The sequence below is a fragment of the Humulus lupulus genome, chromosome 7 (genome assembly GCF_963169125.1).
Source record: "Humulus lupulus chromosome 7, drHumLupu1.1, whole genome shotgun sequence".
In the NCBI taxonomy this organism is placed as follows: Eukaryota; Viridiplantae; Streptophyta; class Magnoliopsida; order Rosales; family Cannabaceae; genus Humulus; species Humulus lupulus.
The window spans coordinates 7,563,339-7,705,242 of NC_084799.1; the positions used below are offsets into that span (position 1 = coordinate 7,563,339).

The 141,904-nt window shown below is 35.2% G+C and overlaps 12 protein-coding genes and 1 long non-coding RNA gene across 20 annotated transcripts; 6 read left to right on the top strand and 7 right to left on the bottom strand.

Annotated features, from left to right (window-relative positions):
* The first annotated feature begins 26,753 nt into the window (after nucleotides 1-26,753).
* Nucleotides 26,754-35,266, top strand: LOC133790551 (uncharacterized). 2 transcript variants are annotated; one of them, XM_062228217.1, is made up of 21 exons: nucleotides 26,754-26,991; nucleotides 27,611-27,709; nucleotides 28,850-29,001; nucleotides 29,244-29,316; nucleotides 29,494-29,616; nucleotides 29,841-29,949; nucleotides 30,157-30,236; nucleotides 30,474-30,555; nucleotides 30,782-30,921; nucleotides 31,013-31,123; nucleotides 31,234-31,350; nucleotides 31,495-31,584; nucleotides 31,663-31,716; nucleotides 31,936-32,010; nucleotides 32,151-32,226; nucleotides 32,347-32,446; nucleotides 32,665-32,734; nucleotides 33,128-33,201; nucleotides 33,529-33,638; nucleotides 33,877-34,143; nucleotides 34,487-35,266. In XM_062228217.1, exons 1-21 carry the CDS (start codon nucleotides 26,866-26,868, stop codon nucleotides 34,759-34,761), a joined length of 2,403 nt encoding a protein of 800 aa, XP_062084201.1. In that variant the 5' UTR covers nucleotides 26,754-26,865; the 3' UTR covers nucleotides 34,762-35,266. The 2 variants fall into 2 exon arrangements, with proteins under 2 accessions (XP_062084201.1, XP_062084199.1); XM_062228215.1 differs by having other exon boundaries at nucleotides 33,889-34,143.
* A 14,179-nt stretch (nucleotides 35,267-49,445) lies between these two features.
* LOC133790552 (DNA polymerase epsilon catalytic subunit A-like) lies at nucleotides 49,446-71,018 on the bottom strand. 6 transcript variants are annotated; one of them, XM_062228220.1, is made up of 7 exons: nucleotides 70,468-71,018; nucleotides 69,840-69,892; nucleotides 51,017-51,104; nucleotides 50,774-50,854; nucleotides 50,561-50,698; nucleotides 50,248-50,343; nucleotides 49,446-49,749 (listed from the first exon to the last, which is right to left on the bottom strand). In XM_062228220.1, exons 2-7 carry the CDS (start codon nucleotides 69,875-69,877, stop codon nucleotides 49,609-49,611), a joined length of 582 nt encoding a protein of 193 aa, XP_062084204.1. In that variant the 5' UTR covers nucleotides 69,878-69,892; nucleotides 70,468-71,018; the 3' UTR covers nucleotides 49,446-49,608. The 6 variants fall into 6 exon arrangements, with proteins under 6 accessions (XP_062084204.1, XP_062084203.1, XP_062084206.1 ...); XM_062228219.1 differs by having other exon boundaries at nucleotides 70,293-71,018; XM_062228222.1 differs by lacking the exon at nucleotides 69,840-69,892.
* Nucleotides 71,019-78,585: 7,567 nt separating this feature from the next.
* On the top strand, nucleotides 78,586-81,342 carry LOC133790553 (flavin mononucleotide hydrolase 1, chloroplatic). The gene is made up of 7 exons (XM_062228224.1): nucleotides 78,586-78,938; nucleotides 79,333-79,408; nucleotides 80,027-80,078; nucleotides 80,161-80,275; nucleotides 80,357-80,427; nucleotides 80,706-80,793; nucleotides 80,949-81,342. Exons 1-7 carry the CDS (start codon nucleotides 78,697-78,699, stop codon nucleotides 81,088-81,090), a joined length of 786 nt encoding a protein of 261 aa, XP_062084208.1. The 5' UTR covers nucleotides 78,586-78,696; the 3' UTR covers nucleotides 81,091-81,342.
* A 538-nt stretch (nucleotides 81,343-81,880) lies between these two features.
* On the top strand, nucleotides 81,881-84,128 carry LOC133790558 (uncharacterized). The gene is made up of 3 exons (XM_062228229.1): nucleotides 81,881-82,216; nucleotides 83,320-83,589; nucleotides 83,930-84,128. Exons 1-3 carry the CDS (start codon nucleotides 81,991-81,993, stop codon nucleotides 83,983-83,985), a joined length of 552 nt encoding a protein of 183 aa, XP_062084213.1. The 5' UTR covers nucleotides 81,881-81,990; the 3' UTR covers nucleotides 83,986-84,128.
* A 3,295-nt stretch (nucleotides 84,129-87,423) lies between these two features.
* Nucleotides 87,424-90,486, top strand: LOC133790557 (uncharacterized). Its single transcript, XM_062228228.1, has 6 exons — nucleotides 87,424-87,567; nucleotides 88,055-88,155; nucleotides 88,471-88,548; nucleotides 88,767-88,838; nucleotides 89,053-89,150; nucleotides 89,396-90,486. The coding sequence occupies exons 1-6, from the start codon at nucleotides 87,544-87,546 to the stop codon at nucleotides 89,992-89,994; spliced, it is 972 nt and encodes a 323-aa protein (XP_062084212.1). The 5' UTR covers nucleotides 87,424-87,543; the 3' UTR covers nucleotides 89,995-90,486.
* A 453-nt stretch (nucleotides 90,487-90,939) lies between these two features.
* Nucleotides 90,940-96,317, bottom strand: LOC133790554 (uncharacterized). Its single transcript, XM_062228225.1, has 9 exons — nucleotides 95,303-96,317; nucleotides 94,488-94,579; nucleotides 93,646-94,346; nucleotides 93,444-93,514; nucleotides 93,187-93,276; nucleotides 92,858-93,058; nucleotides 92,660-92,755; nucleotides 91,855-91,966; nucleotides 90,940-91,728 (listed from the first exon to the last, which is right to left on the bottom strand). The coding sequence occupies exons 1-9, from the start codon at nucleotides 95,669-95,671 to the stop codon at nucleotides 91,556-91,558; spliced, it is 1,905 nt and encodes a 634-aa protein (XP_062084209.1). The 5' UTR covers nucleotides 95,672-96,317; the 3' UTR covers nucleotides 90,940-91,555.
* A 1,873-nt stretch (nucleotides 96,318-98,190) lies between these two features.
* Nucleotides 98,191-103,248, bottom strand: LOC133790556 (uncharacterized). 2 transcript variants are annotated; one of them, XM_062228227.1, is made up of 9 exons: nucleotides 102,299-103,248; nucleotides 102,013-102,104; nucleotides 101,168-101,868; nucleotides 100,969-101,039; nucleotides 100,713-100,802; nucleotides 100,459-100,617; nucleotides 100,271-100,369; nucleotides 99,543-99,648; nucleotides 98,191-99,338 (listed from the first exon to the last, which is right to left on the bottom strand). In XM_062228227.1, exons 1-9 carry the CDS (start codon nucleotides 102,665-102,667, stop codon nucleotides 99,166-99,168), a joined length of 1,860 nt encoding a protein of 619 aa, XP_062084211.1. In that variant the 5' UTR covers nucleotides 102,668-103,248; the 3' UTR covers nucleotides 98,191-99,165. The 2 variants fall into 2 exon arrangements, with proteins under 2 accessions (XP_062084211.1, XP_062084210.1); XM_062228226.1 differs by having other exon boundaries at nucleotides 99,543-99,654; nucleotides 102,299-103,246.
* A 1,117-nt stretch (nucleotides 103,249-104,365) lies between these two features.
* Nucleotides 104,366-105,727, bottom strand: LOC133789406 (F-box/FBD/LRR-repeat protein At5g56420-like). Its single transcript, XM_062227246.1, has 2 exons — nucleotides 105,592-105,727; nucleotides 104,366-105,517 (listed from the first exon to the last, which is right to left on the bottom strand). Exon 2 carries the CDS (start codon nucleotides 105,497-105,499, stop codon nucleotides 104,480-104,482), a length of 1,020 nt encoding a protein of 339 aa, XP_062083230.1. The 5' UTR covers nucleotides 105,500-105,517; nucleotides 105,592-105,727; the 3' UTR covers nucleotides 104,366-104,479.
* A 1,034-nt stretch (nucleotides 105,728-106,761) lies between these two features.
* On the bottom strand, nucleotides 106,762-112,528 carry LOC133790566 (ALBINO3-like protein 2, chloroplastic). The gene is made up of 15 exons (XM_062228236.1): nucleotides 111,998-112,528; nucleotides 111,781-111,869; nucleotides 111,451-111,557; nucleotides 111,289-111,360; nucleotides 110,710-110,811; nucleotides 110,361-110,420; nucleotides 109,937-110,002; nucleotides 109,513-109,560; nucleotides 108,526-108,696; nucleotides 108,377-108,432; nucleotides 108,146-108,263; nucleotides 107,803-107,892; nucleotides 107,554-107,663; nucleotides 107,080-107,453; nucleotides 106,762-106,989 (listed from the first exon to the last, which is right to left on the bottom strand). Exons 1-14 carry the CDS (start codon nucleotides 112,417-112,419, stop codon nucleotides 107,309-107,311), a joined length of 1,656 nt encoding a protein of 551 aa, XP_062084220.1. The 5' UTR covers nucleotides 112,420-112,528; the 3' UTR covers nucleotides 106,762-106,989; nucleotides 107,080-107,308.
* Nucleotides 112,529-116,660: 4,132 nt separating this feature from the next.
* LOC133790560 (uncharacterized) lies at nucleotides 116,661-118,682 on the top strand. The gene is made up of 3 exons (XR_009874033.1): nucleotides 116,661-116,825; nucleotides 117,287-117,435; nucleotides 118,041-118,682. It is a non-coding gene; the product is annotated as an uncharacterized LOC133790560 (long non-coding RNA).
* Nucleotides 118,683-118,695: 13 nt separating this feature from the next.
* LOC133790559 (uncharacterized) lies at nucleotides 118,696-120,839 on the top strand. The gene is made up of 2 exons (XM_062228230.1): nucleotides 118,696-119,149; nucleotides 119,226-120,839. Exons 1-2 carry the CDS (start codon nucleotides 119,042-119,044, stop codon nucleotides 119,577-119,579), a joined length of 462 nt encoding a protein of 153 aa, XP_062084214.1. The 5' UTR covers nucleotides 118,696-119,041; the 3' UTR covers nucleotides 119,580-120,839.
* An 8,585-nt stretch (nucleotides 120,840-129,424) lies between these two features.
* LOC133791313 (FBD-associated F-box protein At5g60610-like) lies at nucleotides 129,425-130,991 on the bottom strand. The gene is made up of 2 exons (XM_062229238.1): nucleotides 129,741-130,991; nucleotides 129,425-129,601 (listed from the first exon to the last, which is right to left on the bottom strand). The coding sequence occupies exons 1-2, from the start codon at nucleotides 130,989-130,991 to the stop codon at nucleotides 129,425-129,427; spliced, it is 1,428 nt and encodes a 475-aa protein (XP_062085222.1).
* A 2,602-nt stretch (nucleotides 130,992-133,593) lies between these two features.
* LOC133790561 (F-box/LRR-repeat protein At3g58900-like) lies at nucleotides 133,594-135,757 on the bottom strand. Its single transcript, XM_062228231.1, has 3 exons — nucleotides 135,627-135,757; nucleotides 134,062-135,396; nucleotides 133,594-133,922 (listed from the first exon to the last, which is right to left on the bottom strand). The coding sequence occupies exons 2-3, from the start codon at nucleotides 135,361-135,363 to the stop codon at nucleotides 133,746-133,748; spliced, it is 1,479 nt and encodes a 492-aa protein (XP_062084215.1). The 5' UTR covers nucleotides 135,364-135,396; nucleotides 135,627-135,757; the 3' UTR covers nucleotides 133,594-133,745.
* Nucleotides 135,758-141,904: the final 6,147 nt, after the last annotated feature.

Below are 141,904 nucleotides of genomic sequence, written 5' to 3' on the forward strand. Positions count from 1 at the left end.
GCTTCTTCGAGCTTGATGTAGCGATCAGCCCGGTCTAAAAACTCTTGGGTAGTCCTCACTCCTTCCTTTCGAAGACTTTTCCAGAGGGGAGAACGACGTTTAACTCCTGCAGTTATGGCCATCATTTTGCCTTCGTCCCCGACCGTTTTCGCCCCAGCTGCTGCTCACATAAAACGCTGGATGTAGTCCTTCACTGACTCCCCATCCTGTTGGCGAATTTCAACCAACTGGTTTGCCTCGGTCGGATGCACACGACCTGCGTAGAACTGTCCGTAGAACTCCCTTACGAACATTTCCCAGGAAACTATGCTTGTAGGAGGAAACTTAAAAAACCATTCATGCGCTGCTTCAGAAAGTGTTGCAGGGAAGATCCTGCACCGAGCGTCTTCGGACACTTTCTGAATGTCCATCTGAATTTCAAACTTGTTGACATGGGACACTGGGTCCCCATATCCGTCAAAGTTTGGGAGTGTAGGCATTTTGAACTTGCTGGGAGTTTCGGCATTAGCTATCCTTTGTACGAAAGGAGGGCCTTTCCTCCTATCGTGGTCGATGTAAGAAGTTCTTCCCCCAACCAGCTGCAGCACTGCCTGGTTGAGCGCGTTAGAGGGCGGCCTGCACTGGTCGTGGTGTCCCTGTGCACTATCATGCCGTGGGGGACCCCGGACCGCAGAGCCTAACTCTGAGTCCCTCCTGTTACTAGGAGGGTGCTGACCTCTGTTCGGCAGGTTTGGCCCATCATCCCTACGGCGTCTAGGACTGCGAGGCTGGTGCTCGGCTCTATTCTACCTCTGTTGCGGGGGGTTAACCCAAGCAGCTTGGGATGGTGGCTGCGCCTCCGGATCCAGTGGGACATCGTCACGAGGCATCTAAGGCTGCTCGGGCCTCTGCGGACTTGAAGGCTGGATCGGTGGGCTAGGATTGGGACCCCTCTGAGGTTGCCCATTAGCAGGTTGGTCAGGCTGCGAAGCAGGTGCAGCCTGATTTCTAGCCAATCGCAAGGCTGCCTCGAGGGCTGCCATGGCTTCGCTCTGGCGGCGGTCCACCTCCGCCTGCCTTTCACTCAATTCCGCGCGCTGCTATAACGCCCCAAACTCCAGGGATCGTTACGGTGTGCCTTGTAAACAGTGCTAAACTCGCTAATCGAGTCATTTGGCCAAAAACGTGTAACTAAGTATGATTAGCGGTTTAGGTATTAAACATTTTGGTTAGGGTGTAACGTTTCACTAAAACATTTAGTATATACATTGGGATCCCGAAAATAAAGTTTCAGAGTTTATTACAGAAAATATATACAACAGGCCGTTCTAAGCGGCAAAAACAGGGTTCAACCCTAGTTCCACTTTAAACCTCGGCCGTGGCGGACGAGCAGTTGCATATGTACATGTCATCACCTAAGCTCTTCAACTCAAGGATGGTCCAGCTTCCTCTTGCCTTTACCTGCACCACGTAGCACCCGTGAGCCGAAGCCCAGCAAGAAAACACAATAAAGCATGATATAATATCAACAACGGTTATAATAACCATTCAGGACTATCAGTCTGTAACGCCCTGGTTACCCCAGAACAGTTACGGTGAACGGTGGACCGAAAATTTGACTCGCTACCCGAGTCCTTTGGTCAAAAACGTGCTCTAAGTGTAATTAACAGGTTAAGGCATAAAACCAACAAAAAGGAAATGGAGATTTTCATTACAAACTGCTCTGCAGAGCTAAACAAAACATTTACAAGTGGTTCTCAGTACAAAATGGTCATTACTGTTTTAAATTTACAATCCCGCCGACCTAAGCGGCAAAAATAGGGTAAACCCCCTAGTTCCTCTGAGAACTCCTTGGCCGTGGCGGTCAAGCGGCCGCATATGTACACATCACCACATCAGCTCTCCACTCAAGGCTAGGTGAGCTTTTCTTTCCCTTTACCTGCACCACATAGCACCCATGAGCCAAAGCCCAGCAAGAAAACATAATACTTTTCATAAATGTTATCAAATGATTATCATTATAATCACACCAAGCATTAAGCTTTCCAACAAGTGAGTGAACGTCACATAATCTTAGCGGGGGAGAGTGGCTGCTAGGTAAGCCACTAGCCTCCAAGCGCTTATTTCATTCATCGACCCTCAGGGTCGGTCTGGCATTAATGCTCTTTGAGCCATTCAATGCTAATAGTCGATTAGATCTAATCTCTGTTGGCTTGCGTGATCCACGCTAAGGCCGTCCTAACTAATGAGTCAGCGCTACGTGACCAGTGTCCAGTATCACTGCCGAACCTGACTAATAAGTCACAGCTGATACTAACACCTTTGCCAATTCTGACCAATGAGTCAGTGCAACGTGACCAGTGCCCAACACCACTGCCGAACCTGACTAGTGAGTCACAGCTTCACAGCTGATACCAGCACCTTTGCCAAACCTGACTAATAAGTCAGTACCATGCACAAGTGAGCAACGCATGCCCAACATTCTATATTCAATCCATGTGCATATTACATAACCAACATGCCTCACAAACATCCATGCATGTCATACTTGGGGTGCAGTTTTCTTACCTCTGGCTCGAGCTAGAATGAATAAAAGAATGACCCTGAGAACGATCGACATTTTGGTCCTTTAGCGGTTACCTGGTCATAACCAAATTATGGGATTCCATCAATAAAATGAACAATAAAAGGTTCCCAAACCAAAACCTAACCTCCGGGACATCAAACACTACTTAACCGGGTAGTAGGTTCAACCTCGAGGCCTTAGGCTTGAATCCCCATGCTAAAAACGCTGTTTTGGCCAAAAATGCCTTAAGGGCCGCGGCCCTCCTTGGCCATGCCGCGGCCCGCCCCTCAAACAGAGGCGCCCAAACCCAGCAGCCCCCAAGGGCTGCGGCTCACCCCTGCCATGCCGCGGCGCAAGCTCCAGTTCAGCCAAAACCCCTGTTTTTCTTCCCTTGCGTTTTCTCTTGAAACCAACCCTTCAAACCCAATTAAAACACCAACCTAACACCCAATTAAACTCTTAAACATCACCCATAACTTTCCCCCATCATAACCCAAGACAAACCCCAACTAAAACCTCCATCAATTCCAACAATCCTCCACAAAACACAAGCTGAAAACTATCTTTAAAACATGGCAAAACCAGAAAAAAATAATGGTAAAAGCTTACCTCAAACTTGGTATTGAACCCTCTCCAATGGCTGAACTAAATCCACAACCTTAGCCCCTTGATTTCCTAGCTTAGCTCCACACTTTGGCTCAAAATTCCAAAGAAGAAGAAGAGAGAGATGAACGTACGGGAAGGATGAAGTAGGAAACTCTGTTTTGGTTCTGTTTTACTCTACAGCCTTCTAAACATCATATATATCCAAGCCAAAAGACCATTATACCCCTAGGTCTTTTAAAGCTTCTTAAACCACTTCAAGGGTAATTTTGGCATTTTCCACCTACACCGTTAATGACAATTAACGCTTCCCAATTCCCACTAATCTCAATATTCTCAAACACCAATATTTCACATCCCGTTACCCTGTAATGCCCGGTAACACTCTAATCATTAAAGCACCCCGAGACTCATCCCGAGCCCCGAGCTTAAGCCTGTTATGACCAAACCGATAATTAACATTCCTTGATCGTCTCATGTCAAATGGCTCGAACAAACCCACATCATAATGTGGTCTCAAGATATATCATCAACATGCGTTCAAATAGTCAATTTACCCTCAACGGGCCAAATTACCATCACACCCCTGTAATAAGAAATATGGACTCACATGCATGCATTTCACATCATATCATAATATAATCAGCATATACATGCATTTTATCAATTAATAACATAATTAAGCAAGTATGGCCCTCCCGGCCTACTGTTCACGCCGTTAAACACAACGGAGAATTCAGGGCATTACACAGTCCAAGCGAATAGGTGACAATAGCCAAAAGTCACAATAGTGAGCATCGCTCCTTCTAGCCATGTGACGATAGGGTCACCAGGGCTTAACCGATAAGTGATTCTTTCTTAAGTTTGATTAGGACAGGTGCAAGGTGATTAGTCACCAACATAACCTTCCTCACAATTCTAGAGTCGAAACTATGGACAACGTCCCTTAGCCATGTGACAAACAGTCACCGGGGTCATGTACCTTGGCTATAGTCATCTGGTCATAGACCAGGCAAGCGCTTATAATTTCTTCGACCCTTTGGGTCGGTCTAGCATTAGTGCCATAGAGCCACTCAGTGCGTGATTCTCGACTTTAGAGTCGGTCCCTGACTAGTCAGTGTCATACATAAGTAAGTCGTGCTCCAGCCATATATCACATGTTCCATATCCATAAACAATGTATTCAGCATGCTTACTAAATAGGTATTAGTACAATTAGGACCATGCATAACACAGAGGCTCAAGCTCTGAACGATATCATACTCAGTATACAAAGCATGTCCTAATCACATGTTTCTTATGCATCATATGCAATATATCCAGCAATCCAACATGCACCAATAACAGCCATGCATGTCACGTTTAATAGCCAACCAACATGCATCAAGAATAGCCATGCATGTCATACATAATAATCAACCGACATGCATCAATAATAACCACGCATGTCATACTCATTAATCAACCAACATGCATCATAATAACCATGCATGTCATACATAATAATCAACCGACATGCATCAATAATAACCATGCATGTCATACATAATAATCAACCGACATGCATCAATAACAACCATGCATGTCGCATATACACAGGGTGCAGTTTTCTTACCTCAAAGTCGAGCTAGAATGATTAAAAGAACGACCCTTGAGAACGATCAACCTTTAGTCCTTTAGCGGTCACCCAGTCATAATCAAATATAAAATACCATCAATAAAAATGGTCAACATAAGTTCCCAAACCAACATCTAGCCTCCGGAACATCAATCCCCACTTAACCGGGTACTAGGTTCAACCCCGAGGCCTATGGCTTGAATCCCCAAGCCAAAAACATGCTTCTGGTCAAAATGGTCACTAAGGGCCGCGGCCCGCCCTAGCTGCGCCGCGGCGCGCCTCCCAGACAGAGGTTACCTCCCCTGCCAAACGCCTTGAGCCGCGGCGCACCACAGCCATGCCGCGGCTCAATACCCTGTTTTTGCCCAGAAAACACAGCACGCACACTAGAATTCCCTTGCGTTTTCCCTTAGAACCAGCCCCTCAAATTAGCTTAAAACCTCTTCCAAACACTCATTTAAATCCCTAAACATCACCCATAGCCTCCCCTCATCAAAACCCAATTTAATAATCAATCAAAACCCCTTTAAATCCAAACTTCCAACAAGAAATCAAAACTAAAAAACCAAAGAAGAAAACAGAGTATCACCTGAATTTAATGACTAAAACTCACCTCTAACACAGTTTTGAATCCCCTTCAATGGTTGAAGCAAGTCCCCTAGCTGCCACCTTTGATTTCCTAGCTCAAAACCCCAAGGTGGCTCTCAAAACTTGGAAGAGAGATGGAGGAGAGTTTGTACGGGAGAGAGAGGAAGAGAGAATGAGGATGGCTCTATTTTTGATTCTGCCTTCTACAGCCTACTAAACCTCATGTATATCCAAGCCAAATGACCTAAATGCCCCTAGGTCATTTAAAGGCTTCTAAGCACTCCCATGGGTAAAATCGTCATTTCCAACCTATACCGTTAATTATAATTAACGCTCTCCAATTCCCGCTATTCTCAATATTCCCAATTACCAATAAATCATATCCCATTACCCTTTAATTCCCGGTAATGCTCTAATCATTAAATTCACCCCGAGACTCACCTCGAGCCCCGAACTTAAACCCGTTATGACTAGACCGAACACTTACATCTCATGATCGTCTCATGTCGATAAGCTCGAACCAATCCACCTTATAATGTGGCTATATTAATTAATCACAACCATGCACCCAAAATATACAATTACGCCCACAGTGGCCAAATTACCAAAATACCCTCATCATAATAAATTCTCCCATATGCATGCATTCACCATCATATAATAATATAATTCACGTAAACATGCATATAATCATTAAATACTATAATAAATCAATTATGGCCCTCCCGGCCTCCTAATCAAGGTCCTAAACCTTATTAGGAAATTTGGGGCATTACAAAAAGTATATAATTATATTATATAAGTGATTTCACCATTAAAGTATATTATATAATTGTTTGTAATCATCTAATTACATTATGTAAGTGAGTCAATCATATAATTACAATATATAATTAAATTATATAAGTGATTTCACCGTTAAAGAACATTATATAAGTCTTTGTAACTATTTAATTACATCATTGAATTACAATATAAAAGTATAAGACCATTTAATTACTATGTTATAAGTGATTTTATCTATGAATTTCATTTAATTAGTGCAAATTCAAGGTCTTCTTTAAAATGGTGGAAGAACCCCAAAAGATCATGATGGTCGCTTAGTACAAATTCAATGTCTTTTGTGGTTGCTTAGTGCAAATTCAAGGTCTTCTGAACTCCAAAAGACCATGATGGTCGCTTAGTGCAAATTCAAGGTCTTTTATGGTCGCATAGTGCAAATTCAATGTCTTTTGAACTCCAAAAGACCATGATGGTCGCTTAGTGCAAATTCAAGGTCTTTTATGGTCGCATAGTGCAAATTCAAGGTCTTATGAACTCCAAAAACCATGATGGTCGCTTGGTGCAAATTCAAGGTCTTTTTGGGTCGCATATTGCAAATTCAGAACCCACAAGACCATGATGGTCGTATATACTATATTAAGGTATTTTAAAGTCATTTTTCCCACAAAAAGTATCCAAAAATTAGAAACTATGTATATCTAGCTAGCTAAGGATCCGCACTACCCACATATAATTGAACTGCATATGCCTGTCTGAATGTATCTATGTTATTGTCGTTGAGCACCAATGTAGCTGACTTGTCGCACTTATCGGCAATGTGCATTTCCATTGTCTTAAGCATGAATATACCACAATATCCGCTATAAAGATAAATTTAACTACGTTAGCATTATCTTTACAAGTTTGGATTTAAAAATGAATATATAAAATAAAACTTACGTTTTCTTGTTAAGAGGAACAATATCTGCAGAGGCTACTTTTATATTCATGTGACGATTGCACTGAGGACGTAAGTTTTCAAAATGGCCACTGTCTTGAAGTAAAAAAGGAAAATATTCGGCAAGTGGTTGCACAGATTTTTTCATGGCCTCTATAGAGATCCAGTGACTTGGAATCGAGTCATAAATCCATATCGTCCAGTTACGGATGTCAATTACCACTAACATCCAGTGTTGTTCACCGTCATTCCAAGGCACATAGAAGTAATTGACGTCCGACCAAACTCTTGCCCTAACTGGTTTGATTCCATCAACAAACAACATTAGCTCTGGAGTTTTTTTACATACATTACTATTTTCCTGTCGAGACGCATGGTATAGTGCACGCACATGTTGTCCAAACTCATCAGTCAATATGCATATATCTTTTGGAAAGATATTATAAAATTTATCCATTCTTTTTATAAATAAATAGGTAATTTCATCGACATGCTGCCAAAAAAACATTTATTAATTATTAATTATGATGGGAACATAATTAGTATTATATAATTATTATGATATATTTGAATGATAAAGCTTACCTCACTATCAATATATCGTTGCTTTGCCAACAATATCTCAAAAAAACTTTTGTCATGTGACATCTGGCCACAACGAATATAACTTGTACCACCTGTATCGCCATTGTACCACCTAAAGAATGCTTGCACATATCTTCAATAGGTTGCCTAAAAGGGTCGAAAATAGGAGGTTCTAACTTAGAGTATCGACGTTTCCTCGGCCACGGTGTGAATGGTGATTTCAAGCTTGGGGCCCGTTTTCTTAACCTCAACGGTCGACCATCTCGAACGATTTGTTCTACCTCGTCACCAGGCACTTCATTAGTAATTCCTTCATAAATAATTGATGGCGGTGTCTCATAGGAATTTGCAGACATATGAGACTGTGTGGTGACTTCATTTTCTGCAGGTTGTGTAGGAAAACCAGATGTTGTATTCTCAACAATCTTCTCTCCTACAGGTGTGGAGGCTTGGCCACCCTCCATGTTCCTTTCTCCTATAGGTGTTACAAATCCATCTCCAAAAAAGTGTGCATAAGATAGTGAATCCTACAACCATGAAGTTACAAGGCATATTACTATTGATAACTCTACAAAATAGAGTTATTTTACCACTTTTTATGTGCTAATTGTTGCTTAATTCTTGAGTTTTTAATTGATTTATTAAGTTTTTAAGTAATTTTTAATTTATTAGTCTTATTTTGATTTTATATATTTTTGTGTGTTTTTATAGTTATTTTGTTGTAATATATTGTAGTTTAATTATTTGAATTATTGTTGTGTTTAATGGTAAAAAAATGGTGTATTATTGAACTTAAATGTGAAATATAAATTAAGTTATAATTAATATTTTCAAAGAATTAAATTGATTTATTTTATAATTGAAAATATTTTATTATGATTTATTTTATATTTATTTTGTAGGAAAATTTATGACACTTTTGCTCTTGAAAAGAAAGAAAAATAAAGAAAATGTAGCATTTTTAAGGAAAAGAAAGAAAGGAAAATGGCATTTTTAAAAATGCCATGGATCAAGTTGCAAGGGCCCAAACGCCAGGCCCACATCCTCCAATCACAACCACACGCCTGAAGCTTCCTTCACCTCCCACCATTTTCACCTCCTGGCTCCTTCAACAAATCAATTCGCCTGCCTCATCACTAAAGCCCCCAGCCAATCACGCCAAGCATCAATTCTTCCCAGCCGAACCACTTCAGCAGCACATTGACGCCTGGGCTAGCCACTCTCCAGCTGTGTCCATTCAGCCCAAACGTGGGCCTTCTGCTGCAGCTCACCCAGACCCGGCCCAAGTCACCCATGCCAGCACCCTTTCACAGCCGGCCCACCTGCCCCAATGTCAGGCCCAATGCTCCAGCCAGCTGCTTCCCTGCCACAAAGCAGCCCCCATGCATGCCATTTTGTGTCTTGAGCCCAACAATGTCCCATTGTCCATTTTGTTCAAAAATACCACTTTTTACCCCACTTTCTACATATTTTACCCCAAAACATCATTATTACACCCTATATTTTACCCCTACTTACCATATTATAATTAATTAAATTAATTTTATCAATTAAATTAATTTAATCAATTTAATTAATTTGAATTAATTATTTTAATACCTCATTTTTTGCTATAAATAGGGAGTTTTGAAGACCATTTAGGGTGTCCATTTTTTGGGAGAGGTTACTATACCATAATTTTTACACATTCAAAACCTCTCAATTCTCTTCATCTTCTTCTTCTTTTTGGTTATTTTCTGTGTATTTTTAGAGGAAATTTTGGGGGTTTCTCCTCCAAATTTTCCTATTTATGTTTGTAATTTTTTTGTTTGTAATTTCTATTCTAGTTATGAGTTTCTAATCTTTTTAAGATTATTAAGGTGATGATGAAACAATATGTAACTAGATAGTATTTATTTTGTATGTTGATTTCCCATTTTGTGCAACAAAGTTTATGAAATTTTCTTCTTCAAATATCTTCTTTCATCTTAAATATCATGTATTTTGGATTGTTAGCATATATTTACACTTTGTTCTTTATTAGTGCAAAAACATAATATTCTTTGTGTAAGATGTGTCATTAAATTGTACACATCCATGCTTAGAACAAAAATATTATGTTTTGCCTTATAAATAATGTTCATTGATTTATTTGTTATTTCATTAGATTTATTTACACTAAATGCTTTGAGATTATAATTTTGAAAAGTGAAGAAAAATCCTATATTTTTAGAAGTAATTTGTACTTAAAATTATAAATATATTTGGAAAATGATAGTTTGAATTATTTTAACTATCACTAAAACTTGGGAGTCAATGTACTTATAAATATTATTGAACTTATATTTTGTGGATTCTAATCCTTAATAATCTTATTTTACTATCTTCATTTCTATTATTAATTTAGTAATATATATTGTCTTTAATTTCTATATTATTATCTTTTATTTTATTTTCATTATTCAAAATTCTCATCAATCTTTGGAACTAGGTTAGAATTTATTAATTTTGATTTAAAATAGTTTTCTTTTCGATTTCATCACAACTCCTTTGGGTTCGATCTCGTGCTTACACGAAAACTATTCTATAAATACGATTCGTGCGCTTGCGAGTATAAATATTTAAAACATACCCGTTTTGGGTCCATCAATTATAAATAAAAATATAGATGACAATAAAAATAGCTATATTAAAGTTATTGCAAATAAAATTTACTTGTTGGTTATCTTTTGTAGTCTTTTCTCCTCCAGCTCCAGAAAGTTGTGCAGCTATAGGTCGAAAGATGTCAATCAAAACATCAAATCTTTCTAATAGTGTCTCTTGTCTCACTCTATTCAAGTAAGCATGGTCGACGATGGTTGTCATTATTGCATCGTGCCTTTCTTTATTTACACATTCAATCTCTTCATATCTTTCATTGTGCAACTTTTCTTGGTCGGCTATCAAACGCTTCACTGATTCCAATAACTCACTACGAGCATCATAAGAAGAGGGAGGCTGTGAAGATGGATGCAAGTATGATATTTGACAAATTGGAGTGAATTGGGAAGGCTCCATATTCGAAGATGGAGGCTCCAAACCCGAAGATGGAGGCTCAACATTCGAAGATGGAGGCTCCAAACCCGAAGATGGGGGCTCCACATTCGAAGATGGAGGCTTCACATGTGGCGCAGAACACTGTGGATCACGTAAAATGACATCACCCACTAAAAATGAAGAAATCTGATTAATTATGTCATCTTCATTGTCCTCGTAGCAACCAAGTTTTTCATAAAAAAGTTCTGCTTTCTCCTTTGAAGTTGGAGCTAATGTAAGTCAAACAAAAAACTAATACACAAAGAAAATAAACTAACATAAGTTGCCTTGATCATATTTTTTTTAATACAAGACAATAAATAATTTTGTATGTGGATAAATACCTCAACATCATTTTCTATTACTTTTGATATTCTTGTAACTGTGAGTTTATGATTATCATTTATTTTCCAACCAAGCCATCGAGGAATATGGTTTCCTGGGATTCTTTGTCCTACCATGTTGCCTAACTTTGGCATTGCTTCACAAATCCATATCTATAAGAGACAAAACAATAATTAAAATCATATCACAAAATATAATAAAAAATATCCAAAAATAAATAAACTTAATAAAAATATAATCATAATAAAAAAATTTATCTGAAATATCCAAGGACAACTAAAGAAGTTCCACTTAATCTCCTTCTCAGTGGGATTATTCTTCATATCTTTTTTTCGTGATTTGCTCTATTAGTTTCTCATATGCCAGCTTCCCCCAACAATATTTGTCAAATATATCTAGCTTGTCCACTAGTTGTAGCCATTTAAGATCTACTATCGAACCAGGACTTGGCATTATTAGAAATGCGCTGAGCAAATAGATAAAGCACAACTTCACTCTGTCCTTAGTCCTACATTCTTTCGATATGCTATCTAGAGCACTAGCTATGTCCTTTATTTTAATAGACATCTTGTCATTGAAGTACTTTTTCTTTAAATTGTTCTCAGAAGAAACAACCTTCATTTCTTCAGGTGTTGGTCTGCCACTAGTGTACAATCCAGATACTATTGCAAACTCTTGGAGAGAAAACCTCATAGGTTTGCCATTAATCAAAAACCATAACTCATGCCTCTTTTGGCAATCTACCATCCTCAAAACTATCTGGTTTGCAAAGGTGCCAGGAAAAGAGCCTCGAGTGTCGAGGTCCAACAAACGACCCAACTGGGTGTAATGTTTAAAAACGACCTTATCAGAATTTGAAAGCCAATCTTTTATTTGGTCTATTACACTCAGCGGAGATCTGATGGTAACTTTAGATTTTGCAACTGTATTAGTAGTAATGACACAGGGTATACAAGAAAGCTTAGTCGTTAATATAGTTATGGGCATCTACAATAATAATTTGCCAAATGAATAAAAATATATAAATTAATATAAATAATAAGAATATAAATATAAAAACTATAACATGAATTACAAATTTAACTAAACAACCCAAATTTATTAACTAAGCGACTTTATGCGACCAAAAATTTAACTAAAAGACCTTGTGCGACCATGTGCGACCCACATGGTCGCACATGGTCGCACAAGGTCGCATAGGGTCGCACACGGTCGTTGTAACGCCCTGGTTACCCCAGAACAGTTACGGTGAACGGTGGACCAAAAATTTGACCCGCTACCCGAGTCCTTTGGTCAAAATCGTGCTCTAAGTGTAATTAACAGGTTAAGGTGAAAAACTACCAAAAAGGAAATGGATATTTTCATTACAAACTGCTCTGCAGAGCTAATCAAAACATTTACAAATTGTTCTCAGTACAAAATGGTCATTACTGTTTCAAATTTACAATCCCGCCGACCTAAGCGGCAAAATAAGGTAAACCCCCTAGTTCCTCTGAGAACGCCTTGGCCGTGGTGGTCAAGCGGCCGCATATGTACACATCACCACCTAAGCTCTCCACTCAAGGCTGGGTGAGATTTTCTTTCCCTTTACCTGCACCACATAGCACCCATGAACCAAGGCCCAGCAAGAAAATACAATAAAGCATGATATAATATCAACAATGATCGTAATAATCATCCAGGACTATTAGTCCTAACAAATAGGTGACTATCGCAAGAGTTACTAATACAGGGACAGCACCCTCCAGCCATGTGATGATAGGGTCACCAAGCTTAACAGATAAGTGAGCCTTTCACAAGTTTTAACATGATAGGTGTATGGTGATTAGTCACCAACATAACCTTCCTCATGACTTACAGTCATAAACCTTGGAACAGTGTTCCCTAGCCATGTGACAAGCAGTCACCGGGGCCATATGCCCTGGCTCTGAATAACTGGTCTTAGACCATACAAGCGCTTATAAGTTCATCGACCTTAGGATCGATCCAGCATTAATACCCTATATGAGTCATTCTTTGCTGATATCGGTTAGATCTAATCTTTATTTGGCTCGGCGTTCATGACGCTATGCCATTTCTGACTCTTTAGGTCAGTGTCCCTGACTAATCAGTACATATACAAGTATTCAACATTTGCTAGCATCTAATATGCAATCCATGTCCACATTTATCAATCAACATGTCTCAATAATAATCACGCATGTCACATATACACAGGGTGCAATTTTCTTACCTTAGATTCGAGCTAGAAAGATTAAAAGAACGACCCGTGAGAACGATCAACCTTTAATCCTTTAGCGGTTACCTAATCATAATCAAACACGGGACATCATCAATAAAAATGGTCAACATAGGTTTCCACACCAATATCTAGCCTCCGGAAGATCGATCCCAACTAATCCAAGTAGTAGGGACACTCCCGAGGCCCATAGCTAAGTTCCCGGGGTCAAAACGAGCAAACGGGGCGAAAACAGGGCAAGGGCTGCGGCCCTGGCACCATGGGCCACGGCCCCCAGAACTTCCTGAAGCAAGGGCCACGGTGCCCAGCAGGTACAAAGAACCCTACCTGCTTCTTCAAGGTAGGGCCGCAACACCCCAAGAATAGGGTCGCGGCCCCCAACTCTGGGCCATTCCCAAACGTATTTTTAACACTCCAAAGCCTCCAAAATCATACCTAAACATTCCCCAATCATCAAAACAAAGTTCCCAAGCTTCCCAAAGCTCCAAAACCCTCAAAGCCCAAGGTTCAAACCAACCAAAAACTCAATACTTTACACAATCAATTCAAAGCTTAGAAACTCGAAAAACTCAAAACTTAAACTTCGATTACCTTCAATTAGGTTGTTTTTCGTCAAATCCTTCGGTTAAGAAGCTCCTAATCTTTTCTAGGATCGCTATGCCTCAATCCTCGCTTGATTCCGGCTCCTAGAACTCGAGATATCTTCGAAAATGCTCAAATGGTAAAACGAACTATCGAAAGGGAGAACAAGAGGTTTTCTAATCGTACGTTCTATCTGACAGCTACTTCAAGCTTAAGTAACCTCAAATAAAACCTAATGCTCGGGGTTCCAAAAATACCCCCAGGGACATTATAGTCAAAACCTCCCAAATTTCCTCCTGATCTCAAATATTCCCAATTTATCATCAAATGAACATTTCTACTACCCCAAAATTGACCCCGTTATGACAAAACCGCTAATCCGTTATATATGACCGTCTCATGCCGAATAGCTCGAATATATCTCCATAATAATGGAATCTTATTCACAAATTACATTATGCACCCAAATACACATATTCACCCTCAATGGGCCAAATTATCAAGATAGCATAATTATTTAAATGTGGACTCACATGCACGCATATAGCATCATATCATAATATAATTCACATATAAATGCATAATATCATTTAATGGCATAATTAAGCAAGTATGGCCCTCCCGGCCTACTAATCCCGCTATTAAACTATACCGAAGAATTCGGGGCATTACAGTCGTACAGTATATTTCATATATTTCGCAAATCATGTGCGACCATGTGGGTCGTATAGGGTCGCACATAGTCGCACTGTATAGTCTATATTTTCATAATTTTTGCAAATTGTTACTATGAATCAACTTCATTTTTTTTTATTTTCAAGTATTGAATAATGAAAATTTCGAAATGCAAAGTGTAAAATTGATTGTTGCATTTTATCTATTTTTTTCTTTCATTTCTATATGATAAAGATAACATTCAAACACTAATTTTCATGTAGAAAAAAAATAAAAAATCATAATACTCACTTGTTCACATTCGTTTGATGGTGTGGGAACTGTAGTTAATACATCATTGGTTGATTCCATTACAATTATGGAAGAATAATTGTTGCAAATAAGAGAATGAAGAACAAAATCCCAAAAATATTAATGGAGAATGAAGAAGAATGAAAAGAAGATAAGAGTTTTTTTAGTCTTACTACAAATAGGGGAAGGGGGGGATTGGTCGTTGATGAAGAAGACAAGAAGAAGAAGAAGGAAAAGAGAAAGATATTGACTATGGCTGGTCTTTTTGGTCTTAACAGAGGAAGAAAGAAATGGAGTGGAGGGCTAGTCTTTTTGGTCTTAGCAATGGAAGAAAGCAAAGGGAGAGGAGAAGAGAAGGGTATCGTGACTTTAGGGAGAAAGACTTGTGGAGGGCTGGTCTTTTTGGTCTTAGCAATGGAAGAAAGCAAATGGAGAGGAGAAGAGAAGGGTACGTGACTTTAGGGACTTTTGGAGATGGCTGGTCTTTTTGGTCTTAGCAATGGAAGAAAGCAAAGGGTGAGGAGAAGAGAAGAGAAGGATATCGTGAGTTTAGGGATTTTAGGGTTTGTTGTTAATGTGATTTTTTAAAATTAATTGAGTGCCACTTCATTAATTTTTAATAAATTAAATAAATTAAAAATAAAAATAAAATGAAATGTTATTTTGCAAATTTCAATTTGTTACAGGGTCATTTTGACAAATTCCTCGTCTCTCCCTTCTTCATTTGTGTTCTTCTTTCCCTATATTCAACAACTTAGGATTGTTGGCTTTAGATCTAGATGGTGATAGAGGCTTCAACAACAATGACTTCAGATATAGATGATGGAGGCTTCGATGACGATGCCTTTAGATCTTGAAGGTGAAGGCTTCAACATCGGTAGCTGAGCAAGAGAGCAGGCGACAGTGATGGTTGTCGAGGTGGAGGGTTTGGGATCTCCAACGATATGAGGTGAGATTGGATGTGAGGATTTGAGGTTATCTTTCTGAAGAAGTTTCTGGTTTTTACCTTTTTTTCTCTTTTTAGAAACTTGAAATAAAGGATTGGACTGACACGAGCGATGGATCTAGATGCTCTTGCTCTGACGATGGAGGACAATGGAAGATGCAAATGATGGTAGATGGAGATGTGGACGACGTGAACTGGTTGATTGAGGTTTCTCTGGGTTTATGACAACTTGAATGAGATTTTTATGGGTTTGCTTTAAATAAGTTTTTTCTGGGTTTGAGACAACTTGAATGAAAGCAAGTCCTCAAACAAAAACCTGAGTTTGATTTGGTGCTTCCTTATTTTATAATTTGATTTGTGTGTTTTGAAATTTGAATTTGTTTTGCAGACATTTGTTGAAAAAATCATGGCATGCGACTTTTTTTGTTCAAATATATGTTTAGATTTGTGTTTACATCTTCAAATATTTTTTCTTTGAATGATTTATGTTAATATTTCTAATGAATAAATTATAGTTAGATTTTATATTTTACTTTGAGAGAATTTTGTATTGTTTGATTTTCAAGTTGAAGAGAGAGAAAGAAGATGAAGTTATGTTAAATTTGGAAAAATTAATTTTTTTTTAAATATGGAATTTTAATTCAAAGTTACCAAATATGGAAAGTTTAAATTGGGCATAAATATTGAATCTTCATAATTGGCAACCAAGAACACATTTTCTCAAGTCGATCCCAAATTCAGGCGATACCATTTTCTTCTGCCAAGACCACCATTTTTTCCCATCGTTCTCCAGAAAAATGTTCAGCCGAAGCAAATAGAATCGAAATGCAATCATTAAGATCACCACCTACATTTCTGAAATTTCGTTTTTCTTAATTAGTTACCAAGTAATTATCAACTTATTTTAATTGCGAAAATGTAATAAATGAATGGGTCAAACACTCAAACTGATTAATCACAATTGAATGGTGATGAATCAGGCTTAAAAATGATAATTACAAGAATATAAAAATTAACACAAGAGATTTTTACATGGTTCAGTTACCCTAGTCCATGGAGCCACGCTCAGAGAAGAAAACTTATTAGTAATGATCACAAATACAGAAGCAATGACTTATACAATATTAGACTCCCTCTATATCGTTGTCGCATTCTTTTGTATTCCAATACCAATCTCGTTTCTGCAAGAATTAGATCTTTACTCGAACTCCCTTCGACGAGGCCTGATTGCTTTCTTCCTCCTGAAGAAAATTTTGAATGGCTCTTCTCTTGAAGACCTTGATGTTTTCTTCCTCCCGAAGAAGTCTTTGAACCGTTCTTCTCCCGAAGACCGTTGATGTATGCACAATAGAAATAACACCTTGAATCCTAAAGGATATAAAGGACAGTGCAACATGCACTTATAAATAACTAGATTAAGTATTTTCACTCTTAGTCTCACAAAAATACAATCACACTTTTCAATATGAATTACACATAAATGGTCTGTGAAAATAGTATGTTTCCTTGGTTGTCAAGGCTTTTAGTATAAGAAAGACGAAGTCCTCTTTTAGCAGCCCACGAAATCAGAAAAGAGAATATCCATGAATTCTCTAAATGGAAATTCTGTCGCATCAGTCGGTTTCCCAATTTGCTCAGCCAGTTAGGCAATTAGACAACTCAACATGTACCTATACAGACTTAAGACAAGCCACCAATATTTATTTACAAAATCACTAAGATTTTTATCTGCATCAAAATAGAAAACAATTAGAATAATACATATTAATGTAAAAGATTGTTTTCCCGTAAGATGGTATAAAAAGACATTTTCAAAATCACATAAATAAGGAAAGTATTAAAGATGTTTTATATCGTACAAATCTTTAACTGATTTACAATTAATTTCATGAGACGAGAATAATATTGATTGAGTAATATAAAAAATGCCTAAAATAAGTTAGCCAACTTTAGGATCTTACAATTTCTCTTTCTTGATTGGGACTGATTGGGAATAAGGTCATTTTTATTGAAATTTTTTGTTATGATATTAGCTGAATTAATTTATCATTTGATTTTATATAAATCCTAATCATTGGAATTCCACATTCTATAAATACCTGCATTTTTTATTCTATTTTGTTGGTTGTTTAGTTTTTTTTCTGAAAAAGTAACCTCGATTAGAATCATTCCATTTTGTTTAGTTTGTTGGTGTAACCTGGTACCTGCATTCTTTATGTTGAAAAAATTTCACGAGCTTACTTTGATTTTTGTGAAAAGACACCTAAAAGCTGGAAAAGTAACCTAGAATTTTAATCCCTACATTTTGTTTAATTTGTTGGTGTAACCTAGTACCTGCATTCCTTATGCTGAAAAAATTTCATTAGCTTACTTTGATTTTTGTGAAAAGTCGCCTGAATGCTGGAAAAGTAACCTTGAATTTCAGTCCCTGCATTTTGTTTAGTTTGTTGGAATAACCTGGCAATTGCATTCCTTATGTTTAAAAAATTTCATTAGCTTATTTTGATTTTTGTGAAAAAATGCCTGAACATTGGAAAAGTAACCTGGAATTTTAATCCCTCCATTTAGTTTAGTTTGTTGGTGTAACCTGTTACCTGCATTCCTTATGTTGAAAAAATTTCATGAGCTTACTTTGATTTTTGTGAAAAAGTAGACTTAAAGTTGTAAAAGTAACATGGAATTTTAATCCCTAGTTTTTTTTAGTTTGTTGGTATAACTTGGTACCTGCTATCCTCTTTAACACCCAAAACGTGCATTCATTAAGCGGTGATTGTAGTATAGATCGGGCGATCGATTCCTAAAGGAGGTAAAGAAATAAAGTCTAAGGATAAATAATATGAGGAAAATAGAACAAGTGATGTTTTTGTTGTTTTTGAGATTTAAATATTAGAAATAAATATAGAATAAAATGTGATGTAACAATAAGTAACAAGTAGGGAGGATCAATAGTCATCAATATGCATACCTATTTATTTGGATATTTGATTCACAAAAATGACACAAATGAATAGTTCACATCCCAACTATTCATTTGGAAGATTTAACATTGACGCACAAATATATTTCACAAAAATGCATTCAAGTGATTAATACTTTTTACCATAGAAGGATGAGATAAATCTTAAGAGAAATCTAAAAATGACATTATATCATTGACAAAAATGAAATAAAAGATTTGACATAAAACCTAACACATATATTACTTTCACTATTTATAAAATATATAGAAAAAATATGACTAATTCTATATAGATTTAGCAAAAGTAAATATATATGAATGTGAAGGAGAAAATGATAAAGATATTATCTATATTATTTTCACTAATTTGATAATACATAGAAAGTGTTTGACAAAATCTACATACTATTAGTAAACATAAATAAAGATAACAATGTGAAGAAATAGAGATGAAAGAAATAAATCACTCAAATATATAAACTTTAAGTACATGTTGAATCAAAAATACCAAACAACGTCATAGTGTATATAGGATCATCCTAACCTTCCTAAGAAGATTAGCCTATTATGCTAGACATTCTAAAAAAATTCTAGAGATAAACTATGAGAAATGAGACTAAAATTTGGTAGAGTTTTGCTACCTAAAAATTACATTCCAAATGTGAAAGAAGAGTCCTTATTTATAGAAGAAGAAAATGACTAAAAGGAAATTAAACTACAAATGGGGTTTACAAAATAAATCTGAAACATTAATAATAAAATATGATTTTGAAAAATCAAATCTTATTATTAATATTAATCTAGCAATTTTAGTGAATGGTCAATATGCCCTTTTTTCTAAAACAACACAAAAAGTGAGCTTTAAAGCTCAACATAGAAGGTTCAAGGCCTAACATGCGCAAAAAAAATGGGCTGGTAGGTGCCGGTGGCAGCTGGTGGGTTTGACCCAACCGCAGCCAATAGGAGCACGCCACGTGGCATGGCTGGGCAAGGGGCAAGGGCTGGAGAGGAGGCGAGTCACTGGGTTAGGGCGCGGATCAGGTGCTGGGCTGGCACGTGGGTCGGTGGGTCAGGTGGGCGAGCAGGCGCGGGTCACTGGGTGGCTGCTAGGATGCGTGGCGTTGCATGAGGCTGCCAGATGGCGCACTTGGGAGCTGTAACACCCTAACTTATTTTAGTTAAAACCATATTTGAGGTGTTACACTTTAAAATTATATCATTATTACTTTAAGCAGAAGTCTGTATTTTTTTTTTTAAGAAAACTTATTTCACATTATTTATATTAAACATAAAGTGTGTGTCAAACATATTATACATAAGTATTAAATAACTCATTTTGTTTTCAAAACATAACTTCACACTTTATTACAAACATACACACTGATAAATTGAAATAACCCACAAAAGGTCGATATGTTCATATGTATAAATCAAGGTCAGGACCATGCTTCAGTTCTCCTTTGTCATTCACTCATTTCTTTCTCTACCTGCAACACAAGACAATTGTGAGCCTAAAGCTCAGTAAGCAAAGTAATGCATGCAATGCTAATGATTACTCAATGTCAATGGGCATATACAACTTCTTTTTAAATTTTGGGCCCCTTAATATTGTGCACACTGTTTGATTAGGCCAATGTCTGCAGGGCTTGTTACACATATAATATAAAATCTTACGGGTTCTTCTCCGGAAAGCCATCACCACAATAGGACGCATTAAAAATCTTATTCCATCGTTGCCCCGTCGGGCTCCAGAGTTAAGGCGACCACACACTGTGGTGTCAATACATATAACAATAACTCATATGGAGGAGAAATAAAAACAGGAACATGGCAAACAATATAATTGGTTCACTAAAACCTAGCCCAAATTATTGGGCTGCCACTATGAGCCTAACTATAGGCCTCTGTTTACACTTACTTACACTTTCATTTGTCTTTTCAAAACAGTACATTGAACTTAAACTTCTTATTACAACTTACTTTTATGTTGCATAAAACTTGTTAAGGCATCACATAATTAATCATCATAATATCATGCATGGTCTTATATCATACAATAATTCACCATATCACTCTTATGCAATGCATACAAATTTATGATGAAGTGTCAATGTATGTTAATACCACTTACTCGCAAAATATTCATATAATGCATACTTTCACATAACATGTAATTCTTGTGTTGCAGTTGAGTACTTTACTTACCTTCTGTCCAAAATATATTTCACCGTGTAACAAATGGTGTCTTAGGTGTTGATGTGCTTATCCTGACAATGACATGAATTTCACATCATAATGATGGCAGTAAGACATTGAACTATCATTTAAAATATCCATAAAACATTATATCAAATTTCATATCCAAATCATGCCTAAAATGCCTTAAACCACTTAGATCGAGCGTTAGATTTATCTTAGACACTTGGAGAAATTTTGACAGAGCTTCCCCTTAATTTTAGCTATCCCCAAATATCAAAATCAATCAATAATCAACATCAAATAATCTTCCATAACCACATATCCCAAATACCAACATAATTCATCACAAAGTTATCATGTACTGATTTTGATAAAATTATAATTTATAAGATCATCATCCAAATTAAGTGAGTCTCCACGTCTATTCAAACATTTATAAACATATCTACCATCTTATAAACTCAACTAAATAACCAAAAAATCAGTTTGTACTCCAAGAACCACAAAAACCTTATAAAACACAAAATTTCACTTACCGTGCAACTTTTCAGCGAAAACAATCTCTTCTAGCTTTTCTAAACCTTAAACCACTTGGAAACCACCAAGAAATATCTTAAAAAAGACAAAACACCATAGATAAGCTCTTTGAAAAATTCAAAAATGTGGTTTAACTTTAAAGTACAAGAACTTACCATAAAAAGGCCAGAACTAAGCTTAATCCACTTCTTTAGTTTTGATTTCACTTGGATCTCCTTAGAATCTCTTCAAGTCAGTCAAGAAATGGTTTTTGGTTTTCTTTTCTCTCTGTTTTTTAGAGTCTTGGTCGTGGAAAGTGATAATGTTCATGGAAATCCTTTATTTTCAATGATTTTGCCTTATTGTGTTAAAATTTGACACCTTTCACCTTATCATTTCACTTTTTGACTTATGAAAACTTTATCACTTCAATAATTTCGACTTAATCATCTGCCAGGCCTATTCTCCTTATGTGTGAAACACTCACACCAAACCTTAGATCCATATGAGTTCATACCCAATAGTTATGCTTACCTAATTGAGCGAACACACTTATGCTAAGCTCGTTTTGACTTTGCATCAACACCACTGATTATGTATATCTCCTATCAAGACTTGATCTAATGGTTCTAAAACCATTTTTACTTCATCAATGAGACCTTAATCATACCTCAATAATATTTGGTAAATCCACTAATACTCAATTTTACACCGAAATACTAGTAATCGACATTGTACTATTTTTCACCGCTTAACATGTTTTGCCTTCTATATCTCACTTTTCTCACTTGATTTCATGTATTGTCCATATTTTTCATCATTTCTTATATCTTGAGCACATCAAACACCATTAAATGACAACTCAAACGCTACAAGATTAATAATATTAAGCATACACATAGACATCATATACACAACTTTTATACTTATACATGAAAATACTTATAAGAATATGCATATGCTCAAATTATACATATTGTATGATATGTAATGCAATGCAATCATGTGATTATTGGCTATATTATATCAAAATAATGTGGGTGCTACAATTTTCTTTATAGTTTTGGTTGTTTATAAGTTTGAAAGCTTGATTATGAAATTGGGATTTTGGTAATGTTTTGAATGTGTTAAAGCTTGGGTTTACTGCTGATTTGGTGATAATGTTGTATTGAGTTTTAGTTTTGATTTTGGGATTGTTTGGAAGTGTTTTGTGGTGAGTTTTGAGCTGAGGAAAACATGGGTGCTGGGTTTGTAAGGTCAAGTCGCAACTGTGTTCTTGGGCGCCGTGACCTGTGTGAACCCCAGGTGCTAGGAGGGGCTTTGTCCTGATAGCGCGCCGTGACCCTCAAGGGCAAGTCATGGCCTGCCCCTGACACCTAGACAGGGGGCTTTCTGTCTGGGAGGCGCGCCGCGGCCCTTGGGGGCAGGTCGCGACCTGCCTAGTTCTTTTAAGCCAACATAGGCTTTAAGGTTGAGGTTTCAAACCTTAAGGCTCGAGATCGAATCTACTACCCGGTTTGGTAGAATTCAAGGTCCCAAGGGGCTAAGACTTGGCCTGGGAACCTTTAATTGCTCATTATTGATGAGATTTCATATTTTGTTATTAGGTTACCGCTAAGGGCTTAAGGTCAGGATCGTGCTCAAGGTCGTTCTTAATTTATTTTACGCTCAAGCAGGAGGTAAGAAAACTGCACCCAATATGTGACATACACGACTATTGATGAAGCATGTTGAGTGCTCTATATATGGATGTTGAATCCCAAAAGAGGGTGTTTTAATATTTAAACTCGCAAGTGCACGAATCGTTTCGGAATATAATGTTCATGTAAGTACGAGGTCGAACCCATGGGAGTTGACTAACATCAAAAGAAACTATTTCAAACAAAGCAATAATATTCTAACCTAGTTCCAAATATTTGATGAGATTTTGTTTTAGAAAAATAAAAGACAAGTAATAAAAAGATTTAAGAGTAAATAGAAAATTGGTTTTCAAATGATATATGTAAAATAAGATTATTAAGATGTTAGAATCCACAAAATGCAAGTTCAATAGTATTTATAAGTATATTGATTCCCAAGTTTAGATATAGTTGAAATAAATCACACTATATTTTTTTCAAGATACATTTTCTATTAAAGCACAAGTTACTTTAAAAAATGTAGGATTTTTTTTCACTTATAAAAGATATAATTTCTAAGCATTAGTTGTGTCACAACCTAATGAAACTACAAGAAATCAAAGAGATTATGTTTAGGCAAAATATGATACTTATGCTCTAAGAATTAAATGTGAACAATTTAATGAAAAACATTTAATCAAAGAATATCATATTTTTGCATAATGAAGAACTAAGTGTAATATGATTTAACACTCAATAATAGATGAAAAATGCATTTCTTTGATAGAAAAATCCATAAACAATGTTGTACAAATGGGAAATCAACATACAAAAAAAAAAAATACTATCTAGTTACATTTTGCTTCATCATCATCTTAATAACCTTTGAAAAAGATTAGAAGCTCATAACTAGATAAAAATTACAAAATAACATACTTGACATGCTCTTCAAAAGATGAAAATGGTAGAGAGAAAATAGTGAAAAGAAGAGAGAAAAATATGTGTAGAAGATGTTGAAAAGATGAAGAAGAAGAGCCCCCCAAATGGTCTTACAAGACTCTATTTATAGGCAAAATATGGAGGTTAAATTAATCAAATTAAAATAAATAAATTGATTAATTTAATTGTGTTGGGAAGTGGTAGGATAAATAGAGTACGAGTAAGAGTATTGGAAAGATGAAATGTTTGGTTGGGTAAAAGATTAGTGAAAAGCTAGGGTAAAAAATAAATTAGGAATGTTTATTTAGGTAAGAAAAATAGGGAAGAGTGAATTGATATTTGAGTGAAAGGAAAAAAAATATTGGGAAGAAAAATGTGACTTTTTGGTCTTTTTGGTGGCTGTTTGGTGCTGAAGGAGTGCTGGGCCGAATGGGCCTTGGTTGGTGCAATGGGCAGCCAGGCGTTGGAATCGGCCCCAGGCTTGGGCCTTGAAGCTGCTTCGCTGAAATGAGATGGAGAGTGATTGTTGGCAGGACGTTGGGGATGCTGAGTGCTTGCTGAAGTTGGCTGCTTTGGGCGTGAGGTGGCAGGAGCTTCCTTGATGCTGGAGGAGACCTTGGGACTGAGGAGTGATATGTGACTTGGGCGGAGAGAGCTTGGACGTGGCTGAAGAGGTAGGGAGAAGCTTGGTCTTCAATTGGGCCTTCGTGGTGGGCTTTTTCCTAAGCTTATGGCATTTTAAAAATGTCATATTTCCTTTCTTTCTTTAGCTTTTTATCATTTTTCCAAACACAAACATACCCCAAATTCCTTAACAAAATAAACATAAAATAAATCATAATAAAATATTTTCACTATAAAATAAATCAAGTTAATTCTTTGAAAATATTAATTATAACTTAATTTATATTTAACATTTAAGCTCAATAATACAACATTTTTTTTTACCTCAAATTAAACTACAATAATTCAAATAATTAACTACAACATTTTACAACAAAATAACTATAAAAACACACAAAAATATATAAAATCAAAGTAAACCCAATAAATTCAAAATTACTTTAAAACTTAATAAATCAATTAAAAACTAAAGAATTAAGCAACAATTAGAACATAAAAAGTGGTAAAATAACTCTATTTTGTAGAGTTATCAATGGATGTCTGTTGCATTATGAATGCTTGGTTGCATTATTTAATTGAGAAAGGCATTGACTTATCAGTCAACGACAACAATAGTGCTGAACGCTGGTTGTAAAGCACTGACTTATCAGTCAAGAACGGCAATAGCGCTGAGCGCTGGTCGTAAAGCACTGACTTATCAATCAAGAACGGCAATAGTGCTACACGCTGGTCGTAAAGTATTGACTTATGAGTCAAGAGCGACAATAGTGCGTCGGGCGCTGGTCGATATGATTAGATATAATCAAGAGAGCGTTACATGCTCGTCCGACCCAATGGTCATAGAAATCTAAAGCGCTTGACTAGTTCTATGGCTAGTTATTTCGAGCTAGGGAAAAAGGTCCAGGATGACTTTATGGTCACATGGCTAGGGCAAAAGGCCCAGGGTGACTTTATGGTCACATGGCTAGGGCAAAGGACCCCAAGATGACTCCATGGTCATCTATTCAAGGCAAATGACCCCAAGTTGACTCTATAGTCATCTGATCAGGGTTGCGGGCCCCAGAATGATTCTATAATCATTTACTTGTACTTGTATGCATGCAGTAATAAGTTTTTTTTGCTGAGCCTTGACTCGAGAGTGCTATGTGGTGCAGGTAAAGGAAAAGAAAAGCTTACCTAACCTCGAGTGGAGAGCTTAGGTGGTGACGTGTACATATGCGACCGCTTGACTACCACGACCAATGTTTCTTAGAAGAATTAGGGTTAAACCCTATTTTTGCCACTTAGGTCGACGGATTGTAACTTTTGAGTTGTAATGATCATTTTTGAACTGTAAACAACTTTGTAAACATTATTATGGGATCCTATGTATACTTTAACATTTTTAATAAAATATCCATTAATTTTGACCAATATTTTAACCCTGGCTCATTAATTACATTTAGATGCACGTTTATGGCCTAAAGACCCGTTTAGCGGATTAAGCACTATTTAAAATACACAATGTGACGATCTTGGCTAACCAGAGCGTTACAATAGCAGTTGTTCCTTTTGGTGGGACGAGATTTGACCCAAGCTATTAGCCATCCATTCCAAGTTATGGTCTTCAACTTTCATTTTAAAGTTTTATTGTCTAAACTTCCGAGAGCATATTTCTTATGTTGGTCGTAATTTTATATTGTGACTCATGAATTGACTTTACAATGAACTTTGATGGATAGATGAAATTTTGACTCCAATCTAAATTTTCTTAATGGTGATAAAGTTTATTCCATAGAAAAACAAAAAGCTTGTACAACCAATTTATGAAAAACGATATAATACTTTTTCAAGTTTAATATTTAACTCAAAAAAGAGATGATAGTATATAAAATATCTCCAGTAAAATAACAAAAAATTAAAAGGTGTTTTTTTTTATTTTTTAAAAGAAGCCATTTGTAATGGAAAATAGGTACAAATCAATGAGTAAAAAAATGTTCGATATTTTTGGTACAATTTTCAATTTCTGAAACTTAATTGATATGTTTTGTAAATTTAGAAAGTAAAGGGATTGATTTGTAATTAACCGGACGTTGTTTCATTAGTTCATGTTCATTGGGCTTGTTACCGTTCTTCCAATCGGGATTCCGACTCTCTCCTCTTTCTTCTCCCATTGTCTTGTCTGGTTCTGCGGTGGTTGAGTAACCGAAGAAGAAGAAGAACAGAGAAGAGAGAAAAAATGTTCAAGTTCCTTAAGGGAGTGGTCGGTGGATCTGGTACGGGTCCCAAAGATCTGCCCTACACCATCGGCGAACCTTACTCATCTGCTTGGGGCTCTTGGACTCACTCTCGCGGCACCTCCAAGGTATTAATCTCATCTTATACGATCCTATCTCTCATGGATCATTGCTCAATTCAATATTCTTATAGGATTTGGCTTCAGACTTGCGATTAATGTAATGATTGTTACTTCTTTGTGTGATTCGAACTGGAAACCTTCCGGATTTTGATTTTTGGTTTAGAGTTTCAATGGTTGGATCTCATTCCGCAATTGCTTTAATGATTTGAGTTTTATAAAAGAAGACAGTATTGGACTAGTTTTGTTTTATTTGGAAATGGAAAACCATGATCATTTCATTACCTGATTTCTGGGTTGTTGAGCTAATGGAATTGGAAATAAAGTAGGAATATTAGTGTAATTGGAAAATTTAATTGAATTTATAGGATTTCTTATTGTGATCAGGCTGTTTTTTGTCTTAATTACGAACTGTATCATGTGGAGGCAGTTTTGATTGCCTGTCTAGTGTACATATCGACTATTTGGCAGGTTGTTTGGTATAACCGGGGAGTTTTCCGCATGTTTCATTATTCTCAGAGGAGGCCAGGATTCAATTATCTGATCTGATATGCTTGGACAATGTGTATCAAAATTGTACAATACGTTTTAATTATGTTATGTTCTTATGCTTTTGCTTACGTTTCAGGATGATGGTTCACCAGTATCTATCTTTTCCCTTTCTGGAAGTAATGCCCAAGATGGGCATCTAGCAGCTGGTCGCAATGGTGTGAAGCGCCTTCGAACGGTAAGTTAGCAATGTCTACTACTAACTTCTATTAATTTGTTTTTCTCTGACTCTATAAACCCACATACTCATTTAGCTTGAATGTTCCTTGCTATTATCAGTTTTGCAATTCTAGCTCTTGAGTGATCCTGTAATTAATGCATGGCTGGTGGATTTGGAGTTTTCATCAAAATACTAGCTTTAAGTTTAAGCAATTTAATTTGCAAATTGGCCTAAATAAATGCTATTAATTTAAGTTTAAGGACTACATTGCAAAATGCTAGACCTCCTATTAAGTACACCTATGTAAGAAAGAATAAGAGAGACACCAGCGGAGCTGAGCTGGCTTTTTTAGTTTGTAGTTAGGCGGGTTGTTGGGTGGAGCTGAGAGTATATCTAGAGAATTAGTTAGTTTGTTGGGGGGGGGGGGGAATTCTTGATTGTTTTTGGGGAACATAGAGATTGCAACTTGCAATCAGAATGTTAGGATTGTAATTCTGGTTTTGAGTAATAATACAGAGAGTTTTTGATTCGTATGCTACTGAGTTCTATCACAAAATTAAGGAAATTTCTAGGGAATTTGCTGAGTATGTTAGTCTTTCATAGATTTGTTACCAGAAAATTTAGATGGTAACTTGATTAATGTTGAGAACTAAACTCTTAAAAGTTTTAGTTTGCTGGCCATAATGTAAAATCTGAGGAAATCAATGGTAGTGGTGCCAAGTATTCTATCTAATGTGCTTCTTTAGGCTGTTTTGAAATGTTCTGTAATTCATGCATGATGAGTGATATCTTTTCCCGTTTATAATTTTTAGAACTGGTACACGTTGATTTTTTTTTTTCAGATTTAATAAAACAAATGTAAGGTTTATTGTTGAAAAGAATCTTTTCAAATATCTGGAATGCAAATATTGAACAGTTTTTAGAATTTGCAATATTAAATTATTTATTTCATCAGAGACTACCTGATTATTTCTGACAGTTCCTGTCTTTGAGGTTCTAGAATCATGTATTTTCAAGTGAACTAAAGTTTGAATATGTATTTTCAATTTCTTCTGTGCATTCCATCTACTTTTTTTTATTTCACAGGAAGTAGAAATAATATGAAAATGAAAATATGCCCTCACCTACCAGCTAAAAGTTTTTTGATATTTTTTTCAGGTCAGACATCCAAATATATTATCATTTCTTCACAGTACTGAGACTGAAATTTTTGATGGCTCCACCACAAAGGTTACTATCTACATTGTCACAGAGCCTGTTATGCCTCTATCAGAAAGGATCAAGGAACTGGGTTTAGAAGGCACACAGAGGTATATAAACGTAAACAATCTTATCTCCCTGGTTTATATGGTAGGTCACTTATTTTCTTTTTGTGGGTGCATAAAGCAATAATTACAGGTTCTTTTATTAATGTTACGGCATCCTTTTTTTTTTTACGTACATCGAAGTTTGCAGAAAACATGTTCTTGGTTTGCTATTTAAGGATATATGTTTGTTAGTTTGATAATTGGTTATTTCTGTGTTGACATTTTGAATTTTACTTGGTTGGTAGGGATGAGTATTTTGCATGGGGACTGCACCAGATAGCTAAAGCCGTGAGCTTCTTAAACAATGATTGCAAACTTGTAAGTTTTCTCTCAAGTTGGGTTCTGCTTATGCAGTTGACATAGCTTTTGTTTGTACGAGCACATGTTTTCTTGAGAACTCAGTTATTTTGTCTTAATCCAACTTCTTCATCTCACTCTCTCTTTATATGCACATTATTTTCTTTTATACTGCTGAACTAACTTTGGCAATTACAGGTTCATGCTAATGTTTGCTTAGCTAGTGTTGTTGTTACACCAACTTTAGACTGGAAGCTGCATGCTTTTGATGTTCTGTCTGAGATTGATAATAACACTGAAGCTTCTGCTGGATCAATGCTGGTAAAATAAGATTCATTTTATCTGATTATTCAGTTGTTTTTGTCTATTTGCTATTATATAAACACACACACACACACACATATCTCTTAGTATGTTGTGATTGGTGCTTGCTCTGTCTTTTCTCTCTCTCTCTCTCCGAAGTGTTCATTTTTGCCAAAACTCTCTTTAGAAGAGGAAAGTTTTGGAAATGACTTTATTTCTCACAAGTTGTTACTTGAATCCAGCAATATGCTTGGCTTATTGGATCGCAATACAAACCAATGGAGTTGTCGAAGTCTGACTGGGCTGCAATTAGAAAATCTCCACCGTGGGCCATTGATTCTTGGGGTTTGGGTACATGTTTTGCTGCTTCATTTTATTATCCATGTTATATCTAACAAAAGGGCCAATATGTTGGAGAACTGCCATCTATGCTTTTATTCAGAGATCTTAACAAGATTTTAGAGCTTTTTCATTATGTCTTGTGCTTTCTGTAGATCACCAGTAACTTTTATTCTTGGCCTCTTGTAAGAAATCTAAATCCTTTGTTTTCATCAATAGGCTGTCTTATATACGAGCTCTTCTCTGGCTTGAAATTGAGCAAAACGGAGGAATTGCGCAATACTGCTTCCATTCCAAAGGTTTGCTTTATATTTACTGGGACACTTTTTGATGTTATCTTTTGCTTATATGCTTTAGTTTATTTATTAGTAACCATGCCTCTTGACTATTTTGGCTCACAGTTGTGAAGTCCTTTGTGGGTATTTCTTAAATTTATTGTAGTCATCAAAATAGCATTATGTTTCTTTGGTTGATTTGGGTTTCATTTTTTTGGAAGATTCATTTCATTTGCATCTGTCTATTTTCTTGTCTCACAGTCTCTGCTTCCAGATTATCAGCGGCTCTTGAGTTCCATGCCTTCTCGCAGGTTGAATACATCAAAGCTTTTAGAAAACAGTGGTGAGATATTGAATGACTTTGTAGATTGGGAAGTTATAGTAATTAGAATTTCACACACATACACACGCACGCACACATAGAGGAGAGAGCATGGAGTATTCTATAACTATAAATGCTTATTCCTCTTTTTCTTTGGCTAGATAGTGTTTTTCAAGCCATGGCTTGCTTTCCATCTTCTTCTTCCTTTTTTTCTTTTTGGGACTAAGTATCACAATTGGATTTCCAGAATATTTCCAAAATAAGTTGGTGGATACCATACATTTCATGGAAATCTTAAATTTGAAAGATAGCGTTGAGAAAGATACTTTCTTCCGCAAGCTTCCAAATTTGGCTGAGCAGCTTCCTCGCCCGATTGTTCTTAAAAAGGTGTGAATTTGGGAATCATTATTTGATTTTTTTTTTGACAAAGCATACTATTTATTTATGATGCTCATATCACCTTTACTGGTTCCTACAGTTGCTTCCTTTATTAGCTTCTTCCCTTGAATTTGGTTCAGCTGCTGCTCCTGCCCTGACTGCATTGTTAAAAATGGGTTCCTGGCTTTCAACAGAAGAGTTTAGTGCTAAGGTCTCAATCTCTCTACTCTCTATGGCAGCTGTCTATGTTCTGATGTTCACAGTTTTTTTTAATAAATAAAATTTATTATAAATTGTGGGTTTTATTCGAATTTTTTTTAGGTGCTGCCTACAATTGTGAAACTCTTTGCCTCCAATGATCGAGCTATTAGAGTTGGTCTCCTGCAACATATAGATCAATTTGGAGAATCCTTATCGGCACACGTGGTTGATGAGCAAGTATGAAGCAATGATAGATTTTTTTTAATATCTTAGTATGATAAAGAGAATTCTAGTTGCTTTTGACGTGTTATTAATCAGAATGGTTTTTATAATCTTATTTTTGAATGTGTTTCTAAAATTCGTTTCAATGCCTGTGACTAGGTGTACCCTCACGTAGCAACTGGGTTCTCTGATACCTCTGCTTTTCTCCGAGAACTGACACTTAAATCCATGCTTGTTCTAGCTCCCAAGGTATGTATGCTATATGGTGTGATTGTAGGAGTCATTTGAACCTATGTTTATATTTTACTTATCTGACTTGGATTGCAGCTCTCTCAACGTACCATTTCAGGGTCATTCTTGAAGTATCTTTCCAAGTTACAGGTGTGGCTCTTACTATTATTCCAACAGCTCGATCTATAGCTTATTTCAACTTGATTTAGTGAATGCTCTTGACTTTTTACAATTTTAGGCTTAGGTTACAGTTACGACATATGACATGGTTAAGATTTATATAAATATATATAAATACAAAGGAGCATAGATATTTCTCGCCATGATCGTTTGTGTTTATCTTGTTTTTAATTTCTGTAAGTTTTGCAGGTTGATGAAGAGCCAGCAATCAGAACAAACACTACTATACTACTGGGGAATATTGCAAGCCACTTGAACGAAGGGGTTAGTGTCTACACTAAATCTTTAAATTTTTATTAGACGTCCTTAATCTTCAGCTTAATGTCCTCTACCAAATGTTGGTATGGTACCGTAGGTCACTTGGTCATTATATTTACCAAATGTTTTGTTGTATACCCATGCAGACAAGGAAAAGAGTTTTGATTAATGCATTTACTGTTCGTGCATTGCGCGATACATTTCCCCCTGCCAGAGGAGCAGGTATATGACATTCTACTGTGGAATTTAATCTAGCCTTTCTTTTTACACACTCAAATTGTCTCCAGCATACTTTTAGAAGTTTTATTACGCTTTCCAACCTGGTAAATATTTCTGTGGCAGGCATTATGGCTTTATGTGCTACCAGTTCTTATTATGACATCAATGAGGTTGCAACTCGGATTCTCCCGAATGTTGTTGTTCTTATTATTGATCCTGACAGGTTAGGCATTCATTATTTGATCTGTAATTACATCTTCTTAGTATTTTTGCCCATCTAACTAACAATCAAGCTCTGCTTAGATGTTTGTTATTGATTTCATTAATTATCTTCTATGCGTGTTTTATTTTCTTGGTATACATTTTCTATTTTTTTCAATTTAATTCGTGTTTTTATAATAGTTATTTTTTAATATATTTTTTCCCTACTTGTTCAAGCAGTGATGTTCGATCAAAAGCCTTTCAAGCAGTTGATCAATTTATGCAAATAGTGAAACAATACAATGAGAAGGTATGTTAATATATTGTTGCCATTTTTGATTCAAATGATTCTTCTGTTTTATGTAGCTGCATCTAATATAAGAAGGGATTTCACTGTTGGATGTGGTTGTGGTTGGACTGAATACTGTACTTCCTCATTTTTTTTTTCTTGCCCATTAAATTTTCCACAAACTTCTCCCTGTCTGTGTCAAGAAACTCCTTCCTCACTTCTTACTTCTTACATTTATTATGTAAGATAGCTGAGTTTTAAATGAAAGGGTTCATTAATGTGTATGTATATAACTATATATTTTTTTCCAAATGATAGTGCTTATTAAATTCTATCTTGAGTTGTTTTTGTGAAAAGAAATAAAAACAAAATTTTATGTGAGGTGATTTGGTGATTTTCTCTCGTTCTTTGTAGATAAACTCAGGAGATACCAGTGGAGCTACAAGTGTTGGAATCTCGTCAATTCCAGGAAATGCTAGTTTATTGGGGTATGTTGCTAGTTTATAATGCTTTTATAATGTTCCTAGTTCAAATAAGCTATCGGTTTCCATGAAACATTGGTTGAATGGAATATTATTTTAGATCCAGATATTCTTGCTTTCATTATGCTTTGGTGGTTGTACTGATAATAGTATAATTTATTTGTCAATAACTTGTTTCTATGGAGGAAGTTGTCCTTTACTAATTGATAATTAAAGTTGCCTTTGATATTTTATTATATACCCCTCATTAGTTAGAGGTGCATCGTGAACTGTTTTACTGAATTCTTATTGTTTGGAGTAAGTATTGATCTGGAGTTCTTACTGACCATGCAGATGGGCTATGAGTTCGTTGACTCTCAAGGGTAAACCCTCTGATCAAACTTCACATGCTCCTGCGAACACTAGCACCCCTCTTTCCTCTTCAACATCCAATGCAAGCTCAGGTGCATATCATGGTGGCTTTTATGCTTCTTGGGATGATTATTAATGGCTCACACACGGACGCACATGCATCTTGATAAATGATTTAAACATATTTTCATGCTTATGTTGATTTTTTCTTTTATAGCCATATTTATATATAATACCAACTATTACTAATCCTGTAGATTAGTGTTTATTATAATCACATGGTTTGTTCCACAATCTAATATCTCACACGACTTCCTTTGACAATACTAGTTGTAATCGTAGATACTCCAAGTACCACCCTTGCTCATGTAAGTTCCAGTACGGATTTGGCTGAGCAACCTCTACCCGAGTCTCCCACATCAACAGATGGCTGGGGAGAAATTGAAAATGGTATTAGTGAAGAGCATGAAAGCGACAAGGATGGTTGGGATGATATTGAACCCCTTGAAGAACCAAAACCGGCCCCAGCTCTTGCAAGCATTCAAGCGGCTCAAAAGCGGCCTGTCATACTACCCACTTCTCAGCCAAAACAAGCAGGTACTGTCTAGTGCTTGATAATGCCAAATGAACTCTCTCTCTCTCTCATTACAATTAAATATCTACTTTGTCCAGGTCATTATTTCCTAGAGTTTTTTTTTTTTCGTCATGCAGCTGTACTTTAGGATACAAAAACTCCATAGTAAATAACAAAAGTATACATTAATATGAGCTGCTTTTAATGCCTTGTGCCATTTTAGTAGGTAGCCAGGAACACACTTGTGGCTTTAACAAAATGATTACACTCTTGATTGCATTTTGTATTCTGTCATTTGATTACACACTTGTGGCTTTAACAAAATGATTTTTTTTACTCATCTCTTTTATTTTCTTCTGACGGCAGCTACAAGTTTACGACCTAAAAATACAGCAACAGCTAAAAGTGAAGACGATGATTTGTGGGGTTCCATTGCTGCTCCTGCTCCAAGAACAGCAGCCAAATCTTTGAACTTGAAAGCAAGTACAGCAGTTGATGACGATGATCCTTGGGCTGCTATCGCCGCTCCTGCACCCACTACCAAGGCAAAGCCTTTATCACTTGGTAGAGGCCGGGGAGCTAAACCGGCCGCTCCAAAATTGGGTGCCCAAAGGATAAACCGGACATCATCTGGGATGTGAATTACATACAAAAAGGAACAAGACAACAGTTAAAAGAAGCTTCAAACTGTAGATTTTTTGTCCCCTTTTGGTGGCTGGCTGGCAGTTATGTCAAAGATGAGAGTAACATGCTGTGTCACCACCACACCAGGAAATGTATTGGTTGCATTTTTCTTTAACATATAATTTGATTTGTAATAATATTCTTTGGTTTCTTCTAGCTTGGCGTTTTTTACATCAAAGTTAATTGTTATCTCTACTTTCTGATGTAAGTTTGACTCATTTGTTGTAGACAGCAGTGATTGGGTGGTTGGCTAAAAACATTTTGGGGTGTAATATCAATATTTTGTAGTAAAATAGGCTATTCACGTTTTTCTGTTTCATAGATTTGTAGTGTGTGTTTTGTTATTTACTTAACACCAAAGTCATTATTTGTAATAAACACAGGCACATCAAACTTGATAGGGGCATTGTTGCACTATTTGTAATTATTTATGTAATGGATGGATTCATGTTACTTATTATATATGATACCCTAAAATTGAGTTTGGAATTTAAGAAATTTCCACATTATTATTTAACGTGTTTTGGAATGACATGATTTGATATCCTAAGATATGGTACTGTCCAATGCATATACGGCAAGATTGAGTTTAGAATTTTAATGAACTTGCATCTTTTTCCGTTTATGTAAAAGCATTGCTATTAGGCATAAGTGGTGGCTAACATCACCATAAGGTGTTGCCTTACGATTGCTTAGTAATTTTTTATGATAGTTATTAAATTAAAATATATAAGATTTAATGTGGGTGTTTATTCCATCTGAACTAATTTTTTTACTATTAACTATTCCAATTAAATATTAAATGTTGGAAATCATCATCCAATTAATCCAATTTCGCGAAAAAATTCAATCTAATTAAATTATAATTAGATTAGAAAAGTTATTTTATTTTTGAACCTAAATTTTAATATTAAAGAAATTAACAAATAAAAAAAAGCATACAAAATAAATCATACAAAAAACTAAACATTATTTAGTAATAACACTAAATTAAGTTCTTGTAATTATAAAATATGTGTACACAACCATTCAAATTTAAAATTGATGTCTCAAAACCAATTACTAAAGTGCTTAGAGAGTAACAAAACATGAAAACAACATCTCCAAAGTGCTAATATAGCATCAAAAAACAATAACAATCTAATTAAATATATTTATATATAATATAATGGACAATTCTTCTATAGAGGTTTCACTTTAAGCCCTACCGGTAGGGTTTTCAGTGTTTCTCGACTCGTGAACAGTTTTCGGCGCGACTTTTTTTATGACCGTGTATATTGTAACTATTTAGAGCATCCTGCAAATTTTCAGAAAAATTCGAATAGTTTACAGTATTGAAAACTATGTTCAAACATGTTTTCCACACGCATAAAAAAAATTAGTTACACGTGCAACAACATGTTTGAACCTAGTTTTCGATATTATAAACTATTCGGAATTTTCTGAAAATTTGCAGGATGCTCTAAATAGCTATAATATACATGGTCATAAAAAAAAATCGCACTGAAAACTGTTCACGAGTTGTAAACACTGAAAGCCCTACCTACCGGTAAAGCTTAAAGTGAAGCCCGTTAGAAGAATTCTCATGATATATATTATATACAAATATATATTTTAATTATAATTGAACTAGATCTGTTCCTAATTTGTTTTTTACAGTTTCATAATTGGATTGTTTAGGATTTTGAACATTAATATTAAAATAAATCAATAATAGTATGAGACCCCTAGTCAATGTTGGACTGTCCTTCAAATCTAATTTATTTGGCCATTTAAAAATGGAAGTAAAAGATTTTTGAATACTCAGCTTCGATATAGTCTTACATTGAGGTGGATATATTTAAATTTCAATAATGTCAGATGCTTTTTATTTACATCCTACAGTTAGAAATATGCAGAGATAACAACAAAAGCTGTTGACTTTTTACTTTTTACTAAATTTTAAATTTAGAGGTGAATTTAGTCATAAATTTAATTTTTAAGGGACTATTTTGTAATTTTAGAAGATATAGTGTGTACGGTCTTAAAACTAATAATATTTAGGGCATCTGCAATGTAATAGTATTTTGCTGTATTTGGTGCAGAGATCTCTCCAAAGTAGTATTATTATCCAATGTATTTTGCTGTGTTTACTACAGTACACAACATATATGTCGTGTACTGTAGCACACGGTATTGTCTTTTTTTTGACACATTTTATTATTTTATTATGTATATTTATATTATTATATATATAATTTAAATTTTAGTTTATTATGTGGAGATTAAATTGTATATACCACAAATTATTTTTTTTAGTATAATTTAAATAAAACATTATTAAATATTTGTAGTTTTTTTAATATTACACATATAACTCTCACTTCTTTCTACAAATGAATTATAACAATTATGAAAAATAAGAGAAGATATTTTTTTCATACTTTGGAGTGCATTACAATGTTAATCGAATGTTAGAGCTATTAAGTAAAGTGGAAGAATAACTAATGAATACGCAACTATAATATTCATAGGCATTTCATTAGTATAATACCCATAGAATGATGTTAAATACAAGCAAACAATCACTAAAGTTATGAACAATAAAGAGAAATTCATGATTTGATGATGAATGTTATCTAGAAGGTTAAGAGATAAAGAAGTTGTGCAGGTAAATGGTTGAAGGAATAAGTATTTATAGGACAAAAACTAGCCGTTATAACCGTTGGTGAATAGTGATCTGACCGTTGGAAACAATAACCTGACCGTTGGGGATATAGTTGTATTCTATTGTGGAATTTTAACAATTATAAGTTGTTGAAGTAACTAACACATGAGAATAATTAATTTATGGATGTTAGAGAAACTTTTTCAGAAAAGTTTGTGAGTAAAAAATGTTGGACTAAGTAATATAAGAAGATTGAGAAATTTTCATTTTTTACTATTCATCGAGGTACTATTCATAGTGGGTCCCACAGCGGGGTCCACCCCATGAGTCCCACATGTTGATGCAGTAGTGACACAGTGATGACTTCAGCAAATTACTATGCTTGATATTTTGAATGTTTTATTATTTTACTATGCTTGATATTTTAAATATTTTATTATTTTACTATGCAGCATAGTAACCCAATATTTTCCTATAAATAGAGCCTTTCAGAATTCATTTTTGAATTACGAAAAATCTTTCTTTCTCTCACTCTGCCTAAAAATCTTATTGACACTCTTTTAAAGTTTTAAATCTCTAAAATCTAGGCGAAGTTCTGTCTGTAACACTAGCCTACGAAGACCTTTTGGGTAAGCTCCTTCCCGAGCCTTTCAGTTCAGTTATTTATCTATTATTTATATATAGATTATTTTACTATGCCCTTATAATGTCAAAATTTATATATGGATTATTTTATCATGCCGTTATAATGCCAAAATTTATATATATATTATGCTACTATGTCTAAAAATTTATATATAGATTAATTTACTATGTCGTTATAATGCTAAAAGTTATATATATAGATTATTTTACTAGGCCTTTATAATGTCAAAATTTATATATAGATTATTTTATCATGTCGTTATAATGCCAAAATTTATATATAGATTATGCTACTATGTCTAAAAATTTATATATAGATTAATTTACTATGTCGTTATTGTAACGCCCCAACTCCAGGGACCGTTACGGTGTGCCTTGTAAACAGTGCTAAACCCGCTAATCAAGTTATTTGGCCAAAATCGTGTAGCTAAGTACGATTAGCGGTTTAGGGATTAAAAATTTTGGTTAAGATGTAACGTTTCACTAGAACGTTTAATATATACATTGAGATCCCAAAAATATAATTTCAGAGTCTATTATAGAAAAATATTTACAATGGGCCGTTCTATGCGGCAAAACAGGGTTTAACCCTAGTTCCCCTTTAAACCTCGGCCGTGGTGGACGAGCAGCTGCATATGTACACGTCATCACCTAAGCTCTTCAACTCAAGGATGGTCTAGTTTTCTTTTGCCTTTACCTACACCACATAGCACCCGTGAGCCGAAGCCCAGCAAGAAAACACAATATAACATGATATAATATTAACAGTGATTGCATTGTTTATTCAGGACCAACAGTCCAAACAAATAGGTGATCATCACAAAAAGTCACAAATATGGGGACAACACCCTTTAGCCATGTGATGATAGGATCACCAGGGCTTATCAGCTACCAAAAGTCATGAATATGGGAACAACACCCTCTTGCCGTGTGACGATAGGATCACCAGGGCTTAACGGATAAATTATCCTTTCATAAATTTGACCAGGATAGGTGTATGGTGAATAGTCACCAACATAACCTTCCTCATGACCATAGAGTCATAACCCTGGAACATCGTTCCCTAGCCATGTGACAACAGTCACCGAGGTCTTATGCCCTGGCTCTGAGTACTAGTCTTAGACTAGTCAAGCGCTTATATGTTCATCGACTTTAGGGTCGGTCAAGCATTAATGCCATAGAGCCATTCAATGCTGATATTGATTAGATCTAATCTTCATTTGGTTCGGTGTTCACAACGCTATGCCATTTCTGACTCTTAGGTCAGTAAAACACGACCAGTGTTCAACTCATTGTGAACTTGACTAATAAATCACAGCTTCACAGATGGATCTAACACCATTGCCGAGTCTCACTAATAAGTCAGTGCCATACACAGGTAAGCCATGCCACCAAGCATATATCACATGTCAAATATCCATAAACAAGGTATTCAGCATGATTACTTAACAGGTACTAGTACAATTAGGACCATGCACAAACACAGAGGCTCAAGCTCTGAACGATATCATACTCAGTATACAAAGCATGTCCTAATCACATGTTTCTCATGCATCACATGCATAATACTTAACAATCCAACATGCACCAATAATAGCCATGCATGTCACGTTTAATAATCAACCAACATGCATCAAGAATAGCCATGCATGTCACATATACACAGGGTGCAGTTTTCTTACCTCAGATTCGAGCTATAATGATTAAAAGAATGACCCTTGAGAACGATCAACCTTTAGTCCTTTAGCGGTCACCTAGTCATAACCAAATATAGGATACCATCAATAAAAATGATCAACATAGGTTCCCGAACCAATATCTAGCCTCCAGGACATCAATCCACACTTAACCAAGTAGTAAGATTGATCCCGAGGCCTAAGGCTAGCATCCCTAAGTTAAAAACCTATTCCTGGCCAAAACTGCCTCTATGGGCCGCGGCTCACCCTCAGACAGAGGCGAAATCCTCCCCAGAAACACACACAGGCTGCGGCTCACCATAGCCAGGCTGCGGCCCTTTACGCAAACCAGCAAGCCACCGGCTTGCTTCCCCTGCGTTTTTACTTGAAACCAGTCCCAAACCTCATCCAAACACTCAATCCAACCCCTAAACATCATCTATATCAAACCCTCATCAAAACCCAAGGTAAACATCAATCAACACTTCCTTTAATCCAAACTTTCCATCAAGAAATCACAAACTAAAACTTAAACCCAAAACAGAGTATACCATAAAATTCATGGCTGAAACTTACCTCAAACTTGATTTTGAATCCCCCTCAATGGCTGAATCACGTCCCTAAGCTCCCACCTTTAATCTCCTAGCTTAACTCCTCAATTTGAGCTCAAAACTCCAAAGGGAAAAAGAGAGAAAATGATGCACGGGAGAGAAAGAAGGAGATAAGGATGATGCTCTGTTTTTGGTTCTGTTTTCCACAGCCAACTAAACCTCATATAAATCCAAGCTAAATGACCTAAATGCCCCTAGGTCACTTAAGGTTCCTAAAGCCTTCCCAAGGGTAAAACTGTCATTTCCCGCCTATCTCGTTAATTATAATTAACGCTCTCCAATTCCCGCTATTCTCAATAATCTCAAATACCAATAAATCATATCCCATTACCCTTTAATTCTCGGTGATGTTCTAATCATCAAAACGACCCCGAGACTCACCCCGAGCCCCGAACTTAAGCCCGTTATGACTAGACAGAACACTTACATTTCATGATCGTCTCATGCCGAATAGCTCGAACCAATCCACCTTATAGTGTGGCCATATTAATTAATCACAACCATGCACCCAAAATACACAATTATGCCCACAGCGGCCAAGTTACCAAAATACCCTTATATCATAAATACACCCATATGCATGCATTTACCATCATATGATAATATAACTCACATAGACATGCATATGATCATTAAATAGCATCATAACTCAGTTATGACCCTCCCGGCCTCCTAATCAAGGTCCTGACCCTTATTAGGAAAGTCGGGGCATTACAGATATAATACCAAAAGTTATATATATATATATAGATTATTTTACTATGGCGTTATAATGCCAAAATTTATATATATATATATATATATTATTTTACTGTCGTTATAATGCCAAAATTTATATATAGATTATGTTACCATGCCATTATAATGCCAAAAGTTATATATAGATTACTTTACTATGTCGTTATAATGCCAACATTTATATATAAGATTACTTTACCATGTCATTATAATTTACAATGCCAAATTGAAATATAAACTATTTTTTTTATATGTCATTATAATACTAAACTTATATGGGCTATGGTCACACTTTAGACTATTATTATGGACTCTTATGACCTTATTCCTTATTATTATGGACAAGTATTATGACCTGGACTTTTCCATATGACCATGACCACGACTTTTAGATCAGGACCTTGCCATGGACAACTATAGTATGACCATACGCCCGAACATAAAATAAGCAATAAAACAGGAAAAATGGAATAATAACAATTTTAAGCTAACATTTCATAATGTAGATTTTATGTAAGTTAATAGTTTGTGTTTTTATCAGAAAGCTAACAATTTCGGTTGTTTTATCAGGACGCAAGGTAAGTAGAATCCTCATCTACAATACAAGTCTTTTATGTGTCTTATGTGCATTTATATGCTTTATATGTTAATCTGCCATATTTTTCTTATGCATAAGTTATTTTTAAGAATGTTATACTTATTATGCATAAGCACGCTTAATGTTCACAAACAAGTTATTGAAAACGTTAAAGTAGATGTGCTGCTTGGGAGACCTAAGTCCCAAAAATGTAAGGAGGGAGATGTACTTCCCCATATGATGAATGTTTATGAGGGAGAAATTCCCTATTATCATGTTTATGTTCAGGTGGGAATGTGATTCCCTATGTAATGCCGACAACAGCATCCTCTAAGGCCCAAAAGAAAGGAAAGTGAAAGAAAGAAAGAAAATACATATAACATGTTGCACGTTTATGCATAAGTAACTCCCATTTCTTTTTACAAATACATTACAACAATTATGAAAAATAAGAGAAGATATTTTTATTCATACTTCTGAGTGCATTACAATGCTAACCGAATGCTAGAGCTATTAAGTAAAGTGGAAGAATAACTAATGAATACGCAACTATAATATTCATGGGCATTTCATTAGTATAATACTCATAGAATGATGCTAAATACAAGCAAACAATCACTAAAGTTATGAAAAATAAAGAGAACTTCATGATTTGATGATGAATGTTATCTAGAGGGTTAAGAGATGAAGAAGTTTGCAAGTAAATGGTTGAAAGAACAAGTATTTATAGGACAAAAACAATCCGTTATGACCGTTGGTGAATAGTGATCCGACCGTTGGAAACAATAACTTGACCGTTGGGGATATAATTGTATTTCTATTGTGGGATTTTAGCAATTATAAGTTGTTGAAGTAACTAATACATGAGAATAATTAATTTATGGATGTTAGAGAAACTTTTTCAGAAAAGTTTGTGAGTAAAAAATGCTAAACTAAGTAATATAAGAAGATTGGGAAATTTTCATTTTTTTACTATTCACCGAGTACTATTCATAGTGGGTCCCACAGTGGGGTCCGCAAGGGTCCCACAATAGGGTCCACATGGGTCCCACAGCGGGGTCCACCCCATGGGTCCCACATGTTGATGCAGTAGTGATATAGTGATGACTTAAGCAAATTACTATGCTTGATATTTTGAATATTTTATTATTTTACTATGTTTGATATTTTGAATATTTTATTATTTTACTATGCAGCATAGTAACCCAATGTTTTCCTATAAATAGAGTCTTTCAGAATTCATTTTTGAATTACGAAAAATCTTTCTTTCTCTCACTCTGCCTAAAACTCTTCTTAATACTCTTTTAAAATTTTAAATCTCTAAAGTCTAGGTGAAGTTCTGTCTGTAACGCTAGCCTACGAAGACCTTTTGGGTAACCTCTTTCCCGAGTCTTTTAGTCCAGTTATTTAGCTATTATTTATAGATTAATTTACTAGGCCTTTATAATGCCAAAATTTATATATAGATTATGCTACTATGTCTAAAAATTTATATATAAATTATTTTACTATGCCGTTATAATGCAAAAATTTATATATAGATTATTTTACTATGTCGTTATAATGCCAAAAGTTATAAATGGATTACTTTACTATGTCGTTATAATGCCAAAATTTATATATAGATTACTTTACCATGTCGTTATAATTTACAATGCCAAAATTGAAATATAAACTATTTTTTTATGTATCTTCATAATACTAAACTTATATAGGCTATGGTCATACTTTGGACTATTATTATGGACTCTTATGACCTTATTCCCTGTTATTATGGACAAGTATTATGACTTGGACTTTTCCGTATGACCATGACCACGACTTTTAGACCAGAACCTTCCCATGGACAAATATAGTATGACCATACGCCTAGACATAAAATAAACAATAAAATAAGAAAAATAGAATAACAACAATCATAAACTAAAGTTACATCATGTAGATTTTATGTAAGTTAATAGTTTGTGTTTTTATTAGGAAGCTAACAATTTCGGTTGTTTTATCAAGACGCAAGGTAAGTAGAATCCTCATCTATAATACAAGTCTTTTATGTGTCTTATGTGCATTTATATGCTTTATATGTTATCCTGCCATGTTCTTATGCATAAGTTATTTTCAAGAATGTTATATTTATTATGCATAAGCACGCTTAATGTTCACAAACAAGTTACTGAAAGCGTTAAAGTAGAGGTGCTGTGTAATATCCAACATTTTCATAATACATTTATTTATTATAAATCAAAGTTTTAATACATAAAATGTACAACTTTACAAATTTAAGAAATAGTAATGGAAAAATAGTGTTTAAAATATGATTTTATGTTTTTAATGAGATTAAAGAAAGAGAAACTGGAGTAGTCAAGTATTGGACCCAAATGTCATATAATTTTAATTGGGGATTTTTATAAAATTAAGAAAGTTTGGCTAAATGGCTTATTTGAAAAGAATTTTAGTATTTTGGGTCCAAGTGTAATTTTTAAAAATAAATAAATAAATAAATAAAATAAAATAAAATAAAAGGCTTCAGCCTTTCATTTTACCCGAGCCCCTCTCTCTCTCTCCTCAGAAACTCTCTCTCTCTCTCTCTCTCTCTCTCTCTCTCTCTCTCTCTGCGTGTTACTGTTGCCGACGTCGCAGGAGTACTTTCCGGCCACCATTTTTAGCCACGCGCCGGACCGTTGGATTCAGAGGCCTCCGAACTATCGACCCACGTGAGAATCTAGAGCTCACTCGCCGATTAAACGCCTCAACCACTCGATTTAAGTTCGGCCACCCCGCGACTTCAAAGTTGTGATTCGGCCACCTCGGGCATCCGTTTGCCGATCCGTCACCACCATCGTGCTCCTCGTGTTGTGGGCTTCAAAACCCAATAACTTGTTCCTACATCTACCATAGTTGGGTGGTGGGCCCACCACGAGCCACCGCGATCCACCGTAGACTGACGGTCGAAACTTAGTGTTCGAGGTTCCGAAGTACGTTTTGAGTCTCAGAAAATCATTGTTTGACTTGTTGTGGAACCCGATCATTTTGGTATAGTTTCTTTAACCTATATATTGTGATTTAATTGTGATTGATTAGAGTAATTGTTATTATGTGTATTTATGGTATATAATTATATATTATTGATATATGGAATATTTTCTGTAATTTACTGGCTGTCTGGGATTATATATATTTTTGATACAGGTTTTGATTTTGAAATTGTCCACTTTATAGCCGTTGTGCTGTCTAATTTTCTAGAAAATATTAGATATTAAATAAAGTATAAAAATACATATTTAATTGATTTTATATTAATATGGAAATTATTATGATTAAGTAATTTTAATTATTATTGTTATTATTTTGTTAAGTAAATCAAGGATACAGATTCATATATATATATATATGAAAAGTATGATTTATAGTAAACCTATTATCTAACCATTATTATTGTATATTAATATTTGAATATTAAAATAATATCAAATATTAGTTTCTTACAGTTATTGATATTTGTAAGACCAATGAAGTTTGGAGAAAGTATATTTATTATATCACTGGAATTGATATTATGACTAATTAATAATAATATAAATATTTATATTTATATTATTATCATTATATTGATTATGACAACTTTATGTTAAAAATATGATTTCTTTTATAAAATGACTATTTGAATATATACATCCATATATGTATTGCTATTGAAGTATTTTGTTATTAATATCGAAATAAGTTTAATTATAGACGATAATTATTATTTTTGTTGGGATTATTATTATTATTATCATAAGGGTACATTATCTTATGAGCAAGGTTTAAAGCATGGTTTTATATGAAGAGTTATTTGTATTACGTTGATAATAATTTATTATTATCATTTATATAGTTTCTGGTATTATTAATATACACTATCAATAGTGTATATTTATGATTTTGATAGAATTTAATAAATGATGTGCCTTGAATAGGATTTGTATGGATTTGATTGATTGACTCTTGGTGAGGAATTTTAAAATAAGCTAAGGACCTAAGGTAAGTAAATCTCACATTTTGTGCTTAAGTATAAGATGCATGACTACATTGATTGTGTACATCTGATGAGTTAAGTATGGTATGATGATGATGCATATGATAAGTATGTGAAGAATGGTTATATGAACACCATAAGGGTGTTGTGTGATATGTAATTGATGAATTCTGTGATATGTGAAAGATGTCTTACTTGGTTAAGAATGATATGAATTATGTGCAAGTATGTGTTCTTATGTTGATGGATATGTGGATTACTCTATGTTCATGATTTGTTATATGTTATGATATATGAAGCGTTTAAGTTTTTAGGCTGGAAACCTTAGACCTGAGCCATAGCTCTACGTTAAGGTATAACAACGCCACCAACCCAAAGCTTCATGTATTATGACTAAAGATGTTTTGAGTTATATGAGATGTGATACAATGCTTTGATTGAATACCATCAACATGAATCATGAACATGAACATTGGCATTTCAGCATCAGCATGTATGCATGGCATGTACAGTTATGTGATACATTATTATGTGATATAAGACCATGCATATGAATATGAGAAAAGTTATGAAATGTCTTGAAAAGTTTTATGTAAAGTTAAACATTTTAATGACACAAGGCTTAAGCAAAGTGATAATAAGATGTTAAAAAGGGTGCCACTGTTTCGATGAAGCAATCAAGTAAGTTCAGTAAAGAAGACGGAGGTCTATTAAGGCTTATAGTGGCCGTCCACTAGTGTGGGCTAGGTCAGAGTTGACCATTCAGATATGTTTGCCATGTTCCCGTCTTTCTCCTCCATATGTGTAATAAGTATGGCAGCTATGGCAACGATGAAATGAGTGTTATGATGAGCCTAGCTGAGATGATGGCTAGCCGGAGGAGAACCCATGGGATTCTATATGATATCTGTTATAAGCCCTGCAGGCATTTGCCGAATCAAACAGTGTGCACAAGTGAAATCGGGCCCATAAAAATGTGAAACTAAAAGAAAGAGCATAAAAGTAAAGTTTGAAAGTGCATGAGCAATAAATGAAATGCATAAGTATATAAGTCAGCATATTAGTATATGTACACTACAAACTCACGACATTCATGTGTATGTGTATGCATGAGATTTGCTTACTGAGCGTTAGCTCATTATGTTATTTTCCAACATTTTTCCAGGTGTGACTTTAGCTGTTGAGCAACTTGTGGAGCACGGACTCAGTAGCAATGCAATAATGGTTTAGAGTTTTCATATGGCTGCCTTAAATTTAAAGTATTCATACGTGTAATAATTTCTTCTAATAAGTTTATATAAAAGTTTAAATTTTTCTGTATTTCTTCGTATCATTTTATTTAATTCTTTTGGTCAAGTGCCTTACATACTCGTAAACCCTAGAATTACGAGTATGTGGCAGACGTACCCTACCTTAGGGACGTTACATGCTGCTTGAGAGACCTAAGTCCCAAATATGTAAGGAGGGAGATGTACTTCCCTATATATAATGAATGTTTATGAGGGAGAAATTCCCTATTATCATGTTTATGTTCAGGTGGGAATGTAATTCCCTATGTAATGACGGCAGCAGCATCCTCTAGGGCCCAAAAGAAAGGAAAGTGAAAGAAAGAAAATACATAACATGTTGCACGTTTATTTTAATGCATATGAGGTAGTTATTCTGCTTACTGAGCCTTAGCTCATCAGATAATGTTTTGTATTGTAGGTAAGATGCCCCAAATATAATTGGTTGATGAGTATATGTGGAGCCAACATGACTGTACATATGGGGCTGACCTGAAGGGAGTGGAGTTCTGCTATGCTATTTTATAAATAAACGAGAAACTTGATTTTATAATTATATTTCATTAAAAGTATTCTATGAACTTTATAATTTACTTAAAGCTGTAAAAATATTTCATGAACTTTGTAATTTACATAAAACTTTTCAATTTATCGGTTGGATACATCTTCATTTCTACGTTAAGGTGTAGTAATGCCACGAAAATTATTTATAAAAGTATTAAGATTTGTGTAAGATAAAGTTTTTATTTAGTTGTGAGTATTGTATGGTTTGAGGATATGAACATTAGTTATGTATTGTTTAATAAAGTTTTTGTAAATTTAGAATTTCAGTATTGTTATATTCAGGTTAAACTTTGTTTTTACACTATATATATGTATGTTAAGAAAGGAAGTCGTTGCAGAGTGGTATCAGAGCGGATCGGTTTTGAAGACAATCCCATATGTACAAGCATGATGGTAAGCGTGGTACTCATCAAGTAGGTCCTTATAAATATATATATATTGGCGTTAAATTTAATCCCTTAGCAAAGTTATATCTAGTGCTACTTGACGTGTAAATAAGTGATATGGTGATTTACTTTCAAGAAAGTTTTATTCATGGTAATCATCCCAACTCATGACCTTTTAGAGTTGAAGAATGGAAGGGCATACAGCTGGAGAGCCTACTGCAGAGCAAACTACTCCGAATGTTGCTGAGCTAATGCGGAAATTTCAAGAAGAAAGGGAGAAAAACCAACGGTTAGAAGATTTACTAGAACAATTCCTAAGGCAACAAAGAAATGAAGGACGACCACAAGGTAATGAAGAATCACCACATGATAGCGCAGACCACCCACCAACAAATGGAGCACAGCAACACACACCACCTCCGACTCCTTCAATAGAAGTCAGAAATGCGACAGCCAATTACTCTCTAGAGACCTTTATGAAATTCCACCCCCCAGAATTCTATGGAAGCATTGATTCGAAAGTAACAGAGAATTGGATTCGCACGATGGAAAGACTTTTTGATCTAGCTCGAGTCCCACAAGTTGACAAAGTACGGCTAGTAATATACTTGTTGAGGGAGGATGCTAACTATTGGTGGGATACTATGGCGGCCATCCATGGAGTAGACACGATGACTTGGGAACATTTTCGAAACTTATTGGAAGAGAGATACCTTCCAACTGCCTTGAAAGATGAAAAAGCAAGAGAATTCACTTACTTAAGGCAGAAAAAGATGTTGATGGAAGAGTTTATTCGAAAATTTAATGAACTCTCAAGATACGCCCCCCACATGGTCTGTACGGATGAATTAAAAATCAAGCATTTCAAAAATGCTATTCATCCTGACATTCGCAAAGACCTCCACTACAAGAAAATGGGGTCTTTACCTACCAATTGTAAGTGTAGGTAAAACTAGTCTAATGGTGGGTAATATGGTTTACCTACCAATATTGAATTGGTAGAGATTGGTAGGTAAATGTTAGTGGGGAAAGAGTCTTTACCTACACTTATTAATACTGGTAGGTAAAAGAATCAGTGGACCCCACTAAGTTATAAATCAATTGATTAGTCAGCAGATGACGTGTTTGATGATGTGGCATCCTACATGTCTGCTGACATGGTTTCCATAGTTTGTGTCTGATGACGTAGCATCCTACGTGGCATACATCAAAACCGCCACTTGGCATCTTGTGGTTGCTCCACGTGTCAGACAATAATTTATCCACGTGCTATAAAAAATTCAAATAATTGTGTTACTTATTCCTTTTTTATCGGTTATGTGGCACTAAATGATTGGTCCACGTGACATGTTGTAGTATACTTATTTTTACTTACACTTATTTATTTGTGAGTAAATATAATATTTCTATGTAGGTAATTTCAATTATATATAAATTTTATTTAATATAAATAATAAATGAAAATAATTAATTTAAAAAATATTTAACATTATTAATCAAATAAATTATTTAACTTTAATAAAAAAATAAACAAACATATATTATACAATATTCATTGCTTATTAAGAAGCACATCTCATAAAAAAAAAATATCTATAAATTATTTTTAGGTCATTGAAAACTCAATAATGTCATTTTTCTTGACATTCTTCTTATTCTTCACTTTGGGATCATTGCATGAGAGCCTCCTTTTCTCTGGCTGAACTTATTGTGAATGTTGATGATGACTTTAGGAAGTGGACACCGACAATGGCCGGAAGTGGGGTCAAAGTAAAAATGACACCTACCACAACAGATTGCCTAAAAATAAATCAGAATACAAAAATATAGTGACATAAAACACTAAAGAACTAAACACAACAAACCAGAGCAACAAAACAGGATAGATACATATTATAAAAAATTACCTCAAACATAGCATAAAAAAAATTGCCTCTGAAAAATCAATCATCATAAACCTTTCAAATTATTAGGGATTTAATCAACATAAATCATAAAAGTTACATCAAAGCCACCAAGCCAACAATCCAAAACTCATAAAACCACAAATTTGAAATTAACTCTTAAAGCCACCACAATTAAATTTAATTGCACAATAAAATCAAAGAACATATCAAAAACATACTAAACAAACAAGATCAGATATAGATATATAATCGAGCAATTCACTGTCCGCAATATCCTTTCCTTGATTATGTGGGAAAAGGAATAAAGAAAAAATTATCTGCAAAAATCACAGAAGACAGCAGAATAGCATAGCAGAATAGCATAAGAAGCAAAGTCTATTGGAAGACATACATCAAGAAGATCAAGCCAGCGGTTGGCAACAGAAGCAACAGCTGAATAGCATTCCGCTAAGGTTGAGCCATCGAGAAACTTGTCGAAAAGCTCAGCCTGAAAATAGAAAAAGTATAAAACATACATTTAAAATTAAAGCAAAAAATCGCTTTTATATATATAATTTAGCAAACATGAAGTACATAGTGAAATTATTCCATCTTTACTATTTAACTCAGCAATCCCTTGAAAAGAAGCACTAATACAGAGGGAAGATGATAAATCTCATTTAATACTAGGTACAAACACACAATATAGGACAAGATAGGGATACCTGGAAAACTTTGATGAGCTCACCTCTACGCTTAATTTCAAAACCTTTAAGTTCAGCAAGGGTCCCATCATCGTTGAAAACTGCATATCGCTTCTTAATCAAAATTCCCTCTTCTTTTGAAGCTGGAATAATCATTGCCTACACAAAACCAACATATTAGTAATAAACTAAATAAAAACATTAAAGAATAATTGATATCGTACTCCATGTCACCTTGTATGGTCCATCCACTTCAAATTCAATTGAGCATTCACTATGTGTTGTATAAGATTTGGTCAAAGGATCTGTCAGGGTCTGTTAATAGGAAGTGTTAGAAGGTTTCTGTCATACAATCAAGCTTAGATTACACCTTTGCAAATTCAATTTTTTATTTCTTTTTTCTAGATAAATAAATTAATTAAGATTAAAAAAAACAGTACTAGTCACATTACTACCAAGAAAAAGTTAAAAGATGACCTGGTACTGATCATTTGTATTGTTTTCTGCTACATCAACATTCAACATAACACACGGATACGAGATAGTCAGCTTCTTCTTCAAATCTCTGAAACATTTGTTTCCCATAGAGTAGTCAGCATCTTATTAAAAGGCAACTCAGCAAGTAATTGGTTGAGCACTATATCACATCATATATCATGTATATAACAATATAAGATATATAATTGAGAAATGTGATAATATATCATATATTATACAGCACGCCTAGGGGTCACAAGAAGGTACAACATGCCCGAGAGACACGCAGATGGCTTAGACAGCCATCAAGTCCTCCCCGAGGAGTGTCCGTCCTTATTTTCTTAATGTAACACTCTTGTAAACCTCAAAATATAGAGGATTTGCATTCATAATGCAATGTAGCCTTAATCAACGGGCTCACAGTCCCTCAGCTGCCTACTAAAATAGTTTTGGGAGGGTCTAATTTGTAAAAAGATTTTTCTTGGTGCATGAACGAGCTTTGTAAATTTTTGATGTTTGGTGAAATCTTAATCACTCAAACTACTTAAAAATCCCAGCATCACTACTATGAATGAATCAACCACATCAACCAATGATTTGTTATTTTCCACCACCATCATTATATATTGTTTAGAATTTTGATGAAGATCAAATTATTTTTTATTTTCTTACGCACCTCTTTTACAAAAAAAGAAGATATAATAACGCATCTCATATACACCTATTTTAACATATTTTTAAAGCTACTGATCTTTCTAGATTTGTCTTAATATTTAACAAATATAAATTTAGTCTTAAATATTAGAGAAAGGTTTGTAGCTTAAGCTTTACTTAAAGCTAGTGTCTCGTCGTAGGCAGACTTGTCATTTCAGCACTATGGTCACTGTATATATTACTGATACGTAGTACTGACTCTACACTACTACCGATGACTGTATGGCTTACTTTCTATACTCACCAAAGCTGAAATGAGACGTTTGTTTTCTTTTTTTAAAAAGTTATTATAAAAAAGAGGGAAAAGTGTATATAGGCATGGTAATTAATTATTTAAGAAAAAATTAACAAGAGAACAGCTTTCTTTATGCTTCAGAATCATGACAACCTTGTTGATGGGACATCACGTGGCAGGTCTGAGGATAGATGTGAAAGCCTGTAATGGCTGGTATGATGTACAACATTGCATAAAGAAATCCCTAAAGATCCTGTGTTTGTCAGTGTTACTTACCCCTACTTTGAAGTTAAAGTCACCCTACGAGGCAGCTACTCCTTTTTCCTATCCTCCTAATTAGTGTGCCATTATTTAACTAATAAATGAGCAACTAAAAAGTATTATTATGGCCACTCCTTTTCATTGAATAAGATAAGTTTACGAAGAAATTGTGTTAATTTGTTTTTTTTTTTATATTTTATTATGAATTATGATAATCACCTGTCAGTGTTGTTATTGGAACTCTTTAACAGTTTTACTGAGATGTTTTTATCTTTTTCTGTTTTTTACTTCTTTTAAAATATTGAAATTTCTAGACAGAACTCCTGTTATTCAGTGCTAATTTGACAAGGGAAATTTCACTTTTTATCTCTAATAATACCTAATATTACCAAAAAATCCCAACATTAATAATATTTTCAAATTAATGCTAAGCTTTTCCCTCCTACCGAAAATACCCTTCCCATTCAATCTCAGCCTTCTCTCTCTAAGTCTCGGTTTCTCTCTCTTTCAGTCTCACAAAAATCCCCCAAAAACCATCGAACCTCCACCTCCGTCGAGCCGTCGAGCCGCCATCTCCGTCGAGCCGTCGAGCCCGCATCTCCGTCGAGCTCCCACCTTCTCCGTCGAGCCCCCACCTTCTCCCATTTCTCCGGCGATCTCGAGCCCACTGCAAACTCCCATTTTTCTGTCAAACCCGAGACCCACGGAGCATATTTCCTTCAAAGTTTAAAAAACTAAGGTAAAATCTTGAACCCAAGTCCATATTTGCTTTATATCGTTGTTGAATCTGTGATTTGTGGAATGGGTTGTCCGATTTTGTGGGAAATTTTTTATGGGTTTGAACCAGTGGCTCGATAGGTTCGATTATGGTTCGATAGTAGGCTCGATAAGGTAGTTTGAACAGTTCGATGATGGATCGATTATGGCTCGATATGAGCTCGACATGAGCTCGATATGAGCTCGATAAGAGCTCAGTAGGATATGTTGTATTATATTACAAGAGCTCGATAGGTTCGATAATGGTTCGATATGAGACTAGACTGTAGCTCGATGGTTATTTATCTAGATAGACAGATTTTTCATAGCTCGATAGGTTCGATAATGGTTCGATATGAGACTAGACTGTAGCTCGATGGTTATTTATCTAGACAGACAGATTTTTCTTAGCTCGATAGGCTCGATGCTGGCTCGATAGGCTCGATAAATTTAGGTTGTTGATATTTCTCGATGGAACTCGATAGTTTTTCGATAGTGCTCGATAGGGTATGTTGCAGCTCGATGATAGCTCGATAGAGATCTGTTGACTGTGAATTTAGCCAACGACGTGAGAACGTCAACTACGACAACCTTCAAGAGAATTATAAACGACAACAGACAGTTTTTTATGAACGAAAGTAAATAACACGAGGTTTTTATAGTGGTTCAGCCCCGATGATCGGTAATAGCCTAATCCACTTAGAGATTTTATTACTGTATTCGCACTCAAGATCAGATGAACCGTGTCAACTGAGTTTCTTCAGTGTGAGATATTCTAGAACGCAAAAATGGGTTTATCTCCAGAACAACACACTTTCTCTCTCTAGAATACAGATTCACTCTTGATTTTGCCAAAAGTCCCCTTACGATCGTCCCAAGTCCCTATTTATAGACCTGGGTTCTCAACTGATATCCCCTTTTGATAGGGATATTCTATTATTTACCTAATATTTATATTACAAAATAAACATTCAAAATATAACTGATCCCTAATTTCGAGTGAGGATTGAGTGATTCCCGGATGCTTGGACCGATTCTCACTGAAGTAGTTTTGGGCAGTTTGACGTAGCTTCTCATGCATGTTGGCTATTCTTCAAGCTTTACGTAGGTCAAAGGTGGCATACGCATGGCTATCCTTGGACCAAAGGCCAACTACACTCGAGGTATACTCCCCCATTGTGTCCGATCGGACACAATGGTTGTCTTCTTTGGCTTAAGGTGGTTCAAACCACCTTATTTGACTCCTTCAATCAAGGTCCAATATGACCTTACACTTTGCTCCTCGGACCAACATGGTCCGAGCCATCTTCTTCCTAGCATATCCTCGGACCAACATGGTCCAAGCGCTCCTGCAGGTATCTTGCGCGATCGGGGGAGGTCATGTGCGATCGGGGGAGGTCTTATGCGATCGGGCGTAATGCCCCTTGGACCTAAATGGTCCAAGCTTCCTTTGCTTAACCAAGGTCCGATCGGACCTTGGTCCTCTCTCTTCGGACCTAGGTGGTCTGAGCCACCACCTCTCCTTGATCAAAATGGTCCAAGGTACTCATAAGTACCACGTCCGATCGGGCACACATCCTTCTCCTTGGGCCAACAAGGTTCGAACCTCTTCGCTCAACCAAATGCTCGATCGGGCATTAGGCTTTTCTCCTCGGACCAAGGTGGTCCGAGCCACCATCTACTTCTCCTTGACCTGAATGGTCCAAGGTACCTCCTATGTGTATGCTCGATCGGCCACTATGTGGCTTTCCCCTTTTGAGTAAAACTTGAGCCTTGTTCTTTTTGAACTTATTCGAGCCAAGCTTAACAAGAGGTCCCCTAAGCTTAGGTCCGATCGGACCTACTGTTTTTATATCTTGAACCAAAATTCATACCTCCCCTTCATTTTCTTGGACTTGGCACCAATTTAATTATATGGGTCTTTAAACTGAGGTCTGAGCCAAGCAACCCCCAGTCTAAATACTCTCTTCGATTGGGCGTATTTGGCTTGACCCTCTGTCCCATTCCTTAACTAATGTATTAGGCCATTACTAAGCCAGATCACCCTACTAACTCATGCCACGTGTCCATTTCACCGCCACGTCATTCTTTTCAAATTTTTGGGATAACATTTGCCCCCCAAGTTTATTATACGATTTCCTTCGTATGATAAACTTTTCTTCTAGCAAAATGTTCTCGAGGTCATCCAAAGCTCCTATCCGGTTGACAACTTTCACGTAAACTCCCATGACAGAACTTGTCTTGAACTTTCCTTGTGATTTCTTCAAACTATATTTTCTTGATGTAATGAAAACATAAGCTCCCTTTGAATATGTTGCAAAATCATCATGGTATAGAGATAGGTCGTTGAATATCCTCGATTTGGTTGCGCTAGGATTAGAATTTCGGTGATCGAACTCACCGCTGAGTTCGTGGGATTCGGGGCAACGCCCCGATTTTTTTTTTTTTTTTTTTTTTTTTTTAAGCATTGTGATCCGATCGGACCATGGGTGAATTCCTTGTCTTCTCCTCCGAGGCAATTTCTTGGCTTCTCAGACTAGGGTCCGATCGGGCATATTTTTGCAATCTCCTCGGACCAAGGTGGTCCGAGCCACACATCTTGGAAGTTCACCTCGGACATGTCCGAGCCAAACGCACTAGGCTCCTCCAACTATGTCCGATCGGAGCTTTCATGATATGGTCCGATCGGAGCTTCCATGGCCTTTCCTCGATCTAAAATCTAAGCCAATGACTTGGCTTCTCTTCGGACACGGTCCGATCGAAGCTTGTCCAATCTCTTGGTATCTTCAACCATGCCCGATCGGAAGAACACTCTTCTTGGCATCTCAGATCATGTCCGATCGGACATTGCATACCCTTGGCCAAAAACTAAGTTCATCTTTTGGGTATGCATGGGACTTCTCCTTGGACTTGGTCCGAGCCAACCATCTTGGAACGGATGCACGGTCTCCTCGGACTAAGCTTTCATGACATTGTCCGATCGGACACATGCATTAGGCTCCTTGGATATGCTCGGCCTGCACCATGCAAAACATGGTCTCCTTGGATGTGATCCGATCGAATGCAGGCACTCTCCTCGGGTATGGGTCCAGGGCAATCACTTTGGCTCTCTTCAGACATGTCCCAGCTACATATTTTTGGAAGTTCAAACTAAGGTCCGATCGGACACCTCTTGGCTCCTCCAATCATGTCTGATCGGATGCATATACTCTTAGACACAAGGCAGGCAGGCAGGCATGCACTCTTGAGTTTATCTTTTGGGCATGCATGGTACCTTTCCTTGGACTTGGTCCGAGCCAATCTTTTTGGAAGCTCACCAAGCTAAGGTCCGATCGGACCCTTGGCACACATGCATGGCCTTCTCCTCGAACATAATCCGATCGAAGCTTTCATGACCTTTCCTTGAACCAAGGTCCAAGCCAATGACTTGGCTTCTCCTCGGACATGGCCCGAGCCAAACATTTGGCTCCTCCATCAAGGTCCGATCGGGTACCTTGTCTCCTCTTGGTCGAATGTAGCACCTTAGGCACACTTCTTGTCCGATCGGACACTTCTTTTCTTATGGTGCCAAAGACCTAGGTCCGACTGGATACTTCTTGTTTCCTCTTGGTCGGATGTAGCACCTTAGGCACCAATATTTCTAGCCTAGATCCTTGGACGTAGGTGAGATGCTCCTTGGATCAACATGCATCCGATCGGCCATCTCAAAGTATGCTTGGACACCCAATTTTTCAAACACTTTAAGCACCTGTATTGATCGTGAGCATGGACAAACAGGCATAAGCCGTGTTAACATGAATGCAATGCAATGCAATGCATGGAACAGTAGCCAGCCTTCCAAGCATTCCTTCTCCGATCGGACATAGGCAGCATCACCATTTGGACGCTTCTCCTTGGAACTAAACACATCACCTCAGACGAATGCCCCCCACTCCGATCGGATATAATGTAGCTTCCAACCACTCAAGCGTGTTTCTCCTCCTCAGATGCAGTACCTTAGGCACCAATATTTCTGGGCCTAGATCCTTGGACGTAGGCGAGATGCTCCTTGGATCAACATGCATCCGATCGGCCACCTCAAGGTATGCTTGGACACCACATTTTTATGCTTTTGCTTGGGCACTCTTAGGTACTTTTAGGAAAAACCATCAAAGCACCTTGTTCGACCCTCCCAAATTTATTTTGAGGGATTGATTTCTCTCAATCAATCTTAGTGAAAACTTGACTTCTCCTCCCAAGGACAAATTTTCACCATGTAGCATCTATTTTGCATGCATTTGTTTGATTCACTCCAGGGAATATTGATCGATGATACATGCTTAGCCGACCAGGGAAGTTGTATCTGCTCTCCTGAGCAAGAAAACTTTGCACCTGGTGAGCTAAACTTGTAGCTGTTGGCATTTAGACTTTACTTCTCCTTGTTAACTTAAAACATTCTAAGTCTCCTCTAGACTTAAAAAGTTATAAGTTTTTTGTGAAGAGTAAAGTCACTCTGGTGTAAGCCTTAGATTTTCGCATGAGTACTTAGTTTTCTAACTTAGAAATTCTAGACATTTCATAAGTCCATGCTTAAGTATACTTTCTCACACTCTTATTGCTCTAACATTTTATGAGCATGATGTTTATGGTCACACGAATATCTGCTCCTAACTTGAAATTTTAAAAATTCCAAGTTACTTAAGCTTTGCCAAGCAAGTTAGCTTAATGGCCTTTTTGGACTTCGAAAATTTACAAGTCAGCCTAAAAACAGATATATTACCTCGTGCTCTTATTGCCTGTGTTAAGTTATATACCAGCATACCCCATGTGCCCCCCAGGTGGTTGGAGGTTGAAAGACCCTTAGTCACTTGCTACATGACTGAATCTGTTCGAGCAGTTAACTACTCGTGAAACACATAGGATATATGGAAAATACTCAAGCAGTTGAACACTGCTTGAACACATCGACCAGTTGAACACTGCTCGGATAACTAACACACATGCATATTTGTAGCAAGAATCGACCACGCTGCGCGTAGTCTCTTTTATTACTCGTAAATTAAAAATGACAAAACATGTCTAACAACGAGTCTTAAACAACCAAAATTGTTCAAAATAAAATGACTGGTTAACAAATAACCAGTTCATACACCAAACTTAAATAACAAGTCTAAAAAACTCGAAATCAAGCTACCACTCTGAAAGCGGTATTTAAAAATAATATCTCCTTCGATGCTCTATGTGCACGCCACTCCAGTGATTCCTGCTCCTAGCACTTCTCCTTAGCATACTCCTCTTCTCGCTTCGTTGCTCTCCTCAGCTAAGGGTGGACCTCCACATATAATGTCCACGGTGAAGTCCACAGGTCCAGGCTGCAAGGGTGGAGATCTTTGTCGCTTGAATCCGGAGTTGCTTCTACCTCCTTCTCCTTGGGGTGTCTCTGCTCGGTACTTCTTCAACTTGCCCGACCGGAGAAGAAATTCTATCTCGTCCTTGAGGTGGTTGCATTCATTTGTGTCGTGACCATAATCTTCATGGAAGCGACAATACTTGTTCATGTCTCTCTTCCTCATCTCTCTCCTGATGGGTGGAGGCTTCTTGTAAGGAACCTCCTCTTGACTAGCAAGATATATCTCTGCTCTACTGGTTGAGAGAGTGGTGTAGTTGGTGAATTGAGGCTCATACTTGGTTGGCTTCTCACTTGAATCCACCTTTGCCTTCTTTTCTTCATGGTGGTCAGACCCATTACTTCTACGTTTCTTTCCACCATCACTAGGAGAGTCACTTGGTCTGCTTGGGTTGTTTATGCCATTCTCCCCTTTCTCTATTGCATCATCCAAATTCATATATTTTTCCGCCCGGTCAAGAAATTGTTGAAGTGTTGAAATTGGATGGCGATGGATGCTGTCCCATAGAGGACTCCGATAAATTATCCCAGCAGATATAGCAACCATCTTCCCTTCGTCTCCTACAGCAGTTGCTCTATTGGCTTCTCTCATGAACCTCTGTATATAGCTCTTTAGAGACTCATCTTTTCTTTGTTTGATATCTGCCAAGTCGTTGGCATAAACTGGTGGAGTCCGGGCAGTGCTAAATTGTCTACAAAACTCCTTCCTGAATGACTCCCAAGAGGTAATGGAGTTTGGTTTAAACCTCCAATACCACTCTTGGGCAGTGTCCGTCAAGGTGGTGGGGAAGACTCTACACCGATAGTCATCACTCACCCCGAGTAGTTCCATCTGGTCCTCAAACTTCCCAACATGTCTTATTGGGTCCGCCTTTTCGGTATAAATTGGCAGTATCGGTGCTTTGTACTTTGCTGGTGGTTGGGCTGCTCTTATTCGAGCAGAGAACGGGCTGCCACTCCGGTAGTCTATCGGATCTATCTCGGAAGGTCGCTTTGACAAACCTTGCACTGCAGCTGCCAGCATGTCAAGCTGGGCTTGGATAGCTGGTGCGACTGATGAGGTTCCAAGGTTTTGACCGCCTGGTCGGGCATTACCATCTGGCACGCCACCGTCAAGTATTTCTACTTGACTGGTAGGACGGTCCAGATTTTTCCCTTCGACCGGGACGGTCCTCCTCTTGTTGGTGATAACGTCCCTCAGATCCTTCTGAGAAGCATGCTCTCCTACTCGATCAAACACCGTACTCTTCGATTTCCCAGTGGGCTTACTACGTGGGACTTCATCTCTCCTGCTACGCCGCTGGTCGGGGTGCAATGGAGGCTTCTTGGCACGCTCTGGGCAGTGTTCTCCTCCTTGTGGGTTGTGGCCCTCCTTTTCCTTGGATTGGCTGGTTGGATGACTATCAGCCTCATCCCCACCATGCCCATCTTTGAACTGAGAGGTCCTCTTCTCTCTAGGAGCTTTATTTTGCTCCTGCCCAGGTGGAGTCTTTTTATTGCCCGATTGGTGACTTCTGGAGGGGGTTCTAGAGTGCTCCCCTTGGGTTGAGGTAGTGTGCGATCGAACTCCATCTCCCTTACTAGGTGGGTTATTACCACCCCTCTTTGGTCTATCATTACTCCTACCACTAGCTTCTGTGGTCCTTGCTCCTGGAGTGGTTGCCCCTCGTGCTGTAGCTTGGGCATTGGCCTGGGCCAACTTGGTAGCAGCCTCCAAAGCAAGCGCTGCTTCACGATGTTTCTGGTTGACCTCCTCCTGTTGTTGTCTGAGCTCCTCACTTCTGGCCTCCATATCGCGTTTTTGCTGCTCTAAGGCAGCTCTCTGCCTGGCCATCTCTTCAGCAAATGCCTCTTGCCTAGCGTGGAATCGTGCCATCTCCTCCTGGAAGGCCCCCATGGTCTCTTGGAGCTCTTCAACTCCTGGAGTCACATCCTCAAGCATGACCCTAGGTTCATTCTCATGATATTGTGGGCAAGGACCTTCAGATCTAGCAGGTTCTTTAGAGGAGTTCGTCCTCTTGGAAGCAGCAGTGGTGTTCTTAGGCGCCATCTTGCTTCAGGGACCGTCTGTTCTTCTCTTCAGGCTCTCAATGAAAGCACCAAAATGTTGACTGTGAATTTAGCCAACGACGTGAGAACGTCAACTACGACAACCTTCAAGAGAATTATAAACGACAACAGACAGTTTTTTATGAACGAAAGTAAATAACACGAGGTTTTTATAGTGGTTCAGCCCCGATGATCGGTAATAGCCTAATCCACTTAGAGATTTTATTACTGTATTCGCACTCAAGATCAGATGAACCGTGTCAACTGAGTTTCTTCAGTGTGAGATATTCTAGAACGCAAAAATGGGTTTATCTCCAGAACAACACACTTTCTCTCTCTAGAATACAGATTCACTCTTGATTTTGCCAAAAGTCCCCTTACGATCGTCCCAAGTCCCTATTTATAGACCTGGGTTCTCAACTGATATCCCCTTTTGATAGGGATATTCTATTATTTACCTAATATTTATATTACAAAATAAACATTCAAAATATAACTGATCCCTAATTTCGAGTGAGGATTGAGTGATTCCCGGATGCTTGGACCGATTCTCACTGAAGTAGTTTTGGGCAGTTTGACGTAGCTTCTCATGCATGTTGGCTATTCTTCAAGCTTTACGTAGGTCAAAGGTGGCATACGCATGGCTATCCTTGGACCAAAGGCCAACTACACTCGAGGTATACTCCCCCATTGTGTCCGATCGGACACAATGGTTGTCTTCTTTGGCTTAAGGTGGTTCAAACCACCTTATTTGACTCCTTCAATCAAGGTCCAATATGACCTTACACTTTGCTCCTCGGACCAACATGGTCCGAGCCATCTTCTTCCTAGCATATCCTCGGACCAACATGGTCCAAGCGCTCCTGCAGGTATCTTGCGCGATCGGGGGAGGTCATGTGCGATCGGGGGAGGTCTTATGCGATCGGGCGTAATGCCCCTTGGACCTAAATGGTCCAAGCTTCCTTTGCTTAACCAAGGTCCGATCGGACCTTGGTCCTCTCTCTTCGGACCTAGGTGGTCTGAGCCACCACCTCTCCTTGATCAAAATGGTCCAAGGTACTCATAAGTACCACGTCCGATCGGGCACACATCCTTCTCCTTGGGCCAACAAGGTTCGAACCTCTTCGCTCAACCAAATGCTCGATCGGGCATTAGGCTTTTCTCCTCGGACCAAGGTGGTCCGAGCCACCATCTACTTCTCCTTGACCTGAATGGTCCAAGGTACCTCCTATGTGTATGCTCGATCGGCCACTATGTGGCTTTCCCCTTTTGAGTAAAACTTGAGCCTTGTTCTTTTTGAACTTATTCGAGCCAAGCTTAACAAGAGGTCCCCTAAGCTTAGGTCCGATCGGACCTACTGTTTTTATATCTTGAACCAAAATTCATACCTCCCCTTCATTTTCTTGGACTTGGCACCAATTTAATTATATGGGTCTTTAAACTGAGGTCTGAGCCAAGCAACCCCCAGTCTAAATACTCTCTTCGATTGGGCGTATTTGGCTTGACCCTCTGTCCCATTCCTTAACTAATGTATTAGGCCATTACTAAGCCAGATCACCCTACTAACTCATGCCACGTGTCCATTTCACCGCCACGTCATTCTTTTCAAATTTTTGGGATAACAAGATCGATAGAGCTCGATGAAAACTTATTTCAGTGTTTTTTTGAAATTTTCTTTATTCTGTTTTCTTACAAATTTTTTTTCATGTGTTGTTACAGATGCCTAAGTTGCTTGTTCCGTTCAGTGATCACTTTCCTGGTCGAGTGACATATCGGGGTAGTAGTACTTTAAATCACATCAAGACCAGGTTTTTGGAGCTCGGGCTGCTTGAAAGGGCTAAGGAATCCCCTTTTAAGCAATTCTTTTTGGCTTCGGAGTTTAATTTCTCCGGAGTCTTGGTGCATCAACTGTTGCTGAGGAAAATCGCCAGCAACAACGAAGATGAGGTGCATTTTTTCTTGGGGTCGAAGTCTTGTAGATTCGGCATGGGAGAGTTTGCCCTGGTGACGGGGTTGGATTTCAGTGCCTTCCCGTCACCAGAAGAGTTGGAAGGGCGTAATCTCAGCGATCGGTTGATAAAGGAGTATTTCAACGATGCTGAGAAAGTAAAGCTGTCACAGGTGGACCATGCTTTCAAGACTTGTACGGTTGTGGAAGATGTGTACAAGCTTGGTCTATGTCTGTTTGTTGAGGGGGTTCTGAATGCCATTGAGGGAAAACTGCACATTTGGCGAGATATTCTAAAAATTGTTGAGAATGTAGAGTACTTCTTCAGCTATCCATGGGGGAAGTACTCTTATAGGAGGCTATTGCATTCTTGTAAGAAGGACATGGTGAAGCAAAAGGCCAACTATGATGCCAAGAAGGATGCCAAGGTGCAGCAAGAGTCCAAATACAGTATGTATGGTTATGCCCCCGCCTTACAGTACTGGGCATATGAGGCTATCCAACAGCTTGCGGTGGAGCTTGTTGTGAGCTCGGGAAACATGTTCCCGAGGATGCTTAGCTGGTCGCATCGGAAGAACAAGGATTTCACCAAGTCCGTCATCGTACCGATATTATTGAAGAAGAATGTAAGTTATGTTGTTTTTTTTTTATCTATATGCTTATCTTTTATCATTATTTGAGTTAACCAAATGTTTTATGTTGTTTGCAGTTAATTGTTCTTCCGATGTTGAAGCCTCGGCCAGCAGAAAAAGACTATTACTTGTCTTTGACTGAGGGAGATCTTCCCCTTTATCCTGGGCTTGGCCAGGATCCCTCGGAAACTGATGAGGAGGAGGATGCGACTTTTGAGAAAATGGCAGAGAAAGTTTCTCAGGCTGCCGAGGCAGCCAAGATATTTGTTGATGCTGCCCCGGGGGAGGAGGTTGCAGGTCCCACCCCTCCTATTCCCCCAGCCTCAGCCCCAGCCTCAACCTGTGCCCCAACATCAGCCCCAGCCTCAGCCCCAGCCTCAACCTGTGCCCCAACATCAGCCCCAGCCTCAGCCCCAGCATCAACCTGTGCCCCAACATCAGCCCCAGCCTCAGTGTCAGCCCCAACACCAACCCCACCACCAGCCTCAGCCTCAGCCCCTGAGCTGGCCGACTTGATTGAGCGGTTGGACAGAGTCGAGGGTCGACAGGAGACCCTCTTGAAGAACCAGTCAGTGATCTTGGACGTACTCAGTCAGATCCTGACATTTGTTAAGGAGAAACCGAGGGGGTCCAATGAAGATTCAGAGTCAGAGTCATTGGATCTTCCGCTAGACTATGTTGATGATCCAACGACGCCCCCTACCATCATTGTGACACCAGATGCTGAGACTCCGGGAGTCGTTATTGTCAACCCTGAGGATGTTGCTGGGGTTCAGTTTCGGAGGGCTAGACGCCAAAGACGCAAGCCAGATTGGTTTGAGGACTATACGGATCCCACGAGGAAAAGACCTCGCACTGCTGCAGCTGCACCAGCAGACGAGGCTACACAAGAGGCTACACATGTGCTGGACCCTCTCAAGAAGCCAGATCCCAAACAGTATAGGACAATGTGCAAGTGGCTTCTTGGAGACATGCCCAACAAGACCCCGCGGGATGTAAAGACTGGGAGTCACGGTCCAGCATGGTTTCTGACGTTGAAGACACCCCAGTCGTGGCTCAATGATGGGGTAAGCAATTTATACCTAATTATGGACTGTTTTCAATTTTACATGTTTTATTTTTACTGACTCGATGTGAGCTCGATAGGAGTTCGATAGTAGTTCGACATGGATGTTAAAATAGGGGTTGTTCTTTACTATTTCAGAGTGGCTCGATGTGAGCTCGATGGAGCTCGATAGGTAGTTCGATAGGGATGTTAAAATAGATTGTTTTTTTACTGTTTTAGAGTGGCTCGATGTGAGCTCGATATTAGTTCGATAGGGATGTTAAAAGCTCGATGTGAGTTCGATATGAGTTCGATAGTGAAAATTCCCTTAACAAAAGTGGCTCGATGTGAGCTCGATGGAGCTCGATAGGGAGTTCGATAGGGATGTTAAAATAGGTTGTCTTTACTATTTCATGATGGCTCGATGTGAGCTCGATAGGTAGTTCGATAGGGATGTTAAAGTAGGTTATTTTTACTGTTTCATACTGGCTCGATGTGAGCTCGATAGGAGTTCGATAGTAGTTCGACATGGATGTTAAAATAGGGGTTGTTCTTTACTGTTTCAGAGTGGCTCGTTGTGAGCTCGATGGAGCTCGATAGGTAGTTCGATAGGGATGTTAAAATAGATTGTGTTTTTTTTACTGTTTTAGAGTGGCTCGATGTGAGCTCGATATTAGTTCGATAGGGATGTTAAAAGCTCGATGTGAGTTCGATATGAGTTCGATAGTGAAAATTCCCTTAACAAAGTGGCTCGATGTGAGCTCGATGGAGCTCGATAGGGAGTTCGATAGGGATGTTAAAATAGGTTGCCTTTACTATTTCATGATGGCTCGATAGGTAGTTCGATAGGGATGTTAAAGTAGGTTATTTTTACTGTTTCAGACTGGCTCGATGTGAGCTCGATAGTAGTTCGATGGTAGTTCGATAGGGATGTTAAAGTAGTTTGTTTTTTTTACTGTTTCATACTGGCTCGATGTGAGCTCGATATGAGCTCAATGTGAGCTCGATGGAGCTCGACATCAGCATTTTATGATGGTTTTTGCTAATTTTTTTATCGTACTCTCTTTTGCAGCATATTGATGCGGCAGAACACATGCTTCGTATGCGTCGCAAGTATTTTCCCAATATATATCGACAGAATGGAGTTGTGATGAACAGTTATTTCTCACAAGTGATACCTGCCCGATATGATCAGTTCAAGAAAACAGCCGACAAAACAAAGTATTATTGGGATGCTGACATTATGTCCATGTTGACCGGCATCGAGCAGCAGTTTCTGGCATCTTGGGGAGGAGTTGAGGATGTATATTGGTGCCAGAACTATGGACAACAACATTGGTTTGCCATTGAGGCTTCCATTTCTAGTTGGACTCTGACTGTTTACGATTCAGACAACTCGGTGATTAGTGACGCAAAGCTTGAGGATATTATGAGTCCATGGTGCTTTATGCTACCTTCTCTGTTAATGCAGAGTAAACTGTTTACTGATAGCTTGATGTTGAAGATTCCATCAGCAGGAAATAGGCCGCATCAGTTCACATTGCGTCGCAAACAGAAACACGAGCTCCCTCAGTCAAAGAGAAGGTAACAAACATCATCTTCATACTAATTTTGTTTCTAACTAAATTTATAGTAATGTGCACTTAATATATATATATTTTTTTTTTACAGTGGGGATTGTGGTGTGTATGCTATCAAGTATATTGAGCATCTAATGGTCGGTCTTCCATTGGAAGCTATCTGCGATGAAAATATGGAGGTGTTCAGGAACAAGTGGACCACAGACTTGTGGTATCAAAATTTGTTACCTTGATGATTGTATATATACAGGGTCTTTACATGTACAGTTTGTTGTTCACATTTTTTTATAATTTTCATGGGCTGTTATCGAGCTAATATCAAGCTATATCGAACTGTTATTGAATTATCAAAATTTGTTACCTTCATAAAAAGAGTTTATTAATACAACAAGTTCAAATGGGAAAAAAGAGTTTAAAGCCTAGCTTTGCCATAAACATAACTTTTCAGAAAAATCAAATAAAAAGAGTTTATTAATACAACAAGTTCAAATGGGAAAAAAAAGTTTAAAGCCTAGCTTTGCATGTAGCCCTGTTGTGGCCAAGACCACCACACATGCTACACTTGCGATGACTGGGAATGATTTCTCCATTCGATGGAGTGCGGTTTGTCTTCCTTCTTCCCACCTTATTCTTCTTCGGTCGACCAACTGGTTGTTTTTCAACGGGAACCCCAACTTGCATTTTCTCTATGTTCTCGGGAACTTCCCAATCATCCTCATTCCCAGTTGGGTAAATTGTTTCTTTGTAAGACTCCCTCCACATCTCAGTAGTGTAATATGGTGAACACAGTGAGTAAATGTTGACATTGCGCAACATGGCCGCAGCCACACCATGAACACAAGGGTAACCCATTATTTGAAACTGACCACAAGAGCATGATTTGGTCATCAAATTCACCTCACCATCACCTTCTGGGTCTACCACATGAAATTCAAACTGTCCAAGAGGATGGACTTTCAAGTACCTTGCATCATCCGCAATGCCTGAGACATCTTTCTCATATGTTGTTGCTAATTTCGATGTGCACTTCTTTACCTCCTCACGACGCGCGGCAAACCATGACTGAATTGTGAAACGAATGAATTCCACAAAAGTAGTGACTGGGAAGGTTCTTGCGTCTCTGGTTTTGTTGTTGAAACTTTCAGCGTAGTTGCTTGTCATTACATTGTATCGATTCCCAGGAAAGTATACACGAGTCCACTTATCGAAGCCAATACCCTCGAGATATTGAGCTATGGCAGGATCCATTTGCTTTATATTATTGAAGAACCTGTGAAATTTTGACTTCCGAAATGCATATGCCGCATTATACATCTCCTTGTGACAGTGATCGGTCTTGAACTTAGCGATTACATTCATACTTATGTGATGGTAGCATGCGCCGTGGTAGGCATCAGGGAAGACCAACTCAAGAGCATGAATAATGCTAGCATGCCTGTCTGAAACAAAAGACAGATTATCAACAACTCCAATGGTTTCCTTCAATTTCATCATGAAATACTTCCAAGAAGCATGATTCTCACTGTCAACAATCGCGAATGCAATTGGATAAATATGGTTATTCGCATCCAATGCGACAGCACACAACATGTGGCCACCGTACCTTGACTTTAAGAAAGTGCCGTCCACACATATAACAGGACGACATGATGTAAATCCCCTTCTACAAACTCCGAGTGAGAAGAAACAGTAAAGAAAGCGACCGTCATCTATGACAAAATCAGTAATTGTACCTGAATTCTTTTGCTGCAGCATGTACAGGTAAGAAGGTAACTTGGAGTACGATTCTTCAGGTGTCCCCCTAACATAACCGAGTGCCTTCTCTCTGCATCTCCAAGCCTTAATATAACTCATATCGATCCCAAAATTATTCTTCATATCCTCCTTTATGCTGTTTGGTGGATAGCTAGTGCCATCAGTAGCATATTTGTTCTTGATAAGGTGCCCAATGACAGAAGGTGCTGCTTGACGGTGGTCTTTTTGTCGCAATTCTAGTGAGCAAGTATGTACACTATTATAAACAGTGATCTCAAACATCTCTGATCGCGCTACTTTTTTCCCTCTTATTCTCCAACCACAATCAGGATCCTTGCAGGTGATATACAACACATCAGTACCAGACTTCTTAACCATAAACTCAAAATTATTCTTCATTGCAAAGAGAGCCGCTTTGGTTTTCAATTCCATCTTGTTCTCAAATGTCTTCCCAAGATGTAATTCCCCCAACGCTATACCGGATGAGGGTGATTCAGAACGACTACAAGCTATGATATCTTCTTTTGTAAACATGGGAGCACTCCATTTTCTGTGATCTTCTGTTGAACATATTGAAATGTTCCCTGTATAGTTATATTCTGTTCCACCATGACGACTAGAGCTGGTGCCAGGTGTTCGGCGTCCTTGACTTGGTGGGTTCGTCCGTGCAATATGACGTATTGGTTGTTCTTGTGCTTCTTCTACTTGCAAATGTTCAGCTAATAGATCATCATCCACCGAATTGTCTCCTAATTCCTCATTGTGTTCGGCTACCGGATCGTCATTCACATAGGGGTTGTACTCATACTGGTTGTCCCTCAGGTCACCAATAGGAAATCCTAAAGTACTGGCTGCTCCCTCAAGTCCGGGAGTGGAATATGGGTCTGCAATGACAATCTTTTTAACAGGAGTGACACACAAGGCCAACCTTTCTTTAGATGTTACTCCTATGAATGCACGGACACCAAGATCACTTTCAACATGAACGGGTGTAAACGGTTGGTCGCCGCAAGTGTAAGGAACCTCCAATTTCAACTCATACATCTGTTTATCAACTTTAAGTTCCTTGTGCAATATGTCAAGAAGTTGCAAGTACGTTACAGTATCCTCCATCGGTATCACCGTGCATTGAGGGTCCTTGAAAATCCACTTATTCCCTTGTAATTCCCAAACACCATTGTAGGATACAAAAACGTAGACAATAGAGCCTGTGTTGGAAAAAAAAATATTAACATTGTCAGGAAAACTGTCATTTTTCCAGAAATGCAATAAAAAATAACATTATCGAGCTTTATCGAGCTATTATCGAGTTGGAATTGAGCTACCATTTCTCAAAACAGAATACAAACCTAACCAAACCCTCCATCGAACCCCTATCGAGCTATTATCGAGTTATCATCGAGCTACCATTTCTCAAAACAGAACATAAACCTAACCAAACCCTCCATCGAACCCATATCGAGCTATTATCGAGTTAGCATCGAGCTATCATTTCTCAAAACCGACTATAAAACACAACCAAACCCTCAATCGAACCCTATCGAGCTCATATCGAGCTACTATCGAGCTCACATATTATAGATCCATTCGACCCCTTCTCGAACCCTTATCGAGTTTCCATCGAGCACTAAACCGAACCTATCGAGCTATTATCGAGCTAACATCGAGCTACATCGAGCTCTTACAAAGACCTTCTTCTACATACCATCGAACCGTTATCGAACCGTTATCGAGCTTCTATCGAGCAAAAAAATTGCAGAAAACCCAGAAAAACACAGATCGCGGAATCTCTCAAAAAATCCCGAAAAATACACCAATATAGGCTCAGATCTGTTCAAAATAGCCAAAAAAAATGTAAACAAATAATACCCAACACAAAATGTAAAATCTCATTACCCATGGTTTTTCTCCTCCAAAAACTCTCAAAATAGATGTTGCCTTTGATATTAACGAATTCACAGAAACAATGGAGATAACTAACAATGATTTTGACAAGAAAATTATACAAAACTGTAGGTTTTATGGAGATTTCGTGAGAATTAGAGAGAGAGAGGGAGGAGAGTGGAAGAGAAGGTTTTGTGAATTTTTGATATAATGGGAGGGGTATTTTGGGTATGGGAGGAAAGTTTAGCATTAATTTGAAAATATTATTAATGTTGGGATTTTTTGGTAATATTAAGTATTATTAGAGATAAAAAGTGAAATTTCCCTTTGACAATCTAATATTTTCTAAATAACACCACATTCATTCTGATGCAGGAATGAATAAGATAAGAAACACATTATTGAAAACACTGTTCATAAAAAAAGAAATTTTGAAGACACCATTTCAAGTTCCAGGTTGGACACTTTTGCAGCGTACACAAACTTTTTATTATGGTCAAGTAAAATATCTACTTTACACTATAATAAATCAAAGAAATGACAGACAACCATGTGTATAATTATTAGTATTTAAATACCTGATAGCAATGCAATTTTGAGCAATAGTTGTGGTCATATTGAAATCCTTAATCTGCATAACCGATGATATAGTAGTAGAATATATATATATATTACTGAAATGGTCAAAACAGTGTAGAAATGGAGCTGACTTTGTATCTTGTCAAAGTTATATGTTGTTAGTGGAAATAATAGAAAATGACTTGAAGAGCAAATGAAGAAAAAAAAAAGAAACTTCATATAGAACATATCAGCATTTACGAAATTAAAGGGCCTGCTGGAGTATTATTAGGAATCTAGCCAAGGTGTGTTGGGAGTCTCCGCATACCAGTCGTATATAACAGTTGGATAGACTAAATAGAAGGTGATGATCAGAAATAGTATCATTTGATTTCAAAATGAAAAGTAGTAGCAGCAGGTAGAAAATAACATAAAGAAGAACAGAAAAGAAACATGGCAGAGAGAGTGGAAACCTGTTAGAGGCAATACGTAGCTTCTTTATCAAAGCTCCCCCAGAATCAAACCTCTCTCGTCAATATTAAGATTCAAACTCATAAAAAATGAAGAAAAAACTCAAATCTCATCACAGAAATGAAACTCATAAAAAATAAACCAGATGAGCCATAACTAACCCTTTTCTAAATCCACCTGCAGTGTCGACACCAGCCTCGCGTCTTCCACAATGCTGACCTGCCTCACCTTCACGTCTTCCTAGCTCCAGCATCGATCCCGTCACTCCCTGGGCATGCCAACGATATGAAGCCACCAAGCCTCACGAGTGATGGAGAAGACAACCGACGTTGGTGCTTCGCGTTCCTGGCAGTGGACCTCAACGGCACACTAGATCTTCCTCGTCCTCAGCCCTGTATTTGAGACAAGGAAGACCACGAGCCCAGACCCACACCTCTTCCCCGTGCCCTTCTTCAAACTAGAGGCTCGGGCTAGTCGGAATCTCGCCAGAAAGTGCAAGAGGCGGACGGCTTCGGACCATTGGTTGACAGCCCTGGGCAGCGCGTATGGTGGTGAGCTCGTGGGGGTCGACGTTTCGAGGGCCGAAGGTTCGATTGGGCTGGCGCGTGTACGGCTCCGGCGATGGGACGATGGCCGTTTGGGCCTGGCAAAGGCAACACAGTAGTCAGAGAGAGAGAAAGAGGGCTTCGGGGAAGATAGAGGAAAAGAGAAGCTTTATGTTTGAGATTTTTTTTTATTTACAAATTTTCTTATTTATTTAATTACAAAAAATCTGATACCTAATACAGAATTTTTTTTTATTTAAATTAAAATCATCTTGTGTGGCTGAAATAAATACTCAAATATATGTTATTTATGTTTTTTCCAATACGTACACACGTGGCATGCCACATGTTATACATTATGTACACATCATATTATTTACTCCACATAACCTTCCAAATAAGCATTTATAATAATAAAATAATATAATGAAAATAAAAAATGAGGGGAAAATTGAGCGGGAATGGTTAAAAAATTTCCCTCCATAATATACGTAGGTAAAGATCATTACCTATTGATATTATTGGTAGGTAAAGCTATGTTCCGAAATATAATATAATGGACTAGCATTTACCTACTAATATTATCTACCAATAAATATTGGTAGGCAAAACATTACTTTCCCTACCAATATATATTGGTAGGTAAAGATCAGATTTCTTGTAGTGCTCGAAGTAGTAGACTTAGAGGGAGCTTCTTTTTCCAAAGTTGCTGACAAAGCCTTGAAGATCGAAAGGGCAATACTGATGCAAGAACGGGAGAAAGAAGCTGAATTCAGAAGACATGGCGCAAGGAACTTCCGAAATCGGCAAAATAACAATTTCATGAAAGGTGGTCCAAGTTAGAGAAATAGTGACAAGAAGCGACCTAACCAGTGGAGTTTCAACAACAACAACAAGAGAGGAAAGGAGCAGTCCCAAGAAAAGCCAGGATTTCCTCAATGCCCCAAATGTAACAGATATCATCCTGGTGAATGTCGGGTTGGGACTAACACTTGCTACATATGTGGGAAGCCGAGACACTTTGCAAGGGAATGTTCCAACCGTAACGAAAAGTATAAAGGAGGAGAAGAAAAGAAAACAAACGCCAGAGTCTTTGCCCTGACTCGGGAAGAAGCGGAAGCAAGTCCATCCACAGTAATCTCAGGTCAGCTCCTTTTCAATAACATCCCTGCATCAGTATTAGTTGATTCTGGAGCTACACACTCATTCGCATCAGTGCATTTAGTTGGTAGACTGAATGGATTACCTGTTGAGATGGATACAATTTTTAGTATAGCACTACCCTCCGGGGAAGTGTTATACTTAACTCATTGGTATAAGACTATACCAATTACAATCAATGACAGGGAACTATATGTTAACCTGATCATTATCGACATGAAGGACTATGACGTCATTTTAGGAATGGATTTCCTAACAACGTATAACGCTAGAATCGACTGTAGTAAGAAATAAGTCATTTTTGCACCGGTAGGAGAATACGAAGTTCATGTTCAAGGGAAAGAGAAGCGAACCCCTTCACCAATGACTTCTGTAGCAAAGGCCAGGAAATTATTAGCAAACGGATGCACTGGATATCTAGCAATGATTTGTGACGTCTCGAAAGAGAAGCTTGCGCGACCTGAAGACGTTCATATTGTACGCGAATTCATGGAAGTATTTCCAGAAGATCTTCCTGGAATTCCTCCCGATCGTGAAATTGAGTTTGAGATCGAGTTGTTATCTGGTACAACTTCGATTTCAAAGGCCCCTTATCGCATGGCACCTGCCGAACTGAAGGAACTAAAGACTCAACTGGAGGAACTTTTGGAAAGGAAGTTTATAAGACCCAGTCATTCACCGTGGGGAGCCCCAGTACTATTCGTGAAGAAGAAGGATGGCACAATGAGAATGTGCATTGATTACAGGGAGCTCAACAAAGTGATAATTAAAAATAAGTACCCGCTACCCAGGATTAATGATTTATTCGACCAACTACAAGGAGCGGCAGTATTTTCAAAGATAGACCTTCGTTCGGGATACCACCAGCTCAAGGTGAAGGAACAAGATATTCCTAAAACGGCGTTTCGAACTCGTTATGGACATTACGAATTCCTGGTGATGCCATTTGGACTAACTAATGCTCCTACAGCTTTCATGGACCTCATGAATAGAGTATTTAAGGATTTCTTGGATAAATTTGTCGTTGTTTTTATCGATGATATCCTTATATACTCAAAGTCAGAAAAAGAACATGAGGAACATCTAAGATGTATGCTGGAAACTCTCAAAAAGGAACAATTATATGCCAAATTCAAGAAGTGTGAATTTTGGCTCGATAAAATTAACTTTTTGGGACATGTTGTATCAAAAAGTGTGATTTTGGTGGATCTAGCTAAGGTGGAAGCAATAAAAGGATGGTCCCATCCAAGGAATGCAACTGAAGTAAGAAGTTTTCTGGGCTTAGCTGGATATTATCGACGATTCATAGAAGGGTTTTCCAAAATCGCAACCCCACTTACGGCACTCACTAGAATGAATAGTCGATTCATATGGACGGAAGCTTGTGAGGAGAGTTTTATGGAATTAAAGAATCGACTAACTAATGCCCCAATCCTCACCATCCCAAATAGTACAGACGAGTTTGAAAATTTCTGTGACGCTTCAAAGATGGGATTAGGAGCGGTGTTGATGCAAGAAGGGAGAGTAGTAGCTTACGCCTCCAGACAATTAAAGGATTACGAGAAGAACTACCCCACACATGATCTAGAGTTAGCTGCGGTAGTTTTTGCCTTGAAAATTTGGAGACATTATCTCTACGGAGTACGATGTAAAATTTTTACTGATCACAAAAGTCTGAAGTACTTCTTTACCCAGAATGAACTTAATATGAGACAAAGAATGTGGTTAGAATTAGTCAAAGACTACGACTGTGAAATTTTATACCACCCTGGTAAAGCTAACAAAGTAGCAGATGCATTAAGTAGAAAGACGTCGACAAGCTTGATGTTCCTTCAAGCCTTGTCCAAACTGCTACAAGAGGAAGTAGTAAGATCGGGCATACAAGTAGTAATCGGAGGATTGTCCAATCTGACGTTGCAGTCGACTCTGCTGGAGGAAATAAAAGAAGGTCAAGAATCAGATCCTCACCTAACCGAGGTCAAAGCAGAAGTCAAAGAAGAAAAAATGAAGAATTTTAATGTTTCTGACTCAGGAATATTAAAATTTAATGGAAGAGTTTGCGTACCTGCAAGAGAGGACATTAAGAATAAGATTATGAATGAAGCTCATAACACTCCATACACGGTACACCCAAGCTCAACAAAGATGTACAGAAGTTTGAAGGAACACTTTTGGTGGCCTGGCATGAAGAAAGATGTAGCCCAATATGTTGCTCGATGCCTTACTTGCCAGAGGATTAAGGCAGAACATCAACGACCTGGAGGAGGACTGCAGCCTTTGGAAATACCAGAATGGAAATGGGAGCAGATTGCAATGGACTTCGTTATTGGACTTCCACGAACAAGCAAAGGATATGATTCAATATGGGTCATCATCGACCGATTAACAAAGTCTGCTCATTTCCTTCCGGTAAAGGTGACGTACACAGGGGACCAGTTAGCGGAAGCTTATGTGCAAGAGATAGTACGATTGCATGGAATTCCAATTTCCATAGTGTCAGATAGAGACTCAAAATTTACTTCAAAGTTCTGGTAAAGCTTGCACAAGGCTATGGGGACAAGATTGAAATTTAGTACAACGGGGTATTATAATTGATTTTGGGCAAGTCAGAGGTATTTTAGGTATCAGGTAGTGATTTAGACTATTGGGTGATGGAAATAAATAATTGGAGATATATTTGAGGTTAGGATGTCTAGGCGGGAATATTGGGGGATTTTACCGTTTTGGCCTCGGGGACGTTTCCGGCACCCCGAGCCTTGGGATTAACTTAATGGATAAGTTAGACTTAAGGAAGTCTTTAGAAGAAAACACAAACCGACTAAGTATATTTCTCTCAGCTCACTTACACGCTCAAAGGAAACCAAAGGAAGGAAAAACACAGAAAAACAAAGGAAAAACTACTGAGTTTGAGAGGGAACTGCTGGGATTGAGATGTGTCTTTGGGAATTGAAGGAAGTAATCTGGAGGATTAGTTCAGGAACTGATCAAGGTCTGAGATAGAGCTAAGGTAAGTTTTGAATTTTCGTTTTGGGGGTTAGGAACTTAAAGAAATGGCTGAGTTTTAAATGGTTATGGTTTTGACATTCAAGGTGGAAATTGAGGCTTGGGACCTTGAAGATAGGTCAGGGGACTCTTGGAGAATCGATTCTACAACTGAGGTAAGGTTTAAATTATAGTTTGATGGTTGAATTTGGGGGTTATCATGGCTGGTTTTAAGTTCTTTGGGTTTGGATTTCAGAAGTTGGAAGGAAGAGATTGAAGTGTGTTGGGCTGTGTTTTCTGGGGAATTATGTTGCTTAGATCATGTTAAAAAGGTTGGGAGTTAATTGGTTTTGGTTTGGGGGCTTTGGGATAGCTTTAGGTGAGGTTTGGAGGTTGAAAATTGTGGTTTTTTTCTGGGTTCGAAGGGTCGGGCCGCGACATGGTCCAAGCAATGCCGCGACCCTTACCTGTTTTTGTGCCTTGGATGGCTATGTTTGGGGGCCATGTCGCGGCATGGGTGGCCTATGCCGCGGCGCTTAAGGGATTTTGGGATTTTGAGATTTTAGGCTTGGGAATTTAACCTAGGGTGCTCGGGGTTGAGTCTTTTACCATATTTGGTGAAGTTCAATGTTCCGAGTACTAGAACTTGGCTTGGAAGCTCATTTGAGGTTGTTAATGGTGTCTTTCTTCATGGTTGTGACTAGGTGTTAAGCTAGGGCTCGAGGATCGGATCGCGCTCAAGGAGTATCGCCCGTGACTAACTCATTTGAAAGCTAAAGGTAAGAAAACTGCACCCGGTTGATTATATGTGACGGGACTAAGGGCTCCCTATTGTAAAAGCTTGAAAGGATGGTATTATGCCATGCAAGCTATTTAGTGAGCCAACGGCCTAAGGGTGCCAAGGGTCTCACTAGCGCATAGGGCGCGGCTCGGCCACTGGTAGCCGAGGACAGCTTATTATGCACTGAGCTTGGTTTAAGCGGGCCAGAGTCAGTGGGTTAAACAGAGGGTGCGGCCTAAGTCGTCGGCCCTGATTATTATGTGATATGAGCGATATATGTGATGGAATGTATCTTGTATTGGATTGTATATGCTGATTATCTGTTGTGGATTATCTAATGAGTATATGTGTTTATTGAGCTATTTGTTTGTTATTATTGTTTGAGTTATCTGTGATGTTTTCTTGCTGGGCCTTGGCTCACGGGTGCTACGTGGTGCAGGTAAAGGCAAGGGCAAGTTAGATCAGCCCTGACTGGAGAGCTCAGCGAGCGGAATGTACATAGCCAGGTGCTCGGCCGCCACGGTTGAGGTCTAGGCAAGGACATGGAACCTAAAGACTGTCTGTTTTGCCTTAGTATGGCTAGTGGATATTCACATACTTTTGGGAGTCTGTAAACTTATTTTTAACTTTGTGTTTATGGGATCCCTTGTTTACTACAGTTTAAATATATGAAATGAGTCTTTTGAGACCAAAACCTTTTTAACCATAGATCTTGCATGTCTAGAGACACGTTTTCAAATTAACGACTTGATTAGCGAGTCCTGCACCTTTACAAGTACACAGTGTAACGGTCTTGGCTATCCAGGGCGTTACATAAATGGTTGAAAGAACAAGTATTTATAGGACAAAAACTAGCCGTTATGACCGTTGGTGAATAGTGATCCGACCGTGGAAATAATAACTTGACCGTTGGGGATATAATTGTATTTCTATTGTGGGATTTTAACAATTCTAAGTTGTTGAAGCAACTAACACATGAGAATAATTAATTTATGGATGTTAGAGAAACTTTTTCAGAAAAGTTTGTGAGTAAAAAATGCTAGACTAAGTAATATAAGAAGATTGAGAAATTTTCATTTTTTTTATTATTCACCGGGTACTATTCATAGTGGGTCCCACAGTGGGGTCCGCAAGGGTCCCACAGTAGGATCCACATGGGTCCCACAGCAGGGTCCACCCCATGGGGTCCCACATGTTGATGCAGTAATGATATAGTGATGACTTAAGAAAATTACTATGCTTGATATTTTGAATATTTTATTATTTTACTATGCTTGATATTTTTAATATTTTATTATTTTACTATGCAGCATAGTAACCCAATGTTTTCCTATAAATAAAAACATTACAAACTTAAACATACATTGAAAAATTAAAATTAAACACGCCAAAATCATACAGAAAGCAATAACATAGAAATGAACCTTATGAGATACAAAGACAACAATTCAATAATGTAGAAAATTATTCCTTGTTCCGCCAAGATAGTCAAAATATGAACTATAATCTTGTGAGTCATTTTCATATCTTTCACCTTTATCTTGAGATCGTTGCCCTTCATCTTGAGCACTTTGTCCTTGATATTGAAATGCTCGATATTGTGATCCCTGATATTGAGATCCTTCTCCTTGTTCTCCAACATCGGATGTTCGTGCTCTTTTTCTATAAATTCTTCTTTTTTTTGCTTTGAATGTACTGACGAAACTCTGGATCGGATATAGAATCCAAATCTGTGAATAAAATTTTATCTTCAGTCTTTCTTTTATGACGTTAATTTCTATCTGTGTTACTTTTTTCAATAACTTGAACGAGTTTTTTACTTTATTCCATTAGTTTGTTAAATTGATCATTACCTAATTGTTTTGCCTTTGTTTTTTTACACCAATAGATCTTTCAGTTGAATTAGTAATGATTTCCTCATTATTTATATTAAGATCAAATGAACTCATACCGGTGGATGTTGATGTTGGAGAATCGAAATTGTGAGATGATGATTTGGACGAAGTAAAATTAGGACCATCTTGTTGGAATCTACTTGGTGCATTGATGTTGTCATCACTTGTAAATTTCTGAATGTGTTTGAGGATGGGCCACACATGATCAAATTTGAAGCCTCTGCTATATTTTTTTTCTTGGGCTTATAACATATTGGCTTGATTTAACTATTAAAACATAAATAAAATAATAGTGTCATTAAAATTTAAAAACAATTTAGTAACAATAAGTAAATTATAACAAACACTTACAATATCTTCTTGTGAAGCACCATTTGGATTTATATTTTTAGTTTGGTTGATGCATCCCCTTAATTTTGCAATTGCACCAATAATGGTAGTCATTCGAGCTTGCAAAGATCTTCTTGATCGAGGTTGATTACTAAATTTTCCATTCTTGTGGTACTCTGATTCAACTCTTACCAAAAAACTATTATTTGGTTGGTTTCTTTCTATGATTGGATCTTAAGAACAAAATTAAAATATATATTTTCAAGTGTGTCTTTTAGGTTTAATTTAATCTAATGTAATGTAATATTTTTTTTCAAGTGATGTAATCTTTATATTCCTACATGTAATATGATGTTTTAATTTTTTGAGTTTTAATTATTTATATAGTATTATTGTCATGTAATTAATGAGTAATTTTATATAAAATATTAATTAGATATAATAATTGTGATGATTTTGATAAATTAATATAATAATAAAAAAAATATTAAATTTATTTAAAAAAATAATATAATAATAATTTTTTTTTTTTTTTTTTAAATTTTAGTGTTGGGCTGGAGTCAAAATAGTTTTTGCCACCAATTGACGCTGGTGGGACATTGGTGTCAGAGATACTCTTAGTTACGGAAGAAATTGCTTGGTTTGAGCTTAAGCAAGCAAATTCTCCTCCAACTTCCATTAAAAACGAATGATTCTGTAGTTTTGTTTGAAAATGGTTCTGTTACTGAGACTACCCACTGTTTGTTTTCCTCCAAGACCCTCCTCGTTACTTTCTTCAACAAGAATGGCTCTCAATTCCCTAAACTCCGAGATGAACAGGTCCAGAACTTCTGTCCCAGATTTTAGTTCTAAAACCACTCCGCTTAGCAATAGAAAACTTCCCATTCTTCTCTTTGACATAATGGATACCATTGTTCGTGACCCTTTTTACCACGATGTTCCTGCCTTCTTCAGGTACCGAACTTATGTCTTTTTCCTGATAAGTGTCGTTTGTATTGAACCTTATTCAATTTTTGTTCATATTCTCACAGATTTCCATCCATTTGATTTACACTGTTAAGCTAGTGCTTGCGGTTGTTGAAAATTTGGAATTTTTACATCTGGGTGTAGTTATATATTTAAGAATCGAAGTGTAAATCAAAGGAATTTGTTCATGGTACTTGTCTAGTTACAATTAGCTGTGGTTAGATATCATTTAAGAACCAAACTTTCAATATGGTAAGGGTATTGTTATTACATGTCATTAAGTCAATTTCTCTAGTTTTCGGATTGCTTCATGCTGGTTTAACTGTTACAGATTAGTAGAATTTTTATTTTTTCTTGTTAATCAGTTAGATGTTATAAGCAGAATGTCTATGAAGGAACTACTAGAATGCAAGCACCCAACTGCCTGGCTGGAATTCGAAAAGGGGACAATTGATGAGGTGTGGAGGTATCTCAAAATCTCTTTAACAATCTAAGTCATTCATCTGTGTACAAAAAGCCTGTTATGTCAATCCAAGCCTTCACTGAATCATATGATATGCAGTGTTATTATTTTGAGATAGTAGCTCCTCCCTTAACATGACCTACTAGGCACACCTGAAGTGAGTATAGGGAGAGTTATGGCCTATGAGCCTGATTGTTCATAATTTTCTTTGATAGATCATCTGAACTGGCCAGAGTAATCATCCAACTAGGCATAAATGTTGTGACATTAAGGCAAATTTCATGCAGGGCATTGATTGATTGATGCGCCATTCTTTTTTGAGACATTTTTTTTCACTATCATGTCTTTGTTGGCTAAAAACTTGTCCAATCTTTGGTGATATCTATTTGGACCGCGAATGAATTCGGTTTCAAATTGCTGATAGCCCTTTATCAGACTATTTCTCAGCTGCAACAGCACCTTGTAGTTCCTCCTCCTTTTGCCTAACATTTGGAGATCAACTAAACTTCTATGAACATGTTATTTTCATTATGCTCTGCGTGGCTTATTACAAGTATTTTTCAGTTTCTAGATTTTTTAATATGCTTTATCATTTCATCTTTTATTCTTTTAGGAAGAGTTAGCCAGAAAGTTCTTTAAAGATGAAAGGCCATTGGACTTGGAAGGTTTGTTGGATATTATTTTATCATCATCTATTTATTTTGTCTCTTCCTAGAGTTCACAATTATGTGTTCACTTTCTTTACAGGCCTCAAAGACTGTATGAAAAGCGGATATTTCTACCTTGAAGGAGTTGAAGAATTGCTTAATGCACTAAAAACAAACAACTATGAGATGCACGCTTTTACCAACTATCCCAACTGGTGAGATGAGAATTCTCTCATAAAAATTTCTTTTTATCTGAAGAGCTGGCTCATCATTTTTCAGGAAGAACTCTTTTGCAGGTGTGAAATGATTGAAGACAAGTTAAAAATCTCAAGATATATGTCCTGGACATTCTGTTCCTTTAAGAATGGTATGCTTAACATTTGACTTGTAATCCTCTCTCTCTCTCTGTCTCTCTCTTAAAATAATTGCATTAAAACCATGTTTTGTTAGGTTGATAAATGTTTCTATTTTGATAAGATATGCAATATTCCACCATTATTATGATTTCCCAGTTCCATATTTTAAAGGAAATAAAACGTATCAACAACTTTATTGAATTCTCACTATGCTTCCAAAGAAATTCTATTTTTTTACACAAATTTCTTTAGTTGAAAGGTGCATGATCATAGTTGCTATATCTTTCAGGAAAGAGGAAGCCTGATCCTGAATTTTATTTGGAGGCAATAAAACATCTCGAAGTCGATCCAGGAAACTGTGTATTTGTTGATGATAGGTTAATATCTTCTTATTCTAAGTTTTAGATAGTCATTTTGTCATCTTCATCATCACACACATCTCTCGAAGTGGCCGTGAATTCTTGCACATTCTGTTTGGTTGATTAGTAAAATAAGCCTCAGTTTTCTGATATGATAAAGAGTTGTTCTGTAGGATAAAAAATGTGGAGGCTGCTATAGCTGTTGGGATTGTTGGTCTTCATTTTAAGAATGCAGAAACACTGTGTCAAGATCTGTCTCTCATGGGCATTGACGTTTCAGATACTGATAAAGATGACCAAACTGGGGATCAGTGACATGAAAGTTTGCTGAAGACCACTTGTATTGATTCTTGCCACAAAGTTGATTCATTAACAACAAGCAATATACCATTCCTTGCTTGAAGACGGTCGTTTTTCAGACTTCGACATCGACAGTACATAAAACGACATGTCGTTTAGTATAAGGGCTGTAGCTAATAAGCATAAACGCTATGACAAAACTCTATGTCGTTTAATGAAAAAAATGTTGGTTTCACTAATAGTTCGTGAAATCTTCTCTTTGTAGCACTTTGTCTCCTTAAATTTTTATTTTGGTGCAAAATGGGTCAATTTTTTTTTGTTAGTTTTATGTGCATACTAGTAACTCATTAATATTTTCAAAAGTTGAGAAATTTGTGATCAATTTGTGTCGTATTTTTCAAATTTTGGTAGATTAGTAAGTAGTTACTATTCTAAAACTGGTAAGTTGATGCATTTTTATATTATTTTTAATAAACTATCTTTTTTTCCAAAAAAAAAAAACAAAATTTGAATAGGTTGACAAATTTTGCAATAAAATATTTTAGAGGTCATTAGTGAAATAAACTTATGAAGAAAAGAGGATTAAAAACTGTCGTATCATTAAGAACATTAAAAAAAAAAATCATACAAACGCCATGTCGTTCTGATATATACGACAAATAGTACATTTTTTTGTAGAAACGACAACATGCATTCAACGGCAATGTCGTTGTATAATGTTATGCTAATTTCTGCCAAACGTTTTCCCATTCAGCCAAACAGAAAAATTCCCAAGAAAACCAGAAATTAATATATATATATATATATATAGTATATATATTTATATAAAAGGAATATCTGTAACGAAGCGAGTGTTTTGATTCTTTTGTCTTGTTTGGTTCGAGGAGGGAGAAGAAGAAGAAGAAGAAGAAGAAGATGCGGTGTCTTGGGGCCTTGGAGTCGGTGAGAGTTTCACCGTTGGCTTCCTTATCTGTTAATGGAGGCACCACTACCAGCAAAGATGTTACTTTGGCCACTGGGCTTCACCTCCGCTGCTCCGCTAGTCCTCTTCGTTCCTCGCTCTCCTTCACTCTTCCCAATAGCTTCTTCTTCAGAACCAGGGCCCCTTCTCGGAGGACTGCCTCCTTTTATTGCCACTCCGGTACTAACCCATTCCACCCTTTTATTAATTTTGATTTTGGGGAGTATTGTTCTTATTTTATTGGAATTTAAAGTGATTATAATCTGAAAGCTTTATGCTTCGATGTGAATATGATTTAATTCTGAGTATTTTAGGCAGATTTGCTATTCTGTTGCAATAATAATGTGATGATTAGAATCTGAAAGCTCTATGCTTTGATGAAAATGATTTGGTTTTAAGCTGTAAATGAGTAGTTTAGGCAGATTTCTTTGCTATTCTGTTTTTTTCTTTCAAGATTTGTTCTGCCCTTTGCTTAAAAATGGTTTATAGACTACTAGCGAAATGAGATTTAATTGAGATTTCTTTGTGATATGTCTTGATTGTGAGAGTAATTACTGCTTGTTCTTGATCAGATTTCACTGACATCTTATGTTTGACCGATTAAAGCTTAATGGGAGTTTGCTTAAAACGAGATTACAATTCGGATAAATTAGAGAGAGAACATTAATGAGATTATAATAGAACATAATTGAGAATATAGTAGATAGGATTGTAAATTATCGTTTTGTATTATTTTTTATCTATTTAAAAGGCTAAGATAAGAATGGTAGCAAATTGACAATTATAAATATGCATGCATATGATCAATTAGTTTTTATTATTATTATTATTTTCTTTTATCGATGGCGAATTATCTCTTAGGATTTTACTAATAAAAAAAAAAGAGAAGTGAATGATAAAGAGTATGTCATTCCTAAAGCGATAGCAAATAACATAACTTTTCTTTAACTCTGATTTTACCTGGATCTACATATATCTCCCATTTCAGAATTTCAGTAAATACTTCATTACCCACAACTGATTCCTTTTCCCATTTAGTGAGCCTGTTCAAAGCAGAACACAATCTCTTCAAAGTTTTAGGTGTCCTGACATTTGTAGGGATTTTGTAATGTTTCCTAAATTGTCAATTCATAATGTGCACCATTGTGTGATTAAGTTCGTATGGTAAGGTAACTGCTCATGTGATTTCATGTTCACTTTTATTTTGTATTGGTTTTGGGTTGGTAGTGGAAAAACATATTTAAGGTGTTGCTTACTTCTGATTGTGCTGTTTGTGATTTCAGCATTGACTCCAGAGTTGAAGACTACACTGGACAAAGTTGTTAATTCTAGCAAAGTGGTCCTTTTCATGAAGGGAACAAAAGACTTTCCACAGTGTGGATTTTCCAACACAGTCGTTCAAATATTGAGGTCCTTAAATGTACCTTTCGAAACAATAAACATACTGGAAAATGAAATGCTGCGTCAAGGTTTGAAGGAATACTCCAGTTGGCCTACCTTTCCACAGCTTTACATCGAAGGAGAGTTTTTCGGGGGCTGCGACATCACCGTTGGTAAGTTTCTATGCCAATACCAATATTTGGTGTCTGAAATGATCTTGCTACTATTATTATTGTGCACGAAGACTCAGATTTATATGGTACTTTTGCTAATGGAGAACATAGTCTTAAGTGGTAAAATATAACTTAGTGTTGTGTTACCTGATATGACCATTGCATGTCTGTTACTAAACAAGTTTCTCCTTTTGTTGGATTTTCATATTCAATCTTGTTATAAATGACCATTGGTTACTTGTCCATCAAGCCATGATTTTGGTGTGTTGAGTTTTATTTGAGTATATAAACTGAATTTGTTGTTCTGATACCTTTCTGAATGAAAATATCAACTTTTCAGATGCATACAAAAGCGGGGAATTGCAAGAAGTAGTGGAGAAGGCCATGTGCTCTTGAGGCTTAAAGAGTTCGAAGAAGTGTATCAAGTTTAGTTTTTGATTTATGTTGAGCATAATGTAAAATACTTCAATAATATAATTCGGTAGTTTGTGCACTTTGTTACTTAAAAAAAAAAAAAAAGGAAAGAAGCTTTATAGTAATTTTACCCGTGATTACTGAAACTAAGCTAAGCATGAATATTTTTTTTTTGTCATTTTAAACAGCTCGAGTTCTCTCGGGAAAGATTGGGGGATGTCTTTTTGTTTTTAAGTTTATATAAACGACATGTCGTTTACCTCCAAAAATTGAGCTGATAAAATTAGGCCATTATAACAATATGTAGTTTATGTAAAATATTACAATCTGTTGTCAAAAATCAATCGACAAAGAAATTCTAGCGTGTTTATCTCATATAAAAAATAAAAATGTGCATTTATTCTTTTTCAACAGATAACCATGCAAAAGTATAGGTTTTCAAATATTTGAATTTGAGATTTTCATAGAAGTGTTTTTTTTTTTTTTTAAAAAAAATTTGTTACATATAATGTGTACATCATAATTTAGCATTGGAATGATCCTCAAATTTTATATACAAATCCCAACCCGACATAATTTACCAGGTACAAGGTACATTTTTAGAGGAAGGAGTGTCGAACCTCGCTACGAAAAGGGGTGACACCACAATTATCATCACATGGGAGATCAGCAACACCACCTTATTGGGGTACAAATCTATACATATATAATATGTACAATCGATAATGTGGGGGTTTGGATCCAATCTTGACTTACAAAGCTCAAGGTCTAACACCCCACTTAGGGGTAATTGGTTTTCAATAGAAGTGTTGAGAAAACCATTAACTCAATATATATATTTTTTTCATATCTCAACACAAACTAATACCTGAAATGAGTGGCAGCCATTAAACATAGTCTAAAAATAGATCAATTGGTGCATTTCTTTCTAATTTAGTGATTTAATCTAATATAAATATTTCCCAAATAATAGAAATGGATGTGGCTGGCAACGAAGCTAGCTGGGATAGAAGAGATGTGGTGGCTAGAGATGGCAAACATGAGACAAAATGTTCAGACAAATGGATTCTTTTAAAACTAGGGTTGATCAATTTATAATTATGTAATTTTATTAGAGGCATTTTTGCTTTACAAAAACTTTCATTAAATGAGAGAAAGTGATTCTCGAATAAACTAAAATTAGAAAGCTGGAGGTGGGCTAGATTTTGATTTTGGTTGTGACTTTTCTTTAAATTCTTTATTAAGGTGAGATTTTAACTTTACCATATAACGATAACTTATTATGGTGATGTTTCGTAAAAATTTTGTTTTTGAGTTTTTTAAACATAAAATTGAAAATATTATTTTTATTTTTGTTTCTTTATTTTCAAAAAATAAAAATATGTTTGGTAACTATTTTTGTTTTTTGCTTTTAGAAACAAAAAATAATAAATGTGTTTGATAATTTTAATTTTAATTTTTTGTTTAACAATATAAAATGAGGTTTTGATTTGAAGAAGAGAAGAAAAAAAAGAAACAAAAAGTCGAAAACGGTTTAAAATAAAAAAAAAATCTATTTTCAAAATTTAATAAATTTTAATTAAATTTTTTAAAAGTAATAAATAAAAATAGAGTTATAAAACATTGTTTTGTGTTTAATTGTCAAATTTTTAATTAATTAAATACAAAAAATATTTTTTTTAAGTGTACCAAACAGCTGGTTATTTTAAAGTTGTCCCAAAGGCACTCTAACTCACATTATTCTAATGTCTATGTAGTATTATATGTATTTTAATTTTATTATTGCAAAATATTAATTACACACTATAGTATATGTCTACGTAGTTTTTTATATATATATTTCAATTTTATTATTGTAAAATATTGATTTGAGTTTTAACTTTGCTTATGTTATTTACATTTTGGCTCCATTGTAAAAATTTAAAATTTTAATTAAAGATTTGGTGGGATAAATATCAAAATTCATGTTTTTGTTGCACTTAAATAACTAGCTTATTTTTTTGACGACATAAATAGTTAATATTTATTTTTTGTTACAATAGTTACTTTTTTCCGTTAGGAGGTAAATATCAAACTTTTTAATAAGGAATATTGACAGCATAAATACATGAGTTTATATAATTGTTGCATTTAATTATTTAACTTTTAATATTTATAGCATATATAATAAAATAAAATAAAAAAAATTAATTTTTAAAAAGTAAATATTTAAATCTAAAATTCCATAAATACAAAACAAACACCTAAAACATTAAATTAAATATAAAAAAATAATTTAAAAATTTTAAAAATTCAAATTTAATTAAAAACATTATTTATAATTTGTAAGATATTTCAAAAATTATTATTTATTTTTCATATTTCTAGTTTTAAATAATTTTTATATTTAGATATTTTAAAATTTTAAAATTGAATTAAAAATAATTATTTCTAAATTCTAAGATTTTTCAACAAATCTGATTTTTAATTTAATATTTTAGGTGTTAATTTTGTGTTAATTAAATTTAGGAATTAAATAGTTTCTTATTTAAAATTAAACTTTGTTTTATTATTTATGCTATAAGAATTAAAAGTTAAGTTTAAGTAAATCATTTATATAAACTTAAATATTTATGTCATCAATATTTCTATTTAAAAAGTTTAATATTTGTCACTTAACAGAAAAAAATAAAGATTGCAACAAAAAAAATAAACGTTAGTTATTTATACCGTAAAAAAAATAAATTAAGTATTTAAGTGTAATATATGTATGAACTTATATATTTGTACAGTTAGTATTCCTTTTAATTAATTAAATTTAGTATTTACGTACATATGTTTAATTGTCATGAACATTCACACCACACTCCAATATACAGTGTAGTACGGTGAATCATTAAAATAATCTCACACTACATTGTTTGCATGGTGAAAATTTTAATTTTTTTTTAAAACTAACAGTCAATCAAATAATTAAATTTTTTTAAATTGTAAATTTATTCACAAGTTCTGAACTTTCGTACTCATTTTGATTATTATATATACTTCATTGAAACTTGATTATGTGAAAAGTATTTCAATAAATCAAATTTTGCAAACTTGAATACAAGTGGCATACTTTAAAAAAACAAAAATACAAATCGCATGTCGTTTTCTTTGATTTGATTTTAAAACGACACGTTTATACAAACGAAAAAATCGTATATATATATGTATATATATACGACGAAGCAAAAAGTATTGTTATAAATTCAATTTCTTTTTTTTTTAGGAAGTTTAATTGTTGTTCAAATTGGATACAGATAAGGATGTTTGTTTGGTTATCTGGAAAAGGTAGGAAGAACCATTTTAAATTTAAATATAATAGGTCGTTCGGGGCCCCGACCCGACCCGAAGAGAACCGACTCATATAGACCCGACACGACCCAACTCATATAAATTTCACATATTTATGTTTGGCGAATCAAAGAAGCGTCCTTGAAGCGAAATCGGTCTTCTTTCTCTTCACCTCCTCTTCTCCTCTCCTCTCTCCTCTCACTGTTTTTTTTTTCTCTTTCAAAAATGAGCATGACCCAGTTCGCCATGGTTTGTCTTCTTCTTCTTCTCTCTCTCTTCAAACATTTTCATCTTTCTAGTTGTTCTTCTTGTTTAATTCCATTCTTCTATTTATGTTTTTGTTTTTCTTGTATGAATTGGGTTTAGGGTACTGTTATTTGCAATTATGCCTCAAATTTAGCCCAGGTAGAACTAAAAGAAGGAAACTTGAAGGTTTAGTGTTAGAAATTTCCCCCCCTTTTTTGGGTGGAGCTAATTTAAATTTTTATCTGTAGATAATTCAAATTGATAAACTTTACTGCAGTGGAAGTGTTTTCTTCAAAATTACTGCTTGAGAAGATTTTTTGTTTGAGTTGAATTTTGTATTGAGATTGCTATTGCTGCTATATAGTATTTTGATGGTGTATTTGGTTCTATCAAAAGTCTGGGTGGCTTTTGTTGAATTGCATATTTGAAACTTCTTTTTTTTTTTTTTTTTAAATTATCAAAATACTGAAATAGTAGTGTTGAATTGCAGGTTGAGGAGCTGGCTTCTCTTGTCAAGGACAATCTTCCGTGCAAGCATCTTGTACTGTCCGTGGAAGAAGCCTTGGTCAACTTCATTGAGAGTGATGTCAGGTACCCATTTCAGATTCATACAAATTCTAAATTTAAAATTAACTCTTTTGTAGCTAGATTTTCAGAAACTTTAGTGACTAGGAGCACATCAAATTGAATTTTGGGTCGCTGTTAGAATATCTGTTACATGACACTAGTTTTGCCTACTATATTAACGGTTTGGTACATGCTTGGAAAAACTAAAGAGGAAGAAAACTGACACACTGTCATAGAATGATAACATTGGAAGGCTATGTGTCCATTGTCTCTGAGGGTGTGGTTGTAAGATTCCCTTATTGCTATAATGAGTTCATGTGTTCGGATTTTTGGTTGCAGCTCCTGTGGGATCCTAGAGTTAGAACCAATGAATTCATACAATCGTCTTCTTATGCATCGTCTTGCAGATATATTTGGGTATGACTTTTCTGTTTACATTCTGAGCTGTCTATTCTTTGCTTTATTCTTTACATTTGTATTGTATTTTACATCTGTCGGCTTGTTTTCTGATGTGCTATGGTTATGATCCTTCTTTTGTAAAAGTAAAACTTTTTTCTTTAGGGCCGAAAGCTATTCTGCAGGTCTAGCTTTCTGCATTCCAATAGACATTTGATTTGACTCTTTATTTGTGCAAGATTTTCGCATGAATCTGTCGGTGAAGGAGATGATCGGCACTTAATTTTGGAACGATGCCCTGATACATCAGTGTATGTGAAGGCTAAAGGCTATAATCTTTAACTAAGTATTTTTTTTCGTCCATCTTCATTTATGGCTGTATATCCTTCATTTATGGTTTTATTATAAAGAATTTTCCTGCTGTCAATGACTCAATATGAAGTCTTTTTTAGTAAAATAAAACTAGTGAAATTAATTTTTTCCTAAAAAAAGGTAACTTTACTAACCTGATAATTTGATTTGCAGACCTTCCATCCTTGTCAGTGATATTTTGTGGCAGTACGATGAACCTCAATCTCCACCAACATCACATCAATTGTTAAGAAGAACGGAAGAGTCACCAGGTCAGTACTATCATGTCTCACAGATCATGAAATCAGAATGGTTGATGTGTTATTCTCATGTTAAAATTTTGATGACATTTGACAGCAATTATTTGTCTGGGAAGAGAATAGTTTGAAGATTAAAATAAAAAAATTATGATGCGAACTTTATAGTATGACTGCTGTTCATTTTGTTGTGTGTTGTGACTTTTATTATTATCAGATGATGGAATGATGTGATTAACATCATTAAATCATGTTGCCAGTGTTGAAGACAAAATCACCTTCAGTTCAACATTCACTTGAGGAGAGAGAAGCTGCTTATTTGGCTGCTCGTGAGAGAATATTTTCAGCCAACTTAGGGGAAGAAAAAGAACCCATCAAGCAGAAACCACGAAGTGTTCCTGTGGTTGCTCGCCGTATGATTGCTCATGCTCTAGGGCAAAGAATCAACTCACGCAATCACGAGACCACGCACAATGACTCAAGTGCTTCTAGAGAAACTGATGAATTAAACAACCAGCACAAGGATAAAGAGGAGTCTGATTTGAGCGTGGAAGGTTTTCAAGAAATCCTTCACTTGTCTGGCAAAACTGAGAACTCGTGTTGTAGAGTGAAAAAGAATAACCATAATACTGGTGCATCATCAAATGCTGACAGTAAGGCAAGCAAAAATAAATCTGACAAGATCTCAAGTGGTGTTGTTGCATCTGGAAGAGTCAGAAATGGTGTAAACGAGGAGCATCACAAAAAGGAACATCTAGGAGCTGCAAAGAGAATGTTTGCTCAGGCCATGGGGAAACAAGCAGGGAAGGATACTTTTCTTTCGAAGTCCAGTGAGTTTAAGCATGGTAATGAAGAATAGGGGGTCTTGAAAATCCTTTCAGCGAAGCATGTCGGTTTCTTGTTTACATTTTGTTACTGAAGAGGTCTTCAGTTGCAGTTAAATGGCAGTCGACGAGCATGTTCTGTTTGAAGCCCTGATGATGATTTTGTAAGGAGATGTTTATGGGCAAAACATCAAACCTGGAGTTGAATTCTGCAGTTGTGCGGAGAGAACGTTGTTGTATCCCACTCGATCATGTGAAAGGCTGTTCTATTTACGTGGAAGGAAAATACACTTTTTGTGGCTCACAAGATTGGCTCTTATGTGATAACTGAAGACTGAAGTCAGAGCAGGCTGCCATGTTACATGCAGTTTGAAAGCCAATCAAGCAAAATCTTTATTAATTTATAGTAAATAATATATATGTATAGACACAATCCTCCTCTTCTGTTTTTTACGTTTATTCACATCTTAACATGTTTAACATGTATTATCAGTTGCTTGGTGCCAGCTTTTTCATTTTCTTTTTTAGTTCTTTTCGTTCTTTTGGTGCACAAAAGCCATCTTAAAATATTTCTTTTGAATTAAAATAAGTTGGGTCTGAGTTAGATTCTTTAGGAAAGTACAGAGAAAATATTTCTTATGAAGGGTTGAGTTAATTTTTAATATCTTTTAAAAATGGACAACAAAGTTTTTAAATAGATTCCACTTATTTAATGAATTTTGATTTGTAAACTTTGTAACAAAGAACTACTTTTAGATCTTGTATCAACTGAGTGCTCTGTTAACATTATACTCCAAGAAAACTACTGCCGTTAAAAGTTATGTTTGTACTAGGATGTGAGCTAGTTTTTCTTTTAGAGTAACGGCAGGTAGCTATCTTCTGTGACTACTGACCAGATAGCGTGCAAGCCTAGCTTTGGAACATGTTCTTGCTTGCTTTGTAAGGTATCAAATATTAATTAAACATTTGTTAAAAATCTCTCATCTAAATGGTTCTCGTGGATTCCAAGTAATCGACAACGAGGTAGGAACAATAACGAAACCTTTGCTTTAAGGTAATGAAATGTCACACTAAAGTGTAAACAAAAATTCTGACAAAAAATAAATAAATTAGAAACCAGAAAATTTTGGTCTAAATCTACTTGAGCATATAGAAAGGAAAAAAAAAACTAGGCTACCCTATATCAATATACCGGCCATTGACATTTCAAATTGGAACATTTCTTTCACATTTCACCCACATCAGTAACCCCTACAAAAAATGCAGCTAAAAGTTGTGTAAATTTTGGCTTGAGCCAAGCAAGAATCAAAAGTGACAGTGACTGCACAAATCAATAATTAAATCAAGGGGTATTTCCCCCAGAAATATGGTGTGGATTAAACACGAGATGATCCCTCGAAAGATCGACAACGCTTCCCCTATGCATGTCAGAAACATAACATTATAGCTCATCGAAGATGTAGCCTTGACAGTCGTGACTCTTCCGGTCATTTTAATCTCCCAGTAGAAATGACCAAAAGAATTTCATGCAAAATCTGACAGAGACTTGGAACGTGAGCAATGTAGTGTGATGCATACTCAAATTTGCTTGAAGAACTATGAGGTGTTTCGATTGTCATCATTTGCAGGAGGCAAGGACTTTGTTGATAACTCATGAAGCATAGATTGCACAGATAAAAATTTCTCCCTCAGCATGACATTGTACTCGTACAAACATTTGAGATTCTTTTGAACATCAGACATATCCATTTGTGAACAATCCTTCAACTCTGTAGCAAACAGCAACAAAATGCGTTATTGTCTATTCAGAAATAACATATCACAGCATTCTTCGTTTCAAAAAGAAAGGCAAAGAATTAAATTAGTCATCAAAACTTCAAAAAGTAAGTTGTTACCTAGTGTAGGTGGCAGAGGAATGTTTCCATTAGATAACGAGAATGAATCAAGCTGGGATGAACTTTCCTTGCATGATCCACCAGATTGATGTTCTTCCTCATGTTTCTGTGTCTGGAAAAGATGAGCATTTCAAAATTATAAAATTCATGAGTACTTGACACATAAATATGTGATTATATACTGTAACAAATAACACCAAAACAGGCAAGGAGCTAGTTATTTATATCAAAACATTATTAAAAAGAGGCTAAACATTCCTGATAGGTTTGCAAACTAAGGGTGAAGTGGCCCATATTTTGAGCAACACCATAGCTAAATTTATGTTTTGGACTGGTTTTTACAACAAAAACATACGAAATCTGGTTTACTTCACATTATCCATTTAAAAAGCCCGAGAAGATCATTAGAACTTCCAGTTGAAGCTCAAGATAGGGCCAGAGACTAAAAAAATGACAGGCACGCATAGTCCTAAAAATATGGACAGGCATCAACAGTCAACGTACCATCTCTGCTTTCTCATCTGCCTTTATAAAATCTTAATGCTGACATATTCAAGAAAAAATATAACACTAACACCAACTAGTATTTGTAGTGACTAACAAATCTTGGTTGTCAAGAAACTTGAACATAACAGTCAATGACAAATCTGGGTTGTCAAGTAAATTGATCAGAATAGTCAACCAGAGGTAAATAAACTGGTAATATTGAGAGATGGCAACAAAGTATGCAGAACACTCCTACTTGAAGATACATGGTGAACAGACCTTTGTGTTAATTGCAAAACAAACATGAAAAGAAACTCACAAGTTCACCCTGAGAGGCTGACTTCTCTTCATGACTCAAAGCAGATTTTGGTATAGAAGACTTGGTTATAGTGTGGGAATGATCTGGGGCAGGAATCTACACAAGAAAAAGTTCACTATAAAATTGACAGGCAGAAAGATAAGATTAAAATAAATGAACTTTCAAAAACATTTGGAAACAGACGCAAACATCACATACCTTTTTACTTTTACTAGGCGATGTGACTTTCTTGTTCAAATTGATAGAATCCATTCTGCTCTGTTGCCTGTGTTTTCGTGATGATCCTTTTTGGCTAATAGATTCCAGCATACCACCACTGCAACATGATACATTTTTCTTCTTGTTGTGGTTATCATCTAATGTGTTGCAGCCCCATGTATACATCACATATTTCCTCAACTGGTAAAACAAATATATCAGTCAGTTCCAATGTATTGTAAGCAAAAAAGTATAGCCACACCACACCACATCACACAATATCAGTCAGTTCCAATAATAATAAAGTTTTATCCTTAAGAAAGAAGTACTTTTTCCCAGCGTTCCAGTGTTTTTCGCCGATGTCTAATTGTTCGTAACGTTTGATCTTCATGGCGCAGCCTCTTTATTCTATATTCACACTACAGAAGAAAAAATTAGTAACAACTCAGGCACATTTGTGTATCATAATGGTGACATTTCAACCATATAAGTCTCAAATTTTGCATTTTTTTTTTTCCTTGCAATAAATTTGATGATTCATAATATAAAAAAAAAACCAAACTATAAAAGAGAGAAAAAAACATACTTGAACCAGTAAATAGAAAAAAATGCCAATACTGATGCAATACAAGCCACCAAGATCTGCAAGGAAGCTCACTGCATAGAAGAAAAACAAATCGATTAGCATACATGAAATAGGATTACTATAAATCTTGTTTGCCAAACAAAGAACCGGGGTTGAATGAAAATCAAATGAAATTCAATATATGGCAGAGCATATAATTTACCTGGACCCATAGTGTTTTGATCATCGATCTCCACAATGTAGGAAGAAAGGAAGTTGACATACAAAGTGGTGTTGAGTGTTCCATCACTGGGGCTAGCTAGAGATGTTTGGAGCTGACGTGTGTCGGTAAAATGAGAACCAGGAACAAACTCGTGAAAAAGAGGTTGGATGAGCCTTAGGTCCTTTAGATTACGATAAATTCGGGGAAATAAACTGAACTTCAGTATATTTGTATCCTTTCCTCTAAAGGTAACAGGACTGTTATTAAAAGTACTCCCATTCTTTAGTATTCCACTAACAAAACTCACATGTCTCTTGTTGGCATGACTCCTCGTAGTAAGGTTGAACTGAAATCCAACAGCAGTTGCAGGATTGTTTGGTAGATCAACAAACTGCCAAGAGATGTATAGATTGTCATGAATGGGTTGACATCCATCGCACTTGAGAATAATAGTTGGTCCTTCACTAGTATTTTTACAAGAGTAGTTTCCAAAGTTTGAAAGTGGAACACTTTTATAGTCAATAGAGCCAGGATTTCCAGTCACTAAAGTACCAAGATCGCGCAAGTTTGAACAACTCATACTCGATATAGTGGTAATATTAAATTCCATGTCATTAACAAATAAGGCCAAGTCGGGTCCATTTGTTGCTCTAACATTATGCACCTCAATGGTTCTCCTGGATATGATTTGGTAAAGCAACCTGAGAAAAACTGAAAATTCTAGTCAGTATAAATTCGCTATGATGGAAATAGGGTTATCAAAATCCCATATTCACAATGAACAATTAGAAAAGTGCATCAAGAATTCACTCTGTTATGTAAAGATTCCATCAAAAACTCACGTAGCAAATAAACCAATGAAGACTATCCAACTAGCTATTGAGAAAGTTCCACCAAGTTCTGTTTTCCGCTTTTTAACCACCTTCTGATCATCCTACACACCAAAGGAAGCTAATTTAAAACCATTCAAAAAATCCAACTCTGGACTCATAACTAAACACATCACAAAGTTATTACTTTTGTGAAATAGAGATTCAAAGGTTAAAGAACATGTTGAAAGTGGAATTTTTGTGAGGTTTTAACACCTCCAACCTTCTAATATCTAGAACTAAGAAATCAGATAAGAAGCAAATAAAAGAACAAAGAAAAAGCACAACCAGGTTTTACTTGGTTCAGACTGCAGTGTGTAATCCTACACCCAAGGCAGGAAAATCACTTTCTAGTCAATCAAATAAGTAAGAAGAAGTTTTTACAATCGATCTTCAACCGAGAAGTTTGATGAATTTTCTCTCATTTTCTCCAAGAAACAAACACACCCCAATGACCACAGTTACAACCACAGAAACTTTCCCCAGAAAGATTCTATGACACTTTCAAGATCGCTTACAAGACCATTTCTCTAGTTCTCTCAGTTTTTCTCTATGTCTTTACATCAAAAGTGATTGTATGTATATAAAGAAGAGGAAGTTTTCACAACAGTAAAACTTCTAACCGAAATAACGGTCTTGAATTAGTTGAGTCACAGCTCATCAAATATTTCACAGTAAAGGGCCGCCAAGATTTTTAAAAATTGGTCGAAAGGTTTCTAAAATTACCCCAAAAAAATTACAAATACAAAGAAGAAAAAAGAGAAGGAAAGGGGAAGTTGATAACTTACCAGCCAATGCCTGGTGGCAAAGGAAATATCCAATCTGCTAACCCACCATCTAAGCTTAAACCAAATGCTATTTCCATCATTGCCCGGCTTCATAAACCTGAGAAAAAGGCAGAATGCGAGCCAGGAGAGAAGCAAGACAAGGGTGGCTTCCAAGAACACCGCCTGAGACTGCGTGAACTTCTTAATAGAGTCAAACTCGAAGATGGTCTCCGGGAAGGTCATAGCGTAGTAGTCAACTCCATGGTCGGTGGTGATGGTGGAGTCAGCTGAAAAGAGTTCGCAGCGGTTGGCCGTCCGGTTCAGCAGGTTCCCCACCGGGCAGCTGCACTGGCTACCATTGAAAACGATGCCGTTTGAGGGGCAAGACATCTTATTTTGCCAAGCTTTAAACTTCTGTAACGGAAACTCCACCCCTTTGCTAACCCTTGAATTGGGTCATCAAAGATATGTCTTTTTCAAATAAATAAGCCGCCTGGGTCTACAATTCTGGTTAAATCTGATATCAACAACTCTGATTTCGTCAAAATTTTCAAAACAAAGTCTTTGAGCTGTTTTCGGCTGAAAATCTTGACTTGAGAATAATAAATCCAAAAAAGGATGACGTTTGAGAAAGAAGAGCTCTAATGACAAGTTGGTTCTCTTTAGTTGAGGAAAAGGGTAATCGAAAAGAGAAAACTTTGAGAGCAAACAATTACCAAAGGAAGCCAAGAGAAGAAGATTTGGAATCAGTTGGGTTCAAGGTCTCTTTCTTGAGAAACATATTTTGGGATTTGAGGAGTAATAGTTACTATAACTAAAAAGCTTCCAACACGTACTTCTCGACAGAATTGGTAACTTCGTATTCGTATCCTTGTTTTTCGGTTGAACCTCGTCGCTGTCGTGTTACATTGTCTACGCAATAAAAATCTAATTCAGCGAAAGAAAAGAGAAGGCTGTATTTGAGGGTGAGATTCCGAATTTTTTTTCTTCATTTATTCTCTCTTTTTTCTCATCAATACTACGAGAGTTTCCAAGATACGCACCAGCTTGTGTTTCCGAATATGTCTGATTTGGGTATCGTATCCTATGGTCAAAAATGTACTAAGATCATATACCTATAACCAATGAAAATAGCCCACGTGTAAAGAAGTTTGTAAATTTCGTGTGTATATTGATTACGGTCTTTATCAGATTACCACCCCTTCACTATCATAAATGAAATTAAGGTGCCGTTTGTTTTGGTGAGAAGGAAATAAAAATGAAGAAAGAAAAAAATAAAATAAAAATGGGATATACTTTTTTATACTATTAGATTTGTTTCTTGGAACTAAGTTATTAATTTGATGAATTATTTATGATTTTAGTTCAATTTTTTTTTATCAAAATCGGATTTAGGTGTCTTTGAACTATTTTAAAAAACACAAAGTCCAAAATGTAATTTGTTAAAACACAGGATTCAAACAAATAATGAGATAAAACACAGAGTTTAAAAATATATAACCCAATAAAAATTAATATGAACACAAAAATTTGATTAAAAAATTATTAATTTTGCTTTGTATTGGAATTTAGTAGAAAAAATATTTCAATGGATATCCAATATTCTAAAATATAACTAAATAAATGAATGAAAAAAAAATTGGTTCTTTTCTATTACATTACCCTAAAAAACATTACCTAAATTATTAAATGGAAGCCACGTGGTCAAGTTTGATTGTCTTTAATTAAAGTTGTCTGTTCACCAATAAATCACCCACACAATCAACCTTTTTTTGGTTCCATTCATGCGTTTTTGGTCTATTTCTTTTTCAATATGCTAATAATAATAATAGTGAACTTATAATAATAAACAAGTTATTTTCTTTGACCTTCTTTACAATTTTCCTGTTACGCGTTTATATATCGTGTATATATATAATAAGTTTGTATGTGTAGTTATACTTGAATTGGTCTACATTGCTAATTTACTTTAATCTAGCGTAATTTATAGAGTTGTGTAGATAACAGTTAACGGTTTTTTTTGTTAGAAATATTACAACTATTTAACCAAATATTTTTTTAAAAAGTTATTAAAAATAAATATTTATTAATTATATTAATATAAATTTAAATATTACTGTTATAATAATATTTAATATAAAATTAAATATTTAGTAATTATATTAATATAAATTCAAATATTATAAAATATTATTATTATAATAATATATAATACATAATTTTACTTTTTATTAAATTTTTTATCATTTATATTTATAAAAAAACATATTTTTTATTACTTTATATACTTAACTAAATATATATTCATATTAAATAACAAAAAATATTATAAATATATTATATATATAATTGTCGTGTGTACAAATAATATAACGGTGTAAGTATATAAACGTGTGATTTAAATAATAACATGAATATTTTATATTTTAAATAATATAATTTATGATCTAAAATGTTAGCATATTTTTTTAAAAAAAAACATAAATGATTTTTAGGTTTAATTTTTTTTAATATATTTAAGTCATTTTTTTTATAATATTATTTATTTATTTAAAATTTATATTACAATAATAAAAACTTAATAAATATATTTAGTAATAATTTTTAAGCATGCATGCATGTTATATACACAACTTGATATTTATAAAGATCATACAGGCATATGGGATCCACAATCTTCATCGTGAACAACGATCAGAGTCAGTTATACATGTTTATATATATATATATATATATGTATGAATGTATTGTTATTAGTTTGCTGCTGTATGGTTTTGGAGATATCATAATTTGGTGAATGAGAGACAAACACTGGTCTCATTTCAAAGAAGCACTACAACAAAATATAGTTAACATGCATTATTTCACAACAAAGTTGTGTGTAAGGAGTTTCTCTTGAGAGTTCTGAGTGAATTGTCAATAAAATATATATTTTTCTTTTTTAAATCAATAAATTCTTTCGACAGTTCCAATATGCAATGAGGTTGAAAAAGACAAATAGAACTTGTCTCTCTCGACGATTTTCAGAAAAAATATGGTACACAAACACAACATTCTCAACAGCTGTATAATGTGTCCACTTGTAGTCTTGCTTCAAACAAGAGAAAAGGAAAGCTGCCCTGCCCACCTATTGTTCGCCGGTTTTGACCACAACAATTCTTGGTGTTGATGCACAGTCAGCTAAATGACTATGAGGCCATGCCCTGATGTTACAAAAGTCTCCATGGCTGAAATCTTTGAATCTTACTGAAAGCCACCTAAATGGAGCAGTGCCAGAGATTATATGTTGGAAACTTCTCAGAGCTACACACAGAGTTTTATGCTATGAGAGGTTGTGATTTCTTCATCCCATTTCTCAAAGCTGTTCCAGTTTAAGTACTTTGATTTTGCTTCTGACTTGTGAACATCCATACTGATTGGAGTCGCACTCAGAAGAGCTACTTATGAGCTCAGCTTGGCATTTCTAGTACTTCGACTTCCGAAACCAATCCTACTTGGCTATGGGATGAACTATCTTCTGATTCAAACTCGTGAATATCAGTGGAAAGCTGCAAATTCGTCAATAGAATTGCCTAGTTTCCCTGAAATTAGATTTGAGCTTCAATCAATTGGAAGGTCCAATTCCATCAATCCTAAGGGAAGTGACACCTTTGAACCTTCCCAACAACAATTTTGGAAAGGTTGGCAACACTTCCCCTAAGCATGTCAGAAACATAACGTTATTGCTCATCTAAGATGAAGCCAAGCCTTGAATACAACAGTGACTCTGTGCATGTCATTTGATTCTCCCAGTAGAACTGACCAAAAGAGTTTCATGCAAAATCTGACAGAAACTTGGAACGTGGGCAATGTAGACTGATGCATACTCACACTTGCTTGAAAAACTATGAGGTGTTAGGAATGTCATCATTTGCATGAGGCAAGGACTTTGTTGCTAACTCATGAAGCGTAGATTGCACAGATAAAAATTTCTCCCTCAGCATGACATTGTACTCGTACAAACATTTGAGATTCTTTTGAACATCAGACATATCCATTTCTGAAGAATCCTTCAAATCTGTAGCAAACAGCAACAAAATGGAATAACTACCGAGGCAAAGTAAATCCAAAAATGGTTAGAGGAATTTCCATAAAGAATGAAAAAACATTTGCTCTCAGGCTTATGGCTTCAGAAATAACATTTCACAACACCCGTCCTTGCCTCAAATAGGATGGCAAAGAAATGGACTAGTGATCAAAACTTCATAGAGTAAGTTGTTACCTAAGGTAGGTGGTAGAGGAATGTTGGCATGAGATAAAGAGAATGAAACAAGTTGGGATGAACTTTCCTTGCATGATCCACTGGATTGTTGTTCTTCCTCATGTTTCTGTGACTGGAAAAGATGAGCATTTCAAAATTATAAAATTCACGAGTACTTGACACATAAAGATGTGATTACATACATTTTTAAACCAGAAAATAAAAAGCAAATAACACCCAAACAAGGAGGCAATGAGCTAGTTATTTATATCAAAATATCATTAAAAAAGAGGTTGATGTGAAAAATATCTCTAATAGGTTTGCAAACTAAGAGTGACATGGGCCATATTTTGAGCAACACCACAGTAAGTTAATATTTTGGACTGGCTTTTACAGCAAAAACTTATGGAATCTGGTTTAACTTCACATTGTCCATTTAAAAAGCTTGTGGAGAACATTGGACCTTCCAGTGGCAGCTTAAGATGGGACGAGAGACTAAGGACAGACATCAACAGTGAATGTACCATCTCAAATTCCTGTAGTGTTTTCTCATCAAACTTTCTAACATACGTAGTAGTGGCTATCAAATATAGGTTGTCAAGGAAATTGATCAGAATAGTCAACTAGAGGTAAATAGATTGGCAATATTGAGAGATGGCATCAAAGTATGCAGAACACTCTTACTTGAAGATACGTAGCGAATAATAGACCTTGCGTTAACTGAAATACAAACATGAAAAGCAACTCACGTGTTCACCCCGAGAGTCTGACTTCTCTTCAAGACTCAAAGCAGTTCCTGGTATCAGAGACTTGGTTCTACTAGTGTGGGAATGATTTGGAGCAGGAATCTACACAGAAAAAATTTCAAAATAAAATGACATGAAAAAATATAAGATTAAAATTAATTAACTTCGGGAACAGACACACACATGACTACCTTAGAATCTGTTCTGCTCTGTTGCCTATGTTTTTGTGATGATCCTTTTCCGCTGATAGATTTTAGCATATCACCACTGCAACATGATCCATTTTTCTTGTTGTCGTGGTCATCATCTAATATGCTAAAGCCCCATGTGTACATCACATATTTCCTCAACTAATCAAAACAAACATATCAGTAAGTTTAATTGGATTAAAACCACACCACAAAATAAATAGATACATAAAATTTAATCCTCAAGAAAGTGTTACCTTTTCCCAGCGTTCTAGTGTTTTTTTCCGATTTCTAATCATTCTTAACGTGCTATCTTCATGGCGAAGCTTTTTTATTCTACATTCAAACTACAGAAGAGAAAAGTTGAGCAACAAACTCGGTCGCATGTATATATATCATAAAGGTGACATTTCTACCATGTTAGTCTCAAATTTTGCACATGTTTTCCTTGCAATAAATTTGATGATTTATAATAACAAAGATTTCAAAATATAAAAGGGAGAAGTATCATACTTGAACTAGTAAGAAGAAAAAAATGCCAATACTGATGCAATACAAGCCACCAAGATTTGCAAGGAAGCTCACTGAATAGTATAGAAGAAAAAGAAATTGATCAGCAGAAACAAAATAATATTACTCTACATCTCATTTGCCAAACCATGAAGAAAAGGATTTGAATGAAATTCAATATAAGGCAGAGCATATTACTTACCCAAACCGGTAGCTCTTAGATCATCGATTTCAACAATGTAGGAAGAAAGAAAGTTGATATACAAAGTGGTGTTGAGTGTTCCATCACTGGAGCTAGCTAGAGATGTTTGCAGCTGATTTGTGTCAGTAAAATGAGAACCAGGCACAAACGCATGAAAGAGAGGTTGGATGAGCCTTAGATCCTCTAGATTATGGTAAATTTTGGGAAATAAACTGAACTTCAGTATATTTGTATCCCTTCCTCTAAAAGTCACAGGTCTGTCATTAAAAGTACTCCCATTCTTTACTATTCCACTAACAAAACTCACATGTCTCTTGTTGGCATGACTCCTCGTAGTAAGGTTGAACTGAAATCCAACAGCAGTTGCAGGATTGTTCGGTAGATCAACAAAGTGCCAGGAGATGTATAAATTGTCACTAATGGGTTGACATCCATCACACTTGAGAATAACGGTTGGTCCTTCACTGGTGTTTTTACAAGAGTAGTTTCCAAAGTTTGACAGTGGAACACTTTTATAGTCAATAGAGCCAGGATTTCCAGTAACTAAAGTACCAAGGTCTCTTAAGTTTGAACAACTCATACTTGATAAAGTGGTAATATTGAATTCCATGTCATTAACAAATGAAGCCAAGTCGGGTCTATTGGTTGCTCTGACGCTATGCACCTCAATGGTATTCCTGGATATGATTTCGAAAAGCAACCTGAGAAAAAAAAATGAAAATTCTAGTATGTATAAACTCACTATGATGAACATAGAGCTGTCGAAATTCCATATAAACATCGAACAATCAGAAAAATGCATCATGAATTCACACTGTCATGTAGAAAATTCATCAAACACTTACGCAGCAAATAAACCAATGAAGATTGTCCAACTAGCTATTGAGAAAGTGCCACCAAGTTCTGTTTTCCGCTTCTTAACCACCTTCTGATCATCCTACACACCAAATAGAGCTAATTTAGAATCATTCAAAAAATCCAACTCTGGACTCATAACTAAACACATCACAAATTAAATCATTATTTCACAGTAAAGGGTCTGCAAGATTTTTAAAAATTTGTCTGAAAAGTGTCTAAGTTGATAAATACAGAGAAGAAAAAAGAGAAGGAAAGGTTGAGTTGATAACTGACCAGCCAATGACTGGTGGCAAAGGAAATGTCCAATCTGCTAACCCACCATCTGAGCTTAAACCAAATGCTTTTTCCATCATTGCCCGGATTCATCAACCTCAGGAAAAGGCATAATGCGAACCAGGAGAGAACCATGACCAGGGTTGTATACAAGAACAACGCCTGAGACTGCAATAATGTCCTAATGGTCTCAATCTCATTGGTGATCCCTGGAAAGGTCAAGGCGTGGTAGTCAACCCCCTGGTCGGTGGTGATGGTGGAGTGAGCTGAAAAGAGAACGCAGCGGTTGGTTGTCCGGTTCAGAAGGTTCCCCACCGGGCAGCGGCACTGACTTCCATTGAAAACGATGCCGTTTGATGGGCAAGACATCTTATTTTGCTAAGCTTTAAACTTCTGTAATGGAAACTTCACTTCTAGCTAAACCTTGAAATGGTTATCAAAGATGCAACTTTTTCAAACAAATAAGCTACCTCGATCTACAAATTGACGTTAAAGGGTCATCAAATCTGATATCTGCAACTTTGATTTCGTTAAAATTTTCAAAACAAAATCTTTGAACTATTTTTGGCTGAGCATCTTGACTTGATAATAGTATTTTCAAAAAGATGAAGTTTGAGATAGAAGAGCTTTAATGACAAGATGATTCTCTTTAGTTGAGGTAAAGCGTAATCGAAAAGAGAAAACTTTAGAGAAGAAGATTTGGAATCAGGTGGGTTCAAGGTCTCTTACTTGAGAAATATTTTGTGCTTTGAGGAGTAATAGTTACTAAAAAAAGCTTCGAACATGTACTTCTCGACTGAGTTGGCAACTTTGTTTCCTTGTTTTTCGGTTGTTCCACGTTGCAGTCGTGTTACATTGTTAAAAAAAAACTCGGTAGTTTGGAAAGGAAAAGAAGAGTGTCATGGAAGATGAGATTATGAATCTTTATTTTTTTCAGTACAAGGTATTAACCAGGGAAATATGTTTGGGGTTTTTTACGGTTGTTTAAGTAGTACCAAAATCATATGCATGTAACCAATTAAAGTTTTCCACGTGTAATAGTTTTTTTTTTTAAAAAGAAAAGGTTGTCGTGGTGGGTGTATTAAATGTATGGTCACCAACCACTAAATCAATCACACAACCAACTTTTTTTTTTACCTTTTTTATGAGATTTTTGGGTTTAACTGTTTTTTTTGGGTTAACTTTGAGTATATTATAAATTTTTAACCGAATGTATTTTTAATATTGATTAAAAATAAATACTTATTAATTATATTAATATAAATTAAAATATTATAAAAAATTATTATTATTATTATAATATTTAATAAAATACTACATATTGAATAATTATATTAATATAAATTCAAATACTATAAAATATAATTATTATAGTTATATATAATAGAAAATTAAATATTTTATAATTATATTAATATAAATTCAAATATTATAAAACATTATTATGATAATAATATATAATTCTACTTTTTTATTTCAATCGGATTTGGTCGAAATGAAATGTAGCATAATTGTAATGTAAAATATAACAAAATTGTAAAAAAAAAAATCGTGAACTACATTACATTTAGAAAATACTTAAAATGCAAAAGTAATTCTTTTATTTAAAAAAAACGTTCTTTATATTATTTGCTCCTATTTTATTGCAGAATAATATAACTAAGTAGCATTTTTTTATTTTTTTTTTAAATTATTAAAGATATGCTACTATTTTTTAAGTGTATATACTTCTATGTTTTTTCTTTTGTTTAGGACATATGCAAAAAAAATTATTGTCTACGGTTTCATCAACTTTTTTTCTTCATTATATTATGTTTTATTTATTTAGTTATTTATTTCTCATATACTATGCTAGGTTAGTTGATATTTTCTTCAAGAAAATCTTCTTCAAAATGTGTTGTTTTATTTTTTTCTTTTTACTGTATAATAGCATATTAGATTAATTTTAGTGTATCTTCTATTTTAAAGATATATAAATTAACATTTGACTTTTTTTTTTTACCAATATAGATACAATGGAAGGACAGTCCAACAATCAAATAGTCAAATTCATTCATACTAGCAAGTGTTAAAGTAAATACAATCTCAAAAGGACTAAAGTAGCAAATAGCAAAGAAAACGAATAAAAGACCATCATTTATGCTCATAATTAGCAGTTACAACCCAAATATGACTTTCTCATCAATAAATAATGTTTCTAAAGAAAGAGAAATCCACATCTTTCAAGTCTGATTCTCTCACTGGCAGCCCCAACTTTACAAGTGCAGCAGGAGTTTCAAGAGATAATTGCTTCAAAGTCCAATTCTCGAGGAGTGAAAGAATCTGATACTTTATTGATGATGACGAGTCTTCATCACAACAACTAAAACAACTAAAACATAGTGTCAGATTTCTGATTGTCTTACATGCAGAAAAGGAATTTTTAAAGATTAGCCAATCTACTATCAAAGTTTCAAGATTTGTGGCTTCAACTTCAAAAGATAATAGATCAACATTTCTAATTTTCAGACACTTGAGACTTTGTGAACAGAGCACACCAAGATTTAAGTTAGAACATGATCTTAGACACAATTTCTCAAGGGATGAGCACCCAGACAAAAGCTTAAATAGTGTATGATCATCCTTATTATGATTTTCAATGCTTACATCTTTCAACGACAATGTTTTCAGTGCAGGAAATCCCATTGAACAAGAAATATCCAAAGCTAACCCATTCAACTTCAAAATAGTCAAATCTCTTGCGTTGACTATTGATTTTGGTAAGCGGTAACGAACGTGGTATGTATAATGACCATATAACCTATTACGAAGACAACAGCTGTTCAAGCAAACACTTATTTCCTTGACTTTATTCTCAACTGCAAAAGCTAACCATTTATCAATGCAAGCATCTTTGTAGATTTGATAGGAATTCATCATCTGAAGCTTAAAGCTAGTTATGGTTGAATCGACCATAAAAATCTTACTTGTCTTGCGGTGTTTCAAATAATTGTCAACATACTCGTACAACTTTTCTATGTCCGAGTCAATACCATCAGCATCAGAGAAAGAGAGAGTGGGGACTGAGTACCACATGAGTTTCCAGTGCTTTGATAGGAGGCATGTCCGAACGACATCCTCAGTGGGTAGAAACGACAGAATGTGTAGGATGACTTCATCAGGTAGTTTCGAAAGTCTATCCTCCTCCACCGCCATTGCCATTGATGTATGCTATAGATTCTGAGTTTTTCAGTGTATCATCAGAAACAAAAATAAAAAAATAAAAACAAGAGAGATTGGTTGATCATCCTTACCTTACTGGTATTGGCTGCAAAAAAGTTCTTCTTGAACCAACCCAGAATGGATGCGAAAAAATATCAAAGGATTGAGGGAGAGAATTAGGTTTAGGAGGTGAGTATTGAGAGTGAGAGTGAGTGGTGTGGGCTTAACTCGAAGCGGAATACTGGTTCTGCTGCTCCGTATGAAGCTATTTATATTTGTGGTTGATTACTTGAAAAACAAGTAACACCTTATGATATCTCTTTATATTGAAACCGTATAGATATTTTTGTGTTTAACTGTTTTTTTTGGGTTAACTTTGAGTATATTATAAATATTTAACCGAATATATTTTTAATATTGATTAAAAATAAATATTTATTAATTATATTAAATTCAATTGCCAAAAAAAAAAAGAGAAACTCAAATGGTTACCCAATTCTGATATTCTCTTTTCTTTTCCTTTTTTCCTCTTGGTTAAAAAGAAAGAAAAAAATATGGGTTTCGGATAATGTATATATATTTTTTATATATATGTATATATAATTAAGGGCAATAATATCATTTTTGGATCCCTAAAAAAATCAGTTTCGGATATATAATGTCTATATATCTATTTGGATATAATTTAAAGCTATAAAATATAACAGTCTCATTTAAATTCAAGCCTTTTTTTTTCCTTTCATATATTGCACTAAAAAGAATATATACGATAAACCGAACCTTTAAGAAAATTAAAAACGATCAATATAGATCCTAATAAGTAAATAATAGTGTATTTATATGAATATTTTTAGGTAGTAACATTTTCTACTTTTGGTATTGGAAATATTATAAGCCAATAATATATTTATTTGTGAAGTTGTAAATAGTTGAATTAAATATTATTAGATATTATTGGATAGTTGAACACGTTTTGCACGTGTGATTACCTACCCTACAAGACAAACAATAATGTCGAGTGTTGAAAAGTTGTGGTTGAAATGTATTATTGTACTAACTAAGCACATATCTATTCTTATTGTCATTATTATCCAACTTTTTTTCTTTTTTCGAAAAAAAAGAAGATAATTGGGTGGTGCATTTCACCCCTCCATTTTTGTCGATTAGCAATTCTGAAGACCATTGAGCATTTAAACAAGCTCTTGAATGCTACATATGATTGGCTTTACGTGAAGGTAGCAATGAACAGGGAAAAATAAGAGAATGCTCAAAAAACTGTCTTTTCTCCAACAGAAGTTGCAATATAAACCATAATTTTTTGTTTGTTTTAAACTTTTTTTGTTTTATCATATACAAACCAACTTGCTTTTCCTCTAAATCTTCAAACTAAGTTGCTTACCATCATCAACTTTAGAAGCTTCTGCAATTTGGAGATCTAAACACCCAAGATGGAAGGAAAGTGTCATTATTTAGTACAACTCTCTTTGGACCTGTCATAATCAAATGAATTAGTTTAACTTACCATTCATGCCTTTATTAAGTTATAATATACATACATATAATGTCCTTGAACATAATACCTCAAGTTTTAAGTCCGAAAACCATGCTTACTATCTTCTCTTCTCAATCTACGAACCCCCCAAAAAAATGCATACCTGAGTATCTAGGAAAAATGTTATATGATAATAATCACAACAATGACTCCCAAAACTTTATTCTCTAATCGCTTTATTGTTAGGTAATATAATAATGATAAAAAAAGTAAGGAAAACAAAATTTGTGTAGTTCAGCCTATGTAAATGATCTTGTCTATTGTTGTCTGTTGGTAAGATCGCTGGGCGAAGAGTCATCATTTTCACATTGCTCTAAGAACTCATTGAAAGCTGGATTATAAGCAGCAGCTAATCGAAGAAAATCCGCAGCTTCTTTCTTGCGACCCTCGTTGTATAAAGCACTGAAAGAGAAGGGTCATAAACATGAAAATGAACCCAGTAAGGGAACATAATTGGTTGCGCAATACAAATGTTCCTTTAGCATGTAACTATTTTCATTACCTTGAAAGCATTAACAATCCATCAAAGTAGTGAGCTTTGCACACTGGATCCTCTGGCTCTTTCAATCTTCCAATCCTTTCTAAATGTATTAGCCCTTCCTTGATGTTTCCCTATCTCATACGCAAGTACGAAGAAAGTGAAAAAAAAAACAAAGTTTGATGTCTACCATGCTCTTATTAAAAAATGTGTTAATGGTGTGGTATCCATCTCAAATGTTATTTTATAGCAAGGTTATTAAATTGTGTGCACCTGCCGAATATGGAGAGAACCAGCCCAATTTGAGGCGCGGATTAAATCAGAAATATCTGCCACTCCTGTAAGATGCCCAGCAAGCAAGAGCTGTTGCAAGAGAGCACCTTCTAATTAATGAATAGTCAATGGAAACAGAACAAAAAATTTGGTACAAACTAAATCTCAAAATATACAAATTAACAGCACAAGTGTCGGTTTACTAGATACACCCAAACAGACAAGATAGAACATTTTGCAAGCAAAGCAATTATCACTCTCAAAACTAATTGAATCATAGATAACGTTGTGCAAGCTTAACAAACGAAAATGATGTAATGCAAAAATGAATCGAGTCCCAGACCTTTGAAACGGCACGCTCCATGTATTCAATCGCCTCTGGAAGCAGTCCCTTTTGCATTAGAGTCTGACCCATGAGAATTAAACCCCTAGTACTCTCAGGATCCTTAGAGAGTGCCAGTCTGCAATTAAAAAGAACTTATAAATTAACTTGGCAGCTATGGACAAATCTGCTAATCTAATATAAAGAAGTTAAGACAAAAATAAAAATACAGATTAGAAGATCAGCATTTACTGTATTATAGGAATTGCTCTTTCTATATGTTGTTTTGATAATAGTTGGGTGGAAAGCTGCCCACAGTCCCAGCCATAAAGATTCGACAACACTTCAATTAGTATCTGATGTTAACATAGCTTACAAGGTAAAAGCTTAAGGTCACTAACGTTAAGCAGTTCTAATGGAGAGAGGGCTTCCAAAGATATTTGGTGCGGTTTTTTAGGTTCACTTGTGGTTGTTATAGCAGGAGTGGTAACACTTGAATCTGCAGAATTAAGATATTTCTCGACTGGTAGCCCCAGCTTTGCACGTACAGCAGGATGTTTGAGGAGAAAATGCTGCAAGGTCATCAAAGAACTTTGACATTAGGACATTTATTGTGATGCATACACTGTGGTTTGCAGCTAGACCTAGACTATTATCGGAGTTTCAGTATTATAAAGTTCATTTTCTAATAAAAATCCAAATAATAAATTCCAACACATTACAATGACAAAAAGTTGCTTCATCGAAACTCACGACGTTTTATTTTTTATTTTTTGGTTTCAGGTAGGAAGTGATTTAGTTTCATTCTGGAAATGGGAACTAGAAAAAGTACTTACTCCCTGGGGTTATCAAAAAAGGAACAACTTTGAAATCAAATTGATGTTAGTTTAACAATATGAGTAGTGACAGAGTGATAATCACATAACAAAAGCCTGAGACAACTTGATACTGAAGAGACACCAGAAATAAAAGAGATGAACAATGACACATAAAGTTCGTCATCACAATTGTATCAGTTCAAATGAAATTAAAGAGTATGGTAGTTTAAATGTGGTATTCCATGGATCTTCAGGCCCGAAAGCTAATTGAATCCAAGGGGAAATACAAAGGAATGCATCTCACCAAACCCCAAAGAAAATAAAATTAATAAAGGAACAATTGAAATGTACATGTTGGTTATTGAAAAGACCAGAACTGAGCTTTACGAGCAGAGGAAAAAAATATACTATTGATGTACATAGCGGGATTTTATTTGGGAAAACAATCACAAGGAACTAAGTTAAAATGTATACACACACACACATATATATAGGAAACATGAAACCAAGTCCCCAAATATCATATAATTTGTTTATTAAAAAAAGAATAGATGCAGTGTGATGAATCACCTGAGTAAAAGTTAGTGAAAGATTTGAGGCCCAATAGACTTGACTTCCCTGCAAAAGAATGTAGAGAAGTAAATTATTGTACTCTTGACCAGAACACAGTAATAAAGAAGCGGACAATAGATTTTCACTGCCTGATATATGAGCAATATCAATAATAAAACAATCTTTAGCACACAACAAATGATCCAACGGATCTACATATTCGTCAAATATGAATAACTTAATTATATCACAAGTAACAACAATCTGAAGAGAAGACATAGAAAAAAATTAAAACTGTGGCATAAATTGTTTGGTACTCACTGTCTCATTGGAAACTGCTAGTCTGCTACATAATGCCTTGGAATGTGAGTAATGTGATGCAATATTGTAAAGCTTAAACTCACACACACACACACACATGCATAGCAATATAATAAGTTACCTGAGGGACACAGTAACAGATACAAAGGATAGGCAGAGTCATGAAATCCAAGCCGAGCTTGTAATACTGCAAAACGTTTACAGCTCAAATCACTTCCAGGAATAAAAATACTTTAAAAATGGCTAAAAGTCCAGTGCCATTCAACTAATTAAAAATGTAAAAACTAATAAGAGACGTGCCACTAAAGAGAAACACAAGTAATAAGATAGCATTGTGCAATTCAACTACTTAAAAGATGTACAAGCTGATATAATACACCCCCTGATCAGGAGACATCAAGAAATAAAATAGAACATTGTACAACTTAACTAATTATAAAATATAAAAACTAATTAGATAAATGCAACTCTGAAGAAAAACAAGTAAGAAGATACAGCATTCTCACCAAAAAAAAAAAACATGACTTGTAGTTGTGACTACTTACTTTTACTGCTACATCGAGTAGACCAGTTGTTTCTTTAACAGAAGATCTTTTAAAAGAATTCTGAAAATTGAATAAACATTAATCAGAAATGAGATATGTTTTTTCAAGTGGCAACGTCATCGATGTCTGTAAACAATCTGTATCTACCAGCTATTAACTTACAAGAAAAATAAATATGTTTCTAGTTTTGTGTCAGTCATGTAACAATTGATTCAGATACCAACCATTCAGCATGAGACAATCCTGTCATCATCTCTACTGGGTAGGAGGAAACCCTCAAGGGATTCAAACATTTTACAAAAAAGGAAATTTAATATGTAAATAGTATATTAAGTACCCAATTGAATACCTGAACATTGGCATAGTGCAAACCAGCAATCACAAATGGAAATATGGAGCCTAAAACCCCATGTGAAAATTCAGTTAAATTATGGAACCAAAAAGCACCACCCTGAAATGAAAGCCACAAGAATTTCATATTAATCTAACAAATTCATGATTAAAAAATCTTTGTAGCATTATACAATATCCCTGTATGCAGTGCATGCAAGCTTTCAAATCAACAAAATAAGTCACAGGATTAGGAAACATCAAAGATACCCATGATTGACTAATGAGAAGAAGAAAACATAATATCCTCGTGATAATCAGATACAGTAGACTTATTAAAGCTAACAATATCATAACAATAAGAAACCTCCCCAACTTTATACAAAAAATGTGATAACAATAATTTTTTTTAATTGCTCTATGTTCTGACTACAACAGCTCTATGTTCTGACTACAACAGCTCTATGTTTTTCACCTACAAACAAGGAAAAGCCAAAAGAGTGAACTTTATTGGTGCTTTGGCCATAAAAACTTGAAATCCAACTTATTATCATTTGAAATTTTTTTTTGAACTTGTAGTAGATTTTCTGAGACTTACACAATCAAACCCAGGGTGATGATTCAGAGACATTTTTCGTATGCTAGTCATCCACAATAAGAAGCATGGGATCTGCATACATTCAACAACAAGAAAAGAACAATTACCAGTAGAGGTTATCAAAAACTAACACCACTCACACAGTTTTATGAATATAATTACCTGGACACAAGCGTATGGAAGTAGCCATAAAAATGAGGGCTTCTTATAAGCTTGCCTTTTCTCCTGAGAGAGCGAATTGGGATCCAAATGACTCTGTCCAAGGGGTCCTATGAAGGTGATAAGAAGAAAAGTAAGCTAATTATATGATATGCAGATACCTACAACAGGAGGAGGAGGAGAAGAAGAAGATGACGATGAATACTGAAAAATCCAAGTGTAGCTAAACTCAGTACAAGAGGGTTAGACCAATAAACTCAGGGTGACCCAATTGAGTGATTAGTTCACAAATTGAAGTGAAAAATTAAAAACTCACATTTATTGATAACTCACCAATTTGATTCAACTTGCGAAGTTGCAAGACAAGAATAGGAAACAGAACAACTCTGAGACTCAATGTGGAGAAAGCAATAACTATCCACCTGTAATTATAATAACATATTCACATTCAAAGAAATACGTAAGTAATGCGAAAAAATATAGTTTGATAGTGATAATAATGATGAAAAAATAAAAAATTTCTTAGCAACGAAACTCAGTTGAACCTCACCAAGGTAAGCCAGTAAGGTCATGAAACCCATCAAGCATTGAAATGACCACTCGAACTGGAAGGATCGATTCTTCATTACCAATTGCTGAAGCAGCATCCAAGACAGTAGACTCGGGCAACTTAGTGATGAAATCAACATCAAAATCTTCGGCTCCTCGGTACTCCGAATCATCTCCAGAACGAGTGAAAATAGTTCGAGAGTATAAAAAATCGGGAGCCCCCACTAATGAGTACGGAGTCCTTGATAAGAGGTTGGGCCTGCGATGGTGGGAAGAAAACGGGAGAGGGCTAATGACATTACTAGAGTTGGAGTCTGGAATAGGATTGGTGAGAAGGGGGTATTCATGCGCATGAGAGAGAGTGGAGAGATAGGTTGCCGGAACAGAACGGCGGACACGGTTGAGAATCTTGTAGGTCGCCATTGACGACCAAATTTGGACGAGCTCCTCAGAACTCGGTTTGGTTCGCACGCTTTCAAAACTTGAAGAAGAAGAAGCAATTTTATGTTATTTGTAGTTTTGATTTTACATTGTTAACATCTTTTTTCAATAATGGTATGTATTTCAAAATCATATAAATTTGTTACCTATGTATTTGTTTTTACATTGTGAACATCTCTATTCAATAGCATTTCAAAATCATATATATTTGTTACCAAATCTTATATGACCCATTTGCACGAAAAATCTAAATCTAATGTACTCATTTTTTTTAATTGGAGAGAAATAATTATTTTATATTGTTGATTACTTAAATTATTATTTTGCACAAAGTTCTTAGTAAATATTAGGGTTTACCTAAGATTAAATATGTTAAAAGAGGGTAACGATAAATGTGAAATTTCATTATATTAATTTGTTGTATTGAGCCGTTTGTTGATTTTTTTTAAAACTGAGACATTTATCTAAATAATAATTGTTTTGAGGGCTATTTTTCTGGTTACCCCATCTTATATTTGTTGAATAAAATTTTATGAATATGAATTTAATTAAGTAATTAAATTTGAATTTAAAATTTATATAATTAATGACAGTTTGATTGAATTGGTAGAATTTTATTAATTATATTTGAGTTTAGAATAACTAATATATACGATTTTAAAATGTAAGGTATCAAATATGTATGATTTTAAATTACCATATACAAAATGAATATTATTGTAAACACATGATATCAAAATAATACTTTACAAAAACATAGATATAAGGTATCAAATAATGTTTATATTTGGTATAATTTTTATTTTTGTATAGCATAATTTTAGCGTAATAACATTTTACCATAATTTAAAGTTAGGCTTTCTAACATTAATTGTAAATATATTTGAGTTTATTTCAATAAACAATGGATAAAATAACTTAAAAAAATAATAATATTTGATTGATTTTTTTCACATATCATCTAGACATCTGTTAGCATTTTGACCACACATACATCATTTTAATCTTCAAACAATATGTTAAAATAATAACTTTTAAATTAATATTTCAAAATCAGTTATTTCAACCAAGATTTAATTTTATTTTTGAATAAATAACTCGGGTTCTAATTAGTTTTAATTAATTCTAGTAATTACAGAGCATTTGACCTCATCATTTGGTGGAAAGGAATCGTAGGAGCATAAAATTACAATAAAACGAAAATGTAAAATTGTGAACAATATTATGTTATGTACATAAATAAAAAAATAAAAGGGAAAATACAAATAATTAATTTTATAATTGAAAATATTTTGACCAAAATCGGGTATAAGGTAATATTTTGATCAATTTTGTAAAATATAGAATCAAAATTGTCATTTAATAAACATAAAGACGTGTATTCAGAAAAAATATAAAGTCAAACTGGTATTTTCTCAAAACAAAATTGAATGAATGTGACATTTAATAAAGCAGATAAGCATTTTTTTTAATTAGTACAAAACTAAATTGTGAATTTCATATGTATTTAATTGAGTAAAATAAATCAAACAAAACCATGATTAACCTAGGAAGATAAACAATTGAATCAGAATAAGCAGTTCCATAGGGGAGAAGTCTTCCAAAGATAATTCCTTAAGTTTTAGGGTTTTTTTGAGAATGGATGGTAGGGTAGGCATGTAAAAGGAATAGATAATTGACAAAGAATTGTCCCTGTCTCCGTTAATATTCGGGGATATAAAACTGTCTCTGGTCCATGTCCCATGTCCTAATTTAAATGAAAATTTCCGCCCCATAACACCCCATAACGAGTAGGTCCTCGAGCAGAAAAAATGGCATTTATAGTGTAAAACAGAGAAAGTGTGTTATAGTAGGAATACTAATGCCCCAGTGTGCAGCTGAGCTAGAAGTAAGCTTGTCTGATAGCTCCTACTTTACAAGTGCAGCTGGATTTTTGAGTAGTAAATTGCTACAATATCATTATAAAACAACTTGAAATGAAAGAATTATCACACAGGTCATTGATTGAGATGCATCTACAGCAATGTGAAGCTAGACAATAATCATAATTCTTTTACTAAAAAGTTTATTTTCTCATCAAATCCAAAAATAATATTAATAGTAACAATAATTAAAAAAAAATAAGTGGTGGAAAGAGTGATAATGGCATAACAAATAGTCGATAATAGGTAAATACCATAAATTGGGTTTTTGGGGTTTTACTGGTATTACTAATCTTCTCACACATCAGAAAACTCCTTCTTAACAGTTGTACCAGTGTGAGGTAGTGTTAGGTTAAGAATATAAGAAAGGAAATATCACATTTCTATGTAAGGTAGTAAATTTCAATTGTACTTAGCTACAGATAAAGTAAATAAAAACTCAAAAGAACTAACAATAAGCAGAGCAATCAAAAAAAAAGAGCACCATTCCTGCTCATAATCAGCATTTCCAACTAAAATATGTCTTTTTCGTTAACAGATAATGTTTCTAAAGAAAGTGAAATCCACATTAAGACATCTTTCAAGTCTGATTCTCTCTTTGGCTTCTTATCAGTAATAACTCTAAGATGTTTCCAATTAAGCAAAGAAAAAGAAAACATCCCTCTTCAAATTTTCTGGCATGATGGTAACCTTCATACATAAGTAAATTTAAGAAGGCGAAAAAATGTATCAAAGTTCGGCATATAAAATAATAATATGAACTTGAAAAAAAGCCATGGACTGAAAGAAAAATAAATACATACTTTATCTGAGACAACATGCAAAGTTACAATATTCCAAGAGCAATTCAAATTTAGAAAAAAATTCATCATTCTGATAAACTCATTTGCGTCATAGTTCTCGCGCAAACCATGAATCACAAAATTTTCATTCAACAAATTAGATAGCTGCATTGATATGCTAAATTTGAAATTGCCTTCATAACAAATGGATGTTAACTTTGGAGCTGATTCAATTACAATGTTCATTTTATAATCTCAAATTGAAACTTTTCAAGTGCTAATTCGAGATTTTAATGTGTTGTAACCCTGTATTACATAAGTTATTTAAAGTCAAATTCTCAAGAAGTGGGAGGTATGAAATGTGATATTCTAACAATAACGATTCTTTGTCATCAGAGAGACCAAAAGTTAGTGTGTGTTAAACTGTAGAATATGAGTTTAGAAGCAGAATGAGATATATGGTAAAAAGCATGAAGTTCCATCTCAAAAACAATTAATGATGAGTGGAGTAATCATGCTCTTATAAATTGTTATAAATTTTTTAATATAACCATACACTTTACATGTGGGATATTTTATCAAGTGAGATTTCTAATTATCTTGCATGCAGAAAAATTAACATATCAAAGCTTAACCAATCTACTAGTAAAGATTCAAGTTTAATGGCTTCAGCTCGAATACTTGGTATAGTCTATAAGTCAAATTCTTTAATTTTTAGGAACTTGAGACTTAAACTATGTAAACGGAACAGACCACCACGAGGAAATAAGTTACAACATACCGACAATTTCTCAAGGGAAGGGTAACCCAACAAAAGCTTAAACAATGTATCATCCTTGTTATGATCTTCAAAGAGTACATTTTTCAATGACAAAGCCTTCAATGCTGGAAGTCACAGTGCCCAAAACTAACCCATTCAACTTCAAAATAGTCAAATATCTTGATTGCAATACTGATTTAGGCAGGTGGTAACCATGAATATTACAATCTTCATGGTCAGAATCCAAGTAAAGATTTTTCGCTTGACTTTATTCTTGACTGCAAAAGCTAACCATTTATCTATGCGAGTGACTTTGATTGTTTCATATTAATACACATAAAGCTTAAAACTAGTAATGGCTGAATCGACTGTAAAATTCATACCTCTCTTGAAGTGTTTCAAATAATTGTCAACACACTAGTAGAACTTTTCTATTGGCTTCCGTGACAATTGAATATCACCATTAGAGAAAGAGATAGTGGGGACTGAGTACCACATGAGCTTCCAGTGTTTTGAGAGGAGGCATGCCAGAACGACATCCACAGTTGGAAGAAACGACATGATGTGTAGGATAACTTCATCACGCAGTTTCAAAAATCTGGCTTTTGAGTTATATAACCCTATGCGTATGTGGCTTTAACAATATAATATAACCTTCTTAGTTTGAGTAATATTTATATTTTTTACAATCTTAATAATACAATTACTAAAATGGCCTTGCCCCTGAAAAGTTTAAACTTATTACTCAAAGACTTATACCTCACAGCCCGCAAGCACACACCCCTCCTTTCTTCCCCAAGCCATCCCAATCCTCAACTTCTCCATTCCCATCAGAGCTCGCCTAGCATTTCCGAAGGGTCCACACTAGCCTTGTTCGAGCTCGCCTAGACTTTCTGTCACACTATTCATCTTCTTCAAACAAAGGTAGTGTTTGAATAATAATATTTAGTGGTAGTTTATGTAATTTTGAATCTTAAATAAGAACAAGTTGTAACTTGTTTCTATGAGTGGACTAAAAAATACTTGGCAAACAACAATTTTGATTCATTGTTCTTTGATAGGGCTTTGCTATTACTCTATATATATATATTCTTGATGATATTAAAGAATGCAAACCATATGTTTGTGAAAATGCCTTAATGAACTAACTTTATTAAATTAGATTGGGATTTTCAACTCATATACAATATGTGTATTGATTATAGTTTGATATTTGAAATGAATACTTACATAATCACTTTAAGTCAATTTTCTCAGACCCATATATTTAAATAGATCTTATTATGATGTTCGGATAATGATATTTTTATGTAAATTTGCTTTCTATTAGCATTTTTAGGTAGATCGACTCTCCAATCACAACTCTTATATACTCTATTTCTTAGATTCCATTGCACGAACGAAAGTACCAAGTATTAGAGATCCACAACAATTGATTCAACGACAGTTGATTATTCACAAATCTAGTCCAAAGTCCTCGTGCTCAAAATCGTTGGATTCTAGTGTGCCACCAACGACCCAATCAGATAATGAGGTAAATGAAGTTAGATACATTTTTTTTTTCTATTCTTGTACTCTTTTTGGAATAGATAATATATTTTATTGAAATAAATTGCCTATAAATTTAGTGCACAAAATGCATGATTTGAAAAATATTGGTTTAAAATGTAGAACTCAACTAGAACGAGTAGAGCTCAAGTGGTTATGGTCGAGATTTTTTAAAAAAATGCAATGAACTTTCAATTTAGAGAGCTCGACTAGCATGAGTTGAGATTTCCAAAGTCTAATTGATAGCATAGAACTCGACCATACATAGTTGAGATTTCCAAAGTCTAATTAAAATTGTAGCATAGAGCTCGACTGATGTGAGAAGAGCTCGACCATAGAAAATGGAGATTTTCAATGTCTAATTGAAATTGTAGTATGGAGCTCGATTGGTGTGAGTCGAGCAACACCAGACATAGTCAAGTTTTCCAAAGCCTAATTGAAATTGTACTATAGAGCTCGACTGGTGTGAGTAGAGCTCGACCATGCATAGTAGAGAGTTCCAAAGACTAATTGAATTTGTAGTATAGAGTTCGACTAATGTGTTTTTTACTCTATTTAAAAATTTATCTTTTTCTTATATTTAATTACTAGGTATATATTGAAGAAGATTCGGTGACATGTTCTGAAGAACAATTAGAATCACATGTGGATGAACAATCAGAGTCTTCCTCTGAGCCATGATAGAAAAAACTTTTAGTAAGTCTTGTTTTGTAAAATATTTAAGTTAATTAATATTGAGAAATATGATATTTAATTTATTGCATATTGAAAAGATTCTCAATTGAAGCCTATATTAGAGAAGAATGAACACTCTGAGTGCAAGATAAGTGTAAAAAGTCACAAAAATTATCAATGATGTACTAAAGAATGACCTGACCAACTTACAATTGTTCAAGGAATCTCCGTTCGGACTCTTTCTAAGAACTATGAACGTTCAAGTCAAGCAATGTGGTGATTACTCATTCAAGAAGCAGATTGTGATAGAGATGTGGTTTGTTGTTAATGAGGTACCGATTCGATTCTCATTGATGGAGTATGCATTAATATTTGGGCTAAAATGCTTAGAATATCCAAAAGGTTGGGAAACTCATTTAAAGATAGACACTTTCATGGGAAAGAAATAGTCAATATTGACGACGAGAAGACCAAATTTACAACCCAAACCAAAATAAAAGAGTTTGAAGGAATGTAAATGTAAGTGGCAAGGAAATATTAAAGATAGCTTCTCACTGTAACCTTAATGTACAGGAACAAAAGTTCTTCTAACATCGACTCATTATTATTGGGATTGGTTGATAATTTGGACATGTTCAACCAATACCATTGGGGGACTCATTCTTATGAGTATGCATTAAAGCAACTCTAGAAAGGGCTGAAAGGAAAAGCAAAATTAGTGCATGAGAAAGCAAAGAAGATGTCCTCATTAACCTATTCAAGCTTCGTTCTTCCATTAGCGGTAAGAAAATTGCCCTAAATAAAGTTGAAGAACATCCATTATGTCCAAATACCTTGCAATTTTTCTTATTTGCATGTGTAGACATTATTGTATGAATGTGTGTTAGTAGTGGTAAGAAAGTATGTAGAGCTTTGAGATGATATTGACAAATCAATACCGAGAATTTGTCGATGGAGGACTACTTGGAAGCGTAAAGAAACCTCCCTCTTATAGTGATGTACTAGAAGCTCTAGGTGATTCCAAGGTTAGCATCTAATTTTTTTTTTTGTTATTTAGTAATCCTCTTATTATACATATATATTAATATTTTTTGTACTCAGGATATAAAAAGTATCATTTCACCTACTGAACGGGAGAAGAGAACGCCACACATGCAAGCATTCATCAGTATTCCTGGACCAAAGTCAAACTGCATGATGGATATGTTGACTACTGTGTTAGAGTTTGGAGGTACACTTAATTGGGTCAATGATACTGATAGGCATGCGATTTGTAACAATGTTGGTGTTACAAGTGAAGGCCTAGCTACAGAAGTCGGTAATAAAAATCATGTCCAATCTGTGAGCGAAGCCACAAGAGATGATACTGATAGACATGAGACTTGTGACAATGTTGGTGTTACAAATGAAGGCCAAGCTACAAAAGTTGGACAAGAAGAGAGTCAAGGTGACTAGTTTGCTCTCGAAGCTCACATAGATCAACAATTTTCATTGATAAGATCACAAATTGCAATGTTGCCTTCAAAGATAATTTTCTTACTTCAACAACAGAATATCATATCAATGCCCCAATGTGATGATGGTCATGGTGACAACTGTACTAGTGATGATTACATGAGAACATACCATGAACAATTTCCTCATGTTGATGACCAACCTCTTCTTGATAAAGAGAAACCTCCCCAAGTTGAAGAGCAGCATCATCAGGTTGATGACCAACCTCTTCTTAATAAAGAGAAACCTCACCAAGTTGATGGTCAACATCTCCAAGTTGAAGAGCAGCATCCTTAGGTTGATGACAAACCTCCTCTTGATAAAGATCAACCTCCCCAAGTTGAAGAGCAACATCCTCAAGTTGATGACAAACCTCCTCTTGATAAAAAGCAATCTTCCCGAGTTGAAGAACACCCTCTAAAAAGGCCACTAAAGCGTTCACACTACATGAAATCACCATACACTGACTCTTCGACGAGAAGATCATATCCAGTTTGATCCTAAAAAACAAATTTGATGACATTTAAGAAGTAAAAAAAAGTATTGATTGTGAGCTTGGTTTACGAACTATAAACTATTTCCAGCGGATTATTAAAGACCATGAATAACTATTTAGTGAGGTATGACATATGCTTTTATGATTTCTTATATCTAAGACTTAATTTTGTTTCCGCGTGTATAATGTTATTATTAATTTTTTACAGCACATTGATGATGCTCTATTTGACATTAGAAAGTGGCAACATGAATATCATGATGTGATTCCACAAGAAACAATCATTTTAGATGAAAAATTTAATCAATTGGTGACTATCAACTTCAACCTTAACATTATTGATGATGAGAAAAGTCGATATAGTTCAGGGAATCATCCGCATTTTTGAGGCAAGAAATGGAAAGACTCAAAAAAGTTGTAAATGACTTTAAACATAAGGGACCATCATTGGGTTGCAGTTAAAGTAGACTTACAAGCATTAGAGTTGATTGTTTATGACTGCAGTATTGGAGCAACGTCATTGAAAGAAATAAATGCTTTGATGTTGCCACTTTGAACGATGATTCCGACTATGCTTCATGTATCTTCACAATTTGAGGACATAACACAATGTCTTCACAAACCATGGACATATACACGCTTACTTACTGTTCCAAAAAATTCAAGGTAAGTATGTTTATCTAAGTCTATATATACATGCTTACTTAGTCTATATTTATTACAAACTTAAATCTATTATCCTCCTCCACATCCATTAAAATCAATAATAGATTTAAGTTTGCAATAAATATAGACTAAGTAAGCATGTATATATAGACTTAGATAAACATACTTACATTGAATTTTGTAAAACAATAAGTAAGCGTGTATATGTCCATGGTTTGTGAACACATTGTGTTGTGTCCTCAAATTCTGAAGATACACGAAACATAGTCGAAATCATCGTTTGGAGTGGCAACATCAAAGCATCAATTTCTTTGGATGAGATCGCTCCAATACTACTGTCATAAACAATTAACTATAATGCTTGTAAGTCTACTTTAATTGCAACCCAATGATGGTTCCTTATGTTTAAAGTCATATACAAATTTTTTGAGCCTTTCCATTTCTTGCCCCAAAAATGCAGATGATTCCCTGAAATATATCGACTTATCTCATCATCAATAATGTTAAGGTTAGAGTTGAAGTTGATGGTCACCAATTGAGTAAATTTTTCATCTAAAATGATTGCTTATTGTGGAATCACATCTTCATACTCATGTTGCCGTTTACTAATGCCAATCAGAGTATCATCAATATGTTGTAAAAATAATAATAATAACATTATACATGTGGAAACAAAATTAAGTCTTAGACATATGAGATCATAAAAGCATGTCATACCTCACTAAATAGCTATTCATGGTCTTTAATAATTTGTTAGAAATAGTCTATAGTTCGTAAACCAAGCCAACAATCAATACTTTTTTTACTTCTTAAATGTCATCAAACATCGTTTATTTTTTAGGATCAATTCCTTGAAGGATCAAACTAGATATGATTTTCTCGTCGCAATCTAGTCCGACGAAAAGAGTCAGTGTATGGTGATTTCATGTAGTGTGAACACTTTAGTGACCTCTTTGGAGGGCGCTCTTCAACTTGGGGAGGGTACTCTTCAACTCGGGGAGATTGCTTTTTATCAAGAGGAGGTTGGTCATCAACTTGAAGATGTTGCTCTTCAACTTGGGGATGTTGAACATCAACTTGGGGAGGTTGATCATCGACTTGAGGATGCTGCTCTTCAACTTGGAGAGGTTGACCATCAACTTAAGGAGATTTTTCTTTATGAAGAAGAGGTTGGTCATCAACCTGAGGATGATGCTCTTCAATTTGGGGAGGTTGCTCTTTATCAAGAAGAGGTTGGTAATCAACCTGAGGATGTTGCTCTTCAACATGAGGAAATTGTTCATGGTATATTCTCATGTAATCATCATCACTAGTACAGTTGCCACCATGACCATCATCACATTGGGGCGTTGATACGATATTCTGTTGTTGAAGTAAGGAAATTATCTGTGAAGGCAATATTGCAATTGTTGATTTTATCAATGAAAATTGTTGATCAATGTGAGCCTCGAGAGCAAACCAATCAACTTTGTCACCTTAACTTTCTTCCTGTCCAACATTTGTAGCTTGGCCTTCATTTATAACACCAACATTGTCACAAGTCTCATGCCTATCAGTATCATCTCTTATGGCTTCGCTCATAGATTGGACATGATTTCTGTTATCGACTTCTGTAGCTTGGCCTTCACTTGTAACACCAACATTGTCACAAATCGCATGCCAATCAGTATCACTGACCCAATTAATTGTAACTCTAAACTCTAACACAGCAGTCAACATATCCATCATGCGGTTTGACTTTGGTTCAGGAATACTGCTGAGTCCTTGCATGTGTGGCGTTCTCTTCTCCCGTTCAGTAGGTGAAATGATACTTTTTATATCCCGAGTACAAAAAATATTAATATATATGTATAATAAGAGGATTACTAAATAACAAAAAAAAAATTAGATGCTAACCTTGGAATCACCTAGAGCTTCTAGTACATCACTATAAGAAGGAGGTTTTTTTAAGCTTCCAAGTAGTCCTCCATCGACAAATTCTCGGTATTGATTTGTTAATATCATCTCAAAGCTCTACATACTTTCTTACCACTACCGACACACATTTATACACTAATGTCTACACATGCGAATAAGAAAAATTGTAAGATATTCTAACATAATGGATGTTTTTCAACTTTACTTAGGGAAATTTTCTTACTGCTAATGGAAGAACGAAGCTTGAATAGGTTAATGAGGAAATCGTCTTTGCTTTCTCATGCACTGATTTTGTTTTTCCTTTCAGCCCTTTCTAGAGTTGCTTTAATGCATACTCATAAGAATGAGTCCCCCAAGGGTATTCGTTGAACATGTCCAAATTATCAACCAATCTCAATAATAATGAGTCGATGTTAGAAGAACTTTTGTTCCTGTGCATTGAGGTTGCAGAGATAAAAAAGAGAGAAGCCATCTTTAATATCCTTTGCCACTTACATTTACATTCATTCAAACTCTTTTATTTTGGTTTGGGTTGGACATTTGTGTAAATTTGGTTTTCACGTCGTCAATATTGACTATTTCTTTCCCATGAAAGTGTCTATCATTAAACGAGTTTCACTTAGCTTGAGTTTCCCAATCTTCTGGATATTCTAAGTATTTTAGCCCAAATATTAATGCATGCTCCATCAATGAGAATCAGATTGGTACCCCATTAACAACAAACCATATCTCTATCACAGTTTGCTTCCCGAATGAGTAATAACCACATCACTTGACTTGAACGTTCATAATTCTTTGAAAGATCAAGAAAGAGGCCGAACGGAAATTCCTTGAACAATAGTAAGTTGGTCAGGTCATTCTTTAGTACATCATTGATAATTTTTGTGACTTTATCTATCTGACTTTTTACAGTTATCTTGCACTCAAAGTTTTCATTATTCTCTAATATAGGCTTCAATTGAGAATCATTTCAATCTGCAATTAATTCAATATCATATTTCTCAATATTAGATAACATAAATATTTTACAAAACAAGACTTATTGGAAGTGTTTTCTGTCGTGGCACAGAAGAAGACTCTGATTGTTCATCAACATGTGATTCTAATTGTTCTTCAGAACATGTCACTGACTCTTCTTCAATATATACCTAGTAGTTAAATATAAGAAAAAAATAATTTTTTATTCAATAGAGTAAAAACACACATTAGTCGAGCTCTACTCACTCTAGTTGAGCTTTACACTAAAATTTCATTTAGATTTTGGAAATCTCGACCATGTTTGGTAGAGCTCTACTCATGCCTGGAAATCTCAACTATGTATGGTCGAGCTCTACTCACACTAGTCGAGCTCTACTCACACCAGTCGAGCTCTATACTACAACTTCAATTAGTCTTTGGAACTCTCTACTATGCATGATCGAGCTCTACTCACATCAGTCGAGCTTTACTCACTTCAGTCAAGCTCTACTCACCAGTCGAGCTCTATGGTACAATTTCAATTAGGCTTTGGAAATCTCAACTATGTATGGTGTTGCTCGACTCACACCGGTCGAGCTCCATACTACAATTTCAATTAGACTTTGAAAATCTCTACTTTCTATGGTCGAGCTCTACTCACACCAGTTGAGCTCTATGCTACAATTTTAATTAGACTTTGGAAATCTCAACTATGTATGGTCGAGCTCTACTCACTAGTCGAGCTCTATGCTATCAATTAGACTTTGGAAATCTCAACTCATGCTAGTCGAACTCTAAACTAAAAGTTCATTGCGTTTATAAAAATCTCGACCATAACCAATTGAGCTCTACTTGTTCTAGTTGAGTTCTACATTTTAAACCAACATTTTTCAAATCATGCCTTTAGTGCTCTAAATTTATTGCCAATTGATTTCAATTAAATATATTATCTATTCTAAAAAAAAGTACAAAAATAGAAAAAATGTATTTAACTTCACTTACCTTGTTATCTGATTGAGTCGTTGTTGTGTTTGCGGGAGGTGTTGGTGGCACACTAGAATCCAACGATTTTGAGCACGGCGACTCTGAACTAGATTAGTAAATAATCAACTGTCGTTGAATCAGTTGTTGTGGATTTCTAATGTTTAGTACTTTCGTTCGTGCCATGAATTCTAGGAAATAGATTGTATAAGAGTGGAGCTTGGGTGATTGGAGAGTCGATCCACCTAAAAATGCTAATAGAAAGCAAATTTACATAAAAATATCATTATCCGAACATCATAATAAGATCTATTTAAATATATGGGTCTAAGAAAATTGACTTAAAGTGATTATGTAACGTGATTGAAATCTTCAATAAAAACAAGATTATTAATATATCAATTATCAAACTAAGCTATATGTTTTTTTTAACAAAAAAAAAAATATAATGAAGTAGTACAATTAATCAATGCAATGTAAGTATTTATTTTAAATATCAGACCATAAGCAGTTGAAAATCCCAATCTGATTTAATAAAGTCAATTCATTGAGCCATCTTCACAAACATATAATTTGCATTCTTTAATATCATCAAGAATATATATATATATATATAAATATACCATGTTTGTCAAGTATTTTTTAGTCTACTCATAGAAACAAGTTTCAACGTGCTCTTATTTAAGATTCAAAATTACATAAACTACCACTGAATATAATTATTCAAACACTACCTTTGTCTGAAGAAGAATTGGAAAAATTGAAGAAGATGAATAGTGCGGCAGAAAGGCTAGGCGAGCCCGGACAAGGCTAGTGTGGACCCTTCGTAAATGCTAGGCGAGCTCGGATGAGGCTAGCTTGGAATGGCGATGGAGCATTTGAGGATTGGGATGGCTTGGGGAAGAAAGGAGGGGTGTGGGCTTCCGAGCTGTGAGGTACAAGAGTTTGAGTAATGAGTTTAAACTTTTCAGGGCAAGACCATTTTGGTAATTGTAATATTAAGATTGTAAAAAAATTAATAAAAAAAATAAAAATTACTCAAACATAATAATGTTATATTGTTAAAGCCCTTAGGCAGAGGGTCATATAACTCGAAAGCCCTCTTTTCACGCCCTTTTTAACCATATAAGAGTTAAAAACAACTCAAAATGGATAGATTGTCGACTGTAACAAGTAACAACAGGAAAAAGAAAAATGTCATCGATTGAATTTGATACTAGATGTTGATTTTTTCAAGGATTTACATTGTATCAAAAGGAAAAAAAAGAAAGAAAAAAAAAAAGAAAGCAGATTGGTTCTTCCTTACCTTGTAGCTGCAAAAAATTTCTCTTTCTTGAACCAGAATGTATTGAAGGATTTGCTACTAAAGAGAGGATTAGGATTAGGGTTTGAGAGTATTGAGAGTGAGACTGCATAAACCCAAGTTTCATTTGATAAAGAAGTAGAAGCGGGCAACGGGCCTTTTTTCCCTACGGGATTGGCGTTTAAGCCTTTCTATTAATTAAATAAAAATTAAATTTCCATAAAAAATGAGTACTCTTTTTAAAAAAAAATTAAAATCCAATGATATTAATTTGCTATGTTATTTAATGCATAATTTCTGAATTATAAGCATAAAATTAGCCTTTCCAACAATAATAGTAAACATTTGACTTTATTTCAACAACAATGAGCAATTTCGATCAACTTTATGATTTGAAATGAGTTTACAAATTAAAAAACATACACTAAATTCCAAGTGAAAAAAGAAATAGAATTAACATTTTATTGATTTTTACATATCATTATTCAATATTTTGAACAAACTCATACATCATTTTAATCTCCAAACAATATTTGTGAATAATAAAGTTTTAATTAATATTTCAAATTAGATTTATTTTATTCTTTACTTGGATAATTCGGTTCCTAATTAGTTATTAATTTCAATAGATTATGGTAAATAAGTACAGAGCATTCAACCTCATAATTTGTTTTTCACTAGAATTCATTGAACACACTGGAGCAATACACTACAGCACAAGAAACTCACTTTAACCCCCACGAGTTGAGTGATGAGGCCTCTGATTCAAGACAAAGGACACAACTACCTTTAGAAACACAAACGAAGAAACTGTAGTCCTTGGCCAAGCACAACCTACTCAACCATCCAAGACCATAAGGAACCACTTCTAGAGAATTAAAAAACAACCCAAAGTAAAGTTAAAACAAACGAAAGCAAAGTAAACAAGACAAACTCCCAGACTTAAGGTGGTTCAAAACACAGAATCTTGTTCAGCGCAGCAGCAGAATCCATGAGCTTGTCCACCCGGCCACTTGAAGAGAGGCTTATTAACCAATTTGAGGAGTCATGGTAGCAACTCCGTTGTCATTAACCCTATCACACCGAAATTGAAAGTCGCCTTGAGAATTTTCAGGCACAACAATGGCGTTCACAGCAGGATTCTCCTCCTCAATAATCTCCTCAGCAACCTTACCTCGCTCTCCCACCAACTCAGGCCATGATGTCTTCCCTGCAAATATAAATGATATATACATATCTGTTATTTATAAAGAGAAGATTATACATATTGGAAACTATAGCTATATATATTACATGAAGTTGGCAAATTTTGATATGGTTAAGAGATAAATATGTATTAGTATGTATACCTTCAAAGCTCATCTTTGATCCTTTCTCTGATCCTATAAAAAATATAGGTAGAGAATGGGTTAGAGAGATGCCCTATTTATAGATTTTGTGTCCAACCTAATAATTAAGCTGGTTGGCTTGCCCTTAATTATTTGACTAATAACTGTGTTCTTCCATTATTGACTACCAGCAGGTTCATACCTTAAAAAAATAAAAATAAATAATGTAGCTAGTGACGAGTATTTTTTATAATCTCTACACGTACGAAGAGGTTTCAGTTGCAACTCCTATGAATCTTTAAAATTCAGAGTGAGCTTCTTGGTCTCTGAGGTAGTAGTGTTGACTGCAATAGACGAGTCTGACCGGATTATGATGCCATCTCAACACCCATTCCGCTTGCCAATTCTAAAGGATCAGTTTAGTGGCAGAACATGGAAAGGTGAGAAGTTCTGTTCTTCAAATGATTCAAATTATCACCCATAGTAGCATGACATCCCAACAAGTTGGCAATCAGGAGCTTAGTGATAAAAATCAATTAAAGAAAAAACAAAATTGAATGAATGCAACAATTAATAAAAATAGATTTGTAATTTCTGTTATCATCTAAAAAGCTATATTTTGAGATCTATAAATATTTACTTGAAGTAAATAAATTTTACAAAATCACGATTAATCTACTATAGGATTGATATTGATTAATTGAATGAGAATGAAGCAAGAAATAATAAGAGAAAATAAAAATGTAAGAAGTCAATCATCTTGTCGTCTACTATTTTTTTTTCATATTGGGGGAAAGGGATTCGAACTTGGGACCTTCTCTTTGTGAGAAGAGGTGTAGTACCACAGGATCCTCTGGTTCTTTCCACTTTCGGATCCCTCGAGATTTCCTTGTCTCACACATAAGTACAAACAACTAAAGTACATGGCTTTCAATGTCTAGCATATATTTATTCATATGCACATGAATTTCAAGCTGTGTTGCTGCGGTAGTGTCTCAAAAAGTATTTTTTAATAAGTTTTGTGCACGTGACAAATGTAGAAAAAACCCAGAGATTGAGATGCCCAGATTAAATGGTCGATGTCCTTCACTTCGGTAGGCTTGCCGCCAAAGTGATGATCTTGATGTGAAGAATAGATAAATCTCAAAAAACTAAAGATAAGAGCCAAAGTGATGATCTTGATAACTGCTCAAGAGCAATAGGTGTATAATTTACATGAAGCAGCCAGAGAGACCAACTCTCTTAGTCACATATTGCAAGCAGACAAATTATTACTCACAAGAGTAGTCCATTCATACACAAGTTAAGGCAAGCTAAACTTGTGAAAATGATAAAAATGATTTCAGAGTCCCAGATCTTAGAAATAGCACTCTCCAGCCAGATACTCAATCGCCTCTGTAAGCATTCTATTCTGCATTGAAGTATTTTGGGTTCACTTGCAGGTGTTATAGCAGGATTGCTAATGCCTGAGTCTGCAGCTGAGCTAGAAGTAATCTTGTCTGATAGCCCAACTTTACAAGTGCAGCCGGATTTTTGAGTGATTATTGCTACAATGTCAACATGAAACACTTGACAGCAATGTAAAGCTGGACAATAATCATGATTCTTTTATAAAAAAGTTCATTTTCCCATCAAATCCAAAGATGATAATAACAATAAGGGTAACAATAATAGAAAAAAAATAGTGGTGGAAAGAATATAATCGCATAACAAGTAGAAGCTAATAGGTCAATACTATAAGTTGGTTTTTTGGGGTTTTACTGGCATTACTAAGCGTCTCATCATCAGAAACATAAAAGTTAAACTTACCAGAAGCAAGAAGGAAAAAGAACTAAATGACATACCTTACATGAGCAAACAAATATGCAGCCCTCGCTAAATTATAAACCTTCTCAACAGTTGTACTAGTGTGAGTTCAAGATTGCAGATTCAAGAAAATTGCAACAAAATAGAAAAATAAACCGATAATGCTAATAAATAATATCAATATACTCAAACACAAGCAAATATAAGAAATTCTTATGCAAAGTAGTAAAATCCATTCATATTAAACTAAGCTGCTGATAAAGTAATTACAATCAAAAGAACTAAAGTAACAATTAGCAAAATAGAAAAGAAAAAAAAGACCATCATTCCGGCTCATAATTAGCCTTAACAACTAAAATATTTCCTTTTCATTAATACATAATGTTTCTAAAGTGGGTGAAATCCACATTAAAGATTCTTTCAACTTTGATTCACTCTTTGGCTTCTTATCAGTCTTAACTCTGAGATGCTTCCAATTAAGCGAAGAAAAAGGACATATCCTCTTCAAATTTTCTGGCACGATGAGAACCTTCATGTATAAACAAATTTCAAAAGACGAACAAACGTATCAAGATGACATATAGATTAATAATATGAACTTGAAATAAAGTCATCGAATCAAACAAAAGAAATAATTAATTGAAAAGGAAAACATCTAATGAACATACCTCATCTGAGAGAACATGCAGGGTTACAATTCTCCAAAAGCAATTGAGATTTAGAAGAAAATTCATCATACTGATAAACTCATTTGCATCACAATTCTCACGCAGATTATGAATCACGAATTTTCCATCCAACGAATTAAATGATTCCATTGATATGCCAAAGTTGATATTACCTTCATAAGAAAAAGATGCTAATTTTGGAGCTGATTCAATTATAACTGTCATTTCATAATCAGGATCAGCATACATATTCTTCAAATTTAAACTTTTCAACTGCTGATTCGAGATTTTAATCTGCTTCAAATTCACATTAGCGCATTCTTCTAGTGTCAGACTCTCAAGAAGTGGAAGATTTGAAATGAGATCTTCTAATGGCAAAGACGGGTCTTCCAATTTTCTAATATTCCAATCAAAAGTTAATGAGAGATTTCTAATTGCCTTGCATGCAGAAAGATTTGTGCCTTCAAAGACATATCTATTCACTACCAAAGATTCAAGATTTGTGGCTTCAAGTTGAAGCGGTGATGCAAAGTCATCATATTCAACTTCTAAGACCTTGAGGCTTAAACTTTGAAAACGAAACGGCCCATTTTCTATATCACACGAATGTAACAAAAATTCCTCGAGGGAAGGGCAACCCAAGGAAAGCTTGAATAGCACATCATCATTTGTAAATAAAACTGTGTTAACTAACAGAGTTTTCAATGCTGGAAGTCGAATTGAATAAGAAACAGTGCTTAAATCTATAACTAACCCATTTAACTTCAAGATAGTCAAATCATTAGAGTTGACTATTGAGTTTGGTAAGCGGTAACGAACGTAGTATATATTATAATGACCATAAAACCTATTACTAACACGACAGAGGTTCAAGCAAACACTTATTTCCTTGACTTTATTCTCAGCTGCAAAAGCCAACCATTTATCAATGCAAGCGTCTTTGTATATTTGATAGGAACTCATCATCTGAAGCTTAAAGCTAGTTATGGTTGAATCGACCATAAAATTCTTACTTGTCTTGCGGTGTTTCAAATAATTGTCAACATACTTGTACACCTTTTCTATGTCCTCATCCTCCTGTGAGTCAATATCAGGATCAGCATCAGAGAAAGAGAGAGTGGGGACTGAGTACCACATGAGTTTCCAGTGTTTTGATAGGAGGCATGTCCGAACGACATCCTCAGTGGGTAGAAACGACAGAATGTGTAGGATGACTTCATCAGGTAGTTTCGAAAGTCTATCCTCCTCCATTGATGATGTCGTATGCTATGGATTGTGAGTTTTTCAAGGATTTACCTTAGTTGTATTGGCTGCAAAAAATTTCTCCTTGAACCAAACCAGAATGGATGCGAAAAAATATCAAAGGATTGAGGGAAGAGAGAATGAGAGTGAGAGTGAGTGGTGTGGGCTTAACTCGAAGAGGAATACTCTTTATGCTGCTCCGTATGAAGCTATTTATATTTGTAGTTGATTACTTGAAAAACAAGTAACAAACGCAAAAAAAAAAAGGGAGCTTTATGATATCTCTTTATATGGAAACCGTAAAGATATATATATTTTTTATATGGAAACCGTATAGATATATATATTTTTTATATTGAAACCGTATAGATATTTGTGTGTTTAACTGTTTTTTTGGGTTAACTTTAAGTATGTTATAAATATTTAACTGAATATATTTTTAATATGGATTAAAAATAAATATTTATTAATTATATTAATATAAATTAAAATATTATAAATTATTATTATTATAATAATATTTAATAAAAATCTACGTATTTAATAATTATATTAATATAAATTCAAATATTATAAAATATAATTATTATAGTAATATATAATATTTTATAATTCTATTTGTTTTTATTTCACTCGATTTGGTCCAAATGAAATGTAGCATAGTTGTAATGTAAAATATAACAAAATTGTAAAAAAAAAAAAAAATATCGTGAACATTACATTTAGAAAATACTTAAAATGCAAAAGTAATTTTTTTATTACAAAAATCTTAATTGTGAATTTCATATATATATATATATATATATTTATATTTACTTGGGTTTTTTGGTTTGAGTTTAAATCTGGGCTGGTGGTGTTGGGAGGGTTAGTTTGGTGTGAATGGGTTAATGGTTTTTTTTTTATTTCATATGCTTTGTTGTTTATTTTTTTTTATTTTGTCTGTGTTAAATTTAATTAATAATGGTGTTGTTCACCCTTCATCGGTCTATTGTTCCTTTATGAGGATCCATGGTGCTTGTGATGAAACTTATTTTATTTGGTGCATGTTTATTTTCAACATTTGGAAGAATGGTTGTGTGAACTTTTGGGTGGTTGGTGTTTTGTCGCGCTACTTAGTTTGCTTATGCAGGGACCTTGATTATAATTTTCTTCGCCTTCAAATTCGAGGAGGTCTCAATCTCTATCGTTATTGACCTTGTGCTTCGTGATCTACCGTTCTCATATGGTGAGTTTCATGAGTATAGTTGATCGTTGCTATGTTGCCCTTATTTATTGTTTGAATAATGAGTTTGTTTTTTCTCAATTTTTATTGAAAGACTTTTAGATGATTGTCATTAGTGGAATAAATCTGTTATATGCTCATATGGTTTGGAAACCTAATCTACTTCACACTCTTTTGATGCTCGATAGCTAGCAACTTATTAGATCTTTAGTTGGGGTAGCTATTAGGGTTTTTTTTTCATTTTTATTGTAGTTGACTTAGTAAGACTATTATTGTTCATCATGCTCTACGAGCAATATCTTCATGTAATGGACCTATTAATGGATTGGAAAACCCACAGATTGAGATGCCGAGATTAAATGGTCAATGTCCTTCACTTTGGTAGCCTTGTCGCCAAAACAAGAGCTGATGTGAAGAATAGATCAATGGGGTACAGAGTTTGTATGAGACAAATCTCAAAAAAAGAAAGATAAAAGCCAAAGTGAAGTTCTTGATAACTGCTCAAAAGCAATAGGTGTATAGTTTACATGAAGCAGCCAGAGAGACTAACTCTCTCAGTCACATATTGCAAGCAGAGAAATTATTACTCACAAGAGTAGTCCATTCATACACAACATAAGGCAAGCTAAACTTGTGAAAATGATAAAAAATGATTTCAGAGTCCCAGATCTTAGAAATAGCACTCTCCAGCCAGATACTCAATCGCCTCTGTAAGCATTGAAGTATTTTGGGTTCCCTTGCAGGTGTTATAGCAGGATTGTTAATGCCTGAGTCTGCAGCTGAGCTAGAAGTAATTCTTGTCTGATAGCCCAACTTTACAAGTGCAGCCAGATATTTGAGTGATTATTGCTACAATGTCAACATGAAACACTTGATATCAAGGAACTATCACACAGGTCATTGATTGGGATGCATTTACAGCAATGTAAAACTAGACAATAATCATGATTCTTTTATTAAAAAGTTCATTTCCCCAACAATAACAATAATAAAAAAAAAATAGTGGTGCAAAGAGTATAATCGCATAACAAATAGAAGATAATAGGTCAACACTATAAATTGGTTTTTTGGGGTTTTACTGGCATTACTAAGCGTCTCATCATCAGAAACATAAAAGTTAAACTACCAGAAGAAAGAAGGAAAAAGAACAAAAACATATCTAAGATATAATAAATAAGTGAAAACAATTAATAAGACAACTAAATGACATACCTTACCTGAGCAAACAAATATGCAGCCCTCGCTAAATTATAAACCTTCTCAACAGTTGTACTAGTGTGAGTTCAAGATTGCATTGCAGATTAAACAAAATTGCAACAAAATAGAAAAATAAATCGATAATGCTAATAAATAATATCAATATACTCAAACACAAGCAAATAAAAGAAATTCTTATGCAAAGTAGTAAAACCCGTTTGTATTAAACTAAGCTGCTGATAAAGTAATTACAATCTCAAAAGAACTAAAGTAACAATTAACAAAATAGAAAAAAAAAAAAAAAAAAAGAGACCGTCATTCCAGTTCATAATTAGCAGTAACAACTAAAATATGACTATTTCATTAATACATAATGTTTCTAAAGTGGGTGAAATCCACATTAAGGCATCTTTCAAGTTTGATTCACTCTCTGGCTTCTTATCAGTTTTAACTCTGAGATGCTTCCAATTAAGCGAAGAAAGAGGACATATCCTCTTCAAATTTTCTGGCACGATGAGAACCTTCATGTATCAACAAATTTCAAAAGACGAACAAACGTATCAAGATGACATATAGATTAATAATATGAACTTGAAATAAAGTCATCAAATCAAACAACAGAAATAATTAATTGAAAAGGAAAACATCTAATGAACATACCTTATCTGAGAGAACATGGAGGGTTATTATACTCCAAGAGCAATTGAGATTTAGAAGAAAATTCATCATACCGATAAACTCATTTGCATCACAATTCTCACGCAGATTATGAATCACGAATTTTCCATCCAACGAATTAAATGACTCCATTGATATGCCAAATTTGATATTACCTTCATAAGAAAAGGATGCTAATTTTGGAGCTGATTCAATTATAACTGTCATTCCATAATCACGATCAGCATACATATTCTTCAAATTTAAACTTTTCAACTGCTGATTCGAGATTTTAATCTGCTTCAAATTCACTCTAGCGCATTCTTCTAGAGTCAGACTCTCAAGGAGTGGGAGGTTTGAAATGAGATCTTCTAATGGCAAAGACGGGTCTTCCAATTTTCTAATACTCCAATCAAAAGTTAGCGAGAGATTTCTAATTGCCTTGCATGCAGAAAGATTTGTGCCTTCGAAGATATATCTATGCACTACCAAAGATTCAAGATTTGTGACTTCAAGTTGAAGCGGTGATGCAAAGTCATCATATTCAACTTCCAAGACCTTGAGGCTTAAACTTTGTAAACGAAATGGCCCATTCATTATATCACACGAATGTAACAACAATTTCTCGAGGGAAGGGCAACCCAACGAAAGGTTGAATAGCACATCATCATTTATAAATAAAACTGTGTTGACTAACAGAGTTTTCAATGCTGGAAGTCGAATTGAATAAGAACCAGTGCTTAAATCTAAGTTTCCCAACTCCAAAATAGCCAAATGTCTTGAATTGAATACTGATTTAGGTAAGGGGTAAAAGTAAAAATTATCACCATCACAGTCATCATTCAACCAAACATTTAATTCCTTGACTTTATTCTTAACTGCAAAATCTAACCATTTATCTATGCGGGTGGCTTTGTTTATTTCATAGTAAGACCGCATCTGAAGCTTAAAACTAGTAATGGCTGAATCGACTGTAAAATTCATACCTCTCTTGCGGTGTTTCAAATAATTGTCAACATAATTGTAGAAGAACTTTTCTTCGTTCGATGGCCATCGAAATCCAGTCTCGGAGAAATAAAGTGTGGGGACTGAGTACCACATGAGTTTCCAGCGCTTTGAAAGGAGGCATGTCCGAACGACATCCACAGTGGGAAGAAACGACAGAATGTGTACGATTACTGCATCAGGTAGTTTCGAAAATCCATCTTCTTCCACATTCATTGATATTGATGGTGACGTTTTAGTTGTTTTATGTCTTCTTTTGGCAGGACGACCGCTGTTTCTCTTCATGCCATTTTTAGCCATAAGAGTTAAAAACAACCCAAAATGGATTGTGGACTGTAACGAGCAACAGTAGTAAAAAGAAAAATGTAATGTCGTCAATTGATTTGCATTTCTATATCGACTAAGGATTTACTGTGTATCAAAACAAAGCCCAAAAAAAAGAAAAATTAGAAAGGCAGATTGGTTCGTCCTTAGTTGTGGCTGCAGAAATTCTCTTTCTTGAACCAGAATGTATACGAAACAATCAAAGGATTAGGATCTGAGTGTTGAAGAAGAATACATACCTAATCTGTTGCTGCGTAGAAAGCTCAGAAACCCAACTTTTCTTTTTCTTTGAGAAAGAAGTCACTAGAGCGGTGGTGACGGTGGCTTGGCTTATAGAGCGGAACCGAAAGACCATTCGTTCTAAAACTTCTGCTTTGTTTAACAACTGATTTAATAACGCTAATAAAAATTACATCTTAATTAAAAAAAAAAAATAGTATTCCTTATTTAAAAAAAATCTAGAAAAATATGTTTTGTAATTTATTAACACGTGAAATTAAAATGGTAAAAAATTAAATTGTTCGTAATTAGTTGCTAAAATTAAAATGAAATGCATATTAATATGTTATTTAATACATAATTTCATAATTTATATATATATATATATTATATAAAGAGGGCATCTCGATAACGTGACACTATAAAATTATTAAAAAATACTTTTTTTTATTTTTAAAACTTTTTACAATTTTTAATTTTTCTCTAAAATTACTCCAAAGTATTTTTTTTTTATTTTCTAATTTTTTTACATTTTTAATTCTATTTTTTTATCTCAAGTCTTGAGAACCAACTCACACTAGTTCTAGGTTAATAAAAGGCTTGATTAGGAAGATTGTGTTGCTGATCTAGTTCAATCTTTTGATAATATTCTGCTACAGAAAAGAATCAAGAGTTAGAAAGAATGGAGGAAAAAGTTGTTCCAGTTCCGGTGCGCAATGTAAGTTTTACTTTACTCTGTATTTATATTAATTTCATAGAAACATATTCTAAGAATTTGCACGTTTGTTTGATAATATATAAATTGCATGAAAATAAATAAAAATACTGCAATAAGTATTTTCTACACATTTGTCGAGAACGGGGCACCACCAGCACAGGGAAGGCCGACGACGCCCCATACAGTGTAAACCCTACCGAAGCCCTTTTGTAAACCCTAAATTGAAAATATTTTTGTGTTTCCTTATTAATTTTATTCTTTACTTTGATAACTTGGTTTCTAATTAATTTCATTTGATTGTAAAAAATAAGTAAACAGCATTTAACCTCATCATTTGGTGGAAAGAATTTGTAATAGAAATGTAAAATTGGGAATAATAATATTTTATGTACTTAATATTACATTTAATAAAAATAGACTAAAAACATATTCACATTTGCTTGAGCAAAAAAAATATATACCAAATCATAAATATTAAGGTAAAGAATTGCATGAGAATAAGCAAGAAAGAAAAGAACTTTTAAAAAGTCATATGTTGTCGTTTACACCATGCAGCAGCTAATCGAAGATAATATGCTGCTGCTTCTCTGAGACCCACATTGTATAAAGCACTGAAAAAACCAAACTCATCATCAATTTCAGGATCAACACTATTCAATTAAACATGGTGATGGAACCCATTATCATATAATGGCATATCATTTTCACAATTATTCTCTCAAGCTGGATTATATGCAAAAAGCTAATCGAAGAGAATATGCAGGCTCTTCCCTGTGACCCTATAAAGCACTGAAAAAGCCAAACTCATCAACTTCAGAATCAACAATCATGGTAATTAATGGAGTGCATGGCTTTCAATGTCTACCATATATTAATGGGGTACAGAGTTTGAAAGAGTTGGAACGAGCCAAATCTGAAAAGAAGAAATATAAGAGCCAAAGTAATGTTCTCCATAATTGTTCTGAAGTAGCCAAAGAGACCAACTCTCTCAGCCACAAATTGCAAGCACAGAAATTATTACTCACGAAGATTAATATACATTCATACACAACGCAAGGCAAGCTTAACTTGTGAAAATGACAAAAATGAATTCAGCTCAAGATACTCAATCGCCTCTTTAAGCAGGATTAATGATGCCTGAGTATGCAGCTCAGCTAGAAGTAAAGTATTCTTATCTGATAGCCTCAATAATCAGCATTGATTGAGATGCATTTACAGCAATGTGAAGCTAGACAATAATCATGATTCTTTTATTATAACAAATGGTCGATAATGAGTAAATACAATATATTGGTTTTCTTGAGTTTTACTGGTACTACTAATCTTCTCACACATCAGAAAACTTAAAATAATACTAATTGAAGCCCTTGCTCGTGAAGGTTGGAGTTTCCATTCAACAAAGTTGATTAGTACAGCTAAATTATAAACCTTCTTAGCAGTTCTACCAGTGTGAGGTCAAGTTTGCAAATTCGTAGAAATTACAACAAAATAGAAAAATAAATCTATAATATTAATAAATAGTATCCAATCTACTCATTCACAAGCATATATAAGAATGGAAATATTTCTTATGCAAAGTAGTACAATTTGTTCCTACTAAACTAACAATTAGCAAAGAAAATAAAGTATCATCATTCCTGTTCATAATCAACATTTACAGCTAAAAATATGTCCTTTTCATTAATAGATAATGTTTTTAAAGATGGTGAAATCTACATCAAGGCATCTTTCAAGTCTCTCTCTGCTTTCTTTTAGTAATTATTCTGAGAAACTTCCAATTAAGCAAAGAAAAATAACATATCCATCCTCCTCCACAGCCATTAATGATGTCGTTTTAGCTCTTTTCTTAGTCGAAATACCACTATTTCTTTTCAAAATGCTTCAATTGATTTGCATTTCAATGCTACTTAATGCTTCTTCTTTTTTCAAGGATTTAGAGTATATTAAGAAAAACAAATATATACATTTATACATAAAAATGGCAGAGATTTATCCTTACCTTACTTGTAAGCAGAGAATGTATGCGAAACAATGAAGGGGTTTTTTACGAAAGAGAGGATTGAGAGTGACTGAGTGAGAGCGATGTGGGTTTCTTATGAAAAAGGAGGAATAGTCAATATAGAGGGTGGCTCTACAGTTTAAATTCATGCTAATATATAAAGCACACTCATTGCAATGATCTTGTCCTCTACATTGCTCCAAGTTGGATTATATGCATCTTCTTCTCTGCTACTCAAATTGTATAAAGCACACTCATCATCATCAACTTCAGGATCAACAATAATTATGGTGATGTTGATGGAACCCCTAATCAAATAAGGACATATTATTCCACTGCAGTACCATATATACCTTGAAAGCTTTAACACAAGAACAAAGCAACTTGTGTACATGACCTTGAATGTCTACCATATTCATTCATATACGCATGAATACCAAACTGTGTTGATGCTGCAATATATTAAATCAGCCGATTGAGACACACAGAATAAATGATCGATGTCCTCCACTTCTGTAAGCTCGTCGGCAAGCAATAGTTGATGAGAAGAGTAAATCAATGGGGTAGGCTACAGAGTTCGAAAGAGTTGGTATGAGCCAAATCTCAAAAGAAGAAATATAAGAGCCAAAGTGATGTTCCTAATAATTGTTCAAAAGAAAGTAATAGGTGCATACTTTATGACAGAAGGAATGAAGAATTGTTGTTATATTCCTTGAGAGGTAAAAGGTCAGTACAGTGCACATATAAGGCCCTATGTAGAGGGGACCAAATAACAGAATAAGGAGACCTGGGCAGCCAGAGAGACTACTCAGTCAAATTGCAAGCAAAGCAATTATTACTCACAAGATTAATCCATTCTTACACAATGTGAAACAAGCTTAACTTGTGAAAATGATAAAAATGAATTCAGAGTTCCTTTCTACGTTCTGACCCATGACATGAGAACCAAACATTGTGTGTACTCAGGATCCTTGGAAAGTGCCTCTCTGCAGTGAAAAGAATGTGTTTGACATTGCAGCTAAAGATAATATTGCTAAGAAGTTTGACTGAAAAATTAAAACAAATAATTTTTTGGCAGAGAAGATGAGCAATTACTGCATTATTGGAATTGCTCTTTCAATATGCTGTTTTGATCATAGCTGGACGAAAAGTTGCCAACAATTCTAGTGGCGAAGTTCAGCAAAAACTTCTACCAACATCTGATGTTTAACATAGTTTACAATATCAAAAATTGAGGTCACTTACGTTAAGCAGTTCCTTGGGAGAGAGGTCCTCCAAAAATACTCAAGTTTTTCTGGTTTTGTTGGAGAGATCATCCAAAAATACTTTCAGAAGTTTTTATACGTTCACTTGAGGATGTTATAGCAGGAATACTAATGCCTGAGTCTGCATCTGAGCTAGAAGTAATGTAGTCTGGCAGCCCCAACTTTACTAGTACAGCAGGAGTTTTGAGAGAGAATTGCTACAATGTCATCATGATAAGTAGTGGAATGTGAAGCAAGCCAATAACCAAGATTCTTTCATTTTCTCATCAACCCAACAATAATAAAAAGTATAATCAGTAGTGGAAAGAGAAAAAATTCCATAGCAAATGCCTGATAATAGGTAAATAATGTCACATGGTTCTTTGGGTTTTAGTGGTTATTATTTCTAATCTCAAGCATCAAAAAACTCGAAAATTAAATCCAACCATAAGCAAAAGAAGAACAACAAAAACACATCATATTAAAAAAAAAGTGAAAATAATTAATAAGACAAGTGATATACCTTATCTTGGCATATGCAGTAAAAAAAAAATCAGCTATCCCCAATTTACTATCTCCTTTCTGTCTCACCAATTATTTTGAGACAACTCAATTATTTACTGAACAGTTAATTACATCACTTGATAACCTTAAAATAAATTAACAGAACTTTTAATTCTCTCTCCTAAATTAATATTAAATTTAACATTAACATCTGACTTTTCTTATTTCTATTAAGATTAAATAATCAAATTTTTTCCTTTTGCAGAAGAAAACATTTTTTCTTTTATTTGCTCCTATTTTATTGCAGAATAATACAAGTAAGTAACATTTTTTTTTTAAATTATTAAAGATATGCTACTATTTAGTTCTATATTTTTTCTTTTGTGATTCTAAGCAAATATATTTTAAGATCTGATCAAACTATTATTAGATATTTTGTGATTCAAATTTTTTTATTATTATTATTATATGATCAAAATATAAACAGAAGTTGGAATCGTTATATAATACTAGATAAATTTACACAAAAAGAGTTCTTTTACTTGATTGCTTATTCTATGATATTTTTGCTTTTTGTTAGGCCTGATGCAAAAAAATTTATTGTCAACGGTTTCATCAACTTTTTTTTTCATTATTTGTTATATATCTATAACATGAATCATGATTACTTGTGATATATCTATAACATGAATCATGATTAATGATATCTGCAGAAAACGAATATTTAAAGATTAACCAATCTACTGTCAAAGTTTCAAGATTTATGGCTTCAACTTCAAAAGATAATAGATCAACATTTCTAATTTTCAGACACTTGAGACTTTGTGAACAGAGCACACCAAGATTTAAGTTAGAACATGATCTTAGACACAATTTCTCAAGGGATGGGCACCCAGACAAAAGCTTAAATAGTGTACCATCATCCTTATTATGATTTTCAACGCTTACATCTTTCAACGATAATGTTTTCAGTGCAGTAAATCCCATTGAACAAGAAATATCCAAAACTAACCCATTCAACTTCAAAATAGTCGAATCTCTAGAGTTGACTATTGAGTTTGGTAAGCGGTAACGAACGTGGTATGTATAATGACCATATAACCTATTACGAAGACAACAGCTGTTCAAGCAAACACTTATTTTCTTGACTTTATTCTCAACTGCAAAAGCTAACCATTTATCAATGCAAGCATCTTTGTAGATTTGATAGGAATTCATCATCTGAAGCTTAAAGCTAGTTATGGTTGAATCGACCATAAAATTCTTACTTCTGTTGCGGTGTTTCAAATAATTGTCAACATACTTGTACAACTTTTCTATGTCCTCCTCCTCCTGTGAGTCAAAACCAGCATCAGCATCAGCATCCGAGAAAGAGAGAGTTGGGACTGAGTACCACATGAGTTTCCAGTGCTTTGATAGGAGGCATGTCCGAACGACATCCTCAGTGGGTAGAAACGACAGAATGTGTAGGATGACTTCATCAGGTAGTTTCGAAAGTCTATCCTCCTCCACCGCCATTGCCATTGATGTATGCTATAGATTCTGAGTTTTTCAGTGTATCATCAGAAACAAAAATAAAAAAATAAAAACAAGAGAGATTGGTTGATCATCCTTACCTTACTGGTATTGGCTGCAAAAAAGTTCTTCTTGAACCAACCCAGAATGGATGCGAAAAAATATCAAAGGATTGAGGGAGAGAATTAGGTTTAGGAGGTGAGTATTGAGAGTGAGAGTGAGTGGTGTGGGCTTAACTCGAAGCGGAATACTAGTTCTGCTGCTCCGTATGAAGCTATTTATATTTGTGGTTGATTACTTGAAAAACAAGTAACACCT

Excerpts from the sequence above, each read along its gene's own strand:
- LOC133790551 (XM_062228217.1), top strand. The coding sequence starts at position 26,866 with ATGTTCAAGTTCCTTAAGGGAGTGGTCGGTGGATCTGGTACGGGTCCC. Across the intron at positions 32,227-32,346 it reads TCCCCCTGCCAGAGGAGCAG|GCATTATGGCTTTATGTGCT; the intron begins GTATATGACATT and ends TTTCTGTGGCAG. Across the intron at positions 33,639-33,876 it reads AACATCCAATGCAAGCTCAG|TTGTAATCGTAGATACTCCA; the intron begins GTGCATATCATG and ends TGACAATACTAG.
- LOC133790552 (XM_062228218.1), bottom strand. The coding sequence starts at position 69,898 with ATGCAGATTAAGGATTTCAATATGACCACAACTATTGCTCAAAATTGC. Across the intron at positions 51,105-69,839 it reads CAAAATTGCATTGCTATCAG|AGATTTGAAGAAGAAGCTGA; the intron begins GTATTTAAATAC and ends CAAATGTTTCAG. Across the intron at positions 50,699-50,773 it reads AAGTGGATGGACCATACAAG|GCAATGATTATTCCAGCTTC; the intron begins GTGACATGGAGT and ends GGTTTTGTGTAG.
- LOC133790553 (XM_062228224.1), top strand. The coding sequence starts at position 78,697 with ATGGTTCTGTTACTGAGACTACCCACTGTTTGTTTTCCTCCAAGACCC. Across the intron at positions 80,079-80,160 it reads AAGGCCATTGGACTTGGAAG|GCCTCAAAGACTGTATGAAA; the intron begins GTTTGTTGGATA and ends CTTTCTTTACAG. Across the intron at positions 80,428-80,705 it reads ATTCTGTTCCTTTAAGAATG|GAAAGAGGAAGCCTGATCCT; the intron begins GTATGCTTAACA and ends TATATCTTTCAG.
- LOC133790558 (XM_062228229.1), top strand. The coding sequence starts at position 81,991 with ATGCGGTGTCTTGGGGCCTTGGAGTCGGTGAGAGTTTCACCGTTGGCT. Across the intron at positions 82,217-83,319 it reads CTCCTTTTATTGCCACTCCG|CATTGACTCCAGAGTTGAAG; the intron begins GTACTAACCCAT and ends TTGTGATTTCAG. Across the intron at positions 83,590-83,929 it reads GGGCTGCGACATCACCGTTG|ATGCATACAAAAGCGGGGAA; the intron begins GTAAGTTTCTAT and ends TCAACTTTTCAG.
- LOC133790557 (XM_062228228.1), top strand. The coding sequence starts at position 87,544 with ATGAGCATGACCCAGTTCGCCATG. Across the intron at positions 88,156-88,470 it reads TTCATTGAGAGTGATGTCAG|CTCCTGTGGGATCCTAGAGT; the intron begins GTACCCATTTCA and ends TTTTGGTTGCAG. Across the intron at positions 88,839-89,052 it reads CGATGCCCTGATACATCAGT|ACCTTCCATCCTTGTCAGTG; the intron begins GTATGTGAAGGC and ends TTTGATTTGCAG.
- LOC133790554 (XM_062228225.1), bottom strand. The coding sequence starts at position 95,671 with ATGTCTTGCCCCTCAAACGGCATCGTTTTCAATGGTAGCCAGTGCAGC. Across the intron at positions 93,515-93,645 it reads TCAAAACACTATGGGTCCAG|TGAGCTTCCTTGCAGATCTT; the intron begins GTAAATTATATG and ends TCTTCTATGCAG. Across the intron at positions 91,729-91,854 it reads TCCTCTGCCACCTACACTAG|AGTTGAAGGATTGTTCACAA; the intron begins GTAACAACTTAC and ends TGTTTGCTACAG.
- LOC133790556 (XM_062228226.1), bottom strand. The coding sequence starts at position 102,667 with ATGTCTTGCCCATCAAACGGCATCGTTTTCAATGGAAGTCAGTGCCGC. Across the intron at positions 101,869-102,012 it reads TTCATTGGTTTATTTGCTGC|GTTGCTTTTCGAAATCATAT; the intron begins GTAAGTGTTTGA and ends TTTTTTTCTCAG. Across the intron at positions 100,370-100,458 it reads AGAGCAGAACAGATTCTAAG|ATTCCTGCTCCAAATCATTC; the intron begins GTAGTCATGTGT and ends TTTTCTGTGTAG.
- LOC133789406 (XM_062227246.1), bottom strand. The coding sequence starts at position 105,499 with ATGGCAATGGCGGTGGAGGAGGATAGACTTTCGAAACTACCTGATGAA.
- LOC133790566 (XM_062228236.1), bottom strand. The coding sequence starts at position 112,419 with ATGGCGACCTACAAGATTCTCAACCGTGTCCGCCGTTCTGTTCCGGCA. Across the intron at positions 111,870-111,997 it reads GACCTTACTGGCTTACCTTG|GTGGATAGTTATTGCTTTCT; the intron begins GTGAGGTTCAAC and ends TTATAATTACAG. Across the intron at positions 110,812-111,288 it reads ATCACCCTGGGTTTGATTGT|GGTGGTGCTTTTTGGTTCCA; the intron begins GTAAGTCTCAGA and ends CTTTCATTTCAG.
- LOC133790559 (XM_062228230.1), top strand. The coding sequence starts at position 119,042 with ATGATATTGACAAATCAATACCGAGAATTTGTCGATGGAGGACTACTT. Across the intron at positions 119,150-119,225 it reads AAGCTCTAGGTGATTCCAAG|GATATAAAAAGTATCATTTC; the intron begins GTTAGCATCTAA and ends TTTTGTACTCAG.
- LOC133791313 (XM_062229238.1), bottom strand. The coding sequence starts at position 130,991 with ATGGAGGAGGATAGACTTTCGAAACTACCTGATGAAGTCATCCTACAC. Across the intron at positions 129,602-129,740 it reads TGCATGTTCTCTCAGATGAG|GTTCTCATCGTGCCAGAAAA; the intron begins GTATGTTCATTA and ends TTATACATGAAG.
- LOC133790561 (XM_062228231.1), bottom strand. The coding sequence starts at position 135,363 with ATGGCTAAAAATGGCATGAAGAGAAACAGCGGTCGTCCTGCCAAAAGA. Across the intron at positions 133,923-134,061 it reads TCCATGTTCTCTCAGATAAG|GTTCTCATCGTGCCAGAAAA; the intron begins GTATGTTCATTA and ends TGATACATGAAG.